The sequence below is a fragment of the Podarcis erhardii genome, assembly GCF_964252035.2.
Source record: "Podarcis erhardii genome assembly, chromosome: Z".
NCBI lineage: Eukaryota > Metazoa > Chordata > Lepidosauria > Squamata > Lacertidae > Podarcis > Podarcis erhardii.
This window is the reverse complement of record NC_138504.1, coordinates 36,492,649-36,616,268: the sequence shown is the minus strand read 5'-3', so window position 1 is coordinate 36,616,268 and position 123,620 is coordinate 36,492,649. Positions and strand designations below refer to the sequence as shown.

Below are 123,620 nucleotides of genomic sequence, written 5' to 3'. Positions count from 1 at the left end.
TAATGTTTTCCTATGTTTTTATATACGCTGGAAGCTACTCAGAGTAGCTGGGGCAACCCAGTCAGATGGGCAGGGTACAAATAATAAATCATCATCATCCTTATCCTTGACCAGACTAGCTGGAACCGGTGGCTCTTCAGATGTTGATGGAACTCCCCAATTCCCTATCTCCTAAAGAAAGAATTTTTGCATTCCACAGGGCATGTGGTTTTGAGCATGGAGGTGTAACAATGCTTCCTCACAGTGTGTGACTTTTGGTGGGATTCATTAGACCAAGATCTGATTTTAATAGTTAATGGCAGCTTAATGGAACCTCTCTTCTTCCCAGTGTTCCTTGCTTCTGAGTTTCCCAGAGGCATCTGCCAACTTTTGGAGAATACTGGACTAGACTTACTCTGTTTAGTGTGTGTAGTATGCCAGGGGTATAAAATCTTAAATGTGACCCTCCAGGCCTCTGTATATGGCCCTTTGAATGTTTTCCAGGTTATACATTCTTTCTGGCCCTGCTTTGCACCTTGGTGCGTTTGTGGGTGTGTGGGTGTTGTTGTCAAGCATTGTCAAGAGTTTTCAAAGACAGGTTAAAAGACAATGCTGCTTGCTTGTCTGGATGAAGGATAGAGAGATTTGTGTAGAACTAGCCTGTGCAGAGGAATGATTTACATTAGTTGTTTTGCCCACTTTCAACTCTGGCCCGGCCCACCATAGCATGTGGCCGTTGGGTGAAAAAAGTTACCACCACCCTACTCTTGGTGCAAACCTGCTCTCTCTCTCTCCTCCCCTTTTATCAAAAGCCCTCAAGGCATCTCAAGTGGCCTGCCTAGCAAGATGATTCCTCTGTCCAGGGGTCCTTCTAGAAGCTCTGTGGCTTCTGTAGCTTTAGTTGCTTCCATTTTGAATGAAGCTGTTCCTGCCTTGGAACTCTGTGAAGCAACGTCTCAAGCGAATCCCAACTTTTATATACCTCTCTAGTAGGGATCAGCTACTAATAGCCAAGTACGGATCCAATAAACACCAACCCAGAGATGTGTGTTGGGCAGTCGGGGCAAAAGGCAGCTGGCCAGCAGTTCTTTTGGGTATGGGTTTGTGTATAAAATCTGGATTTTGTAAACCGCTAAGGAATTCGTACCTGGGAAGGGGGTTGCTGTTAAGAGATTCTGCAGGTGGCTTCTAGTGAAAAACACAGAAAGCCCTGCTGGGTCAGGCCAATGGCCCATCCAACCCCCAAATCCTGTTCTCACAATGGGCAACCAGACAAGATTCAAGCACAAGAGCACTCTGTTTCCAGAATCCAGGTTAATCCTCCTTCACCCTACCTCTCAATAATTACAGGTTTTTAAACTCAAGAACCTGTGTGTGTGTGTGTGTGTGTGCGCGCGCACGCGCGCGCACGTAACTATTTACATGTAGCAAAGTGCAAATTTCCCATTTTTCACTCATGTATGCTGGCTCAAAACAGTCTCTTGTCAAGATTAGCCTTACCTTAATGGGGGATTTAAAATAAATACAGGCAATAAGGGGTGTTATAGGAAGGGTAGGACCTCTGGGAGGGGACACATTGTGCTTCTTCGGCAGTGATTTGTCCACCTTGGTTCCCATCCTGCACTCGGCTCTCATCTTGTTGCTCCTTGAAGCTGTCAGCATGCGACAGCAGCCACACCCTGGGAAATGGCTTTGATTGCCTGACTAAACCAGGTAAGAGTAGCTGATGGGTCTCAAACCCTCAGTAGGTTAAGGACTTCCCTGCATGAGAAGACAGGCTCCAGCATATTGAGCGGACGAGATAAATAGTGGGTCCAATGATCAAGAGGGGGGTTTCTGCATGTGTTGTAGAGGAAAGTGAGGGGCAGGTGAGGCTTGTCAACCTGGGAAGGTAGTCCATCTAGGAGAAGGAAAACTGGTCCTAAACCTTTGCTGCCTTGCATGATGTCTTCAGAAGCAGAAAAGGCTACACATATATGGAGAAGATGGTTGGATGGCTTGGCAACTCCTGCAGCCAAGCTGATGCAAAACGTATTGCTCTGTTTTCCTTTAGACCACACCAGCGAGGCCGAGGGGGGCGGTTCCTGTCATCTGGGCAGCCCAGGACCACCTTACATACTGTGTCCTGGGGAGGTCACTTCGGTGCTGCTTACGCAGTGGTTTGATGTCATCCCTGGAGGCATGATCCATTCTCTTGAGACAGATGGATGCCAATGCAATAGGCTATAAATGGTTAATGCACAACATTCGGTGTGCTATTGAAGCAATAAAAGGGTACTACTATATATGTTTGGGTGTGTGAATGACTTGATAGGAATATGTTGGATTTCTTGCATAAATCATTGGCTGGGATGGAGTCTGGGTTTGCCTTAATAAATACAGAAGAAATTTGGCACTTGGAAAAATAACTTTTATGGTTCACTGCTGATTTAATATTCAAGGGGGGATGCTTCCCTACCTGGATCAAAATGATTAAATATGTATTATATCAGAGAAAGGAAGCCAGCAAGATAGAAAAAGAGAAAAATAAATTACCTTCCAGCGCTTTCTAGTGCTAAGCAAGAATGCTTTGGTAGGTCTATAAACACCACCATAAATAATAAACATTTTATGCCGAAAGAGTTGGGGATGTAGGTTGAAAGGGCTCAATTATTCATTTATTTTACTTCCTGAATGCAGAGTAGAAACTCAAACCCCACAGTGCATTTTAACTCGCTACCTTACTACAAAGGTGTTGGTGGAAAGTGATAGCTATCTTATCTTACTCTTCTTTTTTCTATTCTTTAAAGAAAATTAGAACTCATCTGACATCAGAGGACCAGTGGTGGCTGGTGCTCATTTGGACTGGTAGGGCAGGAGGCAGGGAGCCGAACAGTAGGTGGCGCCAGAGCCAATGGCAAGCAGAGCCAACTAATCCTACCTCTTCCCATCTTCCCTTAGCTGAGTTTTACAAGAGCAACACACAGATCGAAGAGGAGAAAGCTGACAGGAAGTGTCACCCCCTGAACTGGTTGCAAACTAAGAAGACAGCTAGGTGGGGAGTGGCTGAGGGAAGATTGATGTTGGTGGGGCAGTGCCCCATTCACCCTAATGGGCCAGTCTCCCCTGCAGAGAACTGGGATTCATTTCTACCATTCTCCCACTATTATTGCAGCTTTTAAACCCACCTTTCTGCTCAGACTATCCCAGGCTAGGAAGTTTAAAGTCATGCAGTATTCTGAAAAGGATAACAGAAAATGTTAGAATAACAGAAAATGTTAGAAGAGCCTGGCTGCTGCATCAGGCCAGCGACTCATCTAGTCCGGCATCTTATTTACACAGTGGCCAACCCAATGCTCCAGTGGGAAGCCAGCAAGCAAGAACTGAGCACAAGAGCATTCTCGCCACTTGTCACCCCCAGCAACTGATACACAGTGGAGTACATATCTAGTAGTCTATGATAGCCTTGTTCTCTCCATGATCTCATCTAATCTTTTTTTTTTTTTTAAGCCATCAAAATTGGTGGCCATCACTGCCTCATGTGGAAAGGAGTTCTACAGTTTAATGATGCACTGTGTGATGAAATTCCTTTGCCTGTCTGGAATCTCCAAATGGGACAGTCAAAAAGTAGTAGAGGGAGGGTGTCTGGGAAGAATCTAGGAACTGGATTCGGGCCTAGATTTCCTGCGTGTACCTTGGGGAGATGAAGAAAAAAGTCATAGTAATTAGATGTGGGGGTACCATGTTGTAGATTTATAGGTTTAAAATGAGGGTGAGGGTAGTCCTGGGTCTGGGGTTCAAGTTTGCCTGTCCCTTCTCTACCACCCCCATCCCCGGCTCAGCATAATTTTCCTTTAGTAATTTGATCACGAAAACACCTCTATAATTCTAGCAACGAGCTGCACTTGCAGGGGAAACAGCTTTATTCAGAAGCATCTTCCGGCAAGAGGCAAAAAAACAGGAGCTAAGGATCCTGCGAGGAGGGGAAAAAAAAACAATCAGACAAAAGGAGTTGAGTTGTACTGACAAGATCTAATGTTAAAATGCTCCATTTCTTGAAAACAATGGATATTCCCTACCCCACCCCTGGCAGAAGTTGGTGTGAGTTTGCAAGAGGGAGAGAGGGCCTGGCATGCTGGAAATGTGTTTTCCCCCTCTTTTTTATGTTTCTGTGAGAAGTCAAGCCCTCATTTTTCCAGAGGTGCTTTAAAAAAATTTTAAAAGTGCAATTCTGCCTTGAAAAGTGGTCCAAGTCTCCTGAGGTGACCTGGAATCTTACTTAAGTACAAAAATACTCCTCTCCTGCCCTGTGCTTTTCCTTCTGTGTGTCAAAAAGCTTTACTCAACCAAATTCAGTGCTTCCAGAAACTCAGTGTATCCTGGTTTAACTGGTTCCAGGTAGTAGTGAGCTCTAAGTTTTTTGTTTCTTTTTAAGGGTATTTCCACCCTCTCAAAAATGTCTGTGTGGATGGATCCTCCTTTCTCTGGTTGTTTTACCACCTCTTTCCCCAGCTAAATAAGTAACCCATGTTAGAGTTATGATTTGGCCAGAGGTTCACACTGGGCAGACATGTAACACTCAAGCCTATAAGAAGTGCAGAAGAGGGGCAGCTGTCAAGGTGAATCAAAACCCTGTGCTCTGATATGGTGACCCACTAACCCTTCCCCTGCCTTCCCACAACTTGAGGTATCATTAAGTGCCTGGCGGACACCACACCAGTATTTGGTGGTGGCCTAATTTCACCACAGTAGGCCATTAATTCTGTAGGCCTGGTCTGCTCTAAAGCTGGGATTACTCGAACACTGTTGAGTAGGCTAAAGTATCTTCATCTGAGGGTGACCTGCTCCAAGAAAGGGATAAGATAGATCATGCTTGTCGCTACCAAAGCAGATGTATCTCTTTCTTTTCCCCCTCAGGAAAGGGCATAACTGAAGCAAATATAGGGAGACTGTTTTAATCGCCGGATGCTAAGCGAGCAGGCTGCTTTCTTTTTCTTTTTTTGGTCTTTACTCTCTCTCTCTTTTTTTAAAATGCGTGTTTGCCAGGCGGTCTCCAGGGCCCGTCGAGAAACTTCCGGATGGCCCTGCCTAGGCCACCCAGTTGCTTTAGCTTAACCCTCCTGTCCTCCCTCTCCCTGGCCTTTTCTGTCAAGCTAATGTAGGTCTGAGTGCCCTCGGTGATGAAAGCGGGCCGGCCTAAGTGGTCGCGGTCGCCCACACGGCGAATGGGCAGCTCTGCCTGGTTGTAGACGGCGGCCTTCCGGGCACTCACACTGTGTAACATGTTCCGCGGGAGCTTCTCAGTGTGAGCCACCCACTCCTTCATGCTGTCGAGGACGATGGGGATGAGGCTCACCACACCGCCGTAATGGTTCCGGGCTTCATCGCAGCTGAGGTGGTTCACAACATCGTGAGGGTACCTGTTGGACATTTGGGGGTGGTGGGGAGGAGAAGGCCAAAAGGCATTGATACAGTCAATGGCAGTTCAGTGGTTTGGGGTCGTGGGCAGGGCCACTGAGAGAAGATTTGGGCCCTGGTGGTTTTATTTTTTTATTTTTTTATTTTTTTGCACAGCCTCCAGCAAGGGCAGAGTGGCTAAAAAATCTTTACAAGGGATATAAAAATAAACGCGTGATCTCATGTGTGTGCTAATAATAAATACAGTGGTACCCCGGGTTACATACGCTTCAGGTTACATACCCTTCAGGTTACAGACTCCGCTAACCCAGAAATAGTACCTCGGGTTAAGAACTTTGCTTCAGGATGAGAACAGAAATTGTGCTCCGGCAGCGCGGCGGCAGCAGGAGGCCCCATTAGCTAAAGTGGTGCTTCAGGTTAAGAACAGTTTCAGGTTAAGAACGGACCTCCGGAACGAATTAAGTACTCAACCTGAGGTACCACTGTATAATATTAATGTGCCAGCTGAGAACATTAAGGTCCCAACAGCTAATATCAGTAATAGAAGCACCCACATGATCTCAGCTGAATTAACCAAATACTTTAAATGTTGAACTTGTACATGTAAGGCAACATGATGTGCATCACACGACAACTTTGTTGTATTCACACAGAATTCACTTATGAAAACATACAGAGGTGACTGTGCATAATAAGATGAGGCTTTGTTGTCCTACTGTCAATGCACAGAAGCTAATGTTCATACAGAGTCAGAAATAAATGGGAATGCTTGGTTCACAAGCATATGTTTACAAGCAGTTTTTCAATGGATGTCAGAAACAATGGATAAATAATGATACAACCAAGACAAAAATATATGCAATATAGTCAGGCCCTGGGTCACCTTCTGACCCTCTTGTACTGGCTTCCCTCCACCCTCATCAGCCCTGGTCATGAGTGGCCCTGAAACCCATTACTATTTCTGCAACAGTTCTTGTCTTCAGCATTCTAGAGCTATCCAATCGGCATAAAAGGGGAACTTTTCTGGCACTGATAAAAAGCCTCTTTGTGCTGCTGATTGGAGGCCAATCAGAGTGAAAGGAGGTGAGTCAGCTACTGAGGATGGTCTCTGGATAAGATGCACTGGAAGGACACCAAGGAGTTGTCCTAAAAGCTGAGCATTTAGGAACACTGGGAAAAGGTTCCTCAGTTTTAAGAGAAGGATGTACTAGTTCTGTAATGTACAATGGAATGTCAATAAAAACACAACTTGAGTCACTCCAAAATAAGATACTGAAGCACTCAAAATCATTTGGCTGTGTTCATGCACAGAAAACATGGAAATCTGCACCGACTGTTGGAATGCATCCTGCATCCTGCATCATCATCATCATCATCATCATCATTATTATATAATTTTACAGGATAATTTCATAATCTCAAAAGGGGATCCTGCACTTTTACATTTTCCACTACTCTACTGTGGCGGTTACAGAACAATACCCCCCTTCAACTATTTGTAGGCCTTCCTCCTTGGATTGACAACAGGTTGGAGTAGGGGAAAGCCAGGCCCCTTCTGTGTGATACGCCTCTTCCTCCATGTGTCTCAAAAAGTTAGATCTCTGAGTGAAGCTCTTCAGGTAGTTCTGGGAGAGCTGCCTATATGGAACATTACACAGCCACTGCCAGTCAGTATAGACCAGCCTTTCTCAACCTTGGGTTCCCAGTTGTTGTTGGACTATATCTCTCATCATTCTTAGCTAGCATGACCAATGGTCAGGGATGATGGGAGTTTTAGTCAAACATCATCTGGGACCCAAGGTTAAAAGATGCTGTTGTAGACAGTACTGAGCTAGATGAACCCCAATGGTCTGACTCAATGTAAGGCAGCTTCCTATGTTTTTATATAATGGGGAAAGGCTGTAGTACAGTTATGGGCAGAAGTTCACAGGTTTAATTCCTGGTGTCTCCAGGTAGAGGCAGGAGAGATCTCTGCCTGAAAAGCTGAAGAGCTTCAGCCAGTCAGTGCAGACTGAGCTATATGGAACAATGATCTGACTCAGCAGACAACTTCTTATATACATGATCCTTTTATTTAGAACCAGGAGCACTGGAATCTTATTTAATTATGGGGGAAGGGCTGTAGTTCAATGGTAAAGCATCTGTTCTGCATGCAGGAAGTCCCGGGTTCAAGCCCCACTGACATTTCCAGCTAGGGCTGGGGAAGGCATCCCTTCTGAAACCCTGGAGAGGCGCTGCTAGTCAGTGTAGACCAGAGCTTTCCAAACTGTGTGTTGGCTGCAGTGTGTAAGTGTGTCATGTGAATACTCCTCGCCCTCCTCCTGGGGCTGGAAAGGGGGTTAGTTTAACCTCCGGTTTGCTAGCAAAACTGAATTACTGTGTTGTGAAATGATGCTTGTCTAAAAGGTTTGTCACCAACCTGAAAAGTTTGGAAAGCTCTGGTGTAGACAATTCTGAGCTAGATGGAGATTCAGCAGAAAGCAGCTCCCTACATGCCTATTTAAATCACCCTTTAATTCAGAACCATCAGGACTGGAATCCTGGCTTTCAGGGGAAATGCCACAACTCGGTGACAGAACATCTTGCTTTGCATGCAGATGATCCCAGGTACAATTCCTGACATTTCCAGGAAGGCTGGGATATACTCTTATCTGAAACCTGAGGAACCTCTGTGCATCAGTGTAGACAATACTGAGCTAGATGGACCAAAGGTCTGGCTCTGTATAAAGCAGTTTCATGTGTTCATCAGGAGCACTTACAGCTCAGTAGTAGAGCACCAGCTTTTCATACAGAAGGCCATAGGTTCAGTCTTTGCCATCTCTAGCTAGGGCTGAGAATGTTTCCTGCCCAAAATCGTGGAGTGCCACTGCCTGCCAGTGTATACAATACTGAGCTAGATGGATCAGTGGGTCTGACTTGGTTTACAGCAGCTTTTTATGCTGCTGTTCAGAATAATGGAGACTGGAATGTTGCTTTGTTTTCAGATGAAGGACAAGACATATGGCAGTTTCCTATGTTGCTATGATGGCATTAGCCAACTTGGCTCCCTCCAGATGTTTTGGGTGACAGTCCCCACCAGCCCCAGCCAGCCCATGCTCTACAAATAAATACCTACTTGGCTCTGATCCCACTGAGGTCATTGCTGTGGCTCACCAACGTTTTGCACTTGTCCAAGAGGGCATTGGTGACACTGTTACCAGGGTGTAGGGATTCCAGCCGTTGGCAAAGTTTGTTCAAGTCGCTGCAGATGCTGAGGAACAGGAGCAGGATACGTTTGTCAGTGGAGTTGTTGCAGTAATGGTCCGTGTAGGTCTGCACCTGCCGGACACACAAGGGGGAAGGAGGGCGAGTTATACCAACTGGCAAGGGCAGGGTTGGAGCTAACATGGTGGAAGTCTATATGAATTTCAGAATCAGCAGCTCTTTTTTTAAAAAAAAATGTTAACGGAAAAAACAAGTGCAAAGTTAATAAAATGGAAAGAAAACAAAGTCAAAAGTGTAAAACCATAAATCATCACAGCCTCCAAGGACAAAAGTACAAAGACACAGCGCAACTCCAAAGGGATAGTAAAGTTTTCACTTATACAAATATTCCCTTTACAAATAATAAAGATATATAGAGAAGAAAGGTATTCTCCACCTGTGAGTTCCATCATTCTGGAGAATAAAGGTTCTATGTAGTCTTAATTGAGCGTGAGGTTAGGTAGGCAAGAGGCTTAGGTTCAGAGTAAAAGGATGCTTTTATGGCCAGGCGAAAGCATTCAAGGAGGATGCAAAGCAGGGCTATCGGGGAGCATGCTCTGGGAGGGGGGGGGTGTCCAAGGGGCAGAAAGTGTGGCCTTGGGGGGCACACCTGGCCTCCAGGCCTGAGTTCCATACCCCTGTCCTAATGGGCTTTGGAAAACGTTCCTGGAACACACAGCCAAAGTTTGTGTGATTCATCTCCTTCCTTGTTTGGATGGGGCTTAACCCAGCCTTCTCTTCCACTGTATGCATGATGGCTGCAGCCAGAGATCCTTCATCTCTCCAAAGAAGCTTGCAGTTTTTCTGGTTTTAGTTTTAGTTTGCATGATATATCTATATTAGCGTATGCATTGCTTAGAGATTTTTGAACAATTAAGCTTTGGGGAAGGACTGTAGCTCAGTGACAGAGCATCTGCTTTGCCATGCAGAAAGCCCCTGGTTCAATCCTCAATAGCTTCTCTAGGTAGGTCTGGGAGAGATTCCTGCCTGAAACCCCAGAGAGCTGCTGCCAGTCAGTGTAGGCAGTACTGAGCTAGATGGGCCAATAGGTCTGATTCAGTATAAGTCAGCTTCCTATTTTCCTAAGCTGTATATAAATGCTTTTAAACAAGCAAAATAATCTAGGTGCCTTGGATAAAATGATCCTCAAAAAAAACAATAAAATAGAGTTATACAGTTCTACCTAAATCCAGGACAACTACCAGGAACTAGGACACTGAACCTGCAAAAAGGAGTTATTTTCTAGTCCTGACAATCATTTGGAGACAAATACTGTCACCTCCTGTGCTTATATTTTTTTGTTACTTTGCCTTTTCCACGCAAGAGAATGCAAACAGGGTGGGATGGGGGTGGGGGGGTTGTTGCAGGGAAAAGATAATGGGGTGCAGAGGTTGCTGGCTTCAATCCGGTTCAGGCCGGTCACCTGCTGCAAATCTGTATCCTCAATTGGCTGCTTGGCAGTCTCGGGTCAGCCGTTAGTGGACAGGCAAGCTCACTGCGCAACAGAAGCCACTCGCAGTGGCTCTGCTTAATTGAGTCCCGGGATGACAGACTCAGCGGAAAAGGGCCAAGGTTGTCCAGGCAGGTCTGAGTGAACTCCCCTCCTCCTTCCTTTTTAAGTGGCCCCACCAGATTTTGAGCTCGGCCACACCGCCAAGATGGAGAGCTGTTGCCACATACATTCCCTAATGGAAGGAATAGATCAAAATAACTGTGCATGTTACTTGCTGTAGGGTCTCTGAGGATGCACGTTCCTTCCCAAAAGGTGGAAGGCAGATGCTTGAACCTTTGACCATTCCTGGTTGTTAAAGAATCTTTAGCTGATTTCTCACACCTGTGCTTTACTACTACTACAAAGTGCTTGTCTGAAGTACCTTATTTATCTTGGGGGACCTTATTACGACAGCCCGGCTTAGTAGGCCTGTGAGTGTGTTTGTGTGTGGCCCAACTTACAAGTGGGGAGGTTAAAGGACAGAGAGAAGCAGCACTTTAAGGCAGACTTTCCCCAACCTTGGGTCCCCAGATGATGTTGGACTACAATTCCCATCATCCACGTTCAGGGCTAGCTCCCTGATCACTGACCACGCTGGCTGGGGTGGGTGGCTGGGGCTGATAGGAATGTAGTCAATAACATTTGGATGGCGCCACTGGCTACCTGTGACTTAAGTACGTATGTATTACACGTTAGGCCAGTCGTCTGCAATCTGGTGTCCTGTGGGGAAGGGTTGTGGCTCACCTGCTTTGCATGCAGAAGGTCCTGGGTTCAATCTCTAGCATCTCCAGGTAGGGCTGGGAACCCTGGAGAGCCACTGCCAATCATTGTAGGCAATACTACTACGAGATGGACCAAAAATATGATGCAGTGAAAAGGCAGCTTCTAATATCCCTGTTTATTTCAGCCTCTGCTGCAAATGACTTGAAGCAGCAGAGCAGAGGTTCAGTCCCCAGCATCTCCAGGTAGGGCTGGGAGAGGCTGACTGTCTGAAACCCTGGAGGGCTGCTGCCAGTCTGTGGGGAGCTAGATGGACCATGTGTTTTTAACTTCTTAGACTCATTCAGCCTTTAACTTAAAAATATAATAATTTTGGAGGAAAATAAGCCGTTCACATTCCACTGTATGCGTGTGTTTTAATTTTTTTCTTAGTCTTAAGTATATTTAATACTTTGGCAGATCAGCTTGCAACATTCTGAATATCGTTTTTTCTTCTTTCTGCTGAAGATCATTTGGATGAACTTGAACTGAGCTTGCTTGTTTTGCAGAGGGATGAAGATGAACAGAAATTAGTTCCTGTTTGCCACACCTGAACAAGAACTACTTGCTTTTCAAAAAATTACCTTTCAAAGTTCTGGACATCTAGAGTATGAGTGGAGCATGGAGCATTAGAAGGCGAAGAAAAAATGGATTTGAGCAGGTAGGAGGGGACAAATATACATGGCGACCCAGAAAGAAACAAATATTTGGATTCGGTTGGGGTGGAGGGAACAATATGCTGTTGCTTGGTACCTCCTGTCTGCTTGTTTCTGCACTTCTGCCTTAACTGTACATTTGTAAATAAGCAGATTATCACAAAGAGAATAAAGGGCTCCGTAGCACTTTCCTCTCTTTTTTTAAAAGACTACTCTGTAAACATTGTAAAGGCTTCCCTTGGGAAAGGGATAACTTTGAAATGACTAGCAAGAGATCAGCCTGCTTTTAAAAAAGCATGTTGTTCAAGTGGAATGCTTATTATGTGACTCCCCTTCCCCAGGTCTAAATGTTATTGCGAACTGGAAGTGTGAAAAATGAGGTTGTTTTATTTATTTATTTTTAAAAGAGAAATATTCCAAGACTGATCACTTAAGAGCTGACACATTTTTCCACGTTAGTACAACTCAGAAAGAATCTGTGTGTCCCCCAAGGAGGGAGAGGCAGGGTCTTCATTCATCATTCCACTTTTGACACATAGCCATTATTTTTAATAGGCGGTTTCCAAAGTTATAGTTACACCATGGGGACGCACACTGTGGGGTGAGGGAAAGTGGTGTGTGTGTCAGAGAGAGAGAGAGAGATGGGAAAAGGCTGTTGCTATAATACATTATGGATTCCAGATTTACCAAGGAGCAACGCAGGACAGTATGTCCTCAATCATCTATGAAAAAGAGATGGTTATGATGGATTAACTGCATTTCTTTCAATGGGCCAAAGGATTTATTAATTGCACTCAAGGATAGGTGAACCCAAAATCTATGTTGCTGGATACGGTTCCCAAACACTACTGTTGGTTGCTGGTTTGAAAACTATGGTTGTTGAGAAGAAAACAGCACATAGGGTTTATAATTTTCACTGTGAAGATGTGAAACTGTTTCCACCTCTCTTGCTTTCATTGTAATCAGGGGTCAGCAAACTTTTTCAGCAGGGGGCTGGTCCACTGTCCCTCAGACCTTGTGGGAGGCCGGACTATATTTAAAAAAATAATAATAAATGAACAAATTTCTATGCCCCACAAATAACCCAGAGATGCATTTTAAATAAAAGGGCACATACTACTCACATAAAAATAGGCTGGTTTCCAGACCATCCGCAGGCCCGACTGAGAAGGCGATTGGGCCAGATCCGGCACTGGGGCCTTTGTTTCCCTACCCATGATTGTAATGCTAGAGTTTGTGAGTAGACACCAAGTCTATGTTTTGTTTTAGTTAGCATACTATGTTTGTTCCTAGAATCAGAATTGTAGAGTTGGAAAGGAGCCCCAAGTTTCATCTAGTCCAGCGCCCTGCAATGCAGAAATCTTAACTAAAGCATCCATGACAGATGGCCATCCAACCTCTGCTTAAAAACCTCCAAGGAAGGAGAATCCACCAGCTCCCAAGTGAGTCTTTTCCACAACCCTTACCATCAGAAAGTTCTTCCTAATGTTTAGTTTAAATCTCCTATTTTGTAATTTGGGTCCATTGGTTCAGGTCTTTATTTTGAGTTTGTATAAGTCCTCCCCCCTCCCCCCCAAATCCAGTAAAGATATATAGGAAGGTTTGGTTGACATAGCCTCTCCTTTCCTTCTTCCATGATTAACTAAAAAAGCAAATAATGTTTGAATCTTTATGTTAAAACCTTGTAATTTATTTTGCACTCAAACATCCATAATGGATATGTTTTAGAAATGGTATACACTACGGAAGTCTTGATTTATTGGTTTTTTGTTTAGACAGGTGTAATTTTTAATTTTTAATTTTTATGTGTTTTAAAATTTAATAAAGATTAATAGGGGGAGGGGAAATCAGGGGGAAGAGAAAAAAAACTAGGATGGGCGAATCTGTCCATTTCAGTATATTGGTTTCAATTCTCACCATCAGTTTGCAATTATTTTTTTTAAGTCCTCATGAAAATTCATAAGCATTTTAGTGCAAATTTATCCTAATATATATGCAATTTTGTCTAAATATATGAATTTCCTCTAAAGTGATGCATTTTGCATGCACTTTTCATTTATATAATGTACATTTATGCACTCTTCACCCTAGTTATGTTCATAATTTCTTGGCACATTTTTGGACCTGCATCACACAATTCAGAGAAGTACAGATTTCGAAGGGAGGCTGCATTTTGGTTTTCCAAAATTGCACTGGAAAGTATGCATTAAGTAGAGTCACCTGTAAAAACAGAGAAACCTAGGACGCTGCCTTACACAGAGTCAGGCCCTTGGTACATCACTGTCTATACTGACTGGCAACGACTCTCCAAGGTTTCAGGGAGGAATATCTCCCAGCCCTACCTGGAGATGCCATGGCGGTTTGAACCTGAGACCTTCTGTAACCAAAGCAGATGCTTTACCACTGAGCTATGGCCTGAACTGGATTTCTCCCTCATCCCCTAGTTCTGGGATCTCTCCATACCTGTCCGATGCTTGACACAGGCTTGATTTTGTCATGGGCATTCTCTCGGGTGTGTTCCAGTGCAGTAATGAAGGTGAACTGCTGTTGCTGGAAGATCTTGTAAGTCTGTTCGATGTTCCGCAGGCTCTCCTTGATTTCATTCATTTTCCCCTGCTCCTAGGATTTGGAAGAAACAAGGAGACATTTGTTTAATCTCTTCGCCCAGCTGTGAGTCGTAAAGGGCCTCTCCCTGCAAGGCCCTTTCTATCTGGCTTAGCGGGTAGGGCCCAGACTCACCAGCTCTACTAAAGAGGCTCCTGTGAGACCAGAGGGACATCGCTATGCCTGACAACAACTATTTATTTTGCCCCAACTTTTTGTGCCTGCCTAACAGCCATGTCATGCTTATAATATTTTATTCTCTTGTTAATTATGCTAATTTTAAATGTGCATTTTATATTTGACTTTCCTTAGCAATGCTTTATTTTGAAATGCTTAAGATTTTTTTTTGTCAACTTTGTTTGTGTTAAATATGTATTCTGTAGTTGACCTCCTTTGTAGTTTTATTTTGTAGTTTTGGGAGATTGAAGTGTTCTCCTACTGGTTTCTCTGTCTTGTGATTCCTGATGTCAGATTTATGTCCATTTATTCTTTGGCGTAAGGTTTGGCCTGTTTGTCCAATATAGAGAGCTGAAGGACACTGTTGGCATTTGATGGCATACACAATGTTAGACGATGAGCAATTAAATAGTCCCGAGATGGGAGGAAGACCTTTCATTGCCTACAGACAGCCTCCCAATCTTAAACAACTCCTAACCCACAATAATACTACTACCAGACTTAACACGGACACTGGCACCAGAGCCTGCAATAAACCCAGATGCCAACTTTGCTGCCACATACACCCGGACAACACCATTACTGGCCCCAACAACATCACACATAGCATCTCGGGACTATTTAATTGCTCATCGTCTAACATTGTGTATGCCATCAAATGCCAACAGTGTCCTTCAGCTCTCTATATTGGACAAACAGGCCAAACCTTACGCCAAAGGATAAACGGACATAAATCTGACATCAGGAATCACAAGACAGAGAAACCAGTAGGAGAACACTTCAATCTCCCAGGACATTCTATACAAGATCTCAAAGTAGCTGTTCTATTACAAAGGAATTTCAGAAATAGACTGGAAAGAGAAGCTGCTGAATTGCAACTTACTACCAAACTTAAAACCATGGAGAGACCTGGTCTGAACAAAGACATTGGATTCTTATCTCATTATACATGACAAAGCCATTTTTCACCTTTTCACCCCTTGCTTTTTCCTGTAAGACCTATTGCAGTCGTTAAGAGTTGTCAACAGGCTCATCACAGCTATCTGCCAATCACCCATTCCCACCACCCTTCTGAGTAATACCCCTCCCCACCTTCTCACTATATATATAGAAGGGTCTGGTGACTTCTGTTTCAGTGTATCTGAAGAAGTGTGCATGCACACGAAAGCTCATACCTAGAACTAACCCAGTTGGTCTTTAAGGTGCTACTGGAAGGATTTTTTTTATTTTGTTTTGACTATGGCAGACCAACACGGCTACCTATCTGTAGTTGTGATCGCTATTTCCTTTCATAATTACCTGCATAAATGTTGACACCTGCATGGTCCTCTTGCACTATCTGAATGGAATTAGACCTAGTACTTTTTATTACCTATTTGTTCATTGAATTATTATAGCCTACATTCCCCCCTCCCCACAAAAGGAACTCAAGATAGCATGCATGATATTTCCCCATCTCATTTAATTCCCACAGTGGCCCTGATGGGGATGGATTGAGGATTAAATCCATAAATTAAAATTTAAACCCCTTGTCCCGTGTGTGGAAGAAAGTAAACAGGCTATGAAGCCCTTTTAGCAGAGTAAAAATACTTATGTGCTTTTGCAGCTTACTGGAAGATAAGGATTTGACAATTACACCTATTATCCCTCTTTATTTTTGATTTGCTGAGCTTTCTTCCCTCTCTGTCCCCATTGTTAAGACTGAACCACATGTTTTAGTAAAAACAATACGGTTTACTTACATTTCAATGCAGGCAGCAAATACTTCAAAGTGGTATGCAGGTAATAATACTTAGTTACAAAATAGGTTTCCAAAATGGAGTCAGTACATTTCCAAGCACAATTTAAAGTGTTGGTGCTGACCTTTAAAGCCCTAAATGGCCTTGGCCCATTATGCCTGAAGGAGTGTCTCCACCCCCATTGTTCAGCCCAGACACAGAGGTCCAGCACCGAGGGCCTTCTGGCGGTTCCCTCACTGTGAGAAGCAAAGTTACAGGGAACCAGGCAGAGGACCTTCTTGGTAGTAGCGCCCACCCTGTGGAACACCCTCCCATCAAATGTTAAAGAGATAAACAACTACATGACTTTTAGAAGACATCTAAAGGCAGCTCTGTATGGGAAAGTATTTAATATTTATTGTGTTTTTATATTTTTCTGGAAGTCACCTGGAGTGGCTGGGGCACCCCAGGCAGATGGGTGGCATACAAAAAAAATCAAATTATTAGCCTACCTTGCAGGGTTGTTGTGAGGATAAAAGGGGGATAACTGTGTACACTGCTGAACTTCTTGGAGGAAAAGTGGGGTGGAAGTATAACAACAAATAAGGATAACAAACAGCCCCATCCTGAGTTTTGTCTGTTGGTCATGCTAGAGTGTGACCAAAATGATAAAGAGTGTGGAATAAGTTTTTTCCCCTTTCCCCCACATGCCAGGTTACCTCCCATAACTTCTGAATATACAGTCAGCAGATTGCAATCTTCTAAATATATGTTTGCTTCATATCCCACCCATCTTCTCATTTGATGGAGAAGCTTGATCTTAACACTAACAACTTCCCAGGTGGTTCGATTATTGGTGCTTATCCATTTGCGGACACCCGAAGCTATCTTGCCATAGAAGAGCCCAGTTGCAAGATGTGTGTGTGTGTGTGTGTGTGTGTGTGTGTGTGTGTTTAAAGGGAGAGTGGGAAAGATATATCACAATCTAACTCTGCAGTCCCTGATCCCCAAACAGTAAGTCAATATGGTTGTAATGATACAGCAGAAACAGACTTCCAGTCCAGGAAAGACTGACTGACAATCAGGTGCCATAAACCCTAGTGAGTCGATTGTAAACATAATGCGGCAATGCATCAACTGTGATGCCATGAAAAGACCGAGGGGACAGAAGCCTCCACTTGGCTAGCATAAAACAGTGGCCCAAGTGACTTCAGATTTCCTCCTGGTCATTAAACGCAAAGGCTAGCTTGATGGACGTTGGAATGAGGGGCTCCTGCAGCTGATGTTAACCTTTGCTTGCTTGCACCTATTGGGGGAGACAGGATTCTAGAAGTGGTGGTGGCTTTTCTAGCATGGAGGATCATGCACATTTCTAAGCTGAGATTGGGGGGGACGGACATTTATAGAACGTACTGTGGCTCCCTATCTAGATTGGTCTGGGGTTTAGGTTTGCCAGGTCTTTGGGTCTGACCCGGAGTCTCCAGGTTTCATTGGCCCTCTCCAAGTGGAAGGTGGAGAGGGCATGTGCATGTGTGTAGGTAGGTATCTGGTGACACAGGGCAAGAAAAACTTCCTATTCTTCAGGATGGGGGGATGTAGGGAATATAACCTTGGCACAAGGGCCAGGGTTGCATATCAACTCCTTCAAACATAGGCAGGTCAGAAACTGATGCCCAGAATGGTTTGTATAAGAATTAGCCAGTCTCATCCACTTACCTCGTTCCTGAGAGGAGTGTCTAGGAAAGGTATGGGACATTGTACTGTTAGAAATTCGGACACACAACAGAGTCTTTAATGGTGCATCTAAAATAGATCACTTCCATTCAATGTGGAATGTTTATTCTCTTATGTAAACTTGACTGGCACAGCCCACTGAACTTCCTGTTTTACAGGTAAACATGCAGAGAACTAAATTTATTGAGCACTAAATTGACTCTTCTACATACAATAGTTGTTCTATGCTGCATTGCACACTATGTTGTTCCCCCCTCCCGTTCTTCAGTATCCTTAATTATTTTTACCATCGTTTTTGCTGCATTTTGCATTTGCTTATGTCTGCAACCCTTCTGTTATGAAAAATGACAATAAAAGTTAAAACTAAACAGTAAAACAAAAAATAATAAGTTGCTGTTTCGAACATCTCCTGCCCCTGATTTGAAGGTCAGCCCAGACACAATAGACACCCACCTCTTAGAGCAAGCAAATCTGCTTTGTTCCTGCACCAGGAGGTATTGAATGAGAGAGATATACCTGGTTCAGGGACCGAGCAGAGTTACCTAGCCCTAGCAGACGCAGACTGAATGTCAGTCCAGAGCAGCAACATACCGGAGAGCCTTTTCGTTATTCCCGGGATTCCCAGGAACCTTTTGTTGTTTAACCTGTTTCGATTTACAGTTCTCTTCTGGCACACAAGTTTGAGAACTGGAGACCAACTGAATAAACTGAGTTACACCAGTGGGGTGCCCTTCTGGGCTTTGCAGTTCTTCCCAGAGAGATGGGTCTGTGTGTCTGTGTGCCTTAGATCAGGCTTCCCTAACCTGGTGCCCTCCAGATGTTTTGGACTGCAACTCCCATCAGCCCGGCAGGGGAGATGTTGGTGGTTGAACCTGAGACCTTCTGTCTGCCACGACGCCGCTCTGACACTGACCTCCGGCCCCTTTCCCGTTCAAACGCCGTTTTAGAATGTTCTCAGCGCAAAGCGCGCGCGTCAACTCCGCAGCCTTCCCAAGAACCCTGTGAGGTAGGTCGGAGACAGGAATGTCATTAACTTGTCTCTCCGACTGCAGCTTCAGGCTTCCTCCTCCCTCCGCTCCTTTCCCGATTGTGCATGTCCCGAAGCCGCCTCCGCCGCGGGCGCTGGCTGTTGTTGGCACTCGCCGGCTCCTTGCTGGAGGCAAGCGGCCGGAGCAATTGTTACACGCATCACCCCGGGCAACCGGGGTGTGTGTACGCGTGTGCACGTGGCTGCGGGAGGCTCTGCTGACGCAGCCGGCACGCCTCCCTGTCCAGGGCCACCCAACCCCATCCTACCCTGTCCCAGTCCCACCCGATCTACCTACAGTTGGGAGAGGAGGGGGTCGGCTGCTTTTTCTGGAGATATTTTTGAGTGCGAGGAGATGGGATTTGGACGAAGCGCCGCGCTCCCAGTGGAGCCTCCACGCTCAGACGTAGTCTACCTGTGGGAACAAGCGACCGGGAACCTCTTCTTCCCCGACCCGCTCACCATGTGAGCTTTCTTTAGTCTGTTGCAGGAAGGTAAAGTGAAATTACAGTACAAAATTACAAAAAGTGATAGCGAAAGGGTTCGTGCGCTGGGAGCCAGCCAGCCATCCGTTCTTCCTGGATATTGCATGCTTTTTTCTCCCTCCACGTTCCCCATCTTTTTGTGGCCATGGAACATTCTTGTAATCATTAGACGGCTTTGAGAGGTGGGGTTCCTCTCCTAAAGTGTATAATAATTAATAATTAATGCAGAATAAAGATTTGTTCAATTTCCATAATGGTTGAACAGTCAGGAGAGGGAGAAACCATAGCTGTTTAAAGTAGTATAATTAGGGTTGCCATATTTCAAAAAGTAAAAAGCCAGGACATCCCAAAGGTTGTTGAGCTTTTTTTAAGGAACCCCCCCAAAAAAATTTATTGAGCTTTTTAAAGACAAAGCACCACCCTTCGTCTCCCCTAGACATCAATTCCGCCTTTGATACTGCTTTAAATGTATAGTACTGATGGGGCTTGCCAGGATCAGAGACCCATTCTATCACAAAACTCATTTATGACCTTGATCAAAATCTCACAGCCTGACCTGCCTCAAAGGATGGCTGTAAGTATAAAATGGGGGGTCGGAAGTACCTGCTGAATCTTCTGTCCACCATGGATCAGTCGGGATGGGGGGAGGGGGAAACGGGTGCCCAGCCAAAAATAAAGGTATTATTTATTCTTACTTCATTTATTTCATAAAGTTTTAACACTGCTTGATTGTAAAAAAACCTCAAAGCAGTTTACAAAAGTTAAAACAGTAAAATCAAGAAAAAATCAGAACTATATTTCATAAAATAGGAAAGTTAAAATACTAAAACAAAGTAAAATTACCTCAACTTTTAAAGCACCTGGGTAGACTTGTCTAAACAAGAATGTTTTTAGCAATTGCCAAAAAGAGTACAGTGAAGGTGCCTACTTGATATCTATAGGCAGGGGGTCCCAAAGTGTAGGTGCTGCCACTCTAAACAATCGAGTTCTTACAAATGTGGTATAGGTATTATGTGGCACCTGAAGTAGTGCCAAAGCAGTTGAGTGGGCACATGTGGGGTAAGTCAATCTCATAGGTAAATTGGTCCCAAGGTAAGGATTTTATATACTATTAGTAACACCTTGGCCTGGTAGGAAGTCAGCAACTAGTGCTGCTCTGTCAGCAATAATGCTGCAGCATTCTGTACCAACTGCAACTTCTGGGGCAAGTGTGAGAGAAGCGCCACAGAGTACATTACAGTAATCCAGTCTCCAATGCATGAACAACTGTGGCAAGGCTTTTGTGGTCCAGGAATGGCTGTAGCTGTTGAACCAGCTGCAGTTGGTATAAAGCAGTTCTAGCCACTGAGGCTACCTAATAAAAACATTTATGGATATCCGTACGAACAAAAGTGGCTTTGAAGTTACTCACAAACAAAAGGGAGTACTTAGACACCACACCCAGCAGGCACAAAGTCACCTCAACATGGTTTGTCTCATTAGTTTGAGATATTTCTTCTTCCATAACCATAACCATAACCATAACCATAACCATAACCTCTAACCAACAGTTGGTTAGAGCATAGTGGTATTAACACCAGGGTTGCAGGTTCAATCCCTGAATGGGGCAGCTGCACATTCCAGCATTGCAGCGGATTGAACTAGAATGATCCTCAGGATCCCTTCCAACTATGCAATTCTATGATATAGTATTTATTTCTAAATTTGCATTTATACTAATGAATTAACATATGCAGATATGTGCCCTTCCCTTTCCCCTGTTTTTTGTGTGCGTGCATTTTTTCTTTGTTAGTGATGCTTTAGTTACCCTAGCACAGGGGTCTGCAACCTTTAAGACAAAAAGAGCCACTTGGACCCGTTTCCGAAGAAAAAAAAACTGGGAGCCGCAAAACTCATCATTATAAAAATAACTTTTTTGTCACTTTTTTATTATTTCTTTGTTTGACCCCTCAGAATTACTCCTCCTCATAGAAATAAATGTTAAATTAACAAGTTACCTTTTTTGTGTGTGTGTGTGTGTTCTTCACTCCCCTTCAAAACAGTGACCAGCGTACATGCCCCCTTTCAATGCAGTGACCAGCGTACATGCCCCTTACAATGTAGCGGGCAGGCGGGAAGGTGACGTCGGGACGGTGCGTGACTAACGCACGCACTGCCCCCATGTGACGTCACAGCCAGTACAGCGCCCGCCACAGTGGGGAGTGTCGGGGCGCACAATGCGCCTCCTTCCCTCGCTAGTATCCACCCTGGAGCCGCTGCAAAGGTGTAAAAGAGCTACATGCGGCTCCGGAGCCGCGGGTTGCAGACCCCTGCCCTAGCAGAACAATACATATTACACACATACGTATATCTATATCTATCTATCTATATTTATGCGTCTCAATGAGTAGCTGAAATGTGATGTGTAGTCCTTTTCACACGATGAGGTAAATGGCCCGATTTAGAAACTATCTCAGTCCTGCAACCAGTTAGTCGTTACTGTCCCTTTAAAGGTGCAGGGAGTGTGATGGAGAAGATAGCTTCGTCGCTATCTGATGACATACACTGCCTTTGCACGAACTAGCAAGCCTAGTTCAATGAGGGGGTGATGCCAAATCTGGCGGCCATGGGTTTCGTCACTCTCTAGTGACGTTCTTCCTTTAGCGACGAGCTGTTGCTAGGGCAGCCATGGACGCCACTAAGAGACCTATACATATCCCTCCGCAGATGGGGCTCTACGCGGAGAAACACCGCCTCCACCAAATTATGCAGGTGAGGGGATGCTTGGCACAGGCGACTTGAAGGGAATAAATGGCCCGCAGAATATAAAACTTACAAGGGAGTTGCCAGAGCGGGACGGGATATGTGAGAGTTCGATAATTCCCGGCAACCACCGAGGGAGAGGGAGCCTATTAGACTACAGTTCCCAGCATGCTCTAGGGCAAAAGTGGGGGGACGTGCCACCTAATGTTGGACTCCAGCCACCATCAGCCCCAGCTGGCATTGGTAATGGTGAGGGATGATGGGAGTTGTATTTCATTTCCCCCATTCCTGCTCTGGGAAAATGCAGTAGCTAGATTAGCATAGGCTATTTGTCCACCTTGCATTTATAGGTCAGAGTGAGCGCTGCTAATTTGCTCTTTCATTTTTATTTTATTGAAAAAGTATTATAAGCCTGAAGGTGGTGATGTGATTGTTATAAGCTGCACCCACAAAGGATCTTGGGAAGTGTAGTTTTCTCTTCACAGAGCTACAGGTCCAGCTACCCTTAATAAACTACACTTTCCAGGATTCTTTGGGAGGGGAGAAATAAGTTTTAAATATATTGTGTGGATCTGCCTATAATATCCATAAAATACAAAAAAGTTAGAGAAATATAATTCATCACAGTATTCAATGTATAATAATAAATAATTGTACAGGCAATGGCTATTTCACACAGTGGTTCCATTTCCAGCCCCAACACACATCAGTGGAGTGCACATAAAAAGGTAAAAGGTAAAGTACTCCTGGACAGTTAAGTCTAATCAAAGGCGACTGTGGGGTTGCGACGCTCATCTTGCTTTCAGGCCGAGGGAGCCGGCGTTTGTCCACAGACAGTTTTCTGGGTCATGTGGCCAGCATGACTAAACCACTACTGGTGCACAGAGGACCGTGATGAGTGCCAGAGTGCACAGAAACACCATTTACCTTCCCGCCGCAGCGATACCAATTTATTTACTTGCACTGGCATGCTTTCGAACTGCTAGGTTGGCAGGAGCTGGGACAGAGCAACGGGAGCTCACCCCATTGTGGAGATTTAAACCGCCAACCTTCCGATCAGCAAGCCCAAGAGGCTCAGTGGTTTAGACCACAGCACCACCCTGCCACTGTTCTTTCCTCTTCCAGGTCCAAAAGGACTCACATGTTGGTAATCACTCATCATTTGGACATGCCTAAAATGATTGCTGCCTATATATAAAGCAGAAGCATGTGATCTATTGTTAACTTGTGGCTCCCAGCCACAATAAGGAGAAAGGATAATGCACTTTGGCTAATGAACTGGAGCATCAAGGCTGTTATAATCCAGTGCTGGGAAACCTGTAGCCCTCTAGATTTTGCTCCAGCTCCCATCAATCCCACTCAATATGGCTGATGCTCAGGGATGATAGGAGTTGTAGTCTGACAATATTTGGAAGGCTATGGGTCCCCATTCCTGATTGAAGAAGTAGCACACAATAGATGGAAGAAGCCCTTCATTTAGAAGAGTCATTCCCTCACGAGTGGCTGGGGAAACTCAGCCAAATAGGCGGAGTATAAATAATAAATTATTATTATTATTAGATCAGGGCAGAGAAACTGTCGACCCTCCATACATTATTGCACTCCAACTCCCATCAGCCCCAACCAGCATGGCTGATAGTAAGGAATTGTGGGAGAGATTCCAGTAACATCTGGAAGGCCAGAAGTTCCCCATTTATTCTCTCTTCCTTTCAAAGTTTACAGGCTAGATCTCTGGGGATGATAACCAATGATCCTGATTTTATTGGCAACCTGGTGGTTTTAATAGTAGAAAATAAAATGCCCCCCCCCAAAGCAGCTCCCCACCCAACTGCCATATTCTCTTCATTTTGTTTTGAAATTTAAGCAACTTCCAAGAGAGGGACGTTAAAGTGACTGTGGGTGAATGTGGAGAGAATGCAGCCTTAAACCGAAGGATAATGACATTAGATTATATGCTTGCAGTGCCGTCTTTGCCAACAAATTTGCCAAAAAAAGCTCAACAGCTTTTCCGTCTGGATTTTCACTGTTTGAAATATGACAACCCTACTGTTCCCCCTCTTGTTCCTTCCTTCTTCAGGCAACTGAATCCAAGCAGAGGGAGCAGCAGGGTGACCGGCAGAGCTTTGGCTAATTTGGCAAGGCCACAGTGGCCTCTGCTGGCTATCAGCCACAGTTGCAGGTATAGCCTTGGTGATGAGAATGAATAAGGGGCAGGCACTTACTATCTAAATCCAATCCACCCTTTTCATGCCCAGTCAAGAAAACCAGATCCAGAGTGTGGATGGGCCAATGACATATTGGAACAGCAGCCCTGAAGCCCTGAACCTCCACCCCCAATTAAAAAGCCTTGGGCAAGAATGTTGAAGTCTTCTAGAGCCAAAAGATTGGGAGTCATCAGTCATAGAAAAAGAGGTGCCGGAACTAACCACGAATGCCCCCCTTGCTCTCTTATAATGGTAACGTTGTGTACCATTCAGTTCCAGCTGAAAAAAAAGCCCTGGCAACACTGCTTTTGAGACCACCTTTGTCAGTTCATGCAGGGAGACTGCTGGATAGTGAGGTGGGTGGTAAACCAGCACCTAATCTGCCCTGATGACCCACTGCCAGGAACAAACAATCTAGATCTCCGCTCAACTGGACAGAGAGCCTGGAGAGAGAGATGGATTTTCTATATACCACAGCTGTTTGGAGGAGTAGGTTCTCTTGTGACTTATATGTGTTCCTTTTTAAAGGAATGTTTTAATCTTATAATACGTTTTATGTTTAAACTCCGAAAGTTACTTGGAGACTTTTGTGTAAGAAATGTTTAATGTCTAATAAATACCAGTAGTAATAATGACTGCATACTCACCATTAGCATTTAAGCACACACCTCCCTCCAAGAATCCTGGAAACTGCAATTTATCCCTCACAGAGCTACAAATCCCAGCACCTTTAACAAACTTCAGTTCCAAAAATTCCTGGGCAGGGGAAGTCATGCACTTCAAATATATGAAGTGTATGCAGACAGTAACAGTAATAATAATAGTAGTACAGTGGTACTTACAATCATAGAGTTGGAAGGGACCCTGAGGATCATCTAGTCCAACCCCCTGCAATGCAGGAATATGCAGTTGTCCCATACAGGGATCAAACCTGCAACCTTGGTGCTATCAGCACCATCCTCTAACCAACTGTGCTATCCAGTACTTCAGGTTACATACACTTCAGGTTACAGACGCTTCAGGTTACAGACTCCACTAACCCAGAAACAATACCTCGAGTTAAGAACTTTGCTTCAGGATGAGAACAGAAATTGTGCTCCGGCAGCACGGCGGCAGCAGGAGGCCCCATTAGCTAAAGTGGTGCTTCAGGTTAAGAACAGTTTCAGGTTAAGAACGGACCTCCGGAATGAATTAAGTACTTAACCCGAGGTACCACTGTAATAATATTTCTTTTAATTTTGTTTTTAAAGGAAATGCTTCAAGGTTTGCTTATCCATAAACCGGAAGAGCCTTTAGACTTCCTGATAAAACAATTAAAAGAAGACAACTATGATGGTGAGTAAAGGGAATAAATCATTTTAGTTGGGGAATTGGGCAACTAGCAGCCCCTGAGCTGAATCCAGCCTATGAGAGGCAGCTCCTGCCCTACCAAGTTGTTGACCTCAAGCCTGTCTTTCCCACCATTTTTTTTGTTTTATTGCCTACCCTCTTCCTACACATTTTCTCCCTTTATGGCAGCCACCAGAACGTTTGATCAGTTTCTCTAGGACACAGGACATCAAGACAGCTGATCAGCCACCAACTATATATTCTGGCCTCCTCCCAAAGTGCAAGCAGTCTCCCCCCCCCCCAATTTCTCTTTCTCCAGTATGGCCCTTCCAGCAGATCCCATCACCCCATGACTGAGCAAAGCATAGATGCACATGTGGGAAACCAAAATAACAGGGGCGCCTATCTCAGCTTTTAGTTCCCCACTTCCTCTATGCTTGGCTCAGCCCCAGGGTGATGGGATCTGCTGGTAAGGCCATATTTCAGTGATGAAAGGGAAAGTGATGGCTTAGTTTCAAGGGGTTGCTTCATGTAGAGATTTGGCTGACCAGCCCTAATCAGTACCCAACAGTACCACTTTGCAGGGGCGTAGCTAACTGCCCTGACACCCAGAGTGGTGGGGGCAGGGCGATCTGCGCATGGAGGTGTCGCGGCAATCTGTGCATGGGGGCTATGGGGCAATCTGCCCAGGGGGGCGGTGTGGCAAGCTGCCCATGGAATCCACCTGGCAGATGCAAGCCTCACACTGCCATTTCAGGCAGCACGGGGCCCCGAGCCACCGCATCACTCCCAGGAGAGACACTTGGCTCGGGCGCGCTGCAGGCCAGGCCCCACGATAAGTGCCACCCCCTGAGGTGTGCCATTTTGTCACCCCCCTCAAGGATGACACCCAGGGTGGACCACACCCCTGCACCCCCCCTTCCTACGCCCCTGCCACTTTGCATGGAAATCATAGGTAACATAACTCTAACACATAACACCAACACAACACAACACAACATAATGTGAGCCTGCTGGATCAAGCCAATGGTTCATTTAGTCCCACATCCTGTCAACCAGGTGTTAGTGGGAAGCACACAAGTAGGACCTAACCATCATCTGCACGATTGAGATGAAATTGATTAGGGATGGCATACCAAGAGGGCTATGCCTTTCAGGCCTAACAATTATTTTCTAGGAGCACCTAGGTACGGTGGTGGCTGATGCCTATTTTGACTGAAAGGGCAGAAGGCAGGGAGTCCAAGGCAGCAGGTGGCATTAGAGCCAATGGGGGAGGGTAACTAATTACAGTTTTGTCCCCATCCTCCTCCCTGCTGAGTTCTACAATGGCTACACTGAAACCTGGGAAGAGGAGAAAGCTGACAGCCAGGGCCACCACTCCCTGGATTGGTTGTGAGTAAGAAGGCAGGCAGGTGGGGGCTGGCTGAGGGGTTGGTGGGGCAGCACCCCATTCAACCTGGTTGAAAAGCCTTCCTAGATCAGGGTTTCCCAAACTTGGGTCTCCAGCTGTTTTTGGATTATAGTTCCCATCATCCCTAACCACTGAGCCTGCTAGCTTGGGGTGATGGGAGTAGTAGTCCGAAAACAATTTGTGACCTAAGTTCTGGAAACCCTGACCTAGATATTAAGAAACCCCACATTAAATACTCATAAAATAGCCATCAGTTTTGAACTTGAATATATATGTATCTATCTATATAAGACAAGTTATTTGATCCTTGCTGGAAATTGTGTCCCACTATTGTAATCTCATAGCTCCCCTGTCCTGAAACCTGAAATGGCAACTTTGAAAACAAGGCTAGCCTTGTACATAGTGTACATGTTTGTCTGATGTTAGCTGCAGAAATCATGCCAGTGAATATGAGCGGAATTCACTATGGTCTTTTTTCTTTTTTGAGTCTGCAAAAATGTGATTTGCTGCATTATTTTTATGTTTCCTTTCCATTGAAATGCATAGAAATTAATTATGTAAATAATTGTGTTAGTTTCAGACATAATATAGTGAGACAAACAGGATTTAGCAGGAGCCAAACTGTAGCAGAATGTAAACAGTGTTGATTGTGGCAAGTACAGGACACGACAGAAATCACTGCCTCCTTATGTTCCAACCCCTAGCCCACCATGTGCTAATTTCTAGGGTTTGTAAGATGCTTCAAGTTTCTTTTCCTGTGGAAAGCCAAAGAGAAAAGCGTATTAACAGATCCCTTTTTTAAAAACCCCCATCAAGATGCCTTTCCTGGGAATGGCAGGAGTTCTTGTGTATCCATTATTTATACTCTCTGTGCCTCCGTCTGATAACTTCCTGATGTCATTAAGCTTGCTAATTACTCCTTTTGTCAAGTGAAAATTTGGCTTCTCAGCTCTGGCAGCTTTTGCCTGCCATTTATTTTTATTTTTAAATTACTTACTTACTTGCCACAGCTAATGACTTCCACAGCTCAACAGCTTCGCAGTTGGGGAAGCTGCAAGTGGGCTTCTTAACATGAGTGTGTGTTTGTGTGTAAGGTAGGCTGACGAATCGAACAGCCTGCGTTCCTGCCACAATGAAGAGCCGTGTACCCTCAATCAAAATTATTTGATTTACAAACTGTTCACCCTTAGGCGGATTAGATTTGGCTATGCACAACGGCACTCTAATTTTTCATTCCACATGAGCTGTCAAGGCGAGAATGGTGTCATGTCGCTTTGATGTTTCTGTAACTGTTTACTCTGGGTTGTTGCTTTTTTAAAACACACACACACACACACACACCAGACGTTCTGTTGTGTCACATCAATAAAATCTCTGTCACTAGAGACGTCTGGGGCTCTTTATGGTTTAGGGTTGAGATTCATATCAAGGTGAATTTGAAGCTAAATATTTGGGGTTGGTGAGCGAGGGGAGAAAAAAAAAATTGCATCCAGGAGCTGTTTCTGAATGTAGCTTGTGCCCATTCTGATCTGTTTAAGAGAGGTTTTTTTCGTTTTGTTTTTAAGTACACCATAGAAAAGTTTTCATGTAAACCTTTTGGCTGCTGAAGCAAGGGCATGATTCAACTGATGATAATGATGGCTATTTTGATTTAGGGCATAATCGCTCTGGCCCCCATGGTGTAGTGGGGTGTGCATGCACCTGCCCCAGGTGCCACCAGGGCTTCCAATGCTGCTGGTGAAATGTGACCCCTTTCACTCCTCCAGTCTGTTCTGGATGGTTAGGGGAGTGATCAGAGAAGATTTTGGAAGGCGCAGGGGAGGGGGCGGTTTCCTGCTCATGCAATGCAAGCCTCTCTGGGGAGAGCATTCCACAAATGTCTTGTGTTTGAAACCCTGGGGATCCACTGTTAGCCAGTTTAGATGATGTTGCACTACGTAGACCAGTGAGTGATGCAGTATAAGGCAGCTTTTTTTGGGGGGGGGGAATTCAACATAGTGCTAAGGAGATTGCTCCAACATCCTGCTTGTCTGATAGAATGATCTTCTCTCTCCTCCCCTGTGCACTGTTCTGGAGTGTCTCCCAACCCCCCTGAGCCAATTTGGGGTGTAGGGGTGTGTTCAGGGATGGAGGAAAGCCCCACTGTGCTAGCTAAAGTTATTGTAGGGGCTCTTGTTAGTGGAGCCAGTTAGCTGAATCTGGCCCTGTCTTTTTAAATTCTTGAGCTGAACATCCTAAATGACCAAGCTACAGTTTGTTCCTTTTATTTTTCAGAGTGGGATTTGAAAACAAAGCAAAAAGCTCTTGATTTTGAGTTTCTAGTAAAAGAGATTGTCTTTGGTTTAAATGCACTGCTGTCTGCTCAAGTTCAGAGTATTCTTATTAAATAATGGAAGGAACAATGCTAAAAAGAGCTGTTGAGAAAAAAAGAAAGAATAACAGAGGAGGAATCTCTAGCAATCTTGGTTTCTTTGTGTGTAAATGTGTGTGTGTTTTAAACAAATTTCTTGATCACAGAAGAAAGTACTGACTGAAGAGAGGGAGAAGCATTACCTTATTAAAGTCATCAGGAAAGCTATGAATTTTCATGATCTCTCCTTCCAAGGCAGCTTTCGCCCCAGAGAAAAATTCAAACAGAGATGTGGAAGGAAAAGAAAAAGAGATTGTATTTTTCCGAGGTGTGAAGGCAGAAAAGCTTTTAATTAATAATTGGTTCTAAAGTACTCCTTTAAGTAGTGTGGCGTCGGGGTAGGGGCAGGCGTGACAACGTTATACACAAAGGTGCTGGTAATTGATAGCTCCAAACGACAAGAGGCCTTGAGAAACTTTTTTTAAAAAATAAAAAATCTTTTATTAAGTACAGTAGCTTAGAATGTCCATCTATGTTTATATAATGAAGCATGCAAAGTTAAAAACAAATATTCTTTAAGCACAGCAGCCTAGCAAGGTTGCACAAAAGAAACCATAAAGTAAGGCAGAAATCCCATCTTTGTAGGGAAAGCAAGACTTGCTCTGCTTGAAGGAGGAATTCCATTTAAAACCCAGAGGAGAGAAGCTTAGTTTCTTCTGCTATTTCTAAACAGAGCCTCTCGGGCTCTTGAAACAAATCCCTGCTTTCTTCTGAAGCTCACAGGTACCAGGCACTGCCACTGTCCACCCTTTGGGCTCTAGAACTCCAACTTCCCAAACTGAGATGAACGGTTGTTTGGTTTGGGCTGGGGTTTGTAGCTAATCTGGTCATGTATCATCTGCTCCCGGCTCTTATGATCAGTGCTGAGTCCCAGCGTACCTTCACCATCCCTGGCTCCCACCACGTCCACCTCCTTGCGCTTACTAAGACTCTCAAGTTCCTTGCGGGCGCCGTCGAACTCCTCAATGTCGTCCAGCTTCAGTTGCAGCTGAACAATCACTCAGAAAAACCCAAGGACGATGGGGTTGTATCCAGTGTCTTCCTCCGAGTAGACCCATTAAAATGAATGGGTATAACTAACTTGGGTCTGTTAATTTCAGTGGGTCCTCTCTGAGTGAATTTAGTTGGATACAAACCAATCAAAATTTATTTTTATTTCTTAAATATATACATTGCTGTTAAAAAAAACCCTCAAAGCAGCTCACAAATAACAAAACAATAAAACCATTAGTAAAAACAACTATTTAAACATTAAAGAAATAAAATCAGCAATAAACTAAAAACAGGTTAAAACATAGGATACGTGTCCCCTCTTCCTACTGGGTATTTTTGATTTTTAAAGAAAATGGCACTTGGAGACTTAGGGATGTTAAAAAGGTAAAAGATTTTATTTTACAGCAAAATAGGTAAAAGAGAAGATGTGTCAGGGGGCAGAATTATTTCAAGAAACAGTTACCGGTATCTTATCTATTATCGAACGATCGATTGATATCACAGTGGATGTCACAGGCTTCTAAACAAGATGGTAAATGCACAGATTATTTTCACTTTGGTTCATAGCTGTCAACGTTTCCCTTTTTTAAAGGGAAATTCCCTTATTCCGCATAGGATTCCTCGCAAGAAAAGGGAAAAGTTGACAGCTATGCTTTGGTTCATTAAACTAATTGCAGCGCTGTTTCAGTTTAGGTCATAAAACCATGGTTCTGAAAATTTGACACTTTCTGTCAGTTTCTCCAACCTTTTACAAATCTCACCCCTGAGGCTCCTCTTTTGGTATACTAGCCCAGGGGATCAGCACACACTCCCCTCCTAACTGGTTTGGGATTACTCCTCTCTTCAGAAGGTCTTTCCCCTTTTTACTGAACTTGAGACCCAAGTAGAGTGTTTCCTCACAACTCCACTTCTCCTTTTTTAAAATGAGCTTCCTGGTTCTCACTAGTCTATATACTCTTAAAAGACACCAGCCACTTTATTTTAATCTAACACCCAGCTCAGAGACTTCCTTCTCTGGCTGTAGATACTATTCTCAGGGCAAACTGCACACAGTTCAGAGGCTATACCATGGGTCAGCAAACTTTTTCAGCAGGGGCTGGTCCACTGTCCCTCAGACCTTGGGGGGAGGGGCGGACTATTTGTGGGGGGGAGTGAACGAATTCCTATGCCCCACAAATAACCCAGAGATGCATTTTAAATAAAAGGGCACATTCTACTCACGTAAAAACATGCTGATTCCCGGACCATCCGCAGACCGGATTTAGAAGGCAATTGGGTTGGATCTGGCCCCCAGTCCTTAGTTTGCCTACCCATGGGCTATACTATCCAGCTGAAACGCCAGGAACCCAGACTCTCAACTGCTATTCTTTTTCCAGTCACAAAGTTCTGTCTCCACAAAGTTCTGGCTAGCTGGACCTGCAGCCAATCAGAGTGAGTCTTCAGCCCTGCACTCTGCGAGCTACACCTCTCCTGTGTAGACCAGAATAATAAATAAAATCTCTTATAAACTAAAAAACAGGTTAAACATACATAAACATGTCTGGGTAGGCTTCTCTAAGCAAAAATATTTTAGCAGGCACCAAAAAGAGTAGTTATGTCAGGCAGCAGGGAGTTCCAAAGTGTGAGGCAGCCTGAACAGGGGCTTGTAATTGTGGAGGTATACAGTGGTACCTCGGGATGCGAACGGGATCCGTTCTGGAGCCCCGTTCGCATCCTGAACAGAACGTAAGATGCGTCTGCGCGTGTCATGTTTTGCCGCTTCCGCGCATGCGCGTGACATCATTTTGAGCATCTGTGCATGCGCGAGCTGCGAAACCTGGAAGTAATGCTCTCCATTACTTCTGGGTTGCCATGGAGTGCAACCCGAAAGTGTGCAACCTGAAGCACATTCAACCCGAGGTATGACTGTAATTTGTTGAGGTTTCTAGTTATTTGAACCCCTAGGTACCTGAATTTGGTGTGGCAGAGGTTTTTTTGTATTGTTTTTATGTAGGTGAATTCCTTTTGTGTATGCGGAAGAAGGGGGGCAGTGTTGAAGCACATAGCCTCAGATTTTACTTGTAGGCCCAATAAGAGTTATTATGACTAATTATTATTTATTAGTATTCTGCCGTCCCCCCACAGAACCAGGACTCAAGGTGGCTTACAGTTTATTTATTTATTTAAAAAAATTCGCAGAACGCTAAAAACATATAATGGTTAAAAGGTAAGCAACCTATAACGGAATTAAAACAATATAAAATATATTAGTCTGAAATTAGGGTGGGTTGAAAGAATTAAGAAACGTTGAAAGTTTTTTAAAAGCCTGGGAGAATAAAAGAGTCTTGGTCTTGTGCCGGAAAGAGTGCAGTTAGTATTAGGAAGCCCTTATAGGGATGGTATTCTACATTCAGGCAGGGTTGGGCAAATCTGAAAATTGTGGCTTCTCTCAGTTTTTCAGTTTTCTGTTTTCTGTTTTTAGGTTCAGCTAGTTACACTTCCACATCAGTTTGTGGTGTTCTTTTTTAAAAACTCTTTGTGGAAATTCATCTGTGTTTTGTGCACATTTCTCCTAATATTAACATTTTTGTACGCAAAGTCCACCAATATATACATGATTGCAAAGCAATTTCCCCTAACAGAATGCATATATGACTTCCACAGATGTATGCTTTTTGTGCACACTTTACCAGGGCATGTACATTTTTGGGCATGCCACTGGGCTTGAGAACTGCACTGTAAAAATTTGGAGAAATGTAAACTTGGAAGGTTGTATGAGTTTTTTCAGAAAGTGAGAATTAAGCAAGTACATCTTTAAATGTGATCCAAATCAAATTTCTCCCGCACTCCTTCATCCTTCATTCAATCCCCGTCCTCCTTTAGTAGTCATCCACCTCACTACATTTGGCAGCGGCATTCAGAAGGTACATTTTAGAGTTTGCATAGGAACTCACTTGTAGGTAAACTGACCCCTAAGGCTACTTTAAAGATTAATACTAGGAGTTTGAATTGGACCCAGGAAACACAGCAGAAACTGTAGCACTAATCTGAATGTAAATTAGCAGTGAACAGAAATAAAGATGATGATGATGATGATGATGATGAAGAAGAAGAAGAATAAAGCTGAATCTTAATATCAGAAAAATGAATGAGTGCAGAGAAGCAGAATCAGGTAGTGGTTGGATAACTGAACATGGATTGCACTTTGTTAGATAACAGAAATTTTGGAAGCCAAATCCTTGACAGCCTTCTGTGTTAGAATTTCCATCTTGGAAATGGATAACTTTGGCATTTTAGCTGCTGCTTGGGGGGTAGGGGTGGTGGTAATGCCATAGCCCTAGTCCAAGAAGGAGTTAAGTACACAAAAATCAGTGGGATTCAGCTGGCATAACTCTCTGTTGAATGGTGGACTGTTGACTGTATAAAGGGATCGGTGTGCAGACCAGAAGGGTTAAACAGTCCATTACAAAGTTGCCCTAGAAACACTCTGCCACCCGTGTGGTACGTTTAGGGTCTGAGCACCAGATCATTTTTACCAGTGTGCAGATGAGTAAATCGGCACATTTCTGCATTGGCACGTCTTCTGCCAGCTCCTATGCAGAAGGAAAAGCAGATTTAGTACAAAGTGAGCATTTACAGTAGCCCTGGGCAATATTAAAGCGTGATACGGTGTGTATAATGGTACGTTTCCTTTTTCTCCCCCCTCCTATCAAACGTTTGTCCAAAAAGCTGTGTATTAAAGCTTCAGTACCTCAGGGTTTTCTTGTGAATTTTAAATCGTGCTCCTTACTTAAACCTCAAAAGGATCTGTAGATAGAAAGGTTCGTGATATTATATATATATATATATATATATATATATATATATATATATATATGCTTTGAAGCGGGTTGAAGAAGTTGATTAGTGTTGGCACCACAGCACATTTCAGTGGCTCTGTTTATAAATAATTCCTCACTTACCAGGCTGGAGTTTCAAGGTGTTAATATATATTTTTTTTAAAGGGGGATGGAGGAGAAAAAAGCCACACAGGTTTTAATCATATTATTTTTTTTGAAAGAAATTAGGTGACAAAAACAGCTTGATGTAGCCTTTTAAAGCATTCTTTTCCTGATAACGTATAGCCTTTTCTTGGTGCTTTTACAAGAGCCAGTAAGAGCCCTTCCTTTAAACCTCCCAAGTCAAAGAACTTTGTAAAGATGAATTTGTAATTTGGGGGGTTCATGCATGATTTAAAATTTTCCACTGCTCAACTCCATACTGGAAAGCGGTTGCAAAGCTTTGGGGTGGACGGTGGGGTGGGGAATACACTTCTCTCTTTCCCTCGGCTCTCTTGCCAAGATCAGAGAGCATCGCTCCCTTTTGGATAGCAAGATCCAGCGAGGCTTGTCATTTTTTATTTTGGCCGGCTGGAATCTTTGACTGAAATTATCTCCACAGGTACCTTTGGAAAAGATGTGAGGGGTAGAAGGGAGCAGGCTTCCAAGAAAATGCACTGGGAGACTAGCCATCACAGTGCTTGTATATAACATGGCAGTGGGTGTGTGGGTGGGGGCAAAGGGGCAACAGATCACAACCTCAAAGGGCATCGTGAAAATGGCAGGTGTCCAAATTTCAGATTTTAAACAAAGCTGAAAGATTTCAGGAACAGAGGGCAACAGAGTGAGGTTCAAAGGATATATTTGCTTGTGGATCTAATTAAGATTCAGTTGCAAACAAAATCTCCAAAGCAAGCAGGATTTAAAAAAAATTATTTAAGGTTGTTATTTTCTGTCTGTTTTATACCTGCCATATAATGCTTGTTCTGCACTTGCAATAAATTGGTCCTTTAGTGTAAGAGCACCTACACTTTGGAACTTCCTGCCCATTTATGTTATTACCTAACATCAATACACCTTCACTGTATTGTTTCCTGTGGTGCCAAAACCTTTTTTGTTCCAACAAGCTTACCCAGGCCCGTAACTTTAACATGTCATATTGATAGATAGTTTTGGCTGGTTGCTTGGTTGGCATCTGTTTGTCTCAGGAGGCAATGGAATAATGTGCCTTTGAGGGTGAAGTCAAACCATTGGAGGGTTACAGCTCCTGCTGTGGTGGTAGAGACCGAAATGGAAGAGACATGTTTTGCTGCAGCTGGGGCAGATGATGGCATCTGGCTGTGCTGATGTAGGTGCACCATGGCATTTCTTCTTTCTGCACTCCTCCCAGTGGTCATTCCTCCTTTAGTCACTGCTATGGATACACAACCTTACTGTCTCCAGGCATTGTGGTCATCTGCAAGGGATTCCCAAATGGAGGGGTTGATGTTGCCAGCCTTCATGTCATCTTTGTAGCATAGAGTTGGTCTGCTAACAGGCCTGGTGCCTGAAGCCAGCTCCCCATAGAGCACGTCCTTGGGGATCCCGCCATCTTCCATTCTGTAGACATGACCAAGCCAACGTAGATGTCACTGAGACAGGAGTGCAAACATGCTGAGAATGTGGGCTTGGGAGAGCACATCTTCATTTGAGACTTTGTCCTGCCATGCAATGCCCAAAATCTTCCTAACACAGCACTCATGGAAGGCATTGAGGCTTTGCGTCTGTCGGGTGTAAGTTGTCCACGACTCACTTCCATAAAGCAGTGTGATGCAGCACATCATGGCATTGGTCGTTAGCACCACATTTTCCCATACTGTTTTGGAGAGGTGAGCCATTGCCATAGCTGCCTTGCCAGTATACTTATCGAATATACCAGGTTGGGGAAGGCTGCATTAAAACAAAGCATCAAAGGAGATATTAAAAGAGTGAAGTTTAAAAGGGTGTGTGGAAACAAAAAAGGTCTTTGTCTTTCCATAACCAAGCCCTGTCTCTTGCACTCAGGGAACTTTGAAAAGACTGACTTATACCAATAGTTACTCAGCCAGTTGAGTTGTACCCCAAGATATCTGTATTTTCAAAGAATCGTCACAGGTGGGCTGAAATACCATAAGAACATTAGACAAGCCTGCTGGATCACACCAAAGGCCCATCTAGTTCAGCATCTTGTTCTCAGAGTGGCAGGTAAGATGCCCCAGCGAGAAACCCACAAGTAGGGTCTGAGCACAGAGACCATTCTCCTGACTTGCAATTCCTAGCAGCTCTGATCCAGAGGCCGCTGACACCCCATACTACACCTCCTGAAAATGGGCATGTACACACTAACTCAGGCATAGGCAAACTCGGCCCTCCAGATGTTTTGGGACTACAACTCCCATCATCCCTAGCTAACAGGACCAGTGGTCAGGAATGATGGGAGTTGTAGTCGCAAAACAGCTGGAGGGCTGAGTTTGCCTATGCCTGCACTAGATATTTAAAGTGTGTTATTTCCCTCAAAGATTTCTGGGCACTGTAGCTTACCCTTCGCAGAGTTACAATCCCCAGCAAATCTTAACATACTAAGGTGCCCAGAATTCTTTGAGGGGAAAAAATGCGTTTCAAATGTGCTTTAAAGGCCTAGTGTGTACACAGCCTTAATCTCAGCCAAGAACTTCCCCAAGGCTTCCTGCCCCCTACACTCTCAACCCTTTGTTTCCCCTTTATGTCCACCTCCCCCCGCTTTTGCTAGACCATCCTTTCTGGTAATCCACCTCAACTTGATTGCCGTTTCCCAGCACCTGGGCCTCCTCTCTCCCATATTTTAATCATTAAAAGCCTGCAATGGTGCTCGAGATGGAAGGGCACATTAAAACCCCGCACACGTCCGCGTAACGAAGAAGATGCGGGGACATATGTGCCGAGGGGGAAGGCGGCTGGCGCGCCATCCCTTTCTTCTTCTTCAGCTCCCCTTGCCTTTAATCTTGCTCTGAAACCAAAAGAAGGTTGTGCCACGGACAACCATGGACTCGAGGAATGAACAAGAAAAGAGCAGGGAGGAATCTGATATTAATGCTGTCCAGGGGGAGAGCGAGTGAGCAGCGAGACAAAAGGACTGAGGAGGGTGAAAACACACATGGAGTAACTTGTTTTTTCTCTCTCTAGCGGCTGAAGGGGGGGGGGAGTTTTTGCCATCTTGCTCCAGAAGGAACCTGGGAAACGCACCTCGTGTCTCATCTTCCCCAGCTCTGCCCAGGAGGTAGCTAGTCTCTGGGTCAAGGAGACGTGAGGGGAAAGTGAAATGAAAACCATCTTCTTTCTAAACTAGCAAAATACCTGCCGTGGTGCTGCTCAGAAGTCACACACATCTAGGAGGGGTGTGGTAGGTCTGTTCTCTTGACACAGATAGTACATTGCACACACGCACTCCCCAGCGCACACACACCCTGCCCCTCAACTCCAGATCTTTGTTGGTCGAGCCAGGACTGGCCAGGATGAGGCCTTGGAAGGCCAGCTTCCTCTTACAACACTGTTACATATTCCTTTTTATTTTTTCTACCTTGGGAACTAGTTGCAGCCATTAATTTTTTGACTTATTTTTTTAAAAAAGAAATGATATGCCTTAATACACCAAGCAAGGTAACTTTAACAAAAATCAATCATGGCTTTAATTAAAAGATAAATAAATCCATAGTCCACACTCTTGTTAAGCAAATAGTGTCCCGATTAAAAACCATGTAAGAGCATAAAACTAATAAGAGCACAGGACAAAAAGCAATACCGCAAGCCCTCAAATTGTGCTTGCTTTACTTATATGATCATAACCTTAGTCAGGCTGGGGTGGGGAATATATAAATAAATGGAGAGCCAGGTCCATCTCTGCTCTCCATTTATTTATTTTCCCTGCACTGTGCACCCATTAGGTTTTGCAGGAGGACTCTGGCACTAGCATTCCAGGGTCCTTGCGGCACCTTCCCAAAGCTAGGTAAATGAGGCACAGGGCTTTGGGAAGGTTTTACAAACGCCCTGGGAAGCTTTCAGGACTCTCCCACAACCTTTCCAGACCCTGGTAAGCTGTTCTCCATCTTGCAGGGGTGGGAGGCAGTTCCAGGGGTTCCTGCCTCTGTGCGTGGACTCCTAAAACCGAACCCTTGCGGAAGTGGTGGGCCCACTGTAATCAAAACAGCCATGATCAGCTACTGTTTAAAAGTATTGGAAGTGGGGGCAGTCACTCCATAATGCAGGCAACATGACTGATCCAATCTCTGCCCCCTGAATTTGGAGCATGTAGAGGACTCTTGATCTGGATCTTAAATTCTAAGCGGGTGCATTTCTCAGAAGGTGTCCCAGGTGTTCAGGGCTTTGAAAGCCAGAAAAGTCAGAACCAGCACCCAGGGACACACAGGCAACCCGAGTGCACTCAACAGGTAGTCCTTAGGCTGCAGGTCTCCTGAAGTAGTGGGGAAGTCCCATATATGTTTTGGAATAGCAGCTGAACCTGTCTTTTACCCTGGGCCATTAGGTCCTCCCCACTCTGCTTGAGATTGTAGCCTATCTCCTCAGAACAGTGACCAAAGCTTGCTTTTCTTAATACGATCTCTTGTTTACCACATTGAGATACTTTTGGACTATAACTCTCATTGTTCCCGGCCATTGGGTACGTAGGTTGGAGCTGATTGGAACTAGGTCTAGCAGCATCTGGAGGGGCACCATGTTGCCTATCCTATGTAAAATAGCGGCATTCCTTCCCCACAATTACTAGCTGACCACTAGTCCAAACTTGAGGTCTTCATGCTAAGGGGGTGAATTGTTGCATTTCGAGTTAATCCCTGCTGGAGGAGCCTACTTTACTTTTGATTACCAAAATTATAAGAAAAGAAATTCTGACTAAACATTAGGGGGGAAATTCTGGTGGTAGGAGCTGTTTGATAGTGAAATGGACTACCTGGGAAGGTTGTGGACTCTTGTTCACTGGAGGTTTTTAAACAGAAGTTGGATGGCAATGCATCAGGGATTATTTAGCTGTGATTTTTCCATTGCAAGGTTTGGAATAGATGCTATTGGGGTCCTTTCTAATTTTATGATTCTATGTATATAATCACACTGAGACTCTTTGAGTTTGGGTGGGAGGAAAGCTATGTTCATTGAACAAAATGCATGATTGATTGGAAAGGTCTTAGTTCTATCTAAGGTGGAGAATGCATGATCTTGGATGGTGAGAGAATCAAAAAGGTGTCCTCTCACCAGGGAGGCATGGAGAAGATGGAAGAGGAATTGGGTATCAGTCTAGCACATAAAAAGGACAGTCTAGGAAGGGGAATAAGCCTACAGTGCATCCCAGCAGTTCCAACATTTAAACATATGCTAATAAAAGGAACTGGAATGGCAATGGATATTGCAGTTATCTTCGGGAAATTACAAGGATTCTTAACAGCTACAATGTTGTGACATTCATGTGTTTTTTATTTCATCTACAGTTCCAAAGATCTGTATACTTGGACCTCCTGCTTCTGGGAAAACAACTATTGTAAGTGGATTTTGGTGCATGTGTGGAAATGTTCTTAATAGGTAGCAGATGTAGGACTCATTGTCTTTATTAAAGTCTATATTAATACTTAGCATTTTTCTGGACCTGGACAAAAAGCTCCAATATAGGAATTTACTCCCATGAGATATGGGTGACGGCCACCAACTTGGATGGCTTTTAAATTATACAAATGGAGGATAAGCTATGATTGCTATGTTCTACCCTGCACTATCGGAGGAAGTATGCCTCTGAACAGCAGTTGCTGGGAATCACAAGTGGGCAGAGTTGCTGTGCTCAGGCCTTCTTGCTGGCTTCCCATTGGGGCAACTGGCCAGCCACTGTGAGAACAGGATGCTGGACTAGATGGGCCACTGGCCTGCTCCAACATGCTTGCCTTATATTATTATGGTCCTTCAGACCACCTGTGATGATTCCGTGAAAACGCAGACATCTTGGCCTATGCCTTGACATTTTTAGTAACCATTGGTATAAATCAGTCTTTCCAAAGTTCCTTGAGTGCCTGTGATAGGGTAGTTGGCCCCAAGAGTCAGGAAACTCCCAGTTCAAACCTTTCGTCTCTTCCAGATTCTCAAAAGTAGCCTTAGACAAGAAGCCACTGTATACTTTCAGACACTCTTCAGTCCACATCTTTGCAGCTATTCTGTTCTACCTCACAGCGGGGTTGTGCAATGTATGGGAAAGTGTTGGAAAACTTTGAAGCTGCGGTTCTACCCACCTGTCTAGGTATAGGATTGCAAAGTCAAGCCCTTCATAAACATAAAGTAGTATGATTAACATAGGCCTGTCCTTGCACTAAATCATTGCTCTCTCCTACTCTGCCTAAGGCTGAATCCTTTAAACTCTTTACAGATTAATTTTAATTTCAATAAATTTCTTTATTGATTAATTACCCTTCATCGGAAGGAAACAGGTTAAGTAAGATTCCCTGTGTGTGTATAGGTTTTGCTGCTTATTTTTTCATTCCCTAGCAGTCTTTGAGAAAACCAGGCATTGGGCTCTTCCAGAGGGAGGGGGCAGAAGGAGCACAGGTTTTAAAGTGACATCCTAAATGAAAACGTTCCAGAACTCCATTGTGCTGAATTTCAAAATGGTCACTATATTCCTTTTAAAAGTGACAGATAACATATTTGCTGTTCCCCCCTCTCCTGTTACAGATGGTGCTTTCTTTTTCTACTTTCCACTTAAGCGTTACGAATTTTGCACACTCCGATGGAAAAACTGTGAAAATGCTGGTGTTATTTGTTTTTAAATTTTCTTCAAATTCACTTTCATTTCCTTTGGGAAGATACAGCTCTCTCTTATTCCTTCTCTCTCCCCCACCCCAAACACCTGCTTTTCCCTCCAGGCAATGTGGCTTTGTAAACAACTGGGAACTGCACGGATTTCTCCGGAGACTCTGTTAACCAGTGCGTGGTCAAACCTCACAGACAAAGTACAGGAGTATCAAGACACAAAACAGGTGCGTGGGCAGAGGTAACGATGCTATCTCTGCATGGAAGGGAAAGATAAGTTGTGGCATTTGCCGTTTTATTTTTCTGCAGACACAAACGAGCGATCCAATTATCGCACCTTGTTTTGTATCTGTGGTGATTTCAGAACAGACTTGTGAATTTGTGGCAGTGGGTTCCCTCCATTCTAGGGATGAAATAGCAAAGGGAGCTTTGCCATCCTCAGCTGAGAATAAATATTGAACTTTTCTGAATTCACAATCTACCCTATGCCATAGTTGTTACTAAAAACAAGGTATTAAAAACTCCTCCAGGTGGACAGAAATTCATGAGCACAGTGTGTCTGAATGTAATGCAGTCCATAGCTGCGATGTTGGAGAATTCTTTTGGAAATGGGAGCAGAAATCATGACAGTTTGCATGCTTGACCAAGGTCAGGAACAGAAATCACATAAGCAAATATGAGCAGTATTCACTATTGTTGGTTTTTTCAGTCTGTGCCATTTTGTGCACCATTTTTGACATTTCCTTTCCACTGAAATTAATTACAGTACATAATAACATTAGTTTCGGCCCAAAACAGATGAATAACCTGAGTTTTAGTGTAAACAGCTCGGAAACAGCACTGGTTCTGATGAAAGCAGGATGGGACAAAAATTGGTGCCTTCTTACATCTCTATTCACAACTTTCTTTTTTAAGGATGGGGGAGGTTAGGGTAGGGAGAGTATCCTACTTATCTCCCCACCCACCTGTTGGACCATCCTGCAACCAGGTGGGGACCTTTTTCTTAGGTAAAGGTAAAGGGACCCCTGACCATTAGGTCCAGTCATGGCCGACTCTGGGGTTGCGGCACTCATCTCGCTTTATTGGCCGAGGGAGCCAGCGTACAGCTTCCGGGTCATGTGGCCAGCATGACTAAGCCGCTTCTGGCGAACCAGAGCACCGCACGGAAACGCCCTTTGCCTTCCCGCCGGAGTGGTACCTATTTATCTACTTGCACTTTGACGTGCTTTCGAACTGCTAGGTGGGCAGGAGCAGGGACCGAGCAACGGGAGCTCACTCCGTCGCGGGGATTCAAACCGCCGACCTTCTGATCGGCAAGTCCTAGGCTCTGTGGTTTAACCCACAGCGCCACCCGCGTCCCTCTTCTTAGAGGAAGACCCTATTGTCAGTTCCTAGCATATTTAGAAATGAAGTGAACAGAGCAGACCCTGACAAGCACTCCAAAGATCTTCTCCTCTGAAAGATGCCTCACCTGGTTTGGTCTCCTGCAGAGTCAGTGCCAAGGAGGGTGGTCCTGGGAAGACACAGTCCAAAATCAGTAGCCTTGAGCCTGTAGAATAGGGCATGGGAAACCCTTTTCAGCCATGGGCAAGGCCACCTGATAGGCAGGGCCAGAGGCATAAGTGGGCAGAGCAAGGGATGTAAATTTCACCTTCATACAATAGGCTAGTTTCTACACACATGTTCACGCTTGCCCCTCTGCGTTCTCCATCCAGACAAGCAGGCCACATTATCAGAGTTTAAAGATCCAACCAAGCAGGAACACTCAAGGAGGGTGCAAAGCAAGGCCAGTGAGGGTTGCCGCTTGAGGGGAATTCTGAAGCCTGGAGAGCCTGAGGTGTCTCACTCCTATTGTAGAGTCCAGGGATCAGACCCTAATTGTTTATATTCTCTCTCTTCTCTCTCCCTCTTCTGACACACCACATTCTACAATCATTCCTGGAACTGAAAGTTACACAGATTAAAAGGTACACAGCATGATGACATCCATCTGTGATCTCTGGCCTTGGGGAGGAATGGTGAGCCCATGTTCACTGATTAGGATCCTACGGATGCTCCAGGAAGAGCAGGACCAGGAATAAAGTCTGACTGTTGCTTGTGCAACTCTTCCTCTTCTGTCTCTCCTAGTCTTTTTCTCCACTTCTCACACTTCAGGTAGACAGCTCCCCTGCTGCACTAGCAGAAGCCTTGCTACAGACCCACTCTTTTCCCCTTCATTCCTTTCTCTAATTTAAAAGAGGCGAACTTGGTTTTATATATTCCCTAGCAGTGTACCTAGCATTTTTCCCATGGATTTTAGGATAGCAAAGAATCAGTACAGTTTTGAATCTGAGGTTAAAATCAGTGCAGTTTTGAAAGATTCAGTCCGCCATCTTGATTCAAAATGGAATCCAGTTGTATTCAGACATAGACAAAAGTCTGCTCTTTGATCTCAGGAACCACCATGCATAATTGGTTATGATATCTTCAGAGGTGTCCAAACATCTTTTGAAAATATACATTTGCAAACATTTATGTACTGTGAATGCCCTGGCAGTGAACAGAATAAAACCAACAATAAAACTGCATTCATAAAACAAATGCGGAAATAAATCCTAAACTTTGTTCATTTTGTCAAAGATTATTTTTATTCAGTTGTGCAAGAAAACCCCCCACCATTGATTTGGAGGGAGAAAAATAGAAAGGAACACAGCCTCACGCACAAAAATCCCCTTTGGTTTAATTACTCTCATTATTAGCATACTTCAGGCTAATCAGCAGCACTTTCAAGGGGGCCCTGTAGGGTTTCCTTGATTATTATGGGGTGGGACATGAAAGTCAAGGAGATCTGGCAAGGAATCGGGCTGTATGGGGAGGGGAAGAAAGAGAGGGAAGTGGTGAAATCAGTGCAGTGCTTTACATGCTCTTTCGAGTTGGCAGGGTGTTTGCATAGGAAGATGTTTTTGGTTAAAAAGAAAACAAGTGTATTCTCTTTTTTTTTAATGCAAGGTTAGCCTCAGGAGCCAGAGAGTAACCATGGTGGATAGGGACCACTGAGACTGGTCGGAGCAGAAGGCAGAGAGGTCCTCAGGAAGTGGAGCCCATTTAGTTCAGCATTGTGTTCCTGTAGTAAACCAGCAATTAGGATTCTAGCACAAGAGCACTCTCCCCTCCTGTGGTTTTCAGTTCAGAAGCATTACTGCCTCCAACTGTGGAGGCAAAGCATAGCCATCTTGGTTAGTAGCCATCAATAGTCCTCTCCTTCATTGATTTTTCTCACCCGGTTTTAAAGCCATCCACTTGGTGACCATCAATGCAGGGCTGGCCCAATAGATTTTGGCACCTGAAGCAAACCTCAAAATAGGGCAGGAGGCCCTCCTTGCCGGGGAAGGGGGGGTGAATGAAGATCAACATCAGGAACAATGGGTGGGGGGAGGACAGGAAAGAAAGATTGACATCAGAATCTGCTGCCCCTAGGAATCGTGCTGCCTTAAGCAGTTGCCCCTTCTGACCTCATGGGTGGACTGGTCCTACATCCCTGCCTCTTTTGGGAGTGAGTTCCATAGTTTATGCGCTGCATGAGGAAGTACTGTCTTTTATCTGTCCCGAATCTTCCAACATTCAGGACTTCCAGGTTAGCGCCTCCGGTAATGGCTGAATTCCTCTGATCGGGAGGAATTTGCCTCATGGAAATCTGGGTCTGGCCGCCACGGCGAAGGCGGAGACCCACTAGAAATCACAGGCGGGTGAAGCCTGTGAACGTGGGATTTGGCTGGCACCTTTTGCGCCTCCCCTACTCGCGGGGAAAACCGGTTTCGGGGATCCAGAGCGACGTGGGGTGAGCGGCGCGGTGCTTCAAATTGACTGCTTCTTCCACGGAGCGAAGCCGCATAGCTGTTGCTGGAGAGCGCTGACTTTTTCCTGTGGACAATTTGATCTTAAAGCAACTACCTGTGAGTAGAGCGGAGAATTGGATTTTTAAACGTCTTAATTTGGTGCCAAAACGGGGAGGTCTAAAACAGGAAGTCCACCTTCCCCTTTTGTAAATAGATTGAAGCAATGTGGATGCAAGCTGAAGTCTCGGAAAGCCTATTGTAAAGGACTAAATTTTCATCAGTAAAAAATACTAAACCCCCTTGGTGGCAGGAGAAGAGGGGGGAAAGTTTTGGACTGAGTATACCTGCAGGAGAGAGCGAACAGAGTTAATATACCATTGCTCTGATCCTGGAAACGGGCTGCCAACAGGACTGACCATGATTAGAACATTCACTGACAGTTAGTTTAACTAAGAGGAATACATTGTTTCCATTGTCTCCGTCTGCGTTTAAAAAGGAGTAAAAGTAACAGAAAATTGAAACTAACTTTATTGTTTGAATTGAGTTTAAAAGGACTAATACAAATAGAAACTGTTTCCCTCTAGAGGAAGCCTTTGAAACTGTCCTCTAGAGGAAGCCTTTGAAACTGTCACAAGAGTTGAGCTGGGGGAATTTCCAGCTGCAAGATAAAAACCTGTGAGATTCTGGGGACCTTGAATCGGTTAAGAATGTTGACAGAAGAGGCCTTAGTGGTTATATTATGTAAGATAAGTGACTCACTGGAACAACTTCATAAAAAGGTGGATGTGGTAACTACCAAAATTGACAATTTGGGACAAAAAGTGAACACCAATATAGAAACTATTCAGAAACTGACACAGGAATCTATTTTGACATGGCAAACTGCGGAGAAGGCTAGGGAGAAAGTTATTGCCGTTGAACCTAAAGCAACACAATTGGAGAGAGAGAGAGTCCCAGCCTTACAGATGCAATTTGATGACCATAAGTTGATGCCTGCTATGATTGAATTTAAAGAAAATCAGATTTCGAGGATCAGAGCCCTACCTGAACTGGAGAAGGAAAGTTTGATAGATTTCCTCACACAGGAATTTGATGACTTTTGGGACCGGGACTTGGGTCAAAAAGAGATTAAAACTGTGAGGGCTCTCAGACTTGGAAGAGGAGGGAAAAAGAAGAACAAAATAAGAGACTGTTGGAACTACCAGAGGAACTTAGAAGAACAACAGTAAAGAGTGGAAATTTTGAAAGACGTCCTGAAATACCTTTTGGATCTTAGATTTAACTACGGAGATTTGGTTGCCCTGTCGAGAAGGAATAAAATCATTTTTAGGTGGGAGTTTCCCCGAGATCTACTCTTTAGCCTCAAAGGAAGGAAAAGGAAAATAAGATCAGTGGAAGACAAAGTAAAGTTCATGTATAAATATGAAGAAGACTCGCAGAAGGGACTTGGAAAAGAGTTAAGAGCATTGGACAGAAGATCACCGGGTTGATGGACTATAGGGAATTGGCGGATATGATTGGCAGAATCCGGGACCAGGGAGAAGAGTCGGTGGAAGAAGATTGGAAAAAGTTTAAAGACTATTTATAAAAATATTGTAAAATTAATGAGTGTTAGAAAAATGTTGGAAAGGAGCTATATGGCTTTAGTAGAAATGTTACAAGGAATTAAGTACAAATAGATTATTAAAGGGAAAATAAGGTTAAAATATGTTAAGACAATTGTATATTAAAGGGAAAAATAAGGTTAGAATATGTTAAGGTAAATTACAGGACAGAAAACAGAGGAAGATGGAAAGGAATTGCTGAAACAGTTAATTAAAGTGGAATACAAAAAGGGAGGTGTGAGGAGGTCGTTGAAACAAGTAAATGAAAGTTAAGATATTGAACTTATTAGATGTGTTTTAAATTGTGTTTGTTTGGTTTTGTTAATTTAATGTTTTGGGGTTGGCATTGTGTGGTGTTTTTATTTTTGTATTGTATTGTTTTGTTTAACTCTTTTTTACCCTTTCTTTTGTAGTCTTTAAAATGTTAATAAATATTATTTTTTTAAAAAAGAATCTTCCAACATTCAGCTTCATTTGATGTCCACGAGTTCTAGTGTTATGAGAGAGGGAGATATTTTCTTCTCTATGCACTTTCTCCATGCCATGCATAATTTTATAAACTTATATCATGATGGGTACAGGAGAGGATTCTTCTTTTGTCCATCATTGGAGAATCTGCTAATATTTTAGCTGAAAGTTCGTTGAGTGATTTTTGCCTGCCAGCTCCTGGCCACCGCTTATCACCCTGCCACTGTTAGAAGAGGAAGGAGCCAAATAGGTTTAAGTGGCAAGAGGGCTCAAAGATGCTAACCATATGGGAGGGGGAGACGGCAGGAGCTGACTGAAGAGGGGCCTTCCATCTTGCAAGACAAAAAGTCTGGGGCTGGCTCTATAAATGGAAAATGGAGGAAAATGGAGTCTGTGCCAAGCACCTGTATCAGACCCTGTGTTGCTGAGGACGAAGTACGGTGGCTCTGTGGCAGAGCACATTCTTTGCATGTAGAAATTTTCAGGTTTGATCCTTGGCATTTCTAGGGGGGAGCTCTGTCCAAAACCCTGAAGAGTGGCTGCCAGTCAGTGTAGACAGTACTGAGGTAGACCACAGTGGTCTGGCATTCTATAAGACAACTTCCTTTGTTACTGAGGTGATATATAGCAGGAAAGGGCTGTAGCTCAATGGCAGAGTGCCTGCACTGCAGGCAGAATGTCCCAGGTTTCATCCCTGTTGTCTCCAGGTACAGCTGGGAATGTCTCTTGAATGAAGCCTCCTGAGCTGCTGCTAGTCAGTGCTGACAATATTGGGAGAGTTTGACCAGGAGTCTGATGTGGTATAAGGTCGCTTCCAGTGCTCCTGAATTTGATGGAGGGTTGCAGCTCAGTGGTAGTATGCAGAACTTGAGTCAGAACAAAAAGCACTTAGAAGCCAAAGCTGGATCTGGGCCTTTGCAGTTTGAAAGAGCGGCTTTGCTCAGCAGCCCCTTTGCATTGTCTCTAAACGCCCCCTTGACTATTCCCACCCCCCAAACTCTGGTCAACAGAGGTGCTCTGCAGATTGTTCAGATTGCAAGGCTGCTAAAGGAACCCGTAGAGGACTCCAGTTTAAATTGGCTCCTCAAGCCTTAGCCAGGTGGACCCCCTGGCAGCCCACTAGCCTCTCTTGAAATGACACATCAAAGAGGGAAGTGGGAGTCTAGCTGTTTCTGAGAGCAGCATGAGGCACCTTTGTAAAATGACAGCCTCAAAGCTGCCAGTCCCAGCTCCAGCCGCGAGAGGCTGCATGAGGCTTTGACGCATCTCCCTGCGGGACCCGCAGACTTGCAAGGAACACGTTTTATTTCCTTTTGCTCTTCTTTCCCCCTCACCTGTGTGTGCGTGAATGCGCCTGCTTTTGAGTGGGATGGAGCTCAGGAGATGTTTGAGAAAAGACCTAAGTGGGTCATTTTGTTGCTCCCTTGCCTGCCTGTCATCAATTTGCCGTTAGAATAATAGAATAATAGAATTGTAGAGTTGGAAGGAACTCTGAGGGTCATCTAGTTCAACCCCCTACAATGCAGGAATCTCAGCTAAAGCATCCATGACAGGTGGACATCCAACCTCTGTTTAACAACCTCCAATGAAACAGAGTCCACCACCTTCCAAGGGAGACTGTTCCACTGTTGAACAGCTCTTACCATCAGAAAGTTCTTCTTGATGATGCATTGAAATCTCCTTTCTTGTAACTTGAAGCCATTGGTTCAGGTCCTACCCTCCAGAACGGGAGAAAACAAGTTTGCCCCGTAATTCACACGACAGCCTTTTAGGTATTTGAAAATAGCTACCATATCTCCTCTCAGTCTCCTCTTTCCAGGCTAAACATACCCAACTTCCTCAACCGTTCCTCATAAGGCTTTGTTTCCAGACTGTTAATCATCTTGGTTGCTCTCCGCTGCACACATTCTTCTCAGGCCCTTCTTCGTGTGTCTCTTCCACAAGGTCCGGAAGGTGGCAACATGAGTATGGGTCTTTTCTGCAGTGGAATGCTCTCCTCAGGGAGGCTCAGCTGACGCCTTCATTATACACCTTTAGGTGCCTGCCGGGTGAAAACTTTCCTCTATAACAAGGCCTTTTGACATGGATAGGCAAACTAATGCCTGGGGGCTGGATCTGGCCCAATCACCTTCTAAATCCAGCCCCTGGACAGTCCAGGAATCAGCTTGTTTTTACATGAGTAGAATGTGTCCTTTTATTTAAAATGCATCTCTGGGTTATTGGTGGGGCATAGGAATTTGTTCACCCCCCCCCCCCAAAAAAAATATAGTCTGGCCCCCCTCAAGGTCTGAGGGACAGTGGACCGGCCCCCCTGCTGAAAAAGTCTGCTGACCCCTGCCTTTTTACATGCCCTTTTAAAACATGTTGTGGAAGGGGATATTACTGGGCTATCTTTGTTTTTGTTCTTATTATGTATTTTCTGTTGAATAAAAAATAACAATAATTTGTTGATAGCCTCCTTTAATTGTGGCACTTGTTTTCTTAAAACCAGTCATGGAGTAGGGGCCTAAGCTGTCAGCTTCCTCCTCCTCAACCTCTGTGTTCCCCTTATTGAACTAAGCAGGAAAGAGGATGGGGGCAAAACTGGAATTAGGCCACATTCTCACCATGCATTTAAAGCCATCTGGTGTCGCTTTCTACAATCATAGCTTCCCCTCAAAAAATTCTGGGAGCTGGAGTTTGTTAAGGGTGCAGAGAGATGTTGGGTGTCACCCTTGTTTTCCCTCTTAAAGCTGCATTTCCCAATGGCTTGACAAGCAATTCCTCTGCCCAGAGAACTCTAGGAATTATTGGTCGCTCTGAGAGAGGATTAAGGGGTCTTCTCACAATCCTCAGCACCCCAAAGAAGCTCCCAGAATTCTTTGGGGGAAGCTTCAACTGTTTAAAGTATCATAGTGCTTTAAATATATGATAGGAATGTAACCTTAGTTGGATCTGCCTGTCATTGGCGATTTGCCTGGTTTGGCAGGCGTACAAGGAGCATGGCCTTCTGCGCTTGCCTGGTCTTCTGAGGAGGACTCTGATATAACAGACTTTAGCTTCCAGCTCAGATCTCCAGCTCCAGTTCCAAAAGCTCACTTCAGGGGGACATCCAGGCCTGGAAAATGTACACTCCATACCTGGGGAAAGGCCATAGAAATGTGCTTTGCATGCAGAAGATCTCAAGTTCAGTCCCTAGCACCTGGAGTTGCCAGCATCTCCAGTTAAAAAACAAACCAAGCTGTAATGGACATAGGAAGCTGCTTTAGTCCATTGGTCCATCTAGCTCAATACTGTCTACACTGACTGACAGAAACTCTCCAGTGTTTCAGACAGGGAGTCTTTTCCTGGAGATGCCAGGAATTAAACCCGGGACCTTCTGCACCCAAAAAAGCAGATGCTGTGCCATTGAGCCACACCCCTTCCACAAGGCAGTGCTTAAAATTGTGTACCACTTTAGAGTAGGTGTTCCCTATTGTGCTAGAGGCAAGGGTGATTGCCTCTTTTATGATGGGGCTTCCCACCTGCAGTTTTTGAAAATACTTAAATTTAGAATAATGTGTGTGCATTTTATATAAAAATGTTGCCTGATTAGTCAAGAGTGTTTTTTAAAAAACCAGTTAACCCCACCAACTGTACATTTCAGTTCTACTGGTTAGCTGACAATGTGTTTCTTTCACTGGCTGGAGTGGTGGAAGCTTTCTGTTTTTCTTTTGTGTGTCATTTTCTTGCAAAGGGTTTGATCCCTCCAGCTGTTTTTTTTTTTTTTAAGGGGGGTATTCAAACACAGAAAGTGCAGTAATTCTCTTTGAACTGCTTTGTGGATATTAAACTCACCGTATTTTTTTCTTTATTTTTTTAGAAAATCCCTGACGCTCTGTGGGCTGAACTGATTGTGGAACGTTTGCAGATTGAGGACTGTATTCACAGCGTAAGTGTGGCTCTTGCTGGATGAGATTGTTCATGGGGTGAGGTGGGATAGGTGACGTGGGAGTTTGTGCTGGGGATGGGATTGATTCCCCAAGGTTGCTGTAGGGAATTTGGAGTATGATTAACAGCATAAATGGGGAAGCTGAAGGTACACATATGTTAATTGTCTGGCTACCAAGACGACCAAAGGAGGAGCAGCCGTGTAGTTCTGTTGACTGCCGCAGGCGACTGGCAGAGTCCTGAGTGGGCAAACCTGTTACAAACAGGCAACATTAAGAAGCAAACAAACCAACCATTTCATGGATCTTTCCCCCCAAAAATTGTGCATTCATTATAGTGTTGTTTATTTATTTATTTTTAATTTCATATCCTGCTCTTCCTCTTCAGCAAACAGATTTATTTATTTATTTATTTAATAACATTTATGCACTGCTTGATTGTAAAAAACAAAAATATCAGTGCAATTAAAAATTTAAACTTGCAAGACTATTTGGTACCTCCATATCTGGTCCTTGATCTGTGGGGTGCCTGATCCTTCCTTGAAGGACTCAATGTCTAGCATCAGGTCTAGGCTGGGCATGACACTACTTGTGATTCTCAGCAACTGATATTCAGAGGCATACTTCCTCTGACAGTGGAGGGAAAACATAAGAAGAGCCTTCTGGATCGGACCAAAGGCCCATCTAGTCCAGCATCCTGTTCTCACAGGGGCCAACAAGATGTATCATGGTAGCACTCTTCCTGCTTCGGATTCCCAATAAATGGTCTTCAGGGGCATACTGCTTCCAGCGATGGAGGTAGAACATTCCTAGCTGTACTGGCTTCACTGGTCAGATCTGTGTGTCTCTGGACACACACACCTTTTAGAGGCACTTCAGATCCACTGCCGCAGGAGATGGCCACCTTGCTTTGCCTCCTGGTAGGGGCTGCTGTCTCCCTTTGCTCAAGGAGCCCTATTTAAATCAACACCAGTATCTTTGAAGGTATATTTATGTAACATGGTATGAATTAATAAAGATGTTTATAAATACCATAATGCATATTTAACTAAAGGTATGTTAATCAAGGAGATGGGATTTATGCCAAGAAAAGGAAAATAAATAAGAATTTGGGGGGAGACCAATCAGGGTGTTTATAATTAGTTCCTGCCATGACTTTCCCTCTCTCTGTCCCTCTAAGAGGTGATTATTACAAAGAGAATCTAAAACATGAAGGCATCACCTTGCAAAAGGTAGTAGCCATTTACCAGCATACCTACCAATTTTGGAACAATTAAAATAAGAGGCTGTTCCTCTTTCCCTCAGCCTTACCCCACTCACCTGAGACCTCTTTGACTGTCCTTGAGTCCCAGCAGCCCTCATGAAAGGAAATAGGAAGAGGCTACTGACTAGATGGGCAGTCGGCATATCCTTGTGTCTCTCACAATTCCCTCGTATTTCAGGAACATCATCACTGCTGGATCAGGCCAGTGGCCCCTCTAGTCCAGCATCCTGTTCTCACAGTGGCCAACCAGATGCCTTAAAGGGAAATTTGCAAGCAGGACTTGAGCACAACAGCAGCTCTCTCTACTTGTGATTCCCAGCAACTGGCATTCATAGACATACTCCCACTGACTGTGGAGATTAACCTATAGCCATCATGACCAGTAGCCATTGATAGCCTTATCTTCCATGAATCTTTCCTCTTTTAAAGCCACACACATTGGTGGTCACCACTGCCTCTTGTAAATGGATGGAAAACGGATGGAAAGAGAGAGTTGCAGGATGAATAAAAATATTGGAAGGATAAGAATATTAGAAGAGGATAAAGAATAGAATAATGGGTGGCAATTTCTTTGACGATATGCAGCATAAAAAAGGGAAAATAGGAAGCCATGGGGGTGGGGGGGGCGGGGTCTAAAGGGAATGGATGGAAGAAAATATGTAGAATATGTATGTGATGAAACTTTGAAAAATAATAAGGGGGGAGGCGAGAATATTAGAAGAGCTAGATCAGATGAAAGGGCCATCTAGTCCAGCATCCTGTTCTCATAGTAACCAGCCACAGTGACCAACCTTATCCTTGCACAACAGAACATTCTCTCCCTCCCACACCACCTAAATATGTCCTGAGGGTTCCCTCAACCCTCCTGAGCAGATTTTGGCATGGCAAAGTGCACAGTGAGGGGAAAGAAAGGAGGAAATCCTGTTGGGTAACCCCTAACCCTTGGGCTAGCTCAGGAATTTTGTTGAATTTTGCCCTGAGTCTCCCTGATCATTATCTGGTACTCTAACCACTACACCACACTGACTTTTATTTTTACTTCATTTACAGCTTTTCATTTTGTAATAGGTTGCATCAAAGATATAAGAAAGCTAATTCTTTTTAGCTCATTAACTTTTAAAAGCCTTTTTCTTATCTGTTTTCTGTTTTAAAATGGCCAATCATTACATTTTTAGGGTGCCATTTTATACACTCTCTCTCTCTCTGTCCCTCCCTTTCTATCAACTACAAGAAAATTGCATCAGTTCTTTTGAATTGTTCGAGGAAAAGGGAGGTGAGAGATTTGAAGGGAAATCTAAATGACTGGAAAGTGGTTGTCAGTTTGCCCGTACAAAATACCGTGCACCTTAATCCATAATTTATCTGCTCATTTTGAATTTGCAAAGTAGAATTAAACTTTTGCATTGCAAATGACTTGCGCTTGAATTATTTGGGTCTGCCTGATTTCTCTTAGAGCTCTTTAAAGCTGAGCTGCTTCAGTAATTTATCTGTTTATTTATCCTTCTCCCCACCCCACCCCTTCACTGATGATGAATAGATAGATATTTATCCCACAGGGCCAAATATCTAGTGTGGTTTTCTTGTATTTGCATAAATGTGTATTAATGCACACAGGAATTAGACCTCTGAGGCTTCATTCAGACATCATGCCAAACCATGGTTCAGGAAGCTTAATGATGGTTTGACATAATGTTAAGATTAATAAAAGGAGGGTTGCTTTGTGATACACTGGCAGAGCAGAATTTAAAAAAATGGGTTGGCAAATGTCTGAATTGACAATTGATCCAGATTCATAGAAGCCACCACACTCAGAGATGGATGGGCCAATCAGATGGCAAGCAAAAGGAGATAGACTCCTCTAAACCATGGTTTGCTTGGGAACCTGTGACTATAGTTTACGACTTTACATTCTAATCCATGGGTACAAAACTGAAAGGACAATATGCTGCAGTGCTCACTGACGCAAATCTCTTTTTTGCAGCTCAACACAATTCAGGGCAAAATACTTCTTCAGGAACTATGAACAAAAACAATGGACTTGTTCTTCTTATTGTAGTGATGGCCACCAGCTTGAATGGCTTTAAGGGAGGACAAATTAATGGAGGATAAGGCTGTCTCTTACCAGAGGCAGTCTGCCTCTGAATAACAGTTGCTGGGAAGTGGGGAGAGTTGCTGTTGCATTCAGGCAGGCATCCCATAATGCAGGCATCCCATAATGGACATTTGGTTGACCAGAGTAAGAACAGAATGCTGGATTCAATTAACCTTTGACCTGATCAAGCAGGGCTCTTCTAATGTTCTTACAATGATGGGTATCTTGCTCAGCCAGGCCTCAGCCCTGGTCAATATCTAGTGTGGTGCTTGTGACCTCAGCTCATGCTACCACCCCTATCCTTGGACAACAGCTGTAGCACATACACACAGAAATCGTCTTGGTGCTTAGTGCCTTATAAGTGCAAACCTTTTTTGATAGCACTTTTTAAATGTCCACCTTGAAGAGAAAACACGCTACATCTGGAGCTTGTGGCTTTCTGGAATAGAAAACCTCCCCCCACCCCACCCCAAAATATTTGAATCTTGCAGAGGCCGTCAGCTTGCTTCTTGAGCCAGATTTATGCTGCTGTGGTTCATAACACAAGTCAGTATATTATCCTGGAAAAAAATGTTAATAGATTGCCAGGAGTGGGCCACCAGCCCACTGTACTACCAGCTGTTTGTTTTATTTCTCCTGGTGGTGTCATTCAGCTGGCATTAATTGCCCAGCTTTCATCCTGCCGATGGTAGGAATGCCGGATTTTGTGTGCCGTTGTTTTGACACTCTCAGGTTTATAGATGTCGCTTGTATCCTCGGAGGAACACGGTTTTATTGATCAATGGCTCTTCCGGGACCCCGTAGGGCTTGTTCTGAAAATCCAAATGCAGTTAGGGTGCTGAGGGATCACGCAGGGAGTGGTGGTGGTCATAGCAAACCGAGAAAACTTAAGGCAGGCATTATGTTCTGGAGCAAGCTATGTGTGGGAATGGGAACTGGGGCTGCTGTGCCTTATGAGGTTCGCATAAGGTCCTTGCAGCCCCACTGGCTGTTCCTTGAAGCCACAGCTGTGCTGGTTTAGTGTGGTAGCAGAGTTAATTTATAGGAACTAAAGAAGCCCTGGTGAGGAATCATTTGAAGACCTTCACACAAAACCTTGCCGAGTCCACCAGCGTAGTTATGGCCTGCTCAAAACTATGCTGTGAGGAAATAAATAGGTCATGTTCACACTATGCATTTCAAAGAACTCTTATATCAATTTAACAGAAAAAATATTGGGAACTTTAATTTGTTAAAGGATGCTGAGAATTGTTAGGAGATCCTCTTCACAGAGCTACAATTCCCAGTACCCTTAATTACATTCCAGTTAGAAATCTCTTCCCATGAAGCATCTCCAATTGATTTTATCATACAATAAAAAGTATAAAACAATTACATACGGTATATAAAAAGCATGTTTTCCTACAATTCTTATCTTTTCCTTCATTTGAGAAAGAAAAAAGAAAGAAATTGTATCCCAAACTTTCCAAAACGATGAACTCAGTCACCCAGAAATTGAACAAATGCAGTAACTCGGAGGTGAGGTAGCTGCCCCAAAGAAACAAAGTGTGGTGTATGTGTGTGTGGTAGAAGCCCACACCCATGCTGCTTTCCTAAAGCTACCCTGCTTAGCTGAGGTGTAGTGGTGGTGACCAAGCTGTTGTCAGGTTGAAGTGGAGTCAGCTGACAATTTGGTTTGATTCTGCATGTAGGATGAGTGAGTGGCACTATTTTTTCCTTCATCTCCAGCACCAGAATGTCTTGGGTCTGCCCTATACACACATGTGCCACCCCCCAGCTGTTTCCTGCTCCCAACAACATGCAAGTTTATTCTGCCACACGCCATTGTTGCAATATTAGTGCATATCTTGCCTGTGGACTTTCCATTGGGGCATCTGGTTGGCCACTGTGAGAACGGGATGATGGACTGGATGGACCATTGGCCTGATCCAGCAGGGCTGTTCTTATGATTTTCTCATGCTATCTCCTTTTTTGCAGAGGGACTGGGATGGGGGGAAAATCCAGATTGAGGGCGGGGAAAGTGTGGGGAAGACACTGACTTGGAGGAGAACACCATGTGTACAATGGAAAAATTAATGGAGGCACAGGAAGCTTACCATTCACATTAAACCACTGTATGGATGAGCTCTTAAATGACTGGGGTATGTGCATGGTGCCCTGTTTCAAAGTAGATCAAATGGGAGAGGCAGACAGACATGTGGGACCAAGTGTGAAGGATCTTTTATTCCGTTTATTCAAGCGTCTGGGGATTATTTGCCTGTGTGGGGAAGCATTCTCTCCCTCCCAATTGCTTCGCAAAGAAACAAATCCTTAGCTTGTGAAGGTACTAATTAGCCTTTAATGGCAGTCAGGAGGGCAGGAACGACCAGCATTTGCACAAAGCCTGACTTGCCTCGATGGACTCTGTGCTGTTCCTTCATCCTTGGCTCCCAAGCCACAATCCTTCCCCCTCTCCCTCCCCCCACTGTTGTCTTCTTATCCTCCCCCCCCCCTTTTTATCGTTGACATCTGTTTGGAGCTTGTCCCTTCTGTGATACCATCCTACTTGCAGCTGTTCCAGACCTCCGGCTCTGAGCCATGTGCAAGGGGGGGGGGCGCCCTGAGCATACGGCCCTTTTGATGTGTGATAAAACAGAACTGAGCCACTGGGGGCATGGCGAAGGAAATGCAGCGGAATATCAATAAACCCTGTGCCGAGCGGAGCTGCACCTCGGCGGCAGGCTAGACATTTCACTGAAGTGTCAAGCCGACGGATAATGTATTCTAATTAGGGATTGGCTGGGGCCTTGGAACTGGGAAACCTTGGGGGGGGGGCTGAGGTGGAGAATGACCCATATATCTAACTGTTTTAGAGAGGGCTTATTTATAATGTATTAGCATGGCGCCTTAATTACAAGCAACTTGTTTGTTGAGCTACCTTCTTGGATTATTATTATTTAGTTATTTCATTTCATTTGTTGTTGCTTTGCTTAGAGCCTTGAACTGTGAAATCACAAACTTTATAGACTGGGATGTAGGAACCAGCTTCATATGTGATCTCAGGGGTGGTGTGTTTCTACTTGTGGGGTAGCAAATGTGTGTTTGTTTGCATGGAACTTAGTGGGCAAAAATCAGTGACCTCAGCCACGGAGAATTTTTGCGATCTCCAACTTTGGTCTCCAATTCTGAATTGAATGGTCTTTTGGTGAGTATTAGCCATGCTGGCTTGGGACTGATGGGAGGGAGTTGGAGTTCAACAATAACTAGAGAGCTACGGGTTCCCCATTCCTGTGCTAAGGTACATTACTTTGCTGATTTCAAAATGTGGTCAGCCAGCCCTGATGGATCTGGGAGCCCTCATGTTCTGTTGGATGAGGCTGGGGACATTCACCCTAAAATCCTACATTGATGCCATCACAAATAAGAATGTAAGAGCCCTGCTGGATCAGACCAGTCTAGTCCAACATCCTGTCCTCATGGTAGCCAACTGGATGCCCATTATGTAAAGCCCGCAAGCAGGACCTGAGCACAACAGCACTCTTCCTACTTGTGATTCCCATACTGCTTCTGACAATGGAGGTAGAACATAGTCATCATGGCTAGCTATTGATAGCTTTCTCCATGAATTTGTCTATTCATCTTTTAAAGCCATCCAGGTTTTTGTCCATCACTACCTATTGTGGGAGTGAATTAGAATGTAAGAAGAGATTCTTGCATGGCACGAGGTTGGACTAGATGACCCTCAAGATCCCTTCCAACTCTATGATTCTATGATTCTGCTGGATCAGGCCAATGACACATAGTCCAGAATCTTTTTTTTGGGGGGGGGGGCTCCCTCGGGAGGGATTCTCTTTTTTTTTTTATAAATAATTTTTATTAATTTTACAACATAAACAAAAAACAAACAAACATAACACGACTTCCCCATACCTCCCATTCACTGCATCCTTGTTTTGAAATTTTTTAGCAATCCTTCATCCATTTTTATATTTAATTCTCTTTAAAATTTTCTTAAGCTTAAATTTTTACAGCTGTAATTCTTTATATCAAATCCCTTGACATCTTAACATTCCGAAATTTTACAACAATTTTTAAGATAAATTTTAAATTTTTTCCAGTCCTCTTCCACTGTCTCTCTCCTCTGGTCACGAATTCTGCCGGTCATCTCTGCCAGTCCCATAAATTCAGTCACCTTGGTCTGCCATTCTTCCAGAGTAGGTAGTTCTTTAGTCTTCCAGTACTTTGCCAAAAGAATTCTTGCTGCTGTTGTTGCGTACATAAAAAATGTTCTATCTTTCTTTGGAATCATTTGGCCTACCATGCCCAAGAGAAAAGCCTCCGGTTTCTTTGCAAATGTCCACTTAAGGATTTTCTTAATTTCATTATAGATCATTTCCCAGTAGGCCTTAATCTTCGGGCAGGTCCACCAAAGATGATAAAAAGTTCCTTCGCATTCATTACACTTCCAACAGTTGTTATTGGGCAAATGATATATCTTTGCAAGCTTGACTGGGGTCATGTACCACCTATAGATCATTTTCATTATATTCTCTTTTAAGGCACTACATGCCGTGAATTTAATACCTGTGGTCCATAACTGCTCCCAGTCAGCAAACATAATATCATGGCCAATATTGTGCCCACTTAATCATAGCTGATTTGACCGTTTCATCCTGTGTGTTCCATTTTAGCAGCAAATTATACATTCTAGACAAATTCTTAGTATTGGGTTCTAACAATTCTGTTTCTAGCTTTGACCTCTCCTTCTGGAATCCTAGTTTCCTGTCCTGCTTAAAGGTCTCATTAATCTGGTAATAATGTAACCAATCTCGGACTTTAGGTTTTAATTTCTCAAAACTCTGTAGTTTCAACTTTTCACCATCATATTCTATAATTTCACAATATTTTGGCCAGTCTGAATCCATGTTCAGTCTTTTTACCGCCTTAGCTTCCATTGGTGACAACCACCTGGGGGTTTTACTCTCCAACAAATCTTTATATCGATTCCATACATTATAGAGTGCTTTCCTGACAATATGGTTTTTAAAGTTTCTATGAACCTTTACCTTGTCGTACCATAAATATGCATGCCAACCAAAGTTATTGTCGTAGCCTTCCAGATCCAAGATATCTGTATTCTCAAGAAGTAGCCATTGTTTCAGCCAGCAAAAAGCTGCTGCTTCATAATAAAGTCTTAAGTCCGGCAGGGCGAAACCCCCTCTATCCTTTGCATCAGTCAAAATCTTAAATTTTATTCTGGGCTTTTTGCCCTGCCAGACAAATTTAGATATATCTTTCTGCCACTTCTTGAAACAGTCCATCTTATCTAAAATTTGCAATGTCTGGAACAAAAATAACAATCTCGGCAATACTTACCTGGCAGGGGAGACACCTTGATCATAGTCCAGAATCTTAGAATCATAGAATCATAGAGTTGGAAGAGACCACAAGGGCCATCGAGTCCAACCCCCTGCCAAGCAGGAAACACCATCAGAGCACTCTTGTTCTCATAGTGGCTAACCAGATGCCCTAATGTGAAGCCTACAAGCAATGCCTGAACACAACAGCACTCTCCTCTCCTGTAGTTTCTAGCAGCTGGTATTCAGAAACATTTACTGCCTCCAACTATGGAGTTAAATTAATAATAAATTAAAAAGTTTAATTATGCACTGTGTGAAGAAGTACCTTCTATTGTCTGTCCTGAATCTTCCACCATTTCACTCCATTGAATATCCAGAAGTTCTAGTATTATGACAGAGGAAGAAAAACTCAATTGAAAACCTTAAAGTCAATTAATCACAGTAATTGTTCACTGTGTATTTACTAAATCATTTCCTCCTTCCTTAAAATTACTTTGATTTATTTCTTAATCTACTACAGATGCTTGTGTGCTTGTGCTTGTACAGTTGAAATCAAACACTACAAAGATAATCTCAAGTGAACTGGAGCTGAACCAATTTGATTGCACAGGCTGAACCTTTTTTATCTTGAACCAGAACCAAACTGGGACACCTTCAGTTGTGCCTGAACCAAAAAATAAAACAAAATTAATGGTTTGACTCCCTGATTAATTTTTTTTTCAATGAAGTAGGTTTATAAATTTGTATTCTGTGAGAAAGTGCAGTAAAAGATACATACAGTATTTAAATATGAAATCTCCACACAGATTTTTAAAAAAGCACATATTAATGTGGAAGCAGGAGAGAACTTTTACAAATTATCACACAAGGAAATGGATGCAGACTGGAAACATCCATCCATCCCTACTTGCAGAGAATGTGCTCTGTCACTGAACTGTGATTCATTTATGCAGTCTTATAAACAGCCATTTTAGATTGCTTGATACTATTTTGCCTCATCTAGCTGGTTCTGCTTGTCATTGGCTTTGGCTTCATCTGTCTTTTGCTGTGGCTAAACCCGCTCTTTGACCTCCCTGCCTTCTGCCCTGCCAATTCCAATGGGCAACAGTCACCAGCGCCTGTCAGCCATATAGGATATGGACCTTTCTTCTCCCCCACCTCTTTCAAATACTAGGACTTCCTTAATGTAGGTGCTGTTTTGGTTGCAGACACGATGCTGGGAGGTGCAGTGGTGACAGTGGACGGTTTCCATGATACCCTTGCCTCAAGACTGTTTTCCCATTTCCTGAAGAAATCCGTGGCATAGCATGTTAGTAAAACTGGGCTAATTAGGGAGTTGCCAGCAGACAGTTGTGTTTTTCAGTAATTAGAATGTTTTGGTTTCTTCCTCACGGGATATGTTTCCCTTGAACAGTTCTGCAGCTTTTGGGGTCCCCTATTGATTAAAGATGCAAGTTAAGGTAGGAACTGGTAATTATCCATGGTTTAATGGTGGCGCTGTGGGTTAAACCACAGAGCCTAGGACTTGCCGATCAGAAGGTCGGCGGTTCGAATCCCCGCGACAGGGTGAGCTCCCGTTGCTCGGTCCCTGCTCCTGCCCACCTAGCAGTTCGAAAGCACGTCAAAGTGCAAGTAGATAAATAGGTACTGCTCTGGCGGGAAGGTAAACGGCGTTTCCGTGAGCTGCTCTGGAAGCAGCTTAGTCATGCTGGCCACATGACCCGGAAGCTGTACACTGGCTCCCTCGGCCAATAAAGCGAGACGAGCGCCGCAACCCCAGAGTCATCCACGACTGGACCTAATGGTCAGGGGTCCCTTTACCTTTATAATGCAATATTAAATATATATTGCATGGTACATGTGCACCCACACACAATTTTCTCCCATCTTCCTCTGAAAATTTCCTGGTAGTAATGCAACAGCAGGGTCAAGTAACCAAGCAGAGGGAAATTTTTGGCCAGATTTAGCAGTCTTAAATGCCATCCTCCCCACTGCTCAGTGTTGCTATGGAAGCAAGCTATGTTTCTGGGAATTTAATGGGGCTGGCTTGTCAGGCATAAGTGGGTCCTTGGTATATAGTCACTGGTGCCCCCCCAGCAGTCCCACAGATGTTCATCACTACTCCTTTTCTGTAGCATTGCATTTTAGCAGCAGTCACCCATTCAAACACAGTTTGGATTCCCCCCCAAGAGATCTTTTGCAGTCACCATAGGAGGTATTGATGGAGATACTGGTGCCTGTGGGCATCATGTTGGTGACCCCTGAATTATAGGAAATTAAAAATTGAGGCTCATTCTAGTAAGAAGCATATTAGCACCACCAGGTAAGGCTGCATGTGTGTTAGTGATCCAGGTAAGTGGTGGTGCTGTCACCTGTAAGCATGTGGGCACTACTTGTGGCACCCACCACTATTGTAGCCACATGTGCTAGTTTACAGAGGACCATCTATTGCTGTGAAGAGCTGATCCTCTGAAGATGGCCTATGTTTGAGAGTTATCCAGTCCCCAAGTCTGGTCAAGGAGCCATAAAAATGGCACATAGGAGCTTATCAGCAGTTGGGCTTTCTTGGTTAGTAGGCACTCAAGTCAGCTGGTGTGTGCCCCTACTGCAGCTTGAAGTATTGTGTTTCTATTTAAAACATTATTTCTAAAAGTGCTTTGATACATATAAATTAAAATGTTATGTCAATTGAACCCCTCTTTTGTCCTTTTCGTGATGCGTATCCTCTTTTTTTGGAAATGTATGACTGACCACCCTACCAACTATGAGGAGCCCCAGTGGGCTCTGCCAGTACATGGGCCCCACAGCTGCCCAGCTCCAGCTGACACTGGTGCAACTTAGTCAGGCATCAAGCCACTGAAGGATTTAGTTCAGCTTAGATTTGTGCTCAGCTACAATTTGGAATTGTCCTCCCTCAAGCTAGTACAGTCATACCTCGGGTTGAAGTAGCTTCGGGATGAATATTTTTGGGTTGCGCTCTGCGGCGACCCACAAGTAATGGAGTGTGTTACTTCCTGGTTTTGCTGCTCGTGCATGTGCAGACGCTCAAAATGACGTCACGTGCATGTGCGGAAGGAGCGAAACGTGACTTGCACATGCGCAGACACGCAGTCGCGTGTTACATTTACTTCAGGAACCCGTTCGTATCCAGAGGTACCACTGTAAAGGTTCAGTAAGCAAGCATTCAGTAAGCCTGCAAACCTCCAGGACTGATTTGGTTCTCTTTGAGAGACACCATTCTTCTAGTCAGTGAGTTGTTACGATTTATTTTGAAATGCTAACCATTCTCTCCTCTCCACACCCAAGTTGTGTCTTCGTCCACATTCAATTAGCAATTCAAGATTGATTTGGTTGGCTTTCAAATAGTGATTCCAGTTGGTTTCCGATTCAGGGAGGTGTAGGGAGAGAGGTTTGGTTCAGTATTTGGCTCAGGTTCAGTCTGGCTTCTAGTCGGGTACAGTGGTACCTCGGGTTACAGATGCTTCAGGTTACAGACTCTGCTAACCCAGAAATAGTACCTCAGGTTAAGAACTTTGCTTCAGAATGAGAACAGAAATTGTGCAGTAGCGCCACCGCAGCAGTGGGAGGCCCCATTAGCTAAAGTGGTACCTCAGGTTAAGAGCAGCTTCAGGTTAAGAATGGACCTCCAGAACGAATTAAGTTCTTAACCTGAGGTACCATTGTATTGCGTAAACCAGCTTTTGCCAACCAGGTGCCCTCCAGATGTTTTGGACTACATCTCCTTTCAGCCTCAGTCAGACCAGTACAGATTCATAAGTATTTGTGGTTTTTTCCTGTTTTTTTGTTTGTTTTTTGTTTCGTCTTGTTTTACATAATCATAAAAAAGATCTTCAGTCCAGCACTTAGCTGGTTATAACAAGGACTTTAGGGAGCAAACAGCCCTTTTCATATATAGATCTCTTTAGCTTGCCTGCGTCGTTAGCTCTGGGGGTTTGGAGGCTTCCATTACAGCACATTTTCCTGTATAATTTGGGGGGGTGGACATGCACATATCTTTCCCCCTTTGTCCTCTTAAGCTTGGTTTCGCTTTTAAAAAGTTGGCTGCATGAGTTCATATCCTCCTGAATATTTCAAAAATACCTAGACTTCTCCTCTTCCCAATTTTTTTAAATATTTCAATAAAGACTTATGTGCAGATAAAAATGGTTTAAGAGTTGCAAGGGTATCTGTCTCTATCTTTATATCTCTATCTCTATCTGTGTTCCTATAAAACAAGCATTCTTCCCATTGTACTGCAAAATTATGAGAAGGATGGTTCTGTTTTGGTTGGTGTATTATTTCAGGAGGTGCAGATGAAGTATGAACTGAATCAAGTATCTCCTGCATCCCTATCGAGCAGTCACAAACCAGAGACCTTTCCTTCCATCACTCCCCAGCAGCGCGACCCAATATGTGCTTCATTTCAATGATCAGCTGCTATATGTCTTATTTCACCAGGGCTGGATTATGGAGGCTATTCCCCAAAGTCGAGAACTTGCCCGGGAGCTGCTGGCAATGGGCATCATTCCCAAGCACGTTGGTAAGAACATGTTTAGTTCCATTGTGTTTTTACAAATTCTTTCTGACTTTCTAATTTCTCTCTTCCATTTGAGAAAGAGGAAGAGAATGAGGAAGAGGCAAAGAGAACATCAGGTCAAACACAACAGACTGCCCTACCCCCTTGCCCCAGGGCTTATTTACAGGATACATAATTTATTTCTTTAGTGTTTTAAACTTGTAAACCTCATTGACAGAAATGAGGTAGAGAAAGTAGTATAGTGGTATAGTGAATATCATGGGGCAAAAGAGCACCCATGTCTGGTGAAGCTGGGCATTTCCTAATGCCCAATACTATAAAGGGGTCAACATCAGTGCTGAGCTGTACAGGCCTCATTCTGGAGCCAATCCAGGAGTCGCAGCTAGAGACTCAAGCCAGGAGTCAGAGCCAGGAAAAACTTTCACTGCCCAAATCAGAAGAATCACTCGTGTGGGTGGGAGGGGCCACTGCATTTCCATGGATTCCATTACTGTGTTGAGCAGTGGTGGCTAAACCACTGCCCAGGTCTACTAAGCCCCAGGCAACTTTCATGACCCCCAACTTTGTGCCCCAACACAGCCCAGAGCTGGTATAGATAGATAGATAGATAGATAGATAGATTCTTTATTGTCATTACACAAGTGCAACATTGCACAGTGCAACGAAATTGGATGCCATCCCTTAAAAAAACAACAAAAGCAAAACAGCAACAACAACCAAACAAACCACATTCCAGCCACACCCACACCCACACCCATCAAACTTCCAGGTCACACTATCGAGTTACAGCATTCAAAAAGGCCACAGCTCTTGGATAGAAACTATTTTTCAGTCTATTAGTCCTTGACTTGATGTTTCTATATCTCCTGCCAGAAGGCAGTAGTGCAAACAGAGTCCTATGGAGTATCATGAGTCCTATGGAGTATCATGAGTCCTATGGAGGCATCTTGGAGAGAGTGGTCAGATTATGATGAGGAGGAGGAAAGTTGGAGGAGGCTGACCTGGGGGAGGATCTTTGTAAATTGGGGATGAGAATTTGGGGCCTCAGGAGAAGTCTGACCTGTGGGGGGGCCCAGAGCTTGAGAGATAGAGACCTTCAAAAGGAAAGCACATGGGAGGGGCTGTCAAATTCTGCTTCAACCTAGTCATGCATTGTAGGTCTCTGCTGTGCCTTACCAATTTGAAACCTGTAGACCAATTTTGAGACTCTATGCTGACTTCATATATATAAAAACTTCCAAACATGGTGATACTTTGAGTTCTGATTCTGATGGAGAACCAGAACAGCTGGAAGGAGAGGTTCCTCTTCTCCTGGCACAGTGCCACTTCTCTGCCCCTGTGCCACTGAAATTAAGACCGGGGAATTTTGGCCAACTTTGACTACTTACGTGTCAATCATCTGATGTCATATTGACACTAGGTGACTGACAGTTGTGGTGTCCCACTCACATGTCAAAATTGCCCTGCTGGTAAGGGGGAAGATAGTGCACAAAACTGGGTTGAACTCCCTGCAAACCAGCTCCAATCCTGTTTTCAGCAGCTGCATCTCCACCCACCTTATATTCCTATTCACATATGGCTTCAGGTGTGAGTCAGATGAGTGTGGTTTCAGAAAAACAGCCTGGTGGGCCAGGTTCGACCTGCAGGCTGGAGGTTCCCCAACCTTGCAATAAGGGTTGTGTGAGATAATTCCCTGGAGAAATTTGCCTCATGTGAATTAGTGTGATTGTAAGTCCAGCATAGCCTTTCACAACCTGCCAGCCTTCATGGGACTAATAGCAGCTATAGTCCAAAACATCTAGAGGGCACCAGGTTGGTACCAGATCTAGGAACTTCCCTGATACCTGGAGAAAAAGGAACACACACATATACACAACTATATGTTTTAAAGTCCTCTCTGCACATCTGGAATGCATACTTTTAATTGTTGTTGTTGTTGTTTTAATCAGGCTTCCAGAAAGCCAAATTAACTTCAGTTGTACTTGCAATTCTTTTTCCTTTCTTCCTTCCTAGTGGTGCTTTTTGCTCCAGATATTGTGCTGATTGAGAGGAATCTTGGGAAAAGAGTGGATGTTTCTACTGGAGGTGTGGCGTTGTTTTTGTTTTCTTGCTAACAGAAATGGGGAAGTGGTGGCTGAGAATGGCAGGATAAAGGTGACGGAGTCCATGGAATCTTTAGCTCAGGGGATACAGTAGATTAGGATATCATCATCACCACCATCATCACATATTTATTAATCATCTCCTAAACCACTGTTTCAAGCCAATTTACACAAAAGATAATTAGCAGTTAAAAGCACCAAAACAGCAAATACATTTGAAACAAGACTAAAACGCTAGGGAGTGGACACTTCTGATAAAAGATCCTTTTCATCCAGCTAGGAAAGCTCATGGAACAAAAATTAATTTGTTTCTGGAAAGTGCAGACTGTGGGTGCCTGTTGTATCTCAACACAGTGGCGGAGCTTCATGCTCTGGCACCGGGGGCGGGGCAGAGAGCAGACGGGGGCAGGGCTGGCACGTGTCCTGGGGGGGCATGATGTGTCATCCTGGGGGCGTGGCCACATCCTGGGGGTGAGGCACCCAGCATGGGGGGACAGCCACAATGGCACCCTGCTGGGATCGCGCTGCTAGGGGTGATTTGCTCCCCCCGCACTCCTCTTCCTCCACCAGTGTCTCAACAGAACAGGGGCAGCCACATTTATGAGCCTGTTCCATGTTACCCATGAGGGGATTAATTACAGTTCCAGGATGCTTCATTAGACAGGGAGAAAGAAGTCATATGCTTTTAATTATGCTTTGAATGTATGGCGCGGGTGCAGCCCAGTCTCTGTTCAAGTGAATCTTTTCTGCCAACCCATTTCCAGAGGTGTACCATACAACTTTTGATTGGCCAACTGAGGACTACATACGGCAGCGCCTGAAGGTGCCGCATGGCATATCTGAAGTGGAGACTGCAAGGCGGATATTGAAATACCATCAAGACTACCCTGGGATTCTTCAGTCCTTTGGGAGTTGCATGAAGTTGATCAACGCTGACCAGCCATGCGCAGATGTTTTTGCACAGGGTAGGAAGAGATGGACAGCTGTTTGATTATGTGGTTTTGTCAACAGGGTCTGTTTCAGGTCCATCTTTTTCAGAGGGTGAGCATCATTTCTTTCCCACTTTGAAAATTCCGCTCCCTAGATCTCCTAAGATGAAATAGCCTAAAAGCCCTGTTTTGGAGTGGAACAATTCATGAAACAAACCCTCATATCAACACAAACATATTTGTGATGTACCCTCATTTCTTTGGTTTGCTATCATGACTTTGTATATAAATGATTCCTTTCATTTGAGCTCTCCGTAGGGAAAATTGAGAAATTGACAGCCACAAAGCACATTTCTTCTTCTTTCTCTTTTGCTTTTTAATTGTCCCCTTTCCCAACAGTCTTTCAGTGGCCTGTTTTTATCACCCAGCTAATATTTTCATTTGGAAAAAGGGCCTTTCCTTCTAATCACGAGCGCCACACTTTGAGGTAAACAAGTTGGAGGTTTATATCTGGAATTTACAAAATTAATTACCTCTAAATTACTTAATTACATTTAAAAGTTCACATCATCGTTCATAAACAATTCATGCCTTGAATTGTAAATATATGTATGCAAGCTGAATATTAATTATTATTAATTAATAATGCAGTGAAATAAATTGAAAATTGGAATGGAAAAAAAATCCTCTCCAGATCATCTCCCCCCATCTTTTTCTTCCAGTTGATGCATCAAGCAGCCAGATTTTTTAAAAAGAATAATTAGATGTGGAGACTGTCTGGGGGATCATTACTCCTAATTAACTTGGTTATTTACTGCAAATTAAGCATCATTTGTAAGCAGCCTGCTTGGCCTGTTATGTTTCTGCTGCAGATATGCTGGGCTGGGAAGAACAGCTTAGAGCTGTCTCTGGTTAGCTGATATTTATTTGGGAATAAATTATGTGCAAATGGACTGTTTCCCTCCGCTGTGAGTAGGGTTGGTTCTAATATTTGGGTAGCCCCGCTCCCCGGCATGAAACCAACAGCAAGTCTCCCTAACCTGCAAGGTGCAAGGGTCCTACTGTTAGGCAAAGCAAAACAAGCAGATTTCAGAAGGGGGAGCAGTGCTACCCACAGCTATTCCTCTGTGCTTACCTTTGGAAACCCTTTGAATATCCTAATTTTCCACCACTTCTATTGTTTGTCAGTCTTCACCCATGTCCAAGCTCCTCCTCGAACACTCGCCCCGTTTTCACCCCGGATTCTCCTTTGTGGACCGCCAGGCTCTGGGAAAAGCATGCAAGCATCGTTACTTTCTCGGAAATATGGCATCATCAATGGTTTGTTACCTTCTCTTTCTGAAATCCTCAGTTGGTCTCAGGCTGTCTCTTTCTCTGTCCATTGCTGAGGATGTAAAATTTCTCCAAACCACCCCAGATCGAAAGCAAAAATCCCCTGATAAAAGGCCACTAGGCAATAGAAACATGTAACTTTAACAAGACAGCACTGACATATGTACGTGTGTGTGTGTGTGTGTATATATATATATATATATATATATATATATATATATATATATATATATATACACACACACACACACACACACACACATTTAAAGTTTCCATGTTTCTATCCTTAGACTTCTGGGCAATGCTTTTTTCCTGCCATTACTTACCGGTACATAGTACCGGCACATTTTTTTTATCTCCCAGAAACGCTCAGCCGCATGGGGAGCTGCAGCATAAACAAAACCCCAATGGAGCTGGGCTGCTGCTGCCGCCCCTTGGGGCTGGCCACAGTGCATGAGTCCCACTCCCCAAGGAGCATGAGAGTGAGTGGCATGGCGTGTGACACGCTCCTCCCCCACTGATGGCACTCACAATGGTCATGGCAAGGCATTGCTTTGGGCAACCTCCTGGTGGGCACCTCCCAGTCGTGAATGGGACCAGAGGCAAAAGAGGGTGGAGCAATGAATAAAATGTTACCGTTGTACAGGTGGCAACACGGGGGTTCCATTCCTGGCCCCTGTACGCACCAACAGTGTGTGTATAAGCACCCCCCCTGCCTTGGGTCCACCCCACCTTGACCTGCTCCCATTCTGCACTTTCTGAGTTGAGAAGGACCCTCCCGTTAGTGATCATGTGTAAATTGGACGTGCCTAAAGTGGCCACCACTTGTATAGTAGGCTAGTTTCACACACTCTCCCACACTCCTCTATCCTCCATCCAGATGAGTAAAAGGCACTATCAAAGTTCTGCACCAGCTGCTGGGACGCCAGTTGCTATGAATAACAGCTGTTGGGAAGCACAAGTGGAAAGAGTGCTGCTGTTGTGCTCCTGTCCCATAATTGGGCAGCCATCAAGCACTGTGAGAACTGGACCAGATGGCCCTTAGGCCTAATCCAGCCACTGTGCACTCCTTACATTCTTCCTATTTGTTTGCTCTTGGGGCGCTGAATTAGAGGGACCTCTTGAATCCTTTCCAGCTACTAGCGTTCTGACACTGGCAGCCGACAGCCCTTTGGGTCAGCTTTCCACATGAGGAAGCCAGGAGCTCCTCAACACCTCCAGCAGAAAAATTTGGAAGCTGTAACTTCCTCCTCCAGTAATTATAAGTTTATAACCAGTCAGAAACCCATAGACTCTCCCTTGACTTGCTGTTTTCCATTCTATATTTTGATTAGTATATTTTTCTTTTAAAATAAAAATGTTCCCAGCCAAATGTATTCTTTATTATCCTATATTTTTTCCAGCTTTTGTTTGGCTAGGGCAAAAAGAAGTGTGTGTGTGTGTGTGTGTGAGAGAGAGAGAGAGAGAGAGAGAGAGAGAGGTGAGATGGAGAAACCAGCTCAAGCCCCCATGTCTTTTATTTTATTCAGTGACCTTTTTCCAATATGCAGCTTCTTTGCCATTTCTTTCTCTCTCTGCCCTCCCCACAATCCACCTTTCCCCTCCCCTCTACTTTTGCTTTCTTACTTCCTTTTTAAAAATTAACCTTATGTCTTTTTTGTTCCTCGTTCCTCTCAGTTTGCTGCGGGCAATTGCTAAAGGAAGCTGTAGCCGACGAGACAAAACTTGGAGAACTCATTAAGCCGTATTTTGACAGTGGTTGGCCAGGTAAGGTCACATTTCTGCACTTCCCATGCAGTGCTTACAAATCTGTGGGGAGGCGGGGAAGTTGGGGGGGACGGACGACAGATGCATAATCTTGGGGTTTGGAGGGGGGCATCTTTGTGGCATGATTGGAGCTGAGGGTGCATCTCGTAAGGCAGGGGAAGAAATTTGGTTCTGTTTGTGAACTTACTTAGTTTACCCTTTCTGAAATAATGTGCTAACTGAAACCCAGCTGTCCTCTGAAACCCTTGTACCCCTAAATTTTACTGTCTGGTTCTGTAGTCAGGTTGTGTGCGCAAAAATGCTCTTGCTAGAGAAAAGCATCCATGACAGTACTTGTAAAAATGATGTACAAAAAATTAGTTATATTTCGGGAAAACGCTTTGCAAAAATATACGTATACTAGGAGTTGTGCCCCTGCTTGCTTCATTTGCCAGCCCTGCTACCATTCTCCCCACAGATGTCCACTTTGATCCCCTATCTACCCTTCCCAATTCCTTCTCTTTGCCTCCCACCCATCACCAGAGGACTAAAACTCCCATATTAACCTGCCCTCTCCCTCCCCTGCTCATTTGTCACACTGTTTTCTCAGAGCCACCCCACTCCACTCCTGCCTTTAGAACCCTAGAAAGCAGCTAATGAAAACAGAGTGATAACACCTTACAATTTTATTATGCAGTAAGATTAGTCAAAATTATACTTGAAATGTGTATATTAGGAGAGATTATCACTAAAATGCTGTTGAGTTTTCATGAGGGAAAATATTTTTTAAAAAATATTGCAAACTGATATGGATATGTGGAGCACCAAACTTAAGATTGGAACAATGAGAATCTGAGAGAAAGTGAAATGGACTGATTTGTCCATCCATGGCATCTACACGAGGCTTATTGAGTACCATCACCAGTCATCAAATAATAGGGAACTCTGTTCTCTCAAAGGAATCCCAAAGTTTTCAGAAGTAAACAAATAACCAATTTTTGGGGTGTGTGGGGACCCTAAGAGAAGGGGGAATTTGAAACAGCCAATGAGAACTGAGCATGCTCAGCAAACATAGAATGTTGGCTGATTATCAATCAGGTGAGGGGCAAGAAAACTGGAGAGCAAATGGAATAGAGTTTGCTGAAAAGTGTCATTGCTTGCTGGCTGGAGCTGTGAACAACACTCCTCCTAGCTACCTTTTCTTGAAATGCCGACTGGTGATGGTAGTAATAATAGTACAGTGGTACCTCAGGTTACAAACACTTCAGGTTACAAACTCCACTAACCTGGAAGAGTTACCTCGAGTTAAGAACTTTGCCCCAGGATGAGAATGGAAATCGTGTGCTGGCGGCACAGCGGCAGCAGCAAGAGGCCCCATTAGCAAAAGCACACCTCTAGTTAAGAATAGTTTCAGGTTAAGAACGGACCTCCGGAACGAATTAAGTTCATAACTAGAGGTACCACTGTAACAGTAATACCATCAACATCTAATAAAATGCTCATCAATATACGAAAGCTAGGATATACACAAGGGAGAGTTTTGCCTACTGTCGGGGGCCATGGAGGGGGCTGCAATGCCTGTGAGCTGTGCACACAGAGTGGCATTTCCCCTCACTCTGGTATTATCCATCAGTGGTGGCTGAATCACACAAGGGTAAGGAGCAAGGCTTGCGTTTGCTGCATGTGTGGCTGCATACATACCATAAATTTAAAGCACATGTATTCTCCTATTCTCCCTTCACTGTTGGAGACAGCATGGCCCCTGAATAACCATTGCTGGGAATCACGAGTGGAGAATGTTGCTGTCACACTCAGGTCCTGCTTTCTGGCTTCTCATTGGGGCATCGGTTTGGCTGCTGTGAGAACAAGCTATTTGGCTGAATGGGTCCTCCTTTGGCATGATACGGCAGCCAGGCTCTTCTTATGTCCTTGCTAGATCAGGATGCAAGGGCTATCTTTGTCTAGCGTCCCTGTTCCCCAGTGCCAGTGCCAGGCTATTTTGCACCCCTGACAAGGCTAGCAATGTGCACACATGCACCCCCCCCCAAAAAAATTTCTAACTTCGATTTTCAAAAACAGATTCTTGTAGAAAAAAAGGGAAAGCACAAAACTTGAAACTGCTAAATTTGTTTAAAATTGCAGGAATAAGTAGTACAACAATCTTTTATTATCTTTCTCAAAAACAAAAGAAAGTGTTTTAGCATACAAATCGTTTTGAATAATCTTGTGAATTACGAAGTTAAAAATGAATCTCTTAAAAGTTTCAATTTCAGGCACATCAAAATCTCACTTTGTGTGCAAATTTTGTCACCAATTCCTTCTGGTCAAGAGCTGATGCTTGGGCAAGTCCAGTTAATATAGTTGCGAAGCCAACTAATCTCTTTTGCTTTGAGAAACTGGAAGTGTGAAAAGGATCCTTAGAGCAACAGAACCATTAGGCACATTATCCAGGTGTTTTTGTTGTAGTATGAAGAGAAGTACTCCTTGTGGTGGTATCGACTTTGGAAGTCTTTGAGATATTGCTGTAAGTTCACAGCACAAACCTGAATTTACAAATTGCATCAGCAAGGGCCTTAGCTTCAATTCGGGAAGCATTTCCAGATAAACCTTTTAGGCTTGTGTCATCAAAGATCTCTATTAAAGCATCATATATACTTCTAAGATTATATCTCAGTGGTTTCAAAGCATCAATCTGACTCTCCCATCTTCTTTCGCTCAGCAGATTAACAGTTATACCTAAGTCTGATACATGGCTAGTTAGAATTTGCCAACGCTGAGTCAATGCATAGAAATAATTATAGATCTGTTGATCTAAACTGAAGAAACTTAATTGCTTTCAGACAACAGTGGCATCACTGACAACCAAGTTTAAAGAGTGTGCATTGCAGGGCACAAAAAAGGCACATGGGTTTATGTCCAGGACTCTCTTTTGTGTGCCATTTTCTTTGCCTTTCGCATTGCTGCACATTGACAATACGGATTCTTACTTGGTAATCCCATTTGCTCAAGCTGTCCAAAAGAGTTTCTGCCATAAAGGCACCTGTAGTCTCCTTTAGTGGAACTAATCCTGAGAAATGTTCTCTTCTTATAACCTCGGGCTCAGATATCTCATTATCTGATGGTTTGATTACATCAACAAAACATACAATCATTGTCATTTGTACAATATGACTAACATCAGGTTTGCAGTCCAAAATAATTGAATAGTATTGGGCTGCGTTTTCATGTGCTCCCCCCCCCCCCCGCCCGGCTTTATAGTACCTGCTAGAAGCTGTATAAGCTCATTTTGGACATCTTTTCCTAGGTAGTGAACCATTGTTTCTTGATCTTTAACTCTGTGCAAATGTTCATTCATGATGGGATCAAAAAGGGCTAGATATTCTACAAACTTCAAAATATTTCTACTGTGGAACTAGCACCATACAACTTTTTAGTTGTACCATGGAATGCCACGTTTTGTATGCCAAGAACTCTGACCAAAGCAATCAAGTGTTCCAAGATTTGCCCTCAATAATGTTCTTCTTGTCTAATTTTCTTCATGTTAATATCACCAATGTTTTTCCTTTAGATAAGTACAATTCAAGTTATTTCCATGTCTGATAGTTTTCTAAATGGTCAGTATTCCTCTCATGTGAAGACAGAATTGCTTCAATGTTCTTCCAGTATTTTGAATCTGTTTCTTGTAGAGGTAGTGCACGATATTTTTGCCGAACAACTTACACACACCATATTTTGAGGTTGAATATATCAACCTCAATGGATACTTCTTCACCATTTGCTATTCTTTTGTAGTGTAAAGGAGAGAATTTATTCTTTTTTCTTTTACTCTTTGGGGAAATCATGTGATACAACCTGCTGTGGTCCATGTTGTATTATAAGCTGTCACAAATTATCACTACAATAGTTAGACAAGTTAGCAGGGTCACTGTAATTCAAGTCAGGCACAGTACCATCTTCTTTTACAGAGTTGATGGTACTCTCACTTTCCTTGACATCCTCTTTTTCCACTGTGTGTTTTCCATAAATATTTTCAATTTGTGAAACAATTCCAATGTATCAGTTACTTCAAAAATGATAAAATTCTTCAGAATTTAAAATAAAAGTAAAATATTATCAGAAATATATAAGATATAACAAAAACTAATCTCCATAAAACTGTGCTCCTCAAAGGTCATTACTGTGTCCCACTATTGTGTCCCACTGACACAGTGACCTACCTTGCCCCATCCTAAAGGGAAGCACACATGCAAGAGCTTAAGGCAATAGACTTTCCCTGCTAATTCTCAGCATCTCTTATCCAGAGGATGTCTGGGTAGATCCTCCTCTTCCTCCTCCTCATCTATGAGCCCAAGGCAGCAAATACACAAGTAATAAAATAATCAAAACATCTGAAAAACAATTCCAATGCAGATGAAGACTGGGAAAGATCTCAACTTTGAAATGCTTGTTGAAAGAGGGATGTATTCAAGAGGTGCCGAAAAGACAACAGAGACCTGATATTTAAAGGGAGGACATTCCAAAGAGTAGGTGCCATAACACTAAAAGCCCAACAAACCTCCTGATAAGTTGGTACATCTGCAGAGGCCCTCACCTGCAGAGCGCAGTGATTAGTTGGGTAAATGGCCAGGTGTGTGGGGAGAGATGATATTTTAAATAGTCCTTTGGATCCTGGCCAATTCCCTTGGTTTAAATGTTAGGGTTCTCTATTAGGCAAAGATACTGTAATGTGGTCATAACAAATCCTAAGGACACCTATTGGAGCTTTATCTTCTGTCCACATGACCAATAAGTATCCCAGAGTTGTTTTTCTCCAAGTTTGTTTTGATATTTTTTGCATCTGTGTAGCTTTATGGCTTAAGTGGGGCATATCTTAGTAGTATGAAGGGATGCATTCTAGCCAATATTTATGCTGCAAGACAAATAATAAGTCTGATCATTTTGCTAATCCACTCCTCCTCAGGATAACAAAGCATGAATTTGCATGAGTAAACACTAACAAGAATTCATTAGTGGCTTTGCAGAAGACCTTGGGGGAAATGAAAGAGAGTTAGGCTACTTGGTGAACCTTTTTCTTTTTAAAAAAGTTATATTAGTCAAAGACTGTAGTACTCCTAACTTCAGTGCCCCTTCTTCTGTCTCTCCTCATCCACTCTTAAGAATTTTCCCCACACCTTTTTTTCTGATTGTTAAGATCACAGGCTCCTCCAGGTTGCTCCCCCAGGTGTAGGTAAATCTTTCTCAGCCTGAAGGCTGCACTCCCCTTTAGCCAGCTTTTCAAGGGCCATATGCAAGTGGTGAGCAGAGCCAGAAGCAAAAGTAGACAGAGCAACAAATGTTAGATTTTACCTTTGCAAGAGAGGTTAGTTGCTACACTATCATGCCTCTCACTGCCCACTTCCAGGAAAGCAAGAGACAAGAGCAGAGTTCCAAGGACAGACAAATGCATTCAAGGAAGGTGCAAAGTGGGGCTGGGGAGGGGGTGTAGGCTGGGGGAACGGGAGCATGAAGGAGGCTCCCAAAGGCCAGAGAAGGCCTGGGGGGCCAGAGTTTGCCTCACTAATTGTGAGGTTTCCCAGCCTGATGTCTATTCAGAACCGATCTGGGGTCTATTCACCCTCTTTTCTCCAGTCGCTCCCCATCACTGGAGCTTGTGGACAGGCTGGGGCCTTGGCATGCTCTTGATTGGTGCTATTCACTTATGGTCAGAACAACTTTTAGTCTGACAAGAGAGATGAGAAAGGGTGGTATACAAAAGTAATAGACAAAACAAAACAAAAGCAACAAAAGGAAAGATAAGGTCTCGCCCCAATTTTTGTCTCAAGCCCCACTGAGCTAGACACAAGCCCTCTGTGTTGGTGTCTTCCCCACCTCTGCTACTCTCCATTTATAAAATAGTAATATTTGAATCCATCCCAGTGGCTTTCTCTTCTTGCTTCATTGGCTGGGCGGAGGGAGAACAGGGAGGAGTAGAAGAAGGGGGATTTGGGAATCTCCTAATTTCTGCTATTACTAACAAAAAAACCCCCAGTCTTTACTATAACAACATTAACTTTTCTTGTAGAAAAAATGAATAAACTGGGATGTTTCCGCCCCCCTCCTCACTCCCCAATGATTTACTTTATTCTCTCTTTTCGTTTTTGCAAGTTTGGATGTCATGGTGGCCCCAAGATTACAGCTTTTCTTCCCCACCTGCATATTTATTTATTTTTGACAGTGAAATTAACATTCTTATCTCTAAAGTGGCAGCTTAAAAAATTGACAATAGAGCCTTCTTTCTCTTCTTATGAAGGAGAGTTGGGGGGGTGGTAGTGGATCGTTTGCTATCCGTAACTTGCAAATAATTTCTCAGTTGAAAGGCTAGGTAAATCTTTCTATCTGAGGAGATAAGCTCGGTTTTATTTCTTATTTTTTCAAACACGCACACACACACCAGCCAGCCATCCTGCAAGCAGCCTGCAACATTGCCGGAGCATCCTTTGGGGGACCCTCCGCTGGTTTTTTCCAAGCGCCTCTTCTCACACGTGTGTTTGTACTAGCTGAAGACGCACACGCATGGCTCTCTAAATAATTTACAAGTTGATTAATAAACTCACAGGGGTATAATTAGGAGAGAGAGAGACAGCGGCTACGGTAACGGGCACAGCACTTGGGGGAGCTGGAGACTCTTTCCTTTTCCTGTCTCTCTCTCTCCCTCTCGCTCTTTTTCTCTTTTTTTCAAGAAACTTTCGAGGGTGCTGGGCGTTTGAAGATAAGTTGGGAAGCGCACAGTGCCTCTCCTCGTTTGATGTGGAAATAGGACAGTTTGAATCCGTCGACTTTAATTTTTCACAAGCTGTAGGGGCCCTGCAGAGAGCTACTTTCTCTTTTTTATTATTGGGGGGTGGGGGAGGATGGAAAATCCCTCTACATTTTTCTTTCATTTTTCTTTCTATACACACAAGTCCAAACAGGAACGAAAAATCAGATTAATTTCCTCTTCTCCTAAAGTTCTATTTATCCACCCGTTGACCGGCCCTCTTCGAGTCTCCTGGTGATGGGGGGGTAATTTTGTGATGGAGTTCTCCTGTAGCAAAATGTATATATTAGGGGAAAGTATACCTGAAAAATGCATATAATTCATGAAAAGGAAATACAAGAGTGCATTATATTAGGGGAAATCATTGCAAAATCATATATATGTCAATCATCTCAGACTCCTCTTTCTCTTGGTGAGACCTTGTGGGGGGCACTGCCCAGTGGTCTTAGACCCATGGCAGGGTCTCGCCTGTTGGTTCCCTGTTTGTGGAATGCTCTGCCTTTTATGAGGAAGCTTCTTGGAAACTCTGAAATCACTGGATGAGAGAATGTGGTTGTTTTTAGTTGGTTTTAGAATGTTTTCGGGGATGCGGGTGACGCAGTGGTTAAACCACAGAGCCTATGACTTGCTGATCAGAAGGTCGGCGGTTCGAATCCCCGCGACAGGGTGAGCGCCCATTGCTCGGTCCCTGCTCCTGCCAACCTAGCAGTTTGAAAGCATTTCAAAACACAAGAAGATAAATAGGTACTGGTCTGGCGGGAAGGTAAACGGCATTTCCGTGCGCTGCTCTGGTTCACCAGAAGCAGCTTAGTCATGCTGTCCAGAAGCTGTACGCCGGCTCCCTCGGCCAATAAAGCGAGATGAGCGCCGCAACCCCAGAGTCATCCACGACTGGACCTAATGGTCAGGGGTCCCTTTACCTTTACTAAAATGTTTTCGATGGTGTTATTATTAATGTGTGTGGTTCCTTGGGCTCCTCTGGGAGGGCAGGTAAGATGATGATGATGATGATGACGACGACGATGACGATAATGATAATAATGATAATAATTAATGATGATGATGATGATAATGACAATGATAATGATAATAATGACAACAACAACAATAGTAATGTGCCTTAAAAGGTTGGCAAAGTCTCGTAAGGGCTTTCTAAAAGAATTTTTTGCAACAGAACTGGAAAAGTGGTGAGTAACGTAAGTTGGGATGATCAGAACCTGAAATGGATAGGATGCTCCACCTTTAGCTCCATTGGCTGTTTAGCAATGCTATAGAAGTAATTCCTTGCCCCCACCTGCTATTCGCTATTCTCAAGTCTGACATTTTGCACTAGGGAATTACTACAGACTTTTCTTCATGGCGCTATGTCCGTCCTCCCAACCCCTGTGACAAAAACTGAGGGTTAGAGGAACAAATAAACCATCTGCCAATGGATCTTCCCTTCTCTCTGTCTTTATTTCTGTCTCTGTATCTGCCTCTCTCTCTCTCTCTCTCTCTCTCTCTCTCTCGAATACAGTACTAGCTTGCCTTAACTAGGCTGTTGCAAGGGTCACTAAAGCATTGTCTAAAACATATGTTCCCTTACCCTATCCTATAGAAAGCATTATACAAAAACAGTGATTTGCACAGCTCACTAAGGACAATAATAGCACAATATAATTCACACCAGTAACAATTAATTGCACATTTATTAAAAATTTAAATTTAAATTTAAATTTTAAATTTAAAGTGTTTGGTTTAATTAATTCAACAAAACTGATGAACTTCATCCAGTAATGCCAGCTTTTCAATGTGTGCAATGTTTTTCATTTGCACCTCCAGCACATTCTCTTGCCTTTTAGTACCCCCTATGTAATCCCACAGGGATGCTGGTAGCGCTGTGGGTTAAACCACAAAGCCTAGGACTTGACGATCAGAAGGTCAGCGGTTCGAAACCCCGTGACGGGATGAGCTCCTGTTGCTCGGTCCCTGCTCCTGCCCACCTAGCAATTTGAAAGCACGTCAAAGTGCAAGTAGAGAAATAGGTACTGCTTCGGTGGGAAGGTAAACGGCGTTTCCGTGCACTGCTCTGGTTCGCCAGAAGCGACTTAGTCATGCTGGCCACATGACCCGGAAGCTGTATGCTGGCTCCCTCGGCCAATAAAGCGAGATGAGCGCTGCAACCCCAGAGACAGTCATGACTGGACCTAATGGTCAGGGGTCCCTTTACCTTTACCTACGTAATCCCACAGCCCCACAAGCAAAACGGTACTGTCCACTTAGGGGAACAACTGGTCTGAATGCTAAGAATTGTTACTATGAACCAAATGCTCTTGTTGTGACAATTATTTTATTTTATTTTGTATTTAATTCCTATCCCATCTTTCCTCCAAGAAGCTTAAGGTGGCTTACATAGTTCTCTTACCCATTTTATCCTCACAACACCCATGTGAGGTAGGTTAGGCTGAGAATGAGTGATTGACCCAAGGCGGGGATTTGAACCCTGGTCTCTCAGGTCCTAGTTTAGCACTGTAACCACCATACCACACTGGCTCTCATTGGGTGGGATTGTGTGAATAAAGGGTGTTCAGGCCAGAAGGGCCCCTTGTAGGGAAGGCCCAAGTGTGTCTTTACATGGTGGGAAATACTCATTGCCCCTCTCTTCCCCCATCAGAACATTACCTATGAAGGCCACTAGCCGAGGGCAGTCTCAGCATTAACCCTGAAAAGGGCAACAAATGGACACACTACCACCCACTGCAATATTTTATCAGTTAATGTCGGGGCAGGGAGCCTGTGGCCCACCTGAGTCCCACCTTTCCCAGATTAAGGCCGGCTCAGCACTGAAGCCGATATTTAAAAACATACTTAAGAACATACCAGCATCCTGCCTCACAGTGCCCAACCAGAGAGAAACCAGCAAGCAAGAACACTCTCTCCCTGTGCGGTTTCCAGCAACTGGTTTCAAGAAGCATCAGTGCCTCTGCTTGCATTGACATTGTGGCTAGTCATCACTGATAACCTTCTCCATGAATTTGTCCAATCTTCTCTTAAAGTTCGTGGCCATTACTGCCTCCTGAAAGAGCAAGTGCCTTAGTTTAACTACGTGCTGCAATGCTGGGTAGCCATAGCTCTGATGTAGCAGCTGTAACTGTTGTCTACTCAACACACACACTCTCTCTATCCCCTCACACCCTGTCTTGGGTAGAGGCATCTATTCTATTCTGTAAAATTCAGCTTTGCACCCAAAAAATGCACCTTTCTTCCTTTGGTGAGCACGGCTCCACATTGCAGCAACCATGTATCACCCGCAGGTGGCGCTGCTTAATAAACAAACTCACTTCGCCAAGTGCCTCTGATCACCACTATTCTGTTTATTAGTACATCATAGGCAAACGTTAGCAAGCTACATAACCAGAGCCTCCATCGGCAGGACTCAAAAGCTGTAAAAACAGCGGTGGTGTTAAGGAAATAATGATTGTCTTAGATGCCTCCTGTACTTATTATGTTAGCCACACTTTGAAGGGCCTGGACCTCAATTTCTAATGGAAACTGGAGTTTACATGAATTCTCATAATGCAGACTTTAGACCAGATGCAGCCTTAGATGTCATCTTCAAAGTGGGAATCTAGAAAAATCTTCAGACAAGAAAAAAGAAACACCCACACGTGAAGAGACAGAAAGTGGAGAATAAAAGGCAGCTGGACACGGGGGCAGGAAGTGGGGGGGGGGGAGAGAAGAAAAACCTTGCAGACTAAAAGAGGTGCAAGTTTATCATCTTTATTCATGCAAGATAAAATCCCCACACTTAGAAGCTGAGGAGGAAGAGGAGAGGAATGCTTCACCAAGAGATTATTTCAGGCACAAGAATGATCCGGACTTGGGTCTGTGAGCCGCTCTTGCCTGAATGCAAAAACAGACCTTTCCTGACCAGATGGTCTCTTGGAATGGAAATGGCGATGATGGATCGCTGGATCACAACTGCCCTCCATCCCCAAAGCAACTCTATTGCGGGCTCCTCAATAACCTGGTTTAAAATAAGGTTCAACTTTTTAAAAATTGCTCACAATTTCCCTTGTAAGGAAGAGATGCAATGGCATTAGTTTCACACATACTCTTCTTCTTCCTTTTGAAGCATCTCACATCCATCTTTAGATATATGCCTCTTCAAGTTTTCTCTATTGTTTTCTGTTTTTTGCTTCTTGCATCAACATAGTTTTAGATTGTTTATCCATCACATAGGTGGTTGTCTCCTTGGTCTTTTGAAATAGTATGGCCTCAATTTGACACAACTTTATTCAATTGGCCTAAAGGAAGAAGGGCCCATTCCAACCTACAGTTTGGCCAGTTAAAGCTTTTTCATAATACAGTAGGATAAAAGAAGCTAATCTAAATAAAAACAAACAGAGAAAAGAAAACACCAAAGGAAAACTTAAAAAGAGGAAAAAAGAGAAGAACAAAAATAAAAAGGACTTCTGATTTTCCATCAGTTACATAAAAATAAATTATTCAAAATATTCACTCTAGAATGACACCCAACTGATCTACTTTCTGTTAGACAATATTTTCCCAATCTTCCAATCCAAATAGATTAATTCATTTTGGTTTTTTCCACAAAAAGTTCAAAAGGGGTTCTCTAATTATTATTAATAATAAATGTCAGCAATAATTTTTCTCTAATCAAACATATCAACTTTATCTCCAGTAACTTCAACATATTAAACAATAATAAGTCTTTTCTGTCTTAGTCCACACAAGATTCTTTCTGCTGTGATTATACAGTATAGTAACTATTCCATAGTTCTTTACTTATTATGCGTTTCTTAATTCGCACCTAGTTCCATATCTTCCGTTCCCATTTCCTGTTGTATTTGCTGTGGTGTTACGTCTTGATTTTTTTTTTTTAATTCCTTTTCCATTTATGCTTCTTCCATTCTTTTCCCAAGGAAAACACTTAAGGTTTGATAGCTCTTTCCTCTGAATTCACTCCAAGTTGTAAACAGAGTCCTTTCTCTCTCTCAACTCTATCTCAGCCAGCTCAGGATGTCTTTTCATCTCTCCATCCATGGCTTCATTCCACTCCTCCAACATCTCAGCTCAACCATTTGGCTGTTTCAAATACCTGTATGGAGGACTTCTCCATTTCACCATCTGTTGCATCCATTTCACCCTCCTGTTCTGACAATCCTTCATCCATATTTTTCTCTGAAGTCCCTGTGTCTTCTTTAATGCTACTTTCCATTTCATCCTTCCCTTGTCTGCTTTCATTCACCATTTCATCAATCTCAGCTCTAATCACTCTTATTTACTCATCAAACAATTGCTGAAGGACACCAACAGCCAATGGAATGTCCAATTTATCTGCCATACTGAATGTTCTTGATATTAACAATTCAGTCTCCACTTTAAGATCTTCACAGTCTCCTGTCTTCAATCCCCTGTCATGACCTTAAGATCTATGTAACATTATCTGCTATCAAACCACATTTCTACAAAGGAAAAAAGAAGTAGCAACATTAGTTTTGATTTCAAGGCAACACTTTCACTGAGAAAACAGATTTAAAGAAAATAAAAATTATTAGCATTCAAAACTCCCTTGATCGTTTAAAACTTACTTGGTTCAAACGGAGCATGCTTTTTGTTCTGGCTTCAGCCCTTTAATGATAAACTTTTCTTAAAGCCAGAAAGTAGCTCATACAACAGTTGTAAATTTCAACTGGCAGACAGAGAAACCTCTCTCAGGCAGGATCTAGACACACCAAAAAGGTGATTCAGTTAAACCTGTTGTAAACTTCATGCAGGGAAATCTTGTTGGCAAAAGATGGGACTCCATAGCGCCATGTGGTGTCACAGTGTTATAACACATATAAAGCACTTTATCTTTATGAATGTAGCTGAGTCCTCAGTGGTAAATTATAAACTTCTCAAAGATAATTAGAGAAATGGAGGCTTTTGCAGACCCTATGCCCTTCAGGGCTGCTACATGGCTTTTGGGTACAATGTTTATTCCTGCGCTTTAAGTCATTCACCCCCATCTGGGTTCCCAGGAGCTGACAGCTTCTCAGTCTCTCAGTTTAGAAAATGGCTTTTTCAGAGTGTCAGAGGTTATTTCCCTGTTCACACTTTTCTGCAGAGTGAATTTGATAGCCAAGATTTATGTCATGGGTATCATTAATCACCGTGTAATTATTTCTGTTGGCAACCTGCCAGATGTGCTAACGTGAACAAAATATTGTTGGGGCCCAGGCAAGCCCCTTCCCACATAATTGATCACATGACACATACACCATATGAATGGGAATGCCCCACCGGCCCCTAGGAGTTGTCTCCTTTGCAGCCTGCTGACAGAAGATGTTCAGTCCACCATGTTCCTCCCCTGGAAGTCAAGGCCTAATAACTTCAGTAAATTTTCCATCTCTCTCTCTCTCTCTCTCTCACACACACACACACACACACACACTTCCGTGGCGATCTCATGCACATTCTGGAAAGCCAAGAGGGCCCCTATTCATCTATCTGTGGACAGATGTGCCATGCAACTCAACTATTTTTCAGCCCTAGCTCCCAAACTGACTATAACTGCCCTGTTCCCACCACCACAGCTGTGTGGCTTAAATTGTGGTGCCCACATGGACCTCAACTCCCGTTGGCTCCAACCAGCATGGCTAATGGTCAGGGACTATATGGGAGTAGTAGTCTATGCCATGTTGACCTCCCCTGACTTAGATTTTCCTCTTAACCACAAGAATGGAGATTGGCCCAACTGTCCAACGATAGGCAGCTAAGCTAATTGATGTGTTGCAATGGCTAGGCACCAACCAGGAGGCTTTATAGCTGCCCCTGGTGCATCACAACGGCTGTACTCAAGAGTAGGTTTCATTCTGGCTTCCTCTGAAGCAGGACTAGAAGGATGGCCTCATGCTACCATTAAATTGGCGCTGTGCCACCATTTTCGCTCCTGGCAGTGACGTTACAGTTTCTACAGCTGGAAGGGGACACACCAGTTAGCACGCTGGATTCCCTGGATTTGTCACATCCCTGAGTGGGGCACCTTCCTGGATAGTAAGTTCAGAGGGGTTTTCAGTTTCCACTGTCTCCTCTTTGAGCCCCTTATGTGCTAAGAACCAGCAATGGGATCTTCCTTCTCTGAGGAGGCCTTGTCTGATTCTGGCTCTGCTGCAAGAAGCTGTTGGGGTGTGACACTGCATACCCTCCTGAGCCAATCTTCCCAGATCGTTGGCTTCCATGGAATGTTCCAGCCCAAAGACTCATAACAAGAACAGAGTTTGGCCATTTGATATCCACTGGTGTGTCAGGGCCCATAAATGAGCCCTGGATTGCACAAGCAACATCACCACTGGCATATATATATATATATATATATATATATATATTCATTTACCGTATTTTTCGCTCTATAACACGCACCTGACCATAACACGCACATCGTTTTTAGAGGAGGAAAACAAGGGGGAAAACATTCTGAATGAAACAGTGGATGTATCATTTTTGGGCTTCATGCTGTGGCCACAGACATGTGATCTGATGGTGAATTTGGGGTGACCCAATGCAAAAATCCTGAGAATTCCTGTGGATCCATGCTTTGTAACCACGTTTTTGCACCATTGCAGCCCCAGGCAACAGTGGGTGTGTGATTTTTTTGGTGCAGGCTGTAGCCATGGACATGCTATGTGATCTGATGGTGAATTTGGGGTGACCCAATGCAAAGATCCTGAGAATCCCTGTGGATCCATGCTTTGTAACCACGTTTTTGCACCATTGCAGCCCCAGGCAACAGTGGGTGCGTGATTTTTTTGGTGCAGGCTGTAGCCATGGACATGCTATGTGATCTGATGGTGAATTTGGGGTGACCCAATGCAAAGATCCTGAGGATCCATGTGGATCCATGCTTTTTAACCACGTTTTTGCACCATTGCAGCCCCAGGCAACAGTGGGTGCGTGATTTTGGGGGGGCAGGCTGTAGCCATGGACATGCTATGTGATCTGATGGTGAATTTGGGGTGACCCAATGCAAAGATCCTGAGGATCCATGTGGATCTATGCTTTGTAACCACATTTTAAGTGGGGAGCGAAGGAAAAACAAAGAAGGGACATGAGAGGGGTGTGCAGAGAAGCAGCTGGCTAAGAATGCAGGAGAGGGATTTAACGGAGGGAGGAAAGAAAGGCAAAAGTTTTCCCCCACCCAAGCCAGCCATATCTCTCTCTCCCTCCCCCTCTCTCTCTCCCTCCCCCCTCTCTCTCCCTCCCCCTCCCCCCCTCTCTCTCCCCCAGCAGCACCGGAGCACAGAGAGGAATTCCCCTCTGCTTGCCTGGAGGGGAGGGGCTTTCCCTGCTCTTTGTTCCGTTTGAGCAAACACAGCAACAAAACAGAGGAGGGTGGGCAGTAAGACCCTGAGGCAGAATGCAGGAAAGCAGCCACTTCCTCTTTTCAGGTTTCCCTTCTAGGAGACGCGTGATTTGATTTTTGCCTGCTTTTTCGGCTCCAGGGACCACACATTCGCTCTATAACACGCACAGACATTTCCCCTTCCTTTTTAGGAGAAAAAATCTGCGTGTTATAGAGGGAAAAATACGGTATTTATTTTTAAGAGGAGGGCAATGGAGGAAGAGAGAAAAGAGAGAAAGATAGACAGAAAGAGTAACTCAGTCTCCTGTTGCACATTAGGGTTATAAAATTAGGAAGACCAGTGGTCTGCCTCAAGGCTTCTGCAAGTATGAGGCTGGCCTCCCTAAGAAGACCCTATAAGCCTTTTCTCTGAAGATCCCCATTGTGTTGAAATGGATTGAATGGTTGAAATGGAGACCTGAGCTTAGGAAGCTCACTGGGAACATTGGAAGCTGCCTTATACTGAGTCAAGCCATGGATCCATATGCTCAATATTGTCTATCCTGACTGGCAGTAGCTGTCCTGGGTTTCAGACAGGGGTCTCTCTCCCAGTCCTAATCAGATATACTTGGACTGATCCAAGAGGTCTGGGCTTATGCTTCCTCTAGCAGAGAGCCTTAGAATGAGCATACTCCTGAATGGCCACCAGAGTCTGGGTCATGAGAGCCAATGGGAAATTGCACACTCACCAGTTTGTGGACCACTAGCCAGTAATAGCTTCTGCCAAATGTGATATTCAGGCTGTTAATAAGTTTTGCTTAGTGAGCGTTTGTGTCATTATTCCAAAAGCTGAATCTCATGTGGTGCAGCAATGGAGAGGTATCCAATTGTCTGCTCCCATGCTGTGCCTACTTTAGATTAGGCCAAGTGTTTACAGGGTGCTGTGCAAAGTCTGAGGGTGCTAGACTTGGAAGACAGCAGCAGTTATCTAAAAACCTATGAATAGCTTTCTGGATCAGGCCAATGGCCCATCTAGTCCAGCATCCTGTTCTCACAGTGACCAACCAAATGCCCCAAGGGGAAGCCCCCAAGCAGGACCCAAGTGCAAAAGGACTCTCCCTTCCTGAGGTTTCCAGCAACTGGTATCTAGGAACTTGCAACATAGCCATCATGCTTACCTGGTAGCAGAAAGATTTCTATGCAACAGGTCAGAACCAGGTTATTCAGGACCTAGGATAGCTCCCAGGGGTAACAGGTGTTGCTTCAGCAAAGGTCGGAACCCAGGTCTTGTCTAGTTTTGTCGCTCTTGGCTGGCCACATACTGTAACCAATAGACTATCCCTTCCTGAAACCATTTGTTAACAAAAAGAAATAACTCCTGTGAACTTCATGGTCAGCAGGAAAACTGGGGATTTCCCTGGAGGACTCAAATAATATTAAACCAATTTGACCTTTGTGGAATAATAAGGTATTCTGCTCTCACACTTTGCTGAATTTAGGGATGACAGGCCGATCCAGGGAAAGTAGCCGTTGGCGGTAGCTGGTATTCAGGGCAAGATGTTAACTGTCAAACCCTGAGATCAACCCTCAGGCATCTGAATTAATGTTGGAAGGCTTTAGACCTAATGGGGGAAGGAGGGAGAAAATATCTAAGAGGAGGGAAAAGGGTAAGTGGACAGCACTATCAAAGAAGCTTCTAACTTTCACCTGCTTAGAATGGAGAGCTCCCTGGACCTCCACCCCAAGAACATAGTTATGTGTCTCTTGGATATTAAGGATTTATAGGTTTAGAGTGTAGGTCAATATATGTCAGAAACCTTTTCGGTTTTTTTTCTAAAGGAGGCAAAGATATTGGGTTAGGAAAGCTTCACATGTGAATGCATGTGAATTTTAGAACTTTTGCATCCCAAGAACATTGTTGTATGGTTCTTGGATTATCAAGGATTTATGGGTTTAGAGTGTAGGTCAAGAAGTGTCAGGTTGCTTCTTTGCTTTCTCCTTCTTATGCAGGAAAATATATTAGGGTAAATCCAGCGGGGTGTAATGGTTAAAGCAACAGACAGGGACCCAGAGGAGACTAGGGTTCAAATATGCCACTCAGTCATGAAACCCATTGGCTGACCTTGGGCCAGTTACTACCTCTCAGCCTAACCTACCTCACAGGTTTATTGTGGGGATTAATATCCCCCCCATCCATTTTCAAGATGTAGTGATGACCACCAATGTGGATGACTTTTTAAGTGGATTAGACAAATTAATGGAGGATTAAGCTATCAGTGACTACTGGCTACAATGACTAGTATGATCTCCCTCAATTGCTGGAGGCAGTATGCCTCTCAGTGCCAGATGCTGGCAATCCCAAGAAGGGAGAACACTGTTGTGCTCAGGTTCTACCTTTCGACTTCCCATAATGGGCACCTGCTTGGCCGCTGTGAGAAATGAATGCTGGACTATGTGGGCCTGTGGGACCTGATCTAGCAGCCAGGCTCTTCTTTCTGATCTTACATAGTCTTGAACATCTGGAGGGCACCAGGACAAAACAAGCTGCTCTGGGAGGTTGGTTTTTTTCTGGCCAATTTTGTTGCCACTTTATATTTGTTCAGGTCACACAGCTGAGGTCCCTCCCATTTCTGCAGGGCATTCGCAACTTGACAGGTAGCCTTATTTGTTTATCCAAGTATTTTATGCTTCTTCTTCTTTACAGTGGGTTCTGTTTTAACTTTCTTTTTTAGCGTCCTATTTCATCCTTATTATTAGCCACTTGGTGCTCTGTTTGAGGAAGAAAAAGAGAAAGGAATTGATTAATTAATTAATAGAAGGAGCATACAGAGATAATAGATCTAGGTAGCTGGCTTATAGAGTAAAGAGAATTTGGCAAGCGCTTAAGTGGTATTCTTCAGAAATTATTGTTGTTACTACATTTATTTATATTCCACCTTTCCTTCAGGGAGCTCAAGGTATGGCATACATGCTTCTGTTCCCTCCCTATTTTATCTGCACAACAACCCTGTTGGGTAGGTTAGAGGAAGTGACTTCATAGCTGAGTGGGGAATTTGAACCCTGGTCTTCTGGGTCCTAGTCCAATAACCCAGGAGTAGGGAATATCCAGACTGCAGGCCTCATTAGGACTTGCAGAGGTCCCAGTTTGCCCGAGGCCATTTTCCCCAAACCCATGCCCACCTGCCCCACACGTGACATCATATATGGCATCAGGTGAGGGGCAGGTGGAGACATGACATCTAGTTGGAAGGTTTACAGTCACTGCCAATCAGCTGATTGGTGGGGAGAGCAAGCCTGCTGGGATTGGCTGCACTACAGGTGCTGGCTTCATGCTCCCTGGGAGCTGCAGCCAATCCCAATTGGCTTGCTTTCACCACAAGTGAGCTGATTGGGCAGCTTCTTTGCATGGTAAGAATCAAGCATTTTGGGGATTCCTACAAGCCAGGATCCTATTCTTCAGTTTGGCTCATCTCCTGTGCACACACTCCTTTAAGATCACCCCGATGAATACTCTCTTTTTATTTTTTTAACCAAACATTGCCAGCCATTGGGCCCTTTCCACTAGAAATCTACCTTTGGACTTGTCCAAAGACCAAAAACCTCTGTCTGTAGAGATTCCCTTACACACACAACCCCTCTAGCTCCAAGACAGAGGCTGAAGACTCGCACACATTTAGGATGAAAAAGAACTGATGGTTTGAAATTCTCATGCATCATAATCCCCTTAAAGCAGGTGGATTGATGACTTCATCAGAAGGATTGTGAACTCAACTTTGCTAGCTAGTGGTACACTTGAGGCTGAGAGATCTAGGGCTAGCTTTTTAGTCTTACCCTAATGGCAATTACAGAGACTAGCCAATTTTCCCGACAACCTCAAGGAAGCCCCATGTGAGAAGATCTACCATACATTACTGCCTCCTCATTTGTTTTAATCACAGGGAAATAGAAGTGATGTAGATTTCATCTCTTCTTCATCCTGGCCTTTTGAAAATCTGCTAAGATGTTTTCTTTAATGCAGCTGTTCTAAGTAGTGCAGTTCTCCAAATTCTCAAAAGATTTGTTCCCCTCTGAAAGTGGATTCTAGGGTTTTTATGTTTCTGTTTTATTTGGGGTACTATCTCATTTCTTTAGCAACCCTTATAACAGCCTTTTAAGGTAGACTAGTATTTATTTATTTTGTGGACGGCAGGGCAAGGGGGAGAGTGGGTGGGAAGAAGAAATTTGATTTGGTTCACATTTAAAGTTGCACCTATGAATCTGCACTTTCCAAAACACGACTGTTCTTCAAAACGTACACTTCTCTGAATTTTTACAATTCTCTAACCAAGTAATGTGCACAAAAATGAATATATTTGGGGAATGTGTGCATGAAGAAATATGTATATTAGTGAAACTAACATAAGAAAATGAATTCTATTGACTGATGGGAAGCCTTCAAGCAGGACCTTAATGCTAAAAGGAGACCTTGTTTCCACAAGTAAGGAGACTATCACTAAAAAGCATCTAGTCACCTGCCATCTTATCACATGATCCTGAGTGCTGGTGAAGCATTGTGTCCGAGAGTGTGAGTTTTTCCCCCGGGTTTGACTCTCACCCCAGGAAGTCCTGGGTTCAGATCTCATTCCAGTCACCAATGCAAGCCTACTTAGAACAGCTGCAAGTCTTCTGGGTTCAGTTCCTTGTCCCCTTGTACAGTGTGGGGATAAAAAATAAATGCTAGCCTGGCAGTTTGCTCCACTGATGATGATGATGATTCCAAAATAGCAAGCTATTTCTAGGCTCTGATCAGGGACAGATTAAGATGTGTTGAGGACTGATCCAGCCCTCACCTGGCACTAGTGTGGTTTGACACATTATGGACACCTGGCCTGATGAAAATTTGGTACAGGAATTTCTGCACAGGTTTATAAACACAGTATGACAAGAATATAACCACTAAGAATATTTTTGTAATATCAGAATGCTAATGATTGCTTTAGGGTCTGTTTTCCCATTTCCTTTATTTTTTAACCAGCTACAGTGGTACCTTGGGTTACATACGCTTCAGGTTACATACGCTTCAGGTTACAGACTCCGCTAACCCAGAAATAGTGCTTCAGGTTAAGAACTTTGCTTCAGGATGAGAACAGAAATCGTGTGGCAGCAGTGCGGCAGCAGCAGGAGGCCCCATTAGCTAAAGTGGTGCTTCAGGTTAAGAACAGTTTCAGCTTAAGTACGGACCTCTGGAACGAATTAAGTACTTAACCCGATGTACCACTGTATATAAAACTTGATATTTAGCCATTTATGTGTGTTTATAGGCTTCTCACAATTCAAGCCCCTAAACTGTAGCTCACTTAGCTTGTGTATAAATTCATTACTTCCTCTGATATCTAGCCAGGTAAGGCTCAAGCAAATTCTAGTAACTCCAAAGCAAGGGCTTTAGTTAGAACATTGGTCTCTTCTTTGCTTTCATCGGTCCGGGGAAGGATCCCACCTAATTCACCTTCTCTTTTATCAACATAAGGTGCTTATCTAGGACCCTTAATTAACTCTCCTGTGCTTTCATTTCCATGATGTCAATTTCCAGCATGTTCTCCCCAAATCTTTCCATCCAGTTGCAGACAACATTGTTGTAAAGATGCTGTCAGAGCGTTTGAACAGGCTGGACTGCCACATCCGAGGCTGGGTGCTCCATGGATTCCCTCGGGATGAGGACCAGGCAAAGCTGATGCAGCGTGCAAATATTAATCCAAACAGGTAACAAAGAAACTTTTCTTCAGGGACCTTCTGTGTGTGAGTAACTCAGAGGCAGAGCAGTGATCTTTCCTTCACAGCCTGCCCTGAGGCAGTGGTGGGTATTTGTGCTCCCATAAGAACATAAGAAGAGTCTGCTGGTTCAGGCCAGTGACCCATCTAGTCCACCATCCTGTTTCTTACAGTGGCCAACCAGATGCCTGTAGGGAACCTGTAAGCAGGACCTGAGCACACATGCAACCTGTCCTATGGTTTCCAGCAGCTGGTATTCAGAGACATAATGCTTCTGACAGTGGAGGCAGAGCGTAGCCATCATTAGCCGTCTCCTCCATGGTCCAATCCTCTTCTAAATACACCTAGGTTGTTGACCATCACTACTTCTTGTCCTGAATCTTCCCTCCTGCCCTGCCCCCAAATCTCTATGTGAATACCCTCTGTTATCCCCACACTTCTTCCCTGCCCATGACAACCCTCCATAAGCCATGGCCCTCCACAGGCCATGCTCCTCCCCAGCATTGCTCTGTCTCTGAACTGTGACCATAGCTCTCGCTTACCTGTGTGGAGAATGGAGATGTGGGGTGGTGCTGGTGGGGTGGAAACCTCTGGATTCTGATTGGCTGGAATGTCAACCATGGTACAGGATGTATGAGCGGCAACTGTTGATCTGTCTGCTTTCACCTGTGGCCCCAGCAACCACTGGCATGTGGCCCCTGGGAGCTTGCCCATGGAGGAACGTAGACTGAAAAAGGCACCCAGGCCATTCTCCAAGCTGTCATTCGTGTATAGACCTGTGAAGCCTCAGGAGAATAAGCCTTGCATGTGCAGAAATGGGACATCTAGACCCTTAAATTACAGCAGTCTGGATGTGCCTCTAGTTGTAGGGGGCACCTTTTGCCACAGGTAAGGATTATTGATGTGAATGCAGTGGTGTAATGCTGTGGGGTCAGTGGGGGCAGGGATTTCAAAGGCCTGTTACTATTTCCAGAGCATGATCCCTGCCTCTAGCATCCTAGAGCCACCCCATTAGCCACTGTAAGCTCCAAAACTAAGCATTTAAGAGTACTGAAAATACAAAGGGCTTAAGTTTCCAGAGAATGGAGTGCAAGTTCTGTTACATAGACTAGAACTTCAAGGGAAACAGATCTTAAGCCACTCTGGAAGAAAATAAGCTGAGCACACCAAATCATTTGGCTATGTACGTTCGCAGAAAATAGCAGATCTGGCTGAAAAGCAGCACATGGAAACCTGCATTTGTTGTTCCAATGCATCTGCAATTATTGTTGTGCAGTTATAAGATTATTGCATCATCTCAGAAGGTTGCATAATCTTAGAAAGGGGTGTGGCTACGACTCCCACAAAAGGTCCCTGCACTTCTGAATTTGCCACTACACTCCTGCATGAGTGTGGAAATTCCTAACTGAGTATGATGGGAGGGGTGTATGTGTTTTATTAGGGGACGGAGAAACTGATTTGATTCTGAGACTGATGCCTTCCACATACACACGCAAAGCTGTTGACAAGCACTGGGCGAAAGAGAAACAATCGGTGGAAGCACAGCTAGCGGCCTGGTGGAAGCTGGGCTGTAAATCAGTTGCTTCTGGCACAGGTTATAAAACACACTGTCTGCAATGGAGTGTGATTTCAGCGGGGGAGGGGCTGCGGGAAACCTAGATAGAATTAGTGCTTGGAAATCAATCTGGGAATGGAAGTGGAAAGGTATAAATCACAGCCTGAACCAATTGCATCTCCCCTTCTGCCTCCTCATTTTTAGGTGGGCTCAGGTTGATGAAATTAGATTAAAATAAATTTACATATATATCAAGTTTTATTATTAAAACCCCGTCACATCAGTAAACAAAGTTATTGGTGGAAAGGTCCGTTACTCTGTGCTGGGAACTCCGAGTAGACCTCTCTGGTTGATCAAAAGGCAGAATTATTGTTGGGACATAAACTTGTGAGTCTGTTTCTTAGAAGTAATAAATGGTTTAGTGTTCAACTACGATGTTTTATCTGACTTCCATCTCATAAACCTGGTGCAAATAATACTGAATTATATACCTTTGAGCAATATCAGTCTCTTGGCTCTCCCGTCTTATGGAAGAGTAGAGGAAAGAAACTCTGTAATTGATGGCAGGGAAGAATGAAAAATCAAGTTATTTGAGAGGGTGGGGAGGAATACCCCCACCCCCAAACTACAAGGAGCAAATTGGACTATAAAGTTCCTTAATATGTAATAATAAAAAAGAGAGATCTCTTGCAACCTCAAGAACAGCACCCTGAGATCTGCCCTTAAAGCAAAGAAGGAAATAATGTATTTCACACTGGCAACAGAGAAGGTATTAAATTTTGTTTAAATCAGAGTTGGCCCCCAAAGCAAGATGAACAGCGGCAGGCTCACAAAGGACATGCAGGCAACCCACATTTTGCACGAGGGTTACATTCCAGGTCATTGTGCACCTCGGTGGAGCATGCATAAGCCCTCCCTTGCCCCCGTTATGCCCTGTTATGCCCTTCTCACATCCTCCTTCTGGTCCGAAAACAGCTCGCGCATATATTGTCACCCGTTTTTGAACATGCGCAAAACAGGAGTTGGCTGTACTGACAGACAATCAGGGAAGTACTTCTTCACACAGCAATGTAATTTTTAAATACCTGGTGATGGCCACCTGCCCCAAGGGTTTATAACAACGATTATATAGACACCTAGAGGATCAGTCTATCAAGCATAATAACAAAATGGAGCATCCCTATAAGGAAGTACTATTCCACTGAATGGTACTGGAGGAGGAATATGATTCAGTTTGCATTTAAAGGCGGTCTTACCAAATTCTCACTTCCCGAAATGAAACTTGAACCGATACAGAGCTATCCTTCGGGATTCACACTTCTCAAAATTTCCAAAGTTCAGTACTCTGACCAGGTAATGTGTGCAGCTGCAGACATACTTCTGGAAGTGTGACCTGGTTTTTGGAAGTATGTCTGCAGCTGGAGCTGGCTTCAGTGGACACTTCAAAGTGGCAGTGGAGACCTTGGTCTAGTTGCTGTGATGGTGGCAGAGAGCCAGCAGAGGGAAGGTGCTGGGTGGGCAGGTGGTGGCATCAGTTTGGGGCAGTCTGAGCCACATTCGTAGGTAGGAGGTGATGGCGGCAGGGCATGCCACACGGCACATGCATTGTCAGGATGAGGCGCACATCGTTGGGAGGAGGCCTCGTCCATCCCCTCAACATTGCGGGGGCTTCGTCCCCTACTACAAATATTGAGGGGGCTGATGGCACCTATGCTTGGATAGGAGATGAGTTTGGCTCATATAGAAAAGCGGCACTGCCACTAAAAAGCATGAGAGGGACCAGTGGAGAATGGCAGTGCAGCCAGTGAGGGACCCTTCCAAGCTCTTGGGGGCACTCAGCAAGTGCCCAAATGGGCTGGCAAAAGGCTCCAGGCCCAATTCCAATTCTGGTGGGTCTCTCTAATTGGATCACTCCCCTAACCCCCAGCATTTCTGCTTTGTTGGTAAAATATTCCACTTTCCCAAAACCAGATATAGGATGAGTGTTTTAAATTTTAAGAACAAATTTTAAGTGGTGAGGGAAGAGTGGGAATTTGGATGATTCTCTCTGCATTTTTTCTTTTGGTCATTATTTAGACCTTCATCTTCCAGCATCTGATTTTCAGGTTGGATTAGGGATAATAAACAGCCTATTAATGGAGGCCTGAACTAGGAGATGGAGTTTGAACCAGCAGCAAAATTCAATGGCTGAGAGAGGTTAATAACTCTATTACTACCAGCTCTATTCTTTAGCCGTTTGAAGAGCTAGGTATTAGCCCTATCTTACTCCTCTATTAATTGAGCTAATAGAACCCCAGTGACCTTCACATGGTGCCATTATCCGTGAGTTTGCCAGACGTGGGCAGGAATACTTATAGCTGAATATGTATTCTGCGGATGCTCCCGTTTCAGTTGGAAGAAAGATTTTGGTTAAAGATCACCTAACTTCAAATCTTCTGTTCTTTCCTCCTCTTAACATTTACCTGCTGCTTTCCGTGGCCAATCGAAATAATAAAAAAAAGTGGAGAGATGAAGGTACGTGACTTAATTAAGATCCCAACAAGTTAATGAGGGAAGTTTTTGGAGTCCAGAGTCAAAAGTGCTCGTGTGTATGTGAAAGAGAAAGAGAAAGAGAGAGAGAGAGAGAGATTATTTTTGATGGCTGGATTAATCAACACTTGAATAAATTTTAAACACTGGGCTCTTATCCCATGCTGTACGCTTGCTTTGCAAAATGGCACCACAATGAAGAAAAGAAGATGAGAAATCATTAATTTTATAATTTACTGAGTTTGTAACCTGACCTTCCTCCTCAAGGATTGTAGGGCAGTTAATGGAGATACAATTTTTAAAGATGAAAATGAAATAAATTATAAAACAGATTTAAACATTCTAAAAACAGTTGCAATCAAAAGCATCTAAAAGCAGTTAGAGTTTTTTAAAAAAACATTGTAAAAGCAATTTCAGTTAAAAACATTCTTCCATCCTATGACCTCATGGTTTCTAGGACCAGTATTCTTCAGCCACTCAATCCCTAGCTAAATGGGAATGTTTTCACATTCTTCCTGAAAAGTTACTAATAATGGACACATGCACACCTCATTAGGGAAGGCATTCCATAATCTTCCATTATTATTATTATTATTATTATTATTATTAATTATCCTGCCTTTCTCTCCAGATGGGATTCAAGGCTGCATCCAATATTTAAAAAACAACCTTATAAAATACAAAGTAATAAAAAGAAACTACCGTAGTTAATAACAATAGTTAAAATACATGTGAATACATTTAGAGCCAGCCATTCAAATCCAGTGATCAGCATCACCTGCACCTTAGTTTCCAAAGGCTGGTCTCAACAGGTAGATCTTTGCCTGCCAGCAGAAGGAAAGCAAAGAGGGAACCAGTCTGACTGACCTCTTTTGGGAGAGAATCCCACAATATGAGAATAGCCACAGAAAGGGCTCCCTCTCTTGTCTACTACTGAAAAAGAAAGAAACGAAACAAGAAGAAATGTTTTCTGATTGTAATTTTTCACCAATATCAAAGAAATCTCTCCACTTTACAGTTTTTCTTTTATTTAAGAAAGAGAGGATGTGGGTCTTCATACCCACAAAGGCTTGTTACGTGGCATTTGGGCATGATGTCGACTCATCAGCTTGCCAGCTCGTTCTAGCCCCCATCCAAGCTCCCAGGTGCAGACTCCAAAAAATGACCTTGATCAAAGCGTTTGAGGTTCTATCTACCTGGATCACTCTTATCTCTAGAGTGGTTTATAATAGTCAGACCATCTGTCTGACTGTCATCAACCACCACATAATTATCTTCTGTCGGCAGAGAGCTAACAGAGAGACAGTCATCTGCCATTCCTTCTCCCCAGAAGTCAAAAGATGCCCAGTTTTTCAAACTCTCAGGGGAAATGGTGGTTTTCTTGGGGGTGGGAGGGCACAGTGGATCAAATCATCTCCCCAGATCTTCTGCTGGTCTTGCTGGAGTGACAGTGGGGGACTAGACACTCTCCAAAACTAGCTGCCAGGATTATTCTCAGTTGTTGGATCTTTTTGCTCATCATGCCTGAGAGCTGATGTTTTCTGCCCACCAAATCAGTAGCAGCATAGGGAGGTTCTGGCAGGAGGTGTTTCTGCTGCCACTGCTACACTAATCATCAAGCAAGCCCAGGACAATTCAGTGACTGGGATGTGGACCCCATGGTTGCCTTGCAATTTACAACTCTGTTTTCATCTTTAGCAATAATGTGAAAGGCTAAGATCCAAAGGACTATTTGTAGTGTTCCTCCTGGACAGGCACTGAGTATTTATGGGGAGGGCAGGGAGCTTCCCATTACAGCCCCTTGAGCCCCAAGAAAGCTGCTTCTGAAGGTCAGAGCATTATCCAATATTGCGGTTCAGAAAAGGACAACGAAAATGATCGAGAGGATCAAGTGACCCCCTGTGAAAGTTGCAGTGTTTAGGAGTTTTTAGTTTAGATAAAACGTAAGAAGTAACACAATAGAATTTTATAACCAGCATGGCCTGGAGAAAGTAGGTGGATAACAGTTTTTCTTTCCCTCGCAACACTAGAACTTGTGGATATCCAGGGAAGTTGAATGTTCAGGGCAGAAAAAAGGAGGGACTTATTCATGCAGTGCAAACTGTGGAACTCCCTCCTGCAGGAGGCAGTGATGGTCAACAACCTAGATTGCTTTAAAATAGGATTAGACAAGTTCATGGAGGAGGAAGAGGAGGAGGAAGAGGAGGAGAGGAGGGCTATCAAGGGCTATTAGCCATGATGGCTCGGCTCTGCTGCTGCAGTTTGAGGCAGCATTGCTTCTGAGTACCTGTTGTTGGAATCCACAGGAGGGGAGTGCTCTTGTGCTCCAATCCTGCTTGTGGGTTTCCCACAGGCATCTGGTTGGCTGCTGTGAGAACAGGATGCTAAACTAGAAGGACCAATGACCTGATCTATCAGTCTCTTCTTATGTGCTCTGGGCTGCCAGCCAAAATGATCAGCCAGATTGGGTGGTGAGGGCCAGCTGCCCATTGAGGCAGAGGCCTAATGCCCCACTTGTACAACACTTGTACCGGCCTTGCAGGATGTGGAAATTGAAACCTGGAAAGCATTGGAAATTGGGTAAAGAAATATTAAATATAATATTCCCTGGCACCTTAGATTGAGAGAAACAATATAATGTGATAATAATTTCATATTTTAAATTAACAGCATCCTTTGGGGGTTTAAGACTCAGACTAGGAAGGTTAGGGTCTTTTTCACACGTCGTAGGACAGCGGCACATTGTAAATGAGAGAGGAATAAGAAATGTATGAGAGGGAAATGAAGCTGTCCTGTTATTTCTAAGCTGTTGACATTTGACTATTTATTTCCACTGTTTGTGCTTGTGCTGGAGGGCGGGGAGGGGAACTGATGAATATTATTATTCTGAGTAAATGTGGAAAGGTCGTTCTTGCTTCTTGAAGGGTTAAAACTTAGTTTAAGGAAGTCTGTTACTAGGTTTGCTATCTGCCTTTTGAGAGCTGTGGGGCAATTAACTTTTGAAGCAGCTACCTCAAAAATGTAAATTACCTTTGAACCTGGCCAGCTCCCAGGAACTTTGGGAATAAAAGCAGAAAGCCAGATTCTGTTGGCTAAGTGGGAACCTTAACTCGGGGAAGTTCTTTTAGAACAGATGGGACTTTGCCTGGATAAGGCAGCTACTCGAGTTGTGAACTGGGAATCCTTTCTCTGGCTGTATGCAAGTGTTGTAAAATTAGGAACATAGGAAGCTGTCTTATGCAGAGTTAGGCCCTTGCGCTGTCAAACTCAATACACTTGCTGACGGCAGGTCAGTTGGGGATTGAAGCTGAGACCTTCTGCATTCAGAACATGTGCTATATCTTTGAGTCTTTAATCTTTAATCTGAAAATAAAATAAGACTTCAGTTCTCATGATTCTGAATAGGAGATGCTGAGGAGTGAACCTGGGAGCTTCTGCCTCCATGGCTGTTCCCTGTATGCTTCAAAGTTTGCAGACTAGCCTTTTTCAAAGAGACAGCGCTGTTACTATCCACAAATTGCACCATAATACATAATCAGCAGTAGGGCAGGCTCTTAACATTGGGTAGGAAGAAGGAGGTGAGCTGTCCCCCCCCCCCACCCACACAAAGGCTGCCAAATGCTATTCCTTCTAGGTAGTCAGATAGCCGTTAATTAATAAAACTGTCAGATTAATTGTCCCGGTCTGGACATCCTTATCCATTCTGTAATTCTACCTTGCCAGCATCACTCCCTGCCCCCCCCACTACTCTTTGCCCTATAGCTTCCAGCTCAATTAACTTAATGCTATGCAAATGAAAGGCTCTCCTCATCATTAGCTTCTAGCCTGTGAATGTTAATAGTATAATTGGGTCTTCAGCAAGGTAATTAGACACGATTTCTTCCATTAGTCTTACAAGGCCTAATTATTGTTGATAGGAGAGAGGGGACCAAGTCCCACAGCTGCCAGCAAAGCGGGGGCATCTGGGTTAAAGCAAATATAGACAAAACATTGACAAGGTAAAACAACCGTTGAGATCTATAGTGGGGGTCAGATAGAGGGGGAGGGGGGAGAGCGAGACACTGTGCCACAAGCAATATAGTCATCACAGATGTTGCAAGAGCAATAGGACTTGGATACAGGGATCTCTGAAATCCCTAAGAATGAGCCAGGAAAGAGCAACGTTTTACCCACACGTTCTCTCCCTCTCCTCCACTTCTCTCCCCTGCCCATGGGGCTGCCACCTCTGTTCACTCCACTTCCAACCCCACTTACCTTCCGAGCTTTTTTCCACTCCCTTCCTCCACCCCTTCCCAACCCCTCCTCCCTTTACACCTTACCAACCCCCTCCCTTTACACTTCCCCTACTCCCTCACAATTTGTCCCAACCCCTTACAAAAGGTGGGGGAGGCACTTCAGAAAGTTTAATGGGGGGACAGTTAAAAGAGGGGTTTGACAAGCCTCTCTCTGAATCTTCTTCATTCTTTGGTTAAACAGCTTGCTTGGACCACCTGCCACCCATGCTGTTTCCTCACCTGCCTGCCTATTGTTCATGGCTATGCAAACCACATAATGACAACAGCCTTACACTTTTATGTATATAGGAAGATACACACACACACTACAGTACACACACACCACCACCAACATTATTTTGCAGTCCAGCTCCAGCAGTTGAGGCTTGCACACTGGAGTGGGGGGGGGCACTGCCCCACTAACCTCAGTCTGCACTCAGCTGGACCCCACTTGCTTGCCTTCTTACAACCAGCCCAGGGGGTGGCACTGCCCAGCAGCTTCCTCCTTCTCCTTAGTCTCAGTGTTGCCCCTTGGAGGACATAGCAAAGAGGAGGAGGGGTGACCAACTACCAGAACCCAACTTTTATATTCCAGTTACAAGTCTATAATAATAATAGTTGGGCTGTAGCCAACCATTTAGCTGGGGCTGATGAGAGTTCTAGTCCAAAACATCCGGAGGGTTCCATGTTGATGAAGGCTGCATTAACCTCTGTACCAGAAGCAGAAAAATCATAAGATAAGAAGAGCCCTTCTGGATCAGACCAATAGACTGTCAAACAGTATCCTATTCTCACAGTGTCCAACCAGACGTCTGTGGGAAACCCTCAAGCAGCACCTGAGCAGAAGAGCTTTTTCCCCTCCTGGAGTTTTGGGTAGCTGGTTCTCAGAAGCATTCCTCCCTCCAGCTGTGGAGGCAGAGCACAGTAGCCATCAATAACCTTATCCTCCAAGAAAATCAATTCCAGGCTTGGCTCTTGCTGTATCGCATTGTGTTTATGCAACCAGAGCGCCTCACAGCCACCATCTCTGGCTGAGAAATATTCTTTGTCTACGAACAAATTCTCCTGTAAGGGGTTCTGAAGCTGACTTGTATAAAGGGAGAGAAATGCCACATCAAGCTGAGGTTTGATGGAGCAAGAATTATGTTTTTTAATTCAGAGTTGTGTACAGAGTGCTCATAAAACCTTGATCATGATGGAGGGTTCAATAAACATTGGGGAGCCATAAATATTTCTCTGGGAAATGGCTTTGTGAAACATTTAGTTGTTGAGTAATAAGCAGATCAGAGGAAATCAGATGAGTGGGAGTCTCAGGGTACTAATCTTGATGGGTTATATATATGTTGCTGTAGTGATAGGAGGATTGAGAAAAAGGTTGTTTGTTTTTTAATATATATACAACCAAGGCAATGAGTTGCAGAGCTTTTTCCTAATGCCGCTGTACTGCCTGTGTTTGGACCCATCAAAATGGAGGGATGTTAGCTTTCAGATAACTTTTGCTCTTGATTTTTGATCTGGGCAGTTCAGTGACCCATGAAAATTAAAATCTGACCAGACTTGAATTAGGCATTGTTAATGATGTTTTGCAAAATAAAGGCTGCAAACACGCTTTACACTTAAAGCACCCCCTACTTCTGAACTGTAGTTTGCTAAGAGTGTTGGGAATTGTAGCTCCATGGGAGGTAAACTACACTTCCTGGGATTCTTGAGTAGAGAGGGTGTACTTTAAATGTATGGTGTATCTCCACCGAGGGCCTTTTTATCTAGAGATGTAATTAGGCATGTACAAGGATGAGGAGCGTGAATTGGCCATCGTGCATATGTACATAGCGATGTAAGGAGACAGCATTTACCATCCTATCTTGACTTTGCACCAATCAGTGCCGTTTTTGTTCTGCTGCACTTTAGCCTCCACTTTAACTGATGTTATTTGTCCCCAATACACGCTGTGGTTGTAACTTAACGAGTTACATAATGAACTTCCATGTATTTCAATGGAAAGGAAACGTCAAAAACAATACAGTATCTACCTATCATTTGCAGACTAAAAACAAATAGCCAATACCACTCATACTCACTTGCCTGATTTCTGTTCCTGACCTTGTATGAATGTGCAAATTGTAGGAATTTTCACTCCCATTTCTGTTTCTGATGCAATTCTCAGACATTCCTCCCCCAGCACTGTATTAAAGGCTTCTGGGCATGCAGTCTTGGTGGGGGGTAGAGAGGGGCTGAAATATTCTTGGCATAAGGAACCTCAGGCCTGGGAACTAAATACAGCCCTCTAGGAGTCCCTGCGACTCCCCAGGCCACACAGCATGTGAGCAATACCTCTCACTTTCCTGGATGAAAGATGAAGAAGGAGAAGCTTGGATGTTTTCATGCTTGGAATGTAGCTTTCTGTAAAAAGGTAAAATTCACATGAATTTCTCTACTCACTTTTACCCACCACTGGCACGTAACCTGCGAAAGGTCCCCCACAACAGAATGCAGCCCTAGGACTGAAAGAAGTTCCTCACTCCCATTCTAAGGCTCCTATCCCTATGAGGGGCTGATGATGATGACCCAGATCCCTGCCCAAATTGGGATGGAGATCTGCCCCACCCCCAAGTGCTGACCCAGCAAACAGGTTTCAGTCTTCACTCAGCCATATAAAGATTGCAAGACACGTGCCTGGCACCAAAAAAGCTTCTTCTTGGACAGTTTTTCTGGCTTTCTTCCCCAAAACAAGGACAGTTGGCAAACCCCAAGTTCCATCAAAGCCTCCTAGCTTCACATCTTGTACTGCACTAGAGACTGCACCAGGATGATGAGCCTCTTTTTCTCCTGAGTGTCCAAGCCTGCACGATACACAAGCAACTGTTACCAGAAGTGCAACCCTTTGGCACTAGAGGAGTGTCCTGAAAGATGGCGATGAAAAGACAAAAAGGTTTCAGTTCAGAAATGAGACATATTGGATGTGTTTGGGTGGAAATAACACTCCTCACAGTCCATCCTCGGCAAGCAGCCAGTGAGGTTGACTGTGTGGGAGGGTCCGGTGAGAGACAGCGGCTAGAGAGATGCAATAGAACAGATGCTGCCAAACCAGAACAGTAAAGTAGGCTAATGGACCAGTGGGAAAATCAGTATTTTCTCCCCCTCTTGCTCTCTCCTTCTCCTTCTCCTTCTCTCTTCCACCATAAGCACTTCTTCACACAACTAAATGACAAAATTTGCACCTGCAAGAGGTGTCGATGGCCACCAATTTAGGCGGCTTCAAAAGGGGATCAGACAAATTCACTATCAGTGGCTACTAGCTACAATGAGAGCCAGTGTGGTTCAGTGGTTAGAGCATTGGGCTAGAACCTGGGAGACCAGTGTTCAAATCCCCAGCTCAACACACAAGGTGCACAAGGTGATCTTGGGCCAGTTACAGTCTCTTAGGCTAATCTCACAGGGTTGTTTTGAGGAAAAAAGGAGGGGAAGAACTGTGTACTCCACCTTGGGTTCCTTGGGGGAAAGGTGGGATATCAATGTTAATTACACACCCCATTTTCATTGTGTTTCTTTTGCATTTAAATGAATAGGGTGAGATAAAGTAATAGCAGTGAAGTTTACACAATTAATTGCATAAATTAAGCAGACAGACAGTTGATGTGGCTTTCTGCATCAGAATGGAAACAGGGCTGCAGGTGATGAATACAAGAAAGAATAGAAACCAATGCTTTCTTACACCCCTCGATACCATCCAGTGGAAAACCCAGTGGGTACCATCTCCTGCACACACACACATCCAACGAAGTGAATGAGACCTGTTCAGGAGCACTGCAATTCTTTTGAAAGAAGCCCCTGGTCATTTCAGTGATGTTCGTTCCAGCTGTCTGGTGGTGCCCCCTGATAATTCTGTAAATTATTTAAGTGCCATTTGGATTTTCTGACTTGGTCGCCAAAATGCCTTGCTTCCTCCCCATCTTGATTGTGTCTTGGGAACCATGAAGCTGAGAGCAGAGAAATGCAGCTAGCTGGAATCAAAGGAGCTGGAAGTTTGACCTTTCAAGATGAAAAATTCATCTCAAAAGGGGGGGGGGATAAACCTCTAGTAACCTCTTGGAGGGTCTCTTGATAATGCCCCTGTTCAATGGGCAAAGAGAGACAACTTGGTCCAGTTTTGTCATTTGAATGCCGAATGAGCTCATTTGAAAACACGGCCATTCAGAAATGTTTGAGCTGTATACATGCCATACATGTAAAGTACATTTAAAAGCACGCTACTTCTCCCAAGGAATCCTGGGAACTGTAGTTTACCCCACACATAGAGCTACAGTTCCCAGTACTCTTAACAGACTACAGATCCCAGGATTCTTTGGAGGAAGTCACATGCTGCAGATGCTTGGTATGTCCACAGTCCAGAAGGAAATGGAAATATTACAAGCAAATAGGAGATATTTTATATGAAAGGTCTTTGAAGAACTACAGAGATAATACATGTGCATGGTTTTCAGCATTTGCAGAGAGTTTCGAGTATTTACGAAGACTGCAATCTCTCTAGAACAGTGTCTTATTTATTTATTTGTTCTCTTGCAATGTTATATATCTTTTTTTTGGCTCTCCTTGGATTTAATGCACACATGCACGCACGCTTGCAGCTGTTTAAATTGCCGCTGTCAGGGGCTCTCACATGCTCTCAGTTATGTCAGCACAAAGTCAAATCCAGTTGATAGCAGGAAGCTTTAACTGATGTCCAGTGACATATTCATGCCACATGTTAGGTTGCATCCTGCACCCTGATGGGATGGGATGGTTCATTTGATATACGAAGAGGGGTGGGAGTAGGGATATTGTCAGAGCTGCCCAAAGTCCCAGCTCACTAAGGACCAACGCCAGTTCTTGTTATATACAAAAGTCTTTATTGAAGTTCAGTTTCGATTTCAAAGCCGCGGCGTGCAGCTCTACATCTCAACTCTAGACCGCTGAAGCTCCGTCTGAATCTCCTCCCCCCAGACACCAGTTTAAGACTCTAGCCTTGCTCCACCTCTTCCTTTGCTCTTTCCTCCTCTGGGTCCTCCTGTCCGCTGGGGTCTTGCCCTTTCTAGACTCTTCTGACGCTGAGTCCCCTGAGTCTTCCCCCTGCCTCCGGCGGGCTTTAGGACCTGGTTCCCAATCCGGGTTTCCTGCTGTCCCGCGCACCTGTACATTTGAACTTGGCGCGCGCGCCCAGCCGGCAACCTTCCTTCTGACCGTTTCACTGCTCCTGTCACTGCTTCCCCCCTTGGGGGGGGTAGCTGGACCTGACTTCCCCTCCGTTCCCTCACTCTCCGATGGAGGCGTGGCCAGCCCTGACTCATCTTCTCTCCCTACTGGAGGAGACGCTGGCCCTGATTCATGGGACTCTTCCCCCCCACTCCGCTCTGGTGGGGGAACTGGTCCTGATCTCCCGCTGCTGCTTTGGGAGTCCCCGCTAGCCCCTTGCTTCTGGTGTGTCCCCCCTGGGAACCCCTTGCCCTGGCCATAGGCGCCCCCCTCTGGGAATCTTCTGAATCGCTGGAGAAGCTCATGGAATCTCTCGGGCCACTGTCATACTCCCCTACGCTGCCCTCAGATTCTTCCCCTTCGCTCTCCGTTTCCTCTCTCCCCTGTGTCTCTGCTCCTGAACCCCTGACAGATATGTATTTTATTTTACTTAATGAAATGTATATACCACTTGATTGTAAAAAACCCCAAACCTGGGTAGACTTGTCTAAACATAAATGTTTTTAGCAGGTGCTAAAAAAGGTACAGCAGAGACACAATAGGCAGGAGTTCCAAAGTGTACACTCTGTCACACTAAAATATTGATTTCTTACAAATGTGGAATGGGGGGAGATGCCCAGGAATGATCATGTCAGCCTCCTGTTTCATTGTGCTGTTCTATATTGCACCGTTCCAAAGGGAGACTAAGATTGTCAGCAGTCAGGACATTTGAGTTAAGGTATTGTTTAGCTGGTTTCGATTTTGTTATTATTGCCCCAGTTGTATAAATTGTTTTAAATTGTTTTTAACTGTTTCTATCTTGTATGTTTTTAAACTATTATTTTTTGTGGGATGTGCATGGGAAGAGAGGAGCTGGGGAGAGCAGCTCCTCCGTCCCAGTCACTGTGGTTCAGGGTAGGGGGAGGTATAATATGGGGCGGGGGTTTGAGCAGGCTGGGTAAGGGACACACAGCACAGGCAGCCAGTGACTTTGCCATGTTCTACCCCCTCCTCCAATCTGGGGAATTGGGTTTATCTTATCAGCCAGCACTTGGCTCTGTGGCTGCTGTTGTTGAATGCCAGGTGGGCTTGGAGTAAGACCTCCCTCATCCATGATCTGATTGTGGATGAGGAGGCCAATCTGTTCTGCATCACTGAGGCCTGGGTGGGTGAGCAGGGTGGAGCCAGCTGTGCCCACCACCTGGCACTCAGTACAGCAGCAGAGCAGATTTGAAGGGTGGGAAGGGGGACTTGCTGATTTCATCTCTCTTTCCAGGATCTCTGTCCAGTTAGAGGGAACTAGAGTGTATGTTCCTGGTATTGGGAAACATGGACAGATTAGGGATTCTGCTGCTTTACCACCTGCCTTGCTGCTCAGCTGTCTCCCTGTCTGAGCTGACAGAGCTGGTCTCAGAGGTGGTGTTGAGGCCTCCCAGACTGTTGGTTCTGGGTGATCGTTAACATCCATACTGAGGTGACTGGCTCTAGGGTGCCTCAGGACTTCATGGCTGCCAAGATAAGCATGGAACTATCCCAGCATGTCAGTGGCCCAACACTGTGCCAGGCCACACTCTGGACCTTGTTTTCTCAGCTTGTCATGGTCAGATCACTTCCTGTTGACATTTAGGCTTTCAGCACCTTTCCCTCTCTGCAGAAGGGATGGCCCATCCTTGGAGGCTGATGGATCCAATAGATTTCCAGATCACTTTGGGAGATTTTCTGGCTGATATGACTGACACTCCTGTCAAAGCCCTGGCTGACCTCTGGAACATCTGAATGGATCATCCAAATGGATCAGCCTGTTGACACAATCGCCCCTAACCTCCCTCTCCCACCTTGTGGAGCCTGCTTAGCTCCCTGGTATCCTCCAGAGCTTAGGGTGAGGAAACAAAATGGGAGATGGCTCGAATGCAAATGGAGGAAAGATCTGATCAAATGCAAGTGAACACTGGTGAGGGCTCATCATCGAGCCTACCTAGTGGCAATGAAGGCAGTAAAAGAGGCATACTTTGCTGCCTCCATTGCATCCTCAATATGTCATCTGGTGGCCCAGCTTCCCCCTATCTGGACAGGAGTAGCCTAACTAGTGTTGCCTATGCTCTGGTAACTTATAGGTCTAACTGCAGTGGTTGATTAGTTTCCATCCCCAATTCAAAGTGCTGGTTTTGACCTATAAAGCCTTAAATGGTTCAGGACCACAAGAACCACCTCTCCCCACATGAACCAACTTGGGCCCTGTGTTCATCATCTGAAGCCCTTCTTGGTGTGCTTCTTCCAAGAGAAATCCAGAGAGTGGCAACACGAGAACGGGCCTTTTCTGCAGCGGTTTCCCATTTGTGGATTGCTTTCCCCAGGGAGAATCAGATAGAGCCTTCATAATATACCTTTAGGTGTCAGGTGCAAACATTCCTTTTCAACCAGGCCTTTGGCTGACTAACATCCTATACCCCTTTGTACAGGGGCAAAGACTATATCAAGAGTGTGCCGTGCCTGATGTGCTGAACCATTTGAGAGAGACCCCTGGTTGTCATGGAGGGCATGAAGTCCCGAGCTTACCCAGTGGTAGCCTCCACATGGATTTTGAAGTCACCCGGGACTATCATCCTGGGGTCCTCCAACAATACCCTAGAGGCCACTTTCGCCAGGGATTCTCAGGGATGCTTCTGGGCAACAGGATGGTCAGTAAACCAGCAGCATCCCCAATCTCTCTCTATGGCCTGGCTTCCAAGTGCAGATCCTCCAACCCTGTCCCAAGATCAAGAGGCTTTCTGGTCAAGGGGGTAGTGCTTTGATGGACAATAGCACACCTCCCTCCAAGTCCCCCCCCCCCAATTCTAGCCTAGCCTAGTGCTGTACTGAGTACCCAGGTGGACACAGCTGCATAAAGCAAGGCAACCCAACTCACTTATCTAAGTCACACTAATGCAGACTAAATCAGCCTGTTCATCCATGATCAAGTTATGGATGAGCATGGTCTTATTATGGATTGATCTGGCATTTAGCAACAGCAGCACCAACCCAGATTGCTCAGTGGATATGCTAACAGTACCTTCTAGAGGAGTGAGAAGGCTAGAACAAGGAGCAGAGACTAAACATCTAGGTCTGCATCCCAGATGGAAGTCAGACCCTCCAACTGTACCTCCCCCCCCCCCACTGAAATTGGAGTATCACTAAATAGCACGTCAGGAGAAAATGGTGGTACTTTCCAGTATCATCAAAAGAAGGACTCTTTGCACAACCTATTGCCCCTGCCCCCAGAGAAATTCCTACCCCACAGAAATATCAAGTAGTTTTTGCTTTAAATTCAAACCAACAGGCATTGGGGCCAGCTCTATTAGAGGAGAGCAAAATCCAGAAGTTATAGAAGAAATGCATAGGTTTCTTCCGAGAGCATAAACTCCTGATGCATCTTGTCATTGCCTCTCAGGAGAGCAGTACTAAAATTCCACTCATCATTTTATCATTCAGCTCAAATCTTCTTGGCTGTTTTTCACACCACAACATTTTGTGTGAAAAGCGACATTCTTTTCATTCTCGTTAAGAACCCGTTTTCTCTTAAGCTTCTAGGGGCTGTGGCTGGTCAGCTTGAGCCAAGATGGCAGACTCGTTTTGACAAGTGCGGGGCGAGTGAGAAACATGCCTCCTAAACCAGCCAATATAGCAATTCCTTTGCCAGTCCACTGCATGTCCACTTTGCAGAGCTATTAGCTCAAGCATTGGCCCAAGACATCAGACATGAAAAGATAAGAAGGGCCTGCTGGATCAGGCCACCTACTCCTGTAGCCTGTTCTCATAGCAGCCAAGCAGGACCAGAGGCAGTGTATAGTTAGAAGAGCAGTAGCCATCAATAGTCAATACCCTCTTCCTAGTCTCAGTCTTAAACCCCCAAAGAATGCTGTTAATTTAAAATATGAAATGATTATCACATTGTATTGTTTCTCCCAATCTAAGATGCCAGGGGATAATCTATTTAATATTTATTTACCTAATTTCCAACACTTTACAGGTTTCAAGGCCAGTACAATTATTATTGTACAAGTGGGGCATTAAGCCTCTGCCTCAGTGGGCAGCTAGTACTCACCACCCAATCTGGCTGGTCATTTTGGCCAGGAGCCCAAAGAACCTAAGAAGAGACTGCTGGTTCAGGCCAGTGGACCATCTAGTCCAGTATCCTGTTCGCACAGTGGCCAACCAGATACCTGTGGGAAACCCACAAGCAGGATTCAAGCACAAGAACAGTCTCCCTTTCTGTTGTTTGCAACAACAGGTATTCAGAAGAAATGCTGCCCCCAACTGCAGTGGCAGAGCACAGCCATTGTGACTAATAGCCCCTGATAGCCCTCTCCTCCTCCATGTATTTGGCTAATCCTCTTTCAAACCCATCTAAGTTGGTGGCCATCAGTGTAAGCCACAGAAGGCTGTGCTTTCTGGAGTGATTTGAATCCCCAGTTTTTCATACCTTTCCCCGTGCCCCTCACCACCCAATCTCTGTTTTTTTTTTAAAAAAAAAAGGGGGTGGAGGAAATGGGAGCATTTAGCAAACACAGTAATAAATTTGGAGAGCCTTGCAAACAAGCATCTAGAAAAGGCCACAACGGAAAAGATGGCTGTGTGTGTACGCCACACTTTTTTAATCACGTAATTGCTGAGTGACATTCAATTCGGTGGCCTTAAGTTTCTCTCTCTCCCCCCACCCCAAGCATCGGGCACCCGCTCCTCTCTACCTGGTTTACCCCCACATCCTCCACTTTGGCCTTTGAAGCGGGGGAGTGCCTTAACTACACTGAAATTTGGCCGGGCTTCTGCATCTTACAGTAGAGACACGCATGCAAACAATTGAAGTCTTTGAGAACAATGAAATATGCATGGCTATCTGTGACAGCCCTATAAAGCAGAGCAATTAGCCGCGTAATCCGAGAGAGCTGAGGCGGGTGGGCGGCCCGCGGTTCCCTATTAGTTAAATGCTTTTTGTATTTGCGCTTCCCATCAAATCAACTAACACTTCCTTTAATTGGTTCATGAATTATACAGCTCCTCCTGCATTATAATTTAATCACCAGTAAACATTCCTGGGGCCCCACTGTAAAATGGATCGCACTCATTAATTCGTTAATTTCAGCAGATGGAAGGGGAGAGCGCCCGATGTACGGTGTGGCAAAATACCGACCGCCTCCGGCAATGGAAGAAGGGGGGGCCGTTTAGGGTCTTTTTTCCCTTTTTTTAAAAAGGGCTGTCAGAAACTCAATCTGTGAGCTGTCAGCAGCCTGGACCCTTTCTCCCCCTGGCACCACTCCCCACTTTTGCTTCTGCCATCCCTCCCTTCTTCACCCCACCCACTGGCTGGAAGTGACTGACGGATTCATACGGAGCCTTGTCAACCCGTCTTTAAACATCAAGCCGGCGGGTAAACCGAACCCAATGTAAATTATTTCTTGTCTTAACGGGCGCCCGTCTCCCCCCCCCCCCCGTTTCTCTGTCCCCATGAATATTTCATGGTGGGCAGCATAAATATTAATTCTAATAGCTCTGCACGGTGGTTATTATTTCTGTCTTATGACAAATATTCATAAAATATTCAGCACCCTTTTTTGGAACACTTACACACTTGATTGTGAAATTTCCTTTTCTCTGGCTTCCTGGGGACGCGCCGAACATATTGGGGTTCTCTTGATGGACTGCTTTCCTCCCCACTCTTTCCCTCCCTCCTGCCTCTTAATTAATACTATGAAATATAAATATTTAATCCGATTTATTTTGCGTTTTCCCCAGAAGCGAACCCTATTAGGCTGGAGAGGTTCTGTTTGACAGTATTTAAATGGGGGAAATTTATTCCCTATTAGGAAATTGGTTACTCTTGACACGTGTGTAAAGTGACACATCATCGGCTCTTTTCCTCCCCCCCCTCCCTCTTTTGCATTTGCAATGTGTTTCCTTTTCTTCTTCAAAAAATTAAGACTATTCAAGGGCATAGATCTTGCCCCTGGAAAAGTTTCTGCCACTATCGTTTGGCCAAAGGGATTAACTTTGCTTTGTGGACACAGACAGTGTTAAAACGCTATTTCTTTATACTAATACTTGGCAATTTAAATAGCATTTTTCAGGTATTTAAAGCGGGGGGGGGGGGCGTTTCTATCTGAATGCTGCTGAATTACAACTCACATCAGCTCTCACTAAGCGTGGCTGATGGCCCAGGAAAGTGATGGGCCAAAGCAGTGACTTACCAAGGCCAGTGGATGAGGTTGTGGCCGAGATGACACCTGAACCTGGGACTTCTCAGCTTGCATTTCAGCTGTGCCAATTATCATCTTATTTTGATGTTAATGTAGAAAATTGGCACAGGTGATGTAGCCAAAACAAACATCTGCGTTCTGATGCTGTTCGGTTGTCTTGACCTGCTTTTCCCTCACCTTATGGCTGTAGCAATGAGAGGTTGTCTACTGGCCCTTGTGTGATGTCATCATATTTGTCCTTGACCAAACTTAGGCCTCTTCAGACAGCATGGTAGTCTTGGAAGGCGTCTGTTGGGGCTGCCGACCGAGAGCCAGGCAGGTAGGGAAGCAAGCAAGCCAGCTGACAATTCAGTAGGAGCCCCAACTGCAGGGTAGAAAGTCTGCTGGGCAGCCCAAGGGGAACATAAGAAGCTGCCATAGTGAGCCAGAGTTTTGGTCCTTCTATCTCAGTGCTGTCTACACTTACTGGAAGAAGCTCTCCAGGGTTTTAGGCAAGGAGTCTCCCAGCTCTACCTGGAGATATTGAGATGAGGTACATCCCTTCCCTGTATGTGTTCAGAATCATTTGCAGCATCACAAAAGTTCTTTCCCGGCATTGTACGGATCCTGATTATGCCTGTGGCTCCAACAGCAAAAGGCTCTGTCTTCTCTGCTCCCTTCCAAGCCACAGAAGCTCCCTCCTTGCCGAGACGAGCTGCGATTAAGCTCACAATTAGGGGAAATGGGGCCAGCTCAGTTGTCCACCGAAGGAGCTCCCTGCTGCTGCCATCTTTATTCCTGATCTGTGAAGTGCCATTGGAGCAAACTCTGGGGGGAATCTGACAATGATGGAATAACAAACGAGAGAGAGGAGGAGGAGGCAGAGAATAAAAATGAGAGAGGTGGTGTGTGTGTGTGTGTGTTTGCATGAAGAGATGTGATGTCATTTCAAGAGCAGTTGCTGATGCCACCAGTTCCTAGCCTCTTTCTTTTTTTAAAAGTGGGGCATTATGAGCAATTTCTCTATAGAAACTTTACGGACATCTTGAAAAGCCTTTAAAATGTTTGCATTGCCTGTGCTTCCCCTCCCCCCGTATGCTTATATAACACCCCCTCAGTGGATGATGGGTTGTATTCAGTGCTTTATGCAGAACAGACATCAAATTAGTGGGTATGGTTCACTTAGATCTGGTAATTTCAGTGGGTTTGCTCATTGGCTACAACCAGATATTCCTGATTCCTAGCAGATTTGGTGACCGGAACGGGGTGGGGAGGAGGATTAGACTGGACATGTTTGCCCTGAAGCTGATTGATCCCCTATATAATATTATCAGAACAAAGTTGTATATGTTCAGGATTTGGTAAGATAAGAGAGAGACTTCTCCTGCATGAAGGCCATGTCAGTTTTTCCGCTTTGAAGTACAAAAAGCTGTGAATCAGTTGGGCAGACTGTGATGTCCTGAATAGGCTCTTTCCCCCTTCTTCAGTTTGCCAGTCATAAGACTCAGCAAAGAGGAGAGCCTGGTAACACTAAACTGTAGTTTGGCTGTAACCACAGTTACCAAGTTCCCATTGAGAACTGTGGTTAGTTTAAAAGCTGGAGCAGATTCTCCTTGCATTTTTGTATACATCACTTGGCTAGAGAGGACTGCATTGCAAAATTTGGAGAAGTGTGAATTTTGAAGGAGGGCTGTGTTACAGTTTATGTATTGTATCACAAAGTGTGGATTTGAACGTGAACTGCATCAAATCCTTCCTTCCTAATTAGAAGCAGAAGGTGCAAGGCAGAGCAGGAAGTGTGTCTGTGGGAACCTCTTAAGCTATTCACTCTGCAGTGTCACCGTAGATCAAGGGGGGGGGGAGCCCTTGGCCCTCCAGATATTCCTGAACTGTTGTCATCATCCCAGGCCTTCCTGGCTAAGGTTGATGGGAATTGTAGTCTAGCAACATCTGGAACACCAAAGATTCCCTGCACCTGCCCTAGATGACAGCCTTACACGGCTAAGAAGGAAGACTGGATTTCACCGCCTCTTTCCTCTCTGTGGATATATATTGTTCTGGGGCCATGGCAAGGCAGGCCTGGAACATTTGGCAATTGTATAGTTAACAGCAGTAATCTCTCTCTCTCCCTCTCAGGTTTAGGCACAGCTGGGGGAAGTTGTGGCATTATCAGTTATGCTCCCATTTTAAGCAAGGATCAGCCAGTGCCCCCCACGCCCCCACCCCCCGCCGAGTGCAGAGCATGCAGAATGGAAAGCAGGCAGCTGGTCCCTGCTTACCAAGGGGAAGATGTATAGGCTATTTTAGCAAATTGAGAACAAGATGAATGGCCTTCTATTTTTGAAAGTTGCTGTCTCACAATAAAAGCAGAAGTTTAAAAGTAGCTTTTAACCAGAGGAGGCTGGTCCATTAGGGCATATAGGGGCACTGCCCCACCAACCACAGCCCTCCTGTGCCCCTCTACCCCACCTGCCTGCTTTTTCTCTTTAGGGGTTGGCTCTGCCAGCCAGCTTCTTCCTCCATGGTTTCAGTGCTGCCCTTGTAGAACTCATCAGGGAGGAGGATGGGGACAGAACTAGAATGAGTTGGCCCCACCTCTGATTGCTTCCAGCCTCACCTGTCATTGGCTCTGTCTCTGTCTACTGGCAGGGTCACTGCCTTCTGCCCTACAAGGTCCCAATGGGCAACAACCACCACTAAAAACATGAGAAGAGCCTTGCTGGATGAGGCCAATGGCCCATCTAGTCCAACATCCTGTTCTCCCAAGACCCAAGAATAACAGCTCTCTCCCCTCCTAGTATTCAGAAGCATTACTGCCTCCAACTGGAGGCAGTTTAGCCAGAATGACTCATAGCCATTATCTTCCTCCATGAATTTGTCCAATCCTCTTATAAAGCCATCCAAGTTGGTGGCCGTCACCAACTCACTTCCTGTTGAAGTGAGTTCCATAGTTTAGCACCCAGGAGTTCCAACTTGTGCCCACAAGAATGTTCCCGTTCCATCTGGTCCACATCCAACAGATTTCCATTGTCCACCCCAGGGCCCAAATCAACATTAAGCATCCCAGTCTGATTGCATCCACTCCTGATATCTATGCGGATACCTGCTCTACACACGTAGAAAGAACACTATACATTTTTGGGAGGGAGGGCATTTATAGGGCACTTATTAACCATGCCCGCTGGGGCTGGTTCAAAAATTTTAAACAGTAAAAATCTATAAAAGCTAAAATAATTGGGGAAGGGCTGTAGTTCAGTGGTAGAGCAAAACTTAGTTGGATACAACTCTTTGTAATTAATTTTTAGCAGACAGTGGGAGTAATAATGTAGGTTTAGTGGAAGCTGAACCCTAGCAGAATGGAAACAGTGCTGATTGTGAAGAACGGAGGACTGGATGGAAATTGCTGCCTGCTTACATCCGTATGCTCCCCGCCCCCCCCCGGCCCCCGCAAGCACCTGCTGCTCTTCCTAATAGTGGGGCTGGAGCTGTCCTCTGTTCTCCAGCTCCGAATCTTCTGCTCAGGAAACCAAACTGATTATCCCTGGAGACCAGTAAATAGGATGGGCTGTGCAGTTCTGGCAGCATGGAAAGATGCCTTGTAATCCTCTTCAGAATGTGGTTGTTTGTTTGTTTATTAAATTTGTATACTGCGCTTCATCCAAAGATCACAGGGTAGTTCGCAACATAAAAACACAAAATGAAAACCCGAAACATATAATAAAACGAAAACAAAAGTGAACGAACCAATAACCCCTCTCCCACAGACACATTTAAATGGCCTCCTTCTTCAACTGCTGGGTGATGCTGGGATATAGTAGGGCAGGCTTCCTCAACCTCATCCCTCCAGATCTTTTTGGCCTACAACTCCCATGATCCCTAGCTAGCAGGACCAGTGGTCAGGGATGATGGGAATTGTAGTCTCAAAGCATCTGGAGTGCCGAGTTTGAGGAAGCCTGTAGTAGGGGCTTGGTGATGGCTTGTCCCTTGCTTGTCCCATTGACCCTCCAGGTGTTACTAGACTACAGCGCCCATGATCTCAGACCATTGGCCATGCTTCCTGGGGCTGATGGAAGCTGTTGTTCAGCAAAACCCGGAAGGCCAAACGATGGTCAAAGGCCTGGAAACGATGCCTTATGAAGAACGGCTAAGGAAGCGGGGCATGTTTAGCCTGGAGAAGAGGAGGTTAAGGGGTGATATGATAGCCATGTTCAAATATATAAAAGGATGTCACATAGAGGAGGGAGAAAGGTTGTTTTCTGCTGCTCCAGAGAAGCGGACACGGAGCAATGGTTCCAAACTACAAGAAAAGAGATTCCACCTAAACATTAGTAGGAACTTCCTGACAGTAAGAGCTGTTCGACAGTGGAATTTGCTGCCAAGGAGTGTGGTGGAGTCTCCTTCTTTGGAGGTCTTTAAGCAGAGGCTTGACAACCATATGTCAGGAGTGCTCTGATGGTGTTTCCTGCTTGGCAGGGGGTTGGACTCGATGGCCCTTGTGGTCTCTTCCAACTCTATGATTCTATGATTCTATGATTCCCCTATGGCTGATTTAGGCAATGAACACGTCTGAGTCAGGAATTACCCACCTGACTCCCTACAACACCCCCCCTCCCTCTGCTTGTCTTTATTGCTGACACCAGACTGAATAATAAAACACACTTTCTCCACACACAAAATGTGTATTTCCGACAAGGCTCTTCCACTGTTCATCTTCCTGGCAGCTTCTTACGAGGGGTGGGTCTTTGGCTTTTCCTTCTCAGTTTCCTGCTACATTTCTCTTTTTCTCAACTTAGTGACTATGAGTAGCGACAAGGCTCCTTGATATGGCAGGTTATAATCCTTTCCTTCTTTTTTTGTTTTGTTTTGTTTATTTTGGAAAATAATAGGGGGAGCCGTATCAATTATCAGGACTGTATAAGCAGACATTGTTGCCCCCCCCCCCCGTGTGCGCCTTTCCCTGCCTTCTGCTAGAATATTCATCTCAATACACTTTATCACTAGTTACCTGTTGTGACAATCACAATTCTAGACGGTTGTTGGGCAACAGAAACAAAGCAGAAACAAAATGTTTGGAGTGTAAAGGATAAAAGACTGTTGAAAACTGTTATATTCTCCTCCTGTCTTTGGAATCATTGAGATCTTCTGCTTTTTTTATTTTTAATGCTGGGCTGAGGTGTGTGGGTTTTTTTGTGGGTTTTTTTTTAACTCAATGCAAGTGGAAGTCATTATCTGTAAACATTTGAAGAGCCAGCGAGATGATTTTCATAACTTTAAGTTCTACAAAGGAGCCAAATAATCTTGCTACGTGCATGCCACGATGATAGAACCCTCCGGCTTTCATCTGATCTGATTCTCCCCAGTAAGGATAAAATGTTCCCTTTGGTGAATGTCTAAAGCTTACACTAACCGGTCTGAGAGGCACATGCATGCACCCCCCCCCCAAATGAATTGAAATGAAATATAAAAACTAAGCAGTATAGCCTTGAAGCCAGCCGCAGGGAGAAATTGCATTCTGAGGAAAGCCAGCAAAATATCCTATTCCCCACCGCCCAGAATAAAATAAAAGTTCATTTCTACAAAGAATTTGGAGTGGATTAGGGAAGAGGAGAAAGACAGAAAGCTAAATAATAAACAGGAGATTTCCCCCTCTTCCAAGTTACCTCTTCCAATATCCTTTCGGTAAAGATATTTCCTGCATTATGAAGTTTGAGGCATGAGAAATCCTGGGATGCACTTCATACTTCAGGGTTGAAAAGTGGTGGCTGTAGTAATGAATGAGCATAAAAAATTCCCCTTCATATAGTAAAGAAGTGAGAGAGGGTTAACATAGTCATCTCCCTCAAGTGCTGGCCTACTACACACGGGGGGCTTTGGGCTCAGGGGAGCATCTGAAAATAGGAGCACACACAGTCAGTTGGGATAGCCCAGGAGTGTAAGTCTTGGTGCTTTTCTCCCAAGGGTCAAAATGATATACATGATGAATGAGTGGTGGAACAGATTGCCCCTCTTCAGCCTGCGGGTGGGGCAGTTCCAGATTCAAATGCTCCTCTCAGTTCTTTCACTTACACACCATGCAAAGAGAAAACTAGGAGATCAAGGACAAAAGTTCAATCTTGGCCTTCGTTGTGCTCATTTTAAATAGATAAACAATATTTATGTGTGGCAGGGCGTTTTTAATATTGGGGTGCATTTAAAAATATGTACCGTATCTCCCTCAACTGGCAATGATACAGGCCAGATTTCTTCCAGCTCATCCCTCTGTGTAGATTAGACTTTAAGGCATGCTCAGAAACAAAATCTAGGGAAGGAGCCAGCACAGGAAGGAACTCTGGCACATCCTCTGTGGAGAGGTCTCCTGCCTTTCCTTCCTTTGAAACCCCAGGTTCAAATGGACTGAGCTTCCTGGGCTCCATGAGGGCTTACTGGTAATGCCTAAAGAAGGATAATAGCCCAACATAAGAACAGCCCTTTTGCATCAGGCCAATGATCCCATCTAGTCCATCGTCTTGTTCTCACAGGGGCTGAACAGATGCCCGAATGGGAAGCCAGCAAGCACTTGTGATCTCCAGCAGCTGGCATTCAGAGACATCACTGCCTCTGAGAGTGGAGGTAGCACACAGCCATCGTGGCTAGTAGACATTGATAGCCCTTTCCTCAATGAACCTGCCTGATCCTCTTTTATTTATTTTTTATTTTTTAAAATATTTTTATTAATTTTACAGAATACAGAGATACAGAAAAGAAAAACAGATAAAAGAAAAAGAATATAAAAGTTTCAAATTGATCCTCTTTTAAAGCCGTCCAAGTTGGTGGCCATAACTGCCTCCTGTGGGAGCAAGTTCCCCAGTTTAACTCTTAGTTTCAGTTCCTTTCCTAATGATCCTTAGCATGGAATTCACCTTTTTCAAAGCTGTGACACTCCAGTTTGCCTTGAAGGCCACCATTTTAATGATGCTCCAATGAGGGCAATGTGGGAAATTAAAATGGCACCTAGACACAGAACTTTGGTGCTGCTGGGAACATTCCATCCAGATAGCACCACAAGGGTCCCTTTGATGGAAGAGAAATCCTCTCTCTTAACTTGGAGGCTGATTGAGAGGGACCGCAGCATCCAAAAGGCTTCTGCAGGTTAGAGGACCAAGTACATCAGGTGACGGGAACAGACCCTGGCCTTGGACCGAGGCAGCTTCTTGTATTGTTAATCAAAGATCATTATTATTTAGGATACAGTATGCCCGCAACTGGGTGCATTTAATTTGTGTGCATGGCAAACAACTACAACAACAAAAAACCCTATTAAAAATCAAAAAGGGGGCAGAAACGGGTGCAAATGACTTTGGCAGTCCCACCTGCCACAGAACCCAACGAGTTTTGACTATACGTGATTTTGGCATTAGGCTTGATCCCTGGAATAAGTTGTGGGCCTACCGTATAGGAAGAATTCAGCTGTTCTCAAAAAACAGTCAGTGTGCTATTGCTAGTGGCATTAACTGAACATTTCCCCCTCTCCACTCTCTTCATAGGGTGTTTTTCCTGCACATCACACCTGAGTCCATTCTGGAGCGCCTGTGTTACCGTATGCTTGACCCAGTCACTGGAGAAAGGTTAGTAGCACCAATGCAAGTGTGCTGGGGATAGTTTCCCTGCTTTGGAAAATTTATCCAAATCTAGGGGGGCGGCGTGTTTTTTGTTTTTGTTTTGCAGAATACAGTTCACTTTTTGAAAGGATGTCTGGTCCAAATGCAATTCAAAGACAGCCCTGAGTTACCCTTCTCAACAGACAGCCTCACCTGGACAGCAGACTGAGCAGGCATATGCACCTAGTCACAGCCTTCGCCACTAGGGCGAGATGAATTTCCATTGGAATGACAGTAACCGTGTCTGCATTTGCATTTACTCCAGGGGTGGGTCACCCTTCTTAAGCTGAAAATCTGCCTTCCCTTCTAGACAACCTTGCAAGGGCTGCATGCCAGTGATGGGAGGAGCCAGAGGCAAATGTGGGCAGATCAACCAGTGTCAGTTTTCGCATTTACACAGTAAGCTATTTGCATCACACGCTCACACACACTGCTCTGTCCTCCATCCAGACAAGCAAGAGAAAGGGAATTTACCTTTGGGGTTAGACTGTAAATTTGAATCCAAGACTTGCCATTTAAAAACAAAAAAATCTTTGTTCAGGGGCCAGAAAACTGTAGGCCAAGCCTCCCCAGCTTTGGTTGATTTAATTGTGAGCACTTTTGCCAACAATTTTCCTGTGTTTTTAAAGAGTATTTTTTCTGAATTATGGCTATATGTTGTTGTCAGGGGTTCAGAAGGAGAGACACAGAAGGGGGAGCAAATGGAGAGTGAGGAGGAGGAGTACGAGGGGGGAGCAGGCAGTGACAGTGGAAAGAGTTATTCCACAAGCCTCTCCAGCGAATCGGAGGACTCACAGAAGGGAGCGCCGATGGCCAGGGCGAGGGGGATTCCAGGGGGGAAGCCCCAGGAGGAAGGGGCCAGCGGGGAGTCCCTGAGCAGCAGTTGGAAATCAGGACCAGCTTCCCCACCAGAGCGCAGTGGGGAGGGGGAGTCCCAGGAATCGGGACCAGTGCTCTCACCACCAGCGGGAGGAGAGGAGTCAGGTTTGGTCACGCCCACATCAGGGTAGGAGACTGGGTGTGGTTAGCAGCCCAGGCAGTTCCCCAGAGGGATCACTCTCAGGGTTTGGCACGGGGGGATCTTATTGGTGGGAGGACCAACCCGAAGTGGGCTGGCGCAGAGACATGCCGAAGGGACCCTGGGAAGTGGAGTCACCTCAGGCGACAGAGGGAGAGGGGGTCTTGGGTGATTTGGGGGCGGCTTCAGATTTCGAACACACCGCCCAGGAGATGGAAGTGGAGGAATTCGCCGTCGACGAGCCCATGGAGGACTTCCCGGACTTATCACGCTGGATGCACGCCTCGGGGGACGAACTGTATCCTGAAATTACCCCCACAACACTGGAGCACCCGGAACCCGCACCTGAAGAGGGGGAGGGGGGAAGGGGGGGCTTCGAGGGGGGATGGATGTCAGGGGTTCAGAAGGAGAGACACAGGAGGGGGAGCAAATGGAGAGTGAGGAGGAGGAGTACGAGGGGGGAGCAGGCAGTGACAGTGGAAAGAGTTATTCCACAAGCCTCTCCAGCGAATCGGAGGACTCACAGAAGGGAGCGCCGATGGCCAGGGCGAGGGGGGTTCCAGGGGGGAAGCCCCAGGAGGAAGGGGCCAGCGGGGAGTCCCTGAGCAGCAGTTGGAAATCAGGACCAGCTTCCTCACCAGAGCGCAGTGGGGAGGGGGAGTCCCAGGAATCGGGACCAGTGCTCTCACCACCAGCGGGAGGAGAGGAGTCAGGTTTGGTCACGCCCACATCAGGAAGCGGGGAAACGGTCAGAAGGAAGGTTACCGGCTGGGCGCGTGCGCCAAGTTCAAATGTACAGGCGAGCGGCACAGCAGGGAGCCCGGGTAGGGAGCCAGGTCCTAAAGCCCGCCGGAAGGAAGGGGAAGACCAAGGGGGGTCAGCGTCAGAAGAGTCCAGGAAGGAGGAGACCCCAGAGGGCAGAAAGACCCAGCGAAGGAAAGAACAGTGTAGGAGGTGGAGCCGGGCGAGGATCTTAAACTGGTGTGGGAGGAGCAGTGAGTCAGAGGGGACTTAGCCGGTCTAGCGTTGAGACGTGGGTCTGCGCACCCAGAGCCTTGAAATGGAAACTAAACTTCAATAAAGACTTTGTATATTATATCCACCGGGCGTTGGTCCTCTGTGAGCTGGGATCTAGAGGCAGACCTGACAGTTGTTATGTCAGCATTGGGGAACCTGTGGCTCTCCAGATGTTGCTCGACTCCAACTCCCAGCATCCCCTGACCATTGGCCATGCTGGCTGGAGCTGTTGGGAGTCCCACAATATATGGAGGGCTACACAGTTGCTGATCGAAGAAGAGGTGCTCCCCTCTCTCAAATGAGAGACTGCTCTTCTAAAGAGAAGCATCCTTCCATGTATTACATGCAGTAGGGAATGCTGTTTATTAAAACAGGTGTGATGGACTCCGTGGCCTTCCAGATGTTGTTGTACTTCAACTCCCTTCATCCCTGGACCATTGGCTGTTGTGGCTACAGGGGCTGGAAGGTCACAGGTTCCCCATTCCTGCTGTCACCAGAACACTCTTAAAAAGGTAGGGTAGAGCTTCGTCTCTGAGCTTTTTACTGTTCTGCCCCATTTCCAGGTACCACACACTGTACCAACCGGCAGCCTCCAAGGAAGCCAGTGAACGCCTCCTGATACATCCGAGGGACTTGGAAGAGGCTGTGAAACTCAAAGTGGACGCTTACTTGAGGATCGCCGAAGGCTTGGAGACTGTATTCGAAGATGCCATTTTCATCAATGGCGACCAAGACCCTCAGACAGTATTTGAGTACATCGAAAGCTACATTGTCAATCCCCGACCCACCACCCTAGGCTTCCCACTACAAATGGCTTGAAGTGTCTTCTTGAAAATGATTAGGCAAGTGCTTGGCTTGGCTTTGTTTTACGTTGTTTTCCTTTACTTTTTTAAAATAATTTTTAAAATTATTTTCAAATTTTGCAAACAACAATTAAAAAGAAAAACAAAACAGTACACATATCCCATTGGACTTCCCTCCCCCCTTTTGTGGATCCATATATATATACAAGAAGATGCAGGGGGGAAATATCTATCTATCTTTATATCTGTCTGTCTGTCTGTCTGTCTATCTATCTATCTATCTATCTATCTATCTATCTATCTATCTATCCCCTTTTGTGGATCCATATATATATATATATATATATATATATATATATATATATCTCCATATGTGTGTGTGTGCGCGCGCGTATCCCCTGCATTTTACACCCACCCACACCCTGCATATATATCTCCACAAAAGGGATATATATATATATATATATATATATATATATATATATATATCCCATGCATTATATATATATAATTACCATCCTTAACTGTTCCTTATTTCAAAATTTTAATTACATGTTTTACATCAATCCTGCACTAACCTTTGCTTTAAGCTACCCCACCCCCTCTACCCAGGAGGTTGCAGACGCTCAACGGGGCCAGGAAACACAAGTTCCCCACAGCCTACAAAACCCTCAATGGATTCCTTATAATAAGAGCGGGGAACTTGGGGCCCTCCAGATTGGTCAGGCTGCTGGTGTGGGGCTGATGGGAGTTGGAGTCAAACAATATCTGGAGGGCCAGTTTCCTCACCAATGACTTGGGTATCATAAACTTTCAGGATCCCCTGGGCCTGGTATATATAGCAGAACTGTGAGTGCTTCCTCCTGCCTTTGGCTAATCAGTGGAGCAGGGTCTTTTGGCTCCACCTACTCAGGTCACCAATCTCAGGGCTAGAGATAAGGCACCTTCCTGATCTAGATTTAAGTGTTGCTGCAAACAGCCCTGCTTCTTACAAGAGGGTGGGGAACCTGTAGCTCTCCATCCCAACCATTGCCCTGCTGGCTGAGGCTGATAGGAGTTGGGAGTCTGATAGGAGTCTGATAGGAGTTAGGAGTCCCACTTTGATCTAAGAAGAGGCATTGTCTCTCACATGGAATGCCTCTTCTAAATAGAGACATTCTTCCCCTCTCTGCATGCACTAGGGAATGCTGCTCCTTAGATCAGGAATGGGAGACGTGTGACCCTCCAGATGTTGTTGAAGTTGGGTGTGTAACATCTGGAATGCTGCAGGTTCCTCAAACCTGACCTAAAATAGGCGGCAGCAGACTGCTAGTATCCATATGTTGAGAGTTAGACCTGAGAGCATCCAGTTGGACTAGAAACCCCCACCTCCTCCTGTAAATTTGATGTTTTGTTTTCCCAAGAGAAATTAAAGGGGTGGTAACATTCTTGATTATCAACCAAACAGGATTTTTCTCTTTTCTTTTTTTGGATTTTTGTGTCCTGCTAATTCCCATGGCTCAGTGACAGAAGAAAAACCTCTCCCCCACCCCATCCTGTCCTTTCCTATATGGATGATTGTTCAAGGCAAGCTGTAAATCTAATTCCTCCCAAATTTTGCCTGATGTGTTCTTGGGTCAGAAGATTGTAGAACAGACTATTAAAAGCTCTCTGAACTTACGTTCCAGCCTCCTTATTGTGTGATGTTGGCCGACTTGCGCTGGAAGAAAAAAAATTAAAAGGTGCCATTGAAATGTTGGGGGAAGGAGGAAAACAGAACATAAAAGCCTTTTATAAAGGAAATGATAAATAATAATGGAAACAAACAATGGGGCCATAATCCTGTCTCAGAGCCAGACATATTTGGGGGAAGCGTCTGTGCATCTCATAGCAGATGGCTGATGGACTCCAGTTGTGCCCTTTTGGTGACACCAGGCGTCTTCTTTGGTGGAGGGGGCCAGGATCCTGCTGAGTCAGCAGGTGTTTGAGTGGGACTCCAGAGAACCCATGAACTGTCTGTTTGAGCTAGAAGTTCCCTTTCCTTTCCAGCAGGTCGTCTCTCCGGTCTTTAGCCAATGACCTAAGGAATTTATCTATACACTGCCACATCGCTTCTGACCAAAGGAATGGAGAGCATGAATTGAACCATGCAGGCCCAGGCAGCCTCTGCACTAAAAGGCCCCCAATAGGTCCATCTTTCTCTATAGTCCACGGTTGGCTGTCTTTTTCAGCCCGAGGGCCACACTCCCTTCAGGGCAACTTGCTGAGCACCATGTGCTAGTGGTGAGCAGAGTCAGAGGCAAATGTGGATTTTACACATTGTGCAGTAGGCCAGTTTCTACACAGACTCACACACCCCTCTCTCAAAACAAAATAAAAAAATTCCTTCCAGTAGCACCTTAAAGACCAACTAAGTTAGTTCTAGGTATGAGC

The 123,620-nt window shown here is 44.5% G+C and overlaps 2 protein-coding genes and 2 long non-coding RNA genes across 12 annotated transcripts; 2 read left to right on the top strand and 2 right to left on the bottom strand.

The window, feature by feature from the left end:
- Positions 1–3,863: 3,863 nt before the first annotated feature.
- On the bottom strand, positions 3,864–18,812 carry SPACA9 (sperm acrosome associated 9). 4 transcript variants are annotated; one of them, XM_081847266.1, is made up of 5 exons: positions 18,563–18,702; positions 13,990–14,145; positions 8,492–8,694; positions 5,231–5,378; positions 3,864–3,931 (listed from the first exon to the last, which is right to left on the bottom strand). In XM_081847266.1, exons 2-5 carry the CDS (start codon positions 14,131–14,133, stop codon positions 3,923–3,925), a joined length of 504 nt encoding a protein of 167 aa, XP_081703392.1. In that variant the 5' UTR covers positions 14,134–14,145; positions 18,563–18,702; the 3' UTR covers positions 3,864–3,922. The 4 variants fall into 4 exon arrangements, with proteins under 4 accessions (XP_081703392.1, XP_081703390.1, XP_081703389.1 ...); XM_081847264.1 differs by having other exon boundaries at positions 3,864–5,378; positions 18,673–18,812; XM_081847263.1 differs by having other exon boundaries at positions 3,864–5,378.
- Positions 10,745–14,540, top strand: LOC309333624. The gene is made up of 3 exons (XR_014152609.1): positions 10,745–11,531; positions 12,820–12,968; positions 14,150–14,540. It is a non-coding gene; the product is annotated as an uncharacterized lncRNA (long non-coding RNA).
- A 172-nt stretch (positions 18,813–18,984) lies between the features above and the next one.
- AK8 (adenylate kinase 8) lies at positions 18,985–122,867 on the top strand. Of its 5 annotated transcripts, XR_014152540.1 has the most exons (14): positions 21,860–22,022; positions 25,468–25,552; positions 39,650–39,699; positions 41,066–41,179; positions 50,681–50,749; positions 63,901–63,982; positions 65,993–66,064; positions 66,846–67,046; positions 68,199–68,330; positions 70,020–70,109; positions 90,808–90,949; positions 118,257–118,337; positions 120,969–121,941; positions 121,983–122,867. XR_014152540.1 is itself a non-coding variant. In XM_081847148.1 (13 exons), the coding sequence occupies exons 2-13, from the start codon at positions 25,471–25,473 to the stop codon at positions 121,222–121,224; spliced, it is 1,371 nt and encodes a 456-aa protein (XP_081703274.1). In that variant the 5' UTR covers positions 18,985–19,251; positions 25,468–25,470; the 3' UTR covers positions 121,225–122,867. The 5 variants fall into 5 exon arrangements, 4 of the variants coding, with proteins under 4 accessions (XP_081703274.1, XP_081703273.1, XP_081703275.1 ...); XM_081847148.1 differs by lacking the exon at positions 21,860–22,022 and adding an exon at positions 18,985–19,251 and having other exon boundaries at positions 120,969–122,867; XM_081847147.1 differs by lacking the exon at positions 21,860–22,022 and adding an exon at positions 18,985–19,280 and having other exon boundaries at positions 120,969–122,867.
- Positions 80,628–82,601, bottom strand: LOC309333636. Of its 2 annotated transcripts, XR_014152623.1 has the most exons (3): positions 82,479–82,601; positions 80,979–81,252; positions 80,628–80,890 (listed from the first exon to the last, which is right to left on the bottom strand). It is a non-coding gene; the product is annotated as an uncharacterized lncRNA (long non-coding RNA). The 2 variants fall into 2 exon arrangements; XR_014152622.1 differs by having other exon boundaries at positions 80,628–81,252.
- Positions 122,868–123,620: the final 753 nt, after the last annotated feature.

Coding starts and splice junctions, on each gene's coding strand:
- AK8 (XM_081847146.1), top strand. CDS start 21,939: ATGGACGCCACTAAGAGACCTATACATATCCCTCCGCAGATGGGGCTC. Junction 67,047..68,198: donor CGCAGATGTTTTTGCACAGG/GTAGGAAGAGAT, acceptor ATTGTTTGTCAG/TCTTCACCCATGTCCAAGCT. Junction 90,950..118,256: donor GCAAATATTAATCCAAACAG/GTAACAAAGAAA, acceptor CTCTCTTCATAG/GGTGTTTTTCCTGCACATCA.
- SPACA9 (XM_081847264.1), bottom strand. CDS start 14,133: ATGAATGAAATCAAGGAGAGCCTGCGGAACATCGAACAGACTTACAAG. Junction 8,695..13,989: donor CTGTGTCAAGCATCGGACAG/GTATGGAGAGAT, acceptor TGTGTCCGGCAG/GTGCAGACCTACACGGACCA. Junction 5,379..8,491: donor CTCAGTGGGATCAGAGCCAA/GTAGGTATTTAT, acceptor AATGTCCAACAG/GTACCCTCACGATGTTGTGA.